We start from the raw sequence: 144,179 nt of genomic DNA, 5'->3' as shown, positions 1-144,179 counted from the left end.
GGACCAAAAGGCTACAGGGTGTAGTTGGTTAGTTTCTGGGTCTCTTTGCGACAGGACAGCTCCCATGGCCGAACTGGATGCATCGGTTTCCACGATGTAAGGGAGATTTGGGCGCGGGTGCTTCAATACAGGTGCAGAGGTGAATTTGGTTTTCAGGTCCTGAAAGGCTTGTTCAGCCTCAAGAGTCCATTCAAAGCGTTTGTTTTTCTTTAGGAGAGCTGTGATGGGTTGAACAGTTCGAGAAAATTCCGGGATGAACCTTCGATAGAAATTGGCAAAGCCAAGCATGCTTTGCACTCCCTTCACAGAGCTAGGAGATGGCCATTTGAGAATGGCGTCCACTTTCCGCGAGTCCATTCGGATTCCTTGAGGTGTCAGGATGAATCCGAGAAACTCCACTTCTGTGGTATGAAAAACGCATTTTTCGAGCTTGGCAAATAATTTGTGCTGGCGAAATTTCCCAAGAACTGCCCTAACATGGTTTCTGTGATCAGATTCTGAGGAGGAATACACCAGGATGTCGTCAATATAAACGATGACACAAACATCGATAAGTTCCCGAAGAACATCATTCTTGAAGTACTGAAAGGCGGCAGGTGCGTTGCACAAACCGAAGGGCATTACTTGATATTCGAAGAGCCCAAATTTGGTGCGGAATGCAGTCTTCCACTCGTCGCCCTCTTTTATACGTACCAGGTGGTAAGCTCCTCGGAGATCTAGCTTGGTGTACACACGAGCATCTTTTACTTGGTCGATAAGCTCAGGTATCAGGGGCAAAGGGTAACGATTCTTAATCGTTATCTGATTTAGGGCGCGGTAGTCAATACAGGCCCTAAGGTCTCCTTCCTTTTTAGGTACGAAGAACAAAGCGGAAGAGACTGGTGACTTTGATGGGCGAATGAAACCATTGGCCAGGTATTGATCCAAATACTGGCGCAAATGCAGGTTCTCAGGTTCAGTAAGAGCATAAATCCTACTACAAGGTAGTTGTGCATTGGGTACCAAGTCGATTTGGCAATCGTAAGATCGATGGGGAGGTAAGGTGTTAGCCTGCTCTTTCTGAAAAACGTCTTGGAATTCTTGGTATTCAGATGGTAGCTGTACAGGGGTGGAAGTTACAGAGGCTAGACCCATAGCTGGATTCCTTGGGTAACAGGTTGGTTCACAATCAGGAAAAGTTATCTTCTTTGCTCGCCAGTCTATTCTCGGATTATGTGTTTCTAACCAAGGGATTCCAAGAAGTACTTGAAATTGTGGGGCCTTGATCACATCAAACACGATTGCTTCCCGATGTCCGTCCTGACCCACCAGAGTGATTTAAACTGTGGAATGCGATACAGGCCCTGAGGCTATTTCGGTTCCATCAACTGTAGTAATTACATCTTGGGCTACTTTCGGGCGGAGAGGAAGCTTAATCCTGGAAGCCAATTCACGGTCTATGTAATTTCCAATAGCTCCACTGTCTATGTATGCTTTTATAGCATGCAACTGCTGAGGCTGTTTTGGGTTCACAAGCACCATTGGCATGACAAAATGTGAGGTCAAAGAGTTTGTTTTCAAGCTCGGCAAGCGGACCCCTACGCTTGTCGGGCTAGGTCGTTTCCCGAACCAGGTGTCACTAACTCGTTATCAGTGGCTCCAACCACCTTCTTGGGTGGTTTAACTGGACAACTTTGAAGAAAGTGACCGGAAGTTCCGCAATACAGACAAAGTTGCATTTGTCGCCTTCTCTCTCGTTCCTTCTGCGTTAATGGTCCTTTAACACTGCCAATTTGCATAGGTTCGGAAACGTCAGTACTCTTGGAGTTAACGTGGGTCTTGATAGGTACTCTGGTTTCATACTTGAGCCGATCTGCTTTTCTATTTTGAAGTCTGTGATCAAGTTGAACCACTAAGTCTATGTAGTCTGCGCAGGCCTGGGGTGGATCTACTATCTGAGCTATAACATCTTTAAGCTCTCCGCGCAGGCCTCGATGAAACAATGTGATCCTTTTATTTTCAGGCCACCCGGTTTCCACAACTAGTCTATTAAAGGTAGCGATATAGGACAAAAGATCCTGATTACCTTGTCGTAAGGATAGCGGTTCGTTGTCAAGGGCCTGTCCCTGCGAGTGTCGAGCGAACAATCTTTCCATGCTGGCCTGGAAGCCCTGGAAATCCCGGAGAATGGGATCATCCTGATTTACCAATGGAATAGACCAATCGGCAGCACAGCCACTGAGGTAAGATAGTACAAAGGCTACTTTGGTCTGGTCGTTGGGGAAGGCCCCGGGCCTGCATAAAAAGTGTAAACGGCATTGGTTCATAAAAACGGCATATTTCTTGGGATCCCCCGCAAAACGTTCCGGCGGGGCCAAAGGCATGTGTCCAGGTAGATTGATTTGTACCGGGTTATTCGAACCCATTGTTGTAGAAATATCTCCGGAAACAGGTAAAGGAGTGTGCTCTGCCTGGCCCTGCAATAACCTTTTGGCCAGATCATCAGTTCTTTCCTTGGATAGGATTAGTTCCCTTCTGAGAGCATTAGTCTCCTGGCGGGCTGAGTGCACTTCTGCCCGTAATTCCCCTAAAAGATGGGCCAGCTGATCTGTCTCGGAAGTCTCCATAGCGCCCAGGTGGGAAATTGTGGTAAGGCTTCGCGTTCTGTAACGCTCACCTGGTTCCCACGGAGGCGCGGCATCGAAGGCGCAGAACTCTGAAGATGGACAGGAAGGGCCCCTCTATTCTGGCTTCCCTGGCTCGTTGGATACCCTCCTGTGCGTGAAAAGGGAGTATTACCAACTGTGGAACAATGCTCAAGCCTCCCACTCCCTTCCAACCCTCCACGATACCTCCTCCACGATTCCCCGTGAAGCCTCACCTTAGGGTTTGGAAGGATGAGCTCTCCATCCTGCTTCTGATGCAGGGGCGCGTTGAAACCCAGTTACTTCACTGGATTGAGGATTGATGGGAGTTCAGGTAAGCTTGACTGTTCAGGTAAGGCGCTGTAAAAGTTCTGTTCAAAAGTTCAAGCTTAATAATAATGTTCGTTGTCCAATTGCAGCAAGCGCTAATGCTTATGTCTTTTTCCCCCTAGGGGCCGGGGTTCGGAGTGCCGGAGATATGGCGCCGACCCGAAGTGAAACAGTTCTGGATGAGCGCTCAGGTAATGTCTTTGCATTCGCTCATTCAATGTCTTTGTCTTTTTTCCCCATAGGGGCCGGGGTCCGGAGATGCCAGGAAGCGGCAGGACCCGAAATGCAGTGGGAATAATCCAACAGGTAAGACTTAAAAGGAAACTGAGCTTTCCTTATTCCTTTTCTCCCTCTCACCTTTGTTCTTGTCTTTTTTCCTCTAGGGGCCGGGGCGTAGCTGAATCCGGAAGATCGCTGCTGAAGATGGAAGTGCCTTGCAAAGGTGAGTAAAATGCAGCGCTGCAGCGATCGAAACGAAATGCCTTTAAAATGATGTCTTCCTTTTCAGGGCCGTTGGAGAAATGACTCCGGAATGCAGATTTAGCAGGTAAGGGCTTTTCTTCTCCTATTCTCTTCCTTTCTCCCCTTGCAGGTGTTCCAGGGTGCTGGCAGGCGTGGCTGAAGTCAGGATGCAGGAGCTGACACGGTGAGCGTCCAGCTGCTAGGTGCAGAACAACGCGAAGCATGTGTGGCTGTTCGGGTGGGGTTTAAATAGCCTTGGAAGAAGTTCCTGGTATGTATCCTTCCACCAATCAGGTATGTATCCTTCCCCGACCACACCCGGGTGGTGAAGTAGTCCTACAGGTTAAGTAGTCCCATTCAGGCCTCAAGAGGGCCTGGATGAAGCAGCAAGGTCTGCATCAGGTAAGTGTGCACCCAAGCACTTAAACACATATCCTCTTCTATGAGCCTGGCGCCTAAGGCGCCAGGACTGGGGTCCGCTATGAGCCTGGCGCCTAAGGCGCCAGGACTGAGTCCAAAGGGCCCCGACTTGGGCCCGCTGAGACTTCCCTGGGGAAAATGATGTCTGCCTCTGGGGTTGCTGGGCCCGGCCTGGCTCCTTAGAGGTAGGCATCATGACAGAAAGCTGGAGCCGCCGGCAGTACTTTTTTTGTATCTGGGCACCATTAAGGTGTCTGTGCTGGCCCTTCCAGTGGGACGGTTTGACAATCTCTTGGTGATTCTTTCTGTCAGGTAGGGAGGGGCAATGTTGTTGAGTCATTTAGCCATTTAGGCATTGATATCGGAGGCCTGTAGGCAGTGCAGCAGGGAGGTAGGGTGAGCAGGTACCTGATCCGATGGACAGAGTGTGTGCAGGGGCACAGTGCCAACAGAGGAAACAGAGGAAACTGTTCAACTGGGTAGAAGAGGGGCTAATGCAGGAGCCAGAAGGAAGGTGTTGAGGTGCTACCAGAAGCAGATATATCTCCCCTCAAGATTCAACGTGGCCAGTTGGCAGTTCAAAAGTGAGCTCCCAGCTGTATACACAGATATGCTCCTACCTCATTCATTAAATTAATGACTGAGCTTGAGGGAGTGTGGGGTAGAGGAGCAAAGGACTCAAGGGGGGAGGAATTGGTAGAGGGATTGTTGAAGGTATTTTCTACCTAGTCCCAAAGAAACCTGGTGCACAATGCAGAGGGTCTGAAGTAACATCCTTGCATCCACTAGTAGCCAGCCAAGAGGTCACATAGCTGGAATGATGGGATCCCAGGGCTTGTGGCCAAGGACATGTCTTGCAGTCCTGTACCGGATTAGTGGTGGAGGGTGGAGGCCGGTCAATTATTGAATGAGACTGTCACAGTACCCCAACCTTGAATTAACCAGAGCTTGACAGACTGTGAGCATGTAGAAGAATGTTACGGAGGGCACAGTACCCTTGAGGTGGGCGAGCAATAAGTTTATCCATTCCAAGATACATCACAAATGTGTGTGTAAAAGGGATGTGTTGAGTCAAAGGTGACCCAGAGGTTCATGGCCTTGCAGGTGGAGGCAGGAGGAGGGCCAAGTGGAGTTGGCCAGAGATGAATTGCAAAGGATGGAAAAGGTGCATCAATGAGGAGGATGTCAGTCTTGCTGGCATTCAGACAGAGACCGTTGGTGGTACACCAAATGCAAATGGCAATGAGGCTATCTGAAATAAGGGAGGGACAAGAGGTGGCCAAGGGCAGCCAGGAAATGAGTTGGTTGTCATCAGCATAGCACCAGAACTCGTACAAAAAAGGATAATGCAGTAGTTAAGAGCTGCCAGGTGCTCTTTGTGAATTGAGGCCGAATGTTCAGACCCCTAGTGAACAACACAGGTGGAGAGGGAGATTGAAGATAGGTAAGAGCCAACTTGTAGCTGGGCGGGTCACACATGCCAAACACACATGTCATTGAGTTGCACGCATCAATACTCACCAGATGATGCATCATAGTCCATCCTCTCTCCCACTCCACAGATGTGTTCCTCCGGGATGAACTTGGTGATTCTTTCTGTCAGGTAGGGAGGGGCAATGTTGTTGAGTCATTTAGCCATTTAGGCATTGATATCGGAGGCCTGTAGGCAGTGCAGCAGGGAGGTAGGGTGAGCAGGTACCTGATCCGATGGACAGAGTGTGTGCAGGGGCACAGTGCCAACAGAGGAAACAGAGGAAACTGTTCAACTGGGTAGAAGAGGGGCTAATGCAGGAGCCAGAAGGAAGGTGTTGAGGTGCTACCAGAAGCAGATATATCTCCCCTCAAGATTCAACGTGGCCAGTTGGCAGTTCAAAAGTGAGCTCCCAGCTGTACACACAGATATGCTCCTACCTCATTCATTAAATTAACGACTGAGCTTGAGGGAGTGTGGGGTAGAGGAGCAAAGGACTCAAGGGGGGAGGAATTGGTAGAGGGATTGTTGAAGGTATTTTCTACCTAGTCCCAAAGAAACCTGGTGCACAATGCAGAGGGTCTGAAGTAACATCCTTGCATCCACTAGTAGCCAGCCAAGAGGTCACATAGCTGGAATGATGGGATCCCAGGGCTTGTGGCCAAGGACATGTCTTGCAGTCCTGTACCGGATTAGTGGTGGAGGGTGGAGGCCGGTCAATTATTGAATGAGACTGTCACAGTACCCCAACCTTGAATTAACCAGAGCTTGACAGACTGTGAGCATGTAGAAGAATGTTACGGAGGGCACAGTACCCTTGAGGTGGTGGAGCAATAAGTTTATCCATTCCAAGATACATCACAAATGTGTGTGTAAAAGGGATGTGTTGAGTCAAAGGTGACCCAGAGGTTCATGGCCTTGCAGGTGGAGGCAGGAGGAGGGCCAAGTGGAGTTGGCCAGAGATGAATTGCAAAGGATGGAAAAGGTGCATCAATGAGGAGGATGTCAGTCTTGCTGGCATTCAGACAGAGACCGTTGGTGGTACACCAAATGCAAATGGCAATGAGGCTATCTGAAATAAGGGAGGGACAAGAGGTGGCCAAGGGCAGCCAGGAAATGAGTTGGTTGTCATCAGCATAGCACCAGAACTCGTACAAAAAAGGATAATGCAGTAGTTAAGAGCTGCCAGGTGCTCTTTGTGAATTGAGGCCGAATTTTCAGACCCCTAGTGAACAACACAGGTGGAGAGGGAGATTGAAGATAGGTAAGAGCCAACTTGTAGCTGGGCGGGTCACACATGCCAAACACACATGTCATTGAGTTGCACGCATCAATACTCACCAGATGATGCATCATAGTCCATCCTCTCTCCCACTCCACAGATGTGTTCCTCCGGGATGAACTCTGAAGCGATCTCCTCATGCTGAGTGAGTTCATCCTCCTCTGATGGTGGCCCACCACCAGTCACCGGAGACATGGAGTAATTGGAGGCATGCTTTTGCTTAGCACTGCGTTTGAGGTCATTCCAGAACTTGTAGCAGTCCTGAGCTGTGCGCACCTGGAATACGATGGATGTCACACCATCCGCAACATGCTGCCAGTGGACCCAACACTGGTGATGTGTTGTATGGCACTGTGGGTCCACAAGCATATCGTGTTGCTGTTTCGACATGTAGCCCACAAGGAAGTCCAGTTCCTGATTGCAGAAAGGCTTCTTCCTTGATGTGCTGGAGGCCGGAGCCGTGTCTGGGGTCCCAGCCTCCTGTGCAGGAGCACGCTTCTTCCTTTTGGACGGTGGTACTGACCCTGAGGGGGCAATGTAGCCCTGTTCAGTGGGGGCAGTGGCGCTGGTGGACTGGACCAAAGCAGTGGGTGTTGGTATGAGGACAGAAGGTCTTGCTTGGGTCTGAGTCACTGCCGGGGTAGTGTTGGCTGCATCTGCACATGCAGTTACCACCACCTGGCTGATTGGGGCAGCAGATGTCAGTACTGCCCCAGATATGTATGCCACAGTCACAGCCACAGTGGACGCACATGAGCCCACCTTCCTGACAAGATGGATATCGTCCTGGGCAACGAAACATGTTCTGTCTGACCCAGTGCCCGGGTGGAGGTGTCCACAGCTGCACCTGCAGCTACCAGCACCAGTGGGCCTGTGACAGCAGATGTAAATTGCTGTCGGGTGATATGGTAGCCAGGTTGTGATGCAACAGCTGCATCACCAGGAACCACATGGAATGGTGGTATGTCTGCACCAGCACATGGCTGTGCATCCTGCGCCAGAGGGGCAACCCTGCCTCTTCCACCCCTGTAGCCACCCTGGCCACCCTGGACTCCCCGTCCTCCCTGGTCTCCGCACCGACGTGCCCGACCACGTCCAGCCCTTGGAGGACGGCCAGCTTTGCCACCCTTAGCCTTTGATGGCCTCCCAACCATTGCACCGATGGACAATGGGCTATGGGAGGTTCACTCAACAATTGTCCTGGGCAGTTGGCTAGAAGGGGGCAGGGTACTTGAGGGTATAGGTACCCGAGTGCTCCTGCAAGGATGTCTGTGACCCCTGGGGAGAAATGACGGGTCACGCAATGCTTAGGCACCCTCTGAAAAAAAAAAAAAAAATCTAAAAATCATAAATGAAAATTAATTTAAGCTCACGAAATTAGAATAAAAAAATTAATTTGTGCAGGCTACCCCGGTAGCCCACGTGCATGAATATTACCTCCAGCAGTACAGTGTGGCACCCAGGAACACAAAATACACGTACGCGTGGAACACGAAGGCTACAATGACCTCTAAACGGTACGCATGCACAGGGGGAACCACAGTGGGAAAAAAACGTATGCGACTCACCGTCTGCCTTGGTGGAAAAAAAAAAACACACGCGCTTGTGCGCATAGGCAACACCCCACCAAAAGAAGAGGTACGGATTTCAGACGCTGTGAAGTAATCGCGTGTGATTCCAGCAGAGTAAACACACGCGTCGGTCTCCACGAACAGCACCTACAGTGTTTTGCTGGCCCACGCTCATCTTTAACCCGTGCAGAGAGCAACACCTGCATGCGTAACGTCACAAACGCGCTTACGCACTTGGGTCCTTTCCTCGAATTACACGCTTTCACACGCGGACGTGCTGTTTTTTCATGTGCTGAATAACTATGCACCCTTCACGAGGGAAATGCCTGCGCGTGTAACCTCACAGATGCGCTTACGCGCTAAGGGTCTTTCCTTGAATTACACGCTGATGTGCAGTTTTTTCACATGCCAAATCACTCCGTATCAAGCTGGCCACGCGACAACACACAGAAGACCACGCTCCTGCCTAGAAGGCCCTTTTCCTGCCTCCCAGAGCCCCGAGCACACTCCCACCTGCCATCTGCTGCTGCCTGCTGGCCACGTGCCCTGCTGTTTGGTGCCTGCACATCAGCCATCTGCAGGTGTCCAGTTGCTGTGACCACCCCTGCTGGAACAAAAGACTCCCGACTGGGATTCCATCGCTCCACAGCTCAGCCCCAAGATCCAGTTGCCCACCCACACCTGCCTCGGGGGTTGCCATGTCAGACACAACACCATCTGGCACCAGTGGCAGCACCCCAGCAGAGAGGCAGAGGGCTACCTGCTTCAGTGCCAATGAAGTTGGTATCCTGGTGGAGCAAGTCATGGCACAGTATGATGTCCTCTTTGGAAGTTCACGCGCTGACAATGCAGGACAGAAGAGGATCTGGATGGACATTGTGGCTGCCATCAACGTGGAGGGGGAGGCAGCCCGCGACATTCAACACGTCCGGAAGCGCTGGGAGGACTTCAAGTCCAGGACCCTCAACAAGGCCTCGCGCCTCTTGAAGGCAGCGCATGCTGAGGGGTGCCGGGTCCACCTAACCAACAACCAGATGAGGGTCCGGGAACATATACGCCCAGTGCTCCACCTCCAGGTCCTTGAGAGGCAGACCCGTCGGGAGTCGAGCGGTAAGTGTACATGCGTACTGATTGGATGCTGTGCATGTTGAGGTGTGCCAGGAGTGTGCAGGTTGGACATATGTCTTTGTAGGCCCATGTATGGATGTGTATGTACAGGGACATGAGCCTGCCACATGTGAGTCATGTGAGTCATGCCATGTGTGAGACACATCAATTGTGTATGTGTTCAGGCTGGTTGGCAGATGTGACATGGATGGCGATGATATCACTGCGACAGGTGGTGGAGATGTACAGATGCATGGATATCTGGTGGTGTGTGTGCATGTGTTTTGCACTCCCTGTGTTGCATGTGACATCAGGCTAACCTTCGGCAGCTCATGCTGTTGTATGTGTATAGATGGTGCTGCCTGCTGCATATTTCCTGTTGAAATGATATGTGTGTTGGGGAGTGCGATGCTATGTGTGAAGTTTGACACTGCCACTCATGTGCAACTGTCATGTGTGTATCAGACCATTGTACAGTGCCATGATGCCTGTGTTCTATCTCTCCCTGTCTGCAGCGTCAACTGATGAAGAGGGCGGAGACAGTGCTGTGGAGCAAAGAGGCAGGGATCGCACCGCCAGCCGGTCACGCAAGGCCCAGCTCCCCTCCCATGTTGTCATCTCGTCAGGAAGTGAGGAATCTGGTGCCACGTCGGTGGCCGCTGCTGCCGAGGGTAGGTCCAAGAGGCGGAGGTCGGAGGTGAACTCCTCGGCAGCAGAAGGGGCAGCTGAGACCCCACAGGGTCCGATGGAGGAAGATGGCATGGAGTCATCCAGGTTGGTGGTGGGTTTTGTTGAGGAGGAGGCCATGGAAGAGACACACACGGGTGTGGAGGGGGGGATTCCACTGGTGCTAGTGGTGCAGTCCAGGGGCAGGGATAGGAAGCAGCACAGGCTGCCGCGGAGGTGCCTGTGTGTAATCCTGTCCTTGATCCTTTGTCTGTGTCATCCTGCACCAGCAGGGATGCCTTCGTCCAGACCCGTTCGCAGGGAGAGGATGCGCGAACAACAACTGGCCTTCCTCTCCCTGCAGACGTTGCAATCCGGGACCGTGTTGAGCCTGTCCTGGCTGGGGTGGCGTTGCATCAACGGGGCATCAGAGATAAACTGCAGGGTTTTCGTGAAGACTGTGCACGTTATCTGGGATGCCCCTTTGACCGCGTCGACCTACTAGGATGGGTCACCAGTGCTGAATTCCTCCGTCTGCTGGACCTTGGACCGACCTCCTCAACTGAACCCCTTATGCGCCAGTCGTCCTCCGTGCCATCTTCTGGCCCAAGTATCACCTGTGTACCCTGTGGAGCTGCCTCTGACCCAGCGGCCATGCTAGTGGAGGACACATCCCTGTCACAGTCGGGAGTCGGAGGTCCAGCAGGGGTGGCCACCCCAACAACTGGACCCCAGCAGGAGGAGGACGTGCAGGCATCAAGAGCCAGGGCACATGCACGGAAGCAGCAGGCTCAAGGTGGGAGCGATGTTGGCTCGGGCCATCAACATCAGAGGGGCAGGCATTGGCCGGAGGGCAGGAGGACCCTGGATTGGGAGTGTCTTCCGTGTGGCAGAAGTTGGGCCAGCAAATAGATGCAGAGCGGTGGCGGGCGGAAGAGGCATGGCTCACTATGGTCAGGGTGGAGAACTCCATGCGCAGGGCGCTGAGGCGGGCTGAATGCCTCGAGGAAATTCACAGGGAGTTGGAGGTGGACATGGCGTTATCCCTGCGAAACCTCGGGGCCATGGAACAGGCCCGCCTCCAGGACATAGAATGGGAGTTCGATGATGCCCTGGCCCGGGAAATCAACAAGTGAGCCGTAGGACTTGCCCGCCGCCATTGTATATAGTTAATTAGTGTTAAGTTTCCTTTATATTTTTATTTCATTTGGTGTGCATGGACTATGCCCCACATTTTTGTATATAGTTATTTTTTAGGTAGGGTTTTTTGTAGGTGTCATTTTGGTTGTTGGGCTCATGTACCCTGGATTTTGAAATTGCACATAGTTGAAGACTGGATTGGACTTCTTTTTTTCATTTTTAACCATGGAGCAATGGATTTATTTTTTCATTTGGATCTTATTTGATGGACGAACCCTTTGGAGACATTTTCATTTGGATTTATTTTGATGCAGCATTCATAGATTTTATTTAATTTATTTTGGACATGCAGCCTTTTGTTTATTATTTGTATTATTGTGTGAGTTTCTTTCATTTCCTTGTTTTTATTTTTAATACATTTTGGTTTAATACTTCATTTGTGTGGTTTCATGCATGTCACGATGTGGATTTTCTCAATTACTTGCACCTAGTGTATGTGTGACGGACATATATTGATGAGCATACTTGCCATTTGGGATGTATCATGTAATGGTGGATTTCAATGTGTGGTGGATGGTATAATTGGTAGGGTGTTTGGACTGGGGTGGCGTGGGGTGGGATTTGGGTGGCCATAAGGGCCAAGTGTGTGGATCGTGATGACGTGTCGGGGGGGACATGAGTCGGGGCCTGCTGGCAGGTGCCCGTCAATGCTGGGTGGGCGGGGGTGCAGGGGGACATGAGTCGGGTCCTGCTGGCAGGTGCCCATCAATGCTGGGTGGGCAGGGGTGCAGGGGGACATGAGTCGGGTCCTGCTGGCATGTGCCCGTCAATGCTGGGTGGGTGGGGGTGCAGGGGGACATGAGTCGGGGCCTGCTGGCAGGTGTCTGTCAATGCTTGCAGGGGGACATGAGTCTGGTCTCACAAGTGTGCGCACAAGTGTATGGTGCCATGTGGGCTGACTGCAGGGCATGGTGAGGGTTGTAGGGTAGTCATCTGTGGTGTGGGCTGCCTGCAGGGCATGGGGAGGGGGGAAACCACACAGCCGGGAGTGCACACAATGCCAAATTGCGTGTAAAACTCCCTGCAAAACCCTCCCAATGCACGTATCCCTCTTACGCTAGCGAAATTGCATGTCAAACACCCCGCGTACCACACAAATACATGTACCCCGCTCGCACAGGGCCTATCGCATGTGAAACTCCCTGCGTACCCCACAAATACACATACACAGCTCGCACAGGGCCTATTGTATGTCAAACTCCCCATGTACCCCTCAGAATACACGTACCCCGCTCGCACAGGACCTATCGCGCGTGAAACTCCCCACGTACCCCACAGTACATGTACCCCGCTCGGCCTATCGCATGTAAAACTCCCTGCGTACCCCACAAATACACATACCCCTCTCGCACAGGGCCTATCGCGTGTGAATCTCCCCACGTACCCCAGAAATACACGTAACCCACTTGCACAGGGCCTATCACGTGTGAAACTCCCTGCGTACCCCACAAATACACGTACCCTGCTCGCACAGGGCCTATCACGTGTAAAACTCCCCGCGTACCCCACAAATACACATACCCCGCTGGCCCAGGGCCTATCGCGTGTCAAACTCCCTGCGTACCCCTCAGAATACACGTACCCCGCTCGCACAGGGCCTATCGCATGTGAAACTCCTTGCGTACCTCACAAATACACGTACCCCGCTCGCACATGGCCTGTCGCATGTGAAACTCCCCGCGTAACCCACAAATACATGTAACCGACTCGCACAGGGCTTATCGCGTGTGAAACTCCCAGCGTAGCCCACAAATACACGTACCCCTCTCACACAGGGCCTATCACGTGTGAAACTCCCCGCATACCCCACAAATACACATACCCCACTCGCACAGGGCCTATCGCGTGTAAAACTCCCTGCGCACCCCTCAGAATACATGTACCCCTATCGCACTACCGAAATCGCGTGGGAATTGTCCCCCCTGTGGTGTGGGCTGCCTGTGGGGCATACACTGGGGTGATGGGCTGCCTTTGGGGCATGCACTGGGGGGATGGGCTGCCTGTGGGGCATGGGGAGGGTGGATGGGCTGCATGCATGTATTCTGAGGGGTGGGCGGGAAGTTTTAGATGCGTTTTTGTGGTTGGGAGGCTGTATGCTGGTCCACTGGCCTTTGCGCCATGTACTGGATTTGTGCGCTGCTCATGGCGCACGGGGCGGGGTTGGGGGCGTGACTTGCACTGCTGCAGGGTCACTGCGCCACTCTGTGCCACGGCTGGTTATGTATGTTAAAATCCATGAATACCATGTGCGCTGAAATGGGTTTTGGCGCACGTGGCTGGCGCAGCTGCCGCACGCGCACAATGTGCGCCAGCTGCGTGCGCCACTTGTGCGCCGAATTCTATGAATTACCCCCAGAGAATGTTGTTTGGGTGTACATGTGAGGGCATATGAATGCTATACGAGCGTGAGGGTGAATGAAGAATTAATGATGCCTTATGAATGCTTATGCAAATGTTTGAATGGGAGAGTGAATGAAGAAAGAATGCTGTATGAATGTCGATAGTGTTTCAATCTAAGAGTGAATGAAGAATGAATGCTTTATACATGCTGAATGTTATGTTATGTTATGTTATGTTATGTTATGTTATGTTATGTTAGGATAACTTCTAAAGCACAGCATACACCCAAGGGCAACATGGCGCTGGGAGGGGTAATACTAGAAGAGAAAAGAACCACAGCCTCAGATAGGCAACATCAAAAAGGACCTTTAATACAGACACGTTTAAAGACAGTGGCGGAAAGATAGACGATCAGCAATCATTCATAAAGAACACTGTCAATTACAACTCAGATGGACAGCAGCAACCGAAAAAGCACGGCCACCAGTTCTGGATCAAAAGACTCTGGGAACTTGGACTAGAAGATCGGAGGCCGAATGGAGAGGTGTAGGACTAGGAGAATTACAATGGCAACATTTCTGCTGTAGATATTTGGGACCAAGGCCATAGAAGACACGGTGGAGTAGGCACAATGACTTGAACTCAATGCGCTGAGCCTCTGGAAGCCAAAGCAAATTCTGCAACATTGGAGAAATATGACTGCGGGTGGAAAGAGCATATGCAGGACGGGATGCAGAGTTTAGTAAACACTTGCAGTCTGTGTAAGAGATAGGGAGGTTGAGCTAAGCATAAGGCACTACACCAACTCCAAAATACCCACAATCAATGCTAACATGTGTGTGTGTGTGTGTGAAACTGAGAACGAATGAAGAATGAATGCTGGATAAATAATGACAAATTATGCTTGTGTTTCAATGTGAGGATGAATGAAGAATGAATGTTGTATATTGCATCAATGGTGAAGGTAGCATAAGGAGAGTCACTAGGTGGTACTGGCCAATATTGTGGACCAGAACCACGTAGGAACTCTCCTTATGCTTCTTTCACCATTGGTTTGCTCAGTCTGTTGCTTTACTGTGGCATGGAACTTTTTACTGGCATCAAGGGTGAAGGCAGCATGAGTGGTCCAACTCGGTACTGGCCCACATTGGTGGGTCCAGTCTGGACATATTTTCTTACTTTGCCATGACATATGGTACTGGCAAAGCCAAAAGGAGTATTTTCTTATATGGTGACGCTGGAATATATTGGTGCAGCCTCCATGGTCATGTATAGGCACAGACAACATGAAACATGTTTGTTTATGCTCACATATATTGTGTGCAAAGGCATCATGACAATGAAATGGAAAATTCTTGTGTGCAATGTTGATGACTTGCATCTTCTTGATTGTTTCATGTGTTAACCTAATATATCCAGTGAGAAGTGATGTATAAGTGGTTCTTTGTGGTCTGGAGACTGGATTCTTTCTACTGTTTTTGCTATTGAGGAGGAGCCTGCATGCAGAGTTTGCCAGTTACTGCACAAAATCACCATTACAGCACAGAGTGCGTTCAGTGAAAAGTAGTGTATAAGTGGTCCTTTGTGGTCACTCAGGGACAGGAGGGGCGGAGGAGTAACAATCAATGCACAACAGCCTGTGCCCTTGCTGTGACAAAGCTAACGGTGGACCGGTGTATGAAGTCACAAGGGTAAATTGAAAACAAGTTGACTGTTTGATTAGAGCAAGCAGGACTGCGGGGGAATTTCCTTGTTGCTCCCGTTGAATACCAAGAGGACTAGTAGCTGCGGAGGCTTCGAGCTAGCAGGCCGCTATAACTGCTAGTGTGTGCAGTGTGCTATTGGGTAAGGCAGTGACTGACTTTAGACTTTGCCTCGCTAATATGTTACCACCTGCTGCTTGGAATTGGTCTATTGGTCTACAATACCCAAGCCAATCATTCAAACTTAACCGACTGTCTAAAAGAAGTCTTCAACTGGATGAATGCCAACAACCTGAAAATCAACCCAGGAAAAACCGAAATCATGATCATATCCAAAGACCAAGAGAAGGAAACCGCCATCCTGTGGCCAACGGAAATGGGATCTACACCATCACCATCTAAGGTAGTAAAAAATCTGGGAGTCCTGATGGACAACACCCTAACCTTAGAACCGCAAATAAACGCAACAGTCAAGAAATGCTTCTTCCTCCTCCACACGGCAAGAAAAATACTACCTTTCCTCTCCTTCACACACAAAACACTCACCATCGTCGGCCGCATCATGTCAAGTATCGACTATGCAAACAGCCTCTACCTCGGTATACCGGAATACCTACTGAAGAAGCTACAACGGATCCAAAACACTGCAGCCAGACTACTCCTCAAACTATCCAGAAGAGACCACATCACCCCGGCCCTAAAAACACTACACTGGCTCCCAGTAAAACAGCATATCATCTTCAAAACAATGTGCATAACGCACAGGGAAATCAGCGGACAAGGAGCAGAATTCCTACAAAAAAAAAATAACAATCTACAAGCCAACGAGACCGCTCAGGTCAACCAACGAAATCCGACTGGAACAAAAACCTTACATCAAGAAGAAACTCAGAGGCACCGCTTTCTACCACTTAGCCGCGAAAACCTGGAACAACATCCCAAAAGTAATAAGGAACACCAAAGATCACCTTAAATTCAGAAAATTACTAAAAACCTGCCTCTTCAACACCGGAGACTAAAACCGAAACAACAATAAGACAAACGACTCATCAAAAAAGGACATTGACAAACCCCTAGAACCGACAGAAGTACCCTGGGCACCAGTAGGGCTGACGCTGGACACAGGGGTCCACCCGCGAGACCCAGAGAAACGGATACAACTACTCCAGCCAACCCTTACCATCCCCCACCGCCCGTACAGCCACAACTAGGTTCCACGAGGCTGTGGAACGGACAAGATACCACCAATCACCACACAACCGGGTGTATGGACACTAGCAGGGGCGCTAGTCATGTGGAGGGGGTGAGGAGCATGCAAGGTTATTAAGGGAGCGGGCGGAGGGGACAGCTAGATCCTCAAACGGCCTCGAATGAAAAAACGGGCACGTACCTCCTGAGACTCAGGGTGTACAAGCATCCCGTCGGGTAAGATTACACGAGCCCAACCGGTTCAGTCCAGGATAGAGATGACTAACGAATACCATTAATAATTTCCTTCTCTGCATACACCTCTCAAACTCCAAACCAAACACAACCACAAACCTCTAGCGCAGCAAACCGCACAAACTTCACTACACTGCAACAACAAAACAAAAACACACATAGACTCGCACATCAGCACACGACGACTACCGGCCGCATACACCCCAGGCCCAGCCGACGGAACCACCGGGCTGAGGCTGCCAACAGCACATCACTGCAATCTTGCACTTTTCCAGCCTCCACCCACTAACCCATCTTCCCCCCCTCTTTCAGAGCCACCAGAGCGCCAGGGGACCACTCCGGTGGTGATAGTGGACGGTACAAATGACCTTTAACATTAACATTAACATTAACATTAACATATTGGAACCTGAGCCCGCTGGAAGCTGAATAAGAAAAAAACAAGCCCTTTATCTTTATATTTCTTTGCTACTATACACACCGCGATCTGGAGGAGGGATACATATAACCCCAGACTCGCGGTCTGCGCAGTGTGCTACTGCGTGATCATGGTGCATGCAGTACTACTGGATTATTGACCTCTGCTGGACCTCAGTATAACCACTAATGTATAAGGTACTTATTATTTGGTACCTTGCCTGTGCCTCCCTAATTGCCACTTGATCTCTGTTATTTTACTACTTTGGATATCATTGTGACTCCCGCCTACTTACTCCTTACTATCTGACAACTCAGAGACTGTGGGATAGCCAGTAGGTGTTGAGTCCTTTGATCAGAGTCGTGGTGTTTGTCTCCTTGTCAAAACTTGGAGATTGCATCCTCACTGTGGGGTACCACTAATACCCACGGTAATATAAATATCCTACACTAAATACTCTCTATTGAATACCTGTGTCGCAAAAACAGTTATGAGATCTGGACTACGAAGCCAAATGACTATGAATACTTAACCAGGAAATACTACTATTCAGGAGGTGTTGATCTCTGAAGAGCTGGGGTTGGCAAATGAAGTGAACACTGCCTGATATATATGCATGGCAGGCAGCGTTTACAATAGATTCCTGTGGAGTCTGCCTGATTTTTGCTGGTGCAAAAAGCTGGTGGAATCCTTAGGAATCCATAGCATGTGTACCGGCAGAAACCTCCAGAGGGCAGGGGACCATAAACATGAAACCTTTGTCTGTGGAGTCGACAGTACAAACAGATATGATAAACACTGACAACCCTTGGTGGGGGGGGGAAAGGATCACAGATGATTATCCCAGGATGTCCACTCCAGAAGATCCAACTGGCTCTACAAGATGAGGGGATATATTTGGAAATCCAAATTAAAAAGGGCTGGGGTTGTGGGTCAGGAAAATCTAAGAACCTTGATGTGATGGATAGAGAAGCCACAATTAGATCAAACATATGCTTAAACCCTCTGGCACAAACTTTGTTGGCAACCTTATGTGGTGCAGGTAATTTAGTTACCTCTGTGACCTTAGGGGACATAAGCAAAACAGCTGTTCTGTTATCTAACTGGGAAATTCGGAATACAGCTACTCCTGATTCCATTTGGAGTCCGATAGAGGGGGCTACTACCTCAACTCGACAACCGATATATTCAGAAGTGGTGAAAGAAATGCCGAAAGGGGCCATTGCCAAGGCAAACCCAGGCTGTATACTTTACCCCAAGCAAGCCTCTATCCTGGAATTGCCTCTGGTATAAAAGATCTCTTAAACAGGCTACACAGACCCTCTAATAAGGTGGGGGTGCTGGTGCGGATATTGCACAACAGGGGAGAGAAGGATGTTTCTTTGTTTGTTTGTTTATTTTATTTATAAAGCACACCTGACCCAAAGGTAATTGGGCGCTGGTAAACATTAATGGTTACATGGCATATAAACAGTTAACGTGAGATTACAACAGGAGAGATATACATATTATACATATTTTACAGTCATAGCATTAGGTCATAGTAATAGTACAGGTGATGTATGACCAAATTATGCAGTCCCAACATAGGGTCAATGGTGGCTGATAGCTGTGGCGTTTATGTTTTGTTGAGTAACCAAGTGATAACATGGCTTCTGAATTTGTCAAATACTTGGCTGGGATGGCTGGGAGTAACCAAATTGAAAGGTATTAACATCCCTAAGGTGAGTAAGAATGGGTCAGGCGTCATGACTAATTCAATAAGAATAAAAAGTCTATTGGGCCCCGATGAAAGGATCTGCCTAAATAGGTCAAATATTTTGACAATATTTGCTGAAATCCCAGCATTGGCACTAGTGGGATCAAAGGACATTGCAAGAGTGGCCTTTATGGATCGAAATCACACAGATGTAAGTTGCATGACTTTTGATTCCCCTCTGGTCAAAGAACTCGTCCTTACCCAACAAGAGACATTATGGAATATGGGTTTCGAAATTGAATCAAGGTTAACGATAGAGAGCAATTGTCTTGACCTGCAAAGAGAACATACACAAAAGGAGGCTGTGATGCTGGAAATGCATTAGAGGGACATGGTCTCTGAATCCTTGTCCTTTATTGCCTTATCATGTAGGTTCTGTCTTGTTTTCCATGCAGGAGTTCATGTGGGACTCCTGGCAGTGTGGCTCTTCCTCTTTTTGGTTTGGTGAACAGACACTTGGGATACACTTATGGCACCCATGGGTGGGAGTACAACCCTGTACTCCTTCTGTCTGTTTCTGGGCACCTGTGTGTGGCCCACAGAGCACAGAGTATGCAGGTCCTCCATTTTGGGATGCCCAGGCCCTGTAATTGGAATTAGTGGATTCTTGATAGGAAACAAGAAGGCCCCCATGGCCTCTTGCTTTCTATCACCTGTTACCTTACTTTTCCTGAAGTCCCGGGAAGCCCTGACTCTGTCCCTTGCCCCTGACTGGCTGTTGGTTGGAAGTTCCATATATGGTGTTGTGGGGAAGTCCAGGTCAGATTGGCTGGAGCCTTCCCAATGACTTTATGTTGTGGGTACGCCCGTGGGGTGGGACCTGGGTGAATGGCGTGTGTGACAAATACGCATTTCATGTTATGGGTGTCTAGTCACTGGTGGTTGACACAATGACTGAGACAGCCCTGCCCGAAACTGCTATGAATGCAGTGTGTAGTGCTGAATGGCAGAGTGCTTGTCTGAATCCACATTCTGTGTTGTGAGTGTCTGGATGGATGTATGTTGTGGGTACGCCAGTGGGGTGGGACCTGGGTGAATGGAGTATGTGACCAATATGGATTTCATGTCATGGGTGTCTAGTATCTGGTGGTTGACACAATGACTTAGACAGTCCTGCCCGAAACTGGTATAAATGCAGTGTGTAGTGCTGAATGGCAGAGTGCTTGTCCGAATCCACATTCTGTGTTGTAAGTGTCTGGATGGAAAAGAATGGCCTGAATGAACCGTGCACCTGATTGGCTGCCTGACTGCCTCATTGCTGTAACTTGATAATTGAAGTCATAGTTTTAGTCCTGAAGAAAGCGGAGAGGGATACTGATTCCGCTCAAACCAGTTGACATAAAACAGGTTCAGGGTGATGACCTGAGCCCTTAGACATGCTTAACAATTAGCAATCTTGGTGAAATGAGAGTGCAAAATCGATATACATACGAATTTGGCAATCTGCAGACTGGATTGCGTTTTAATAGTCTTTTTGAGAAATGTAATCTTGGCAATTCATAAGTCACACGGGATGGAAGCAATATGAATAAAAAGAAAGAAAATTGATTTCCAAAAGTGTGCACCTAATTTCAGACAACAGAAAAGCAGTGAGAGAGGGTAGGGTGAGTCTCTTATCTATCCCCTCACCTAGGCAGGCGTTACACTAGTGCTTACTGGGGATAGAACATCTATTTGAGGGATAGTGAGATTCCTTTTTAGGGACATTTAGTCAGATGTACGAAACTTTAGATTTAGAAGTGGTAACTTAATAAATAGTTTCTGGAGAGAAGGATGAACACAGGAAAGGAGGAGGGAGGGGTGTGGTGGGGTGTGGGATGGGTTGCCAGGGAGTGAAGAAAGGGTGTTCAGAATGTCCTGGGTTTTGGTGGCAAATTGTGAGGCCAGAAGGGGAGGAGGAGACTGCAGAGGGGTTGGCTAGTTCCCTGCAGATTTTGAAAAGTTCTGCAGTTATTGAATGCGCCAGAGACCTGTGCCTGAATGTGGGCTCTTTTCTTTGCACAGATGGTGAGTCTGTATTGCCTTTGGGGCAGGCGGCAGGCCAGTTTGTCAGAGGATGAGCCTGAGGTTAGCTACTTCCATTCTGCTGCCCTGCACTTTTATTTTAGGGCTGCATTTTCGTTGTTGTACCATGTGTTATGCTTTGAGGTAGGTTTAAAACGAATCCTCATGACTGGGGCAAGAATGTCAAGAATGTTGATGATGGAAAGATGGAGATTGTTGAGGGTAGAGTCAGAGGTGGGGGGTGAAGGTGAAGGTGAAGGCGAAGGCAGCTGCAGTCACTCGTTTCATTGGGCGAATATTAGTGAACGAGGTAGGTGGGGCTTTTGGGGGGAAGTCAGGGGGCCAATGGGACCCAGATGCGAGGAGCGGAGAGAGTGGTCCGACCAGGAGAGAGGAGTGACTAATGAGTGAGAGGGAGAGGTCAGAGTGTATGAGACATCCACAGTGTGTCCAGCTGTGTGGGTTGGCCCAGAAGGGAGATAGGAGAAGGAAAGCAAGGAGCAGAGGTAAGTGAATATAGTGGATGCAGAGCCAGGGGAGTCCAGTTGAATGTTGAAATCACACAGGAGGAGAAGATTAGAGGTGGATGAAAGTAAGGAAGAGCAGAAGTCAGCCTATTCACAGAGGAACAGGGAGGTGGCGCCTGTAGGCCAGTAGATGGTAGCAATGGTCAGGTGGAGGTGGGAGAGGTGACCAACTTGTAAACCAAGCTTTCAATAGAGGAATAGGTCTGGTTAGATAAAATGGAAGCAGGAACCCACTTGGGAAGATTAAGGCAACCCCCACAAGTGCGTTGAGGTTGAGGCTTGGAGATTATCTTGAAGCCATCCAGGAGGATTGTCAGTGATTGAGGAGGATTTTTAACCAAGTCTCGGTAAGAGTGAGAATGTCAATGTCATTGTCTTCAAGAAGGAGACAGATGTCTGAGGAGTGTGTTTTGGTTGAGCGGGCGTTAAGCGTTGCCAGGTGGAGGTGGTCTGCGCTTTTGAAGGGTTTCTGAGGTAGGGTGTAGGGGCGTGGTACACCATTCAGAGAAGGGAGAGAGAGAGTAGAAGGGGGAGATGCAGGCAAAGGAAGGAAATTAATGAGAGAAGGCAAGATGTGGTCTAAGAGAAGGAGGTTGGGTTGTGGACCCTTAACAAGAAAGGTGCCAGTGTGATAGACATTAACGTAGCAAATAGAGGATGCAAAAATAGCCAAGAGGACTTCCCACTTGGTGCCAATTTCAATAGAGGAGTGTGTGGAGGGAGCGAGAGTGGAGATGAGATGGGGGTCAAAAGATCAGGGGAGGGGACAGTGAAAAGCATATCCGTAAAAACCTCTCTAGAGGAAGCACTGACATAGGTGTTTGCAATGGGAAGTCTGAGGTTTGCACTCAGGATATCTTTTTGTGCTTTTTCCTGTTAGACTTGGAGAGAGATGGGGGATAGATGATAGTGAAGCAGTTAGAGAAGAATGAAAGATGGAGAGAGGCATAGGAGGGCAGAGGTTTTAGCTAAGGAATAAGGGAGGAGTGGCAGCACTGCAGAGTGCTGGCTAAACTCACTGAGAGGCCTAGTAGATTGAAACAGAGAGAATAGAAAAGTAAAACCCAGAAGGAATTGAATGACATTGGAAGAGTGGCACAGAGATGTATAAATGATACACACATAAAATTGATTAAAAAAAATTGAGGCAGCAAACAATTCAATGCAGTTGGTGCACAGGAAATGTTAAAACACCCACATTTGATATTAAAAGTACACTCCAAATTCGATTTGAAGTGAGGCAGCAAACACTACAGGATGTACAGCTGCCTTTCCATATTTCCCACTAACCGTCTCCCAGTCCCTCTTTTCTTTCAAACCCACATGCAACAAGGCCACCACAATGGCAGACCCCTTTACATTACATTTCGGACATCTGTGGGGAGACACCTAGCTTTAGCCAGTACACCAACTTTACTTTTGATGATCTGCCCCAATCTAGCCACACTTTCTGTGTTGATGGTCTATTGATTGGCCTCTGGTGTTGGTAAGGTGTGGCTGTCAAACCATGATGAGTTACCATTACTACTTGTGCTTCTACTTGTCTACCCTTAAGTAATGTGACTATGTCCTGTGCATGCTATTTTAAAGCCACAGTAATGGAGGGAAGGACTACCTTACAGCAGGGCTGAGAGCTACCAATGTGAGAATGAATTGGACTCTCCCCACCACCAGGGAGCTGCCAAGATGAGTATGCTTTAGGTTCTCAACTCTACTTGAGAGCAGTTTATATGAATTATTTGTTTTTAGTTCTCTCGATAGCCAGGTTTTCTTAAGCTGACTTCTGCTCTTTTTCGTTGTGCTGACGCAAGTGGGCCCGCTGTTGAAAATCCTGCGTGGGCACGCTGCGGGATGACCTTGTCGGCAATGTTAGATTTAGGCCTGTGAGCTCTGCAGTTAACGTTACATACAATGATGGCGCATCTCAATAAAGCGCGACGGCGTAGGGTACAGATGTATCGCTTTTAATCATCAGGCGCAAACTATCTCTAGGGCGGGAGGCACACCTTCAATATCACGTGGGTTACAACCCACAACACAAATCAACAGCAAGGGGACGGGGGCCTGCCCTTCACAAACATTAATAATAGAGAGAGGACGTTAGAGTGACCTGCAAATAATCACAAGTTCATTTTGAAAGATTGAATCGGCCCTCGCCACACTCACACTACTCCAATGCATCCGTCCACCACACCTGGCACTCCTCCCACTCCTCCCCACAACTCCAGCAACCCAAGAATGGTTTCAGCATAAGAGTGCTGGCATTTTAAAAATAAAATCTTCCGTGGGCCTGATAAGCTCCACTGGAGGGGAAGGGCATTGTAATGGGCATGGCATATGAGTATTTTGAGCATTGCAATAGCTTTCCCCCTTACAGGATCCTGTTTGTTGTACCCCTGGGTGACGTTAAACCTTGCTTTAAAAGTTCACGTAGTTCACGTAGTTCACGTAGTTCACAAGACTTGACTCACCCAAATGTTGGGTGGTTCGGAATTGTTGCTTCAATTAGTTCACCCAAGCCTACTTTTTACTGCAGCGTTTTCTATTTTTCTGTTTTTGTGGTATTGTAAGGCGAATGGGTTCAAACAAACACACGCCACAGAGGTTTTCCCTGTTCCGTTTTGTGGGATTCCTTAGCGCAAGAGGAGAAACGTTGAAAGAAAGGCATTAAAACGCGCAATATGGTAAAGGGCTTCTGAAAGTGTCTTCCCAAAGAGCTTCTTTCGATTTGTCTTTTTGGGTACAACATGCATATGGAAGGGGAAAATAGCACAAAAAAAAAAAGAAAAAAGATTCATAAAAGAGGTTCTTCAATGGATTGCTGAAAGGTGGAGTGGACTTAAAGGAAATGAACAATACATGCACAATATACAATAAAATGTCACAAACAGGGCATGTGACACAGATAGACAGAAAACGTTCACGCTGGCTACAGCACCCGTTTTTCTGTCTCTACCCACGTGGATAAGTCGTGTTCCTCCCTTTAGCAGCGAAGTATAACCAACAGAGAACCAGGAAGTTCGGAGAACTTTTTATCAGGCCACCAAATGGACAGCCCCAGAGGATTGGAGATTCCAATGGGTTAGAATCTGTAGAATGTTCTGTAATATGTTAGGAAAGAAAGTGTCCTGCACTGGACACGTTGCAAACTAGTGTGTCACAAACATCCCAAGACTAAGAAACGTCTATATGTGTCTCAAAAACCAAAGTAATACAACACAATAAATTATCAGAAATGTATTAAACACCCCTTTCAAAGCTAATTCAATCTATGCTCTTGTGCTAACACATGTGTAGTAAACTCTTGCACAGATGACAGAGGCGTGATTACTGGCTGGATGTCTTTTATTGTATACGGGGCATCTGCCGGGAACATGTAAGTAATAAAGAGCCAGGCAGCTAGGCAAACGTGCCTAATAACTGCTGCAGGGCTGTGGAACTAAAATGTCTCGTGATGCAAGCCCCCAGGCCCCAATCTCGGAGGAGCCAGCAAGACGCGTCCTGCCGCGTCCTCTGATGCTCCCGTAATGCGCGCGAAGCGCACGGGGGCAGTCCTCGCTGCCGTGGCGAGATCTCGCAAGAGTTGGTAACTCTCGCGATATCTCTACACACCTCCCTTTGGTGAGAAAAAGGAAGTTCATTGCAAAACATAGTCACTGTATCTCACCGGTCTTCTGTGCTCTCTTCTAGGTCGGTCACCCTTTCCAGTGCGATCTTCCTGTTGCTCCTGTTCTGGTTCGGGCATGGGTGATTCCGGTTCCATCTCTGTTTCTTCCCTTTCTTTGTCGTTTCTCTCGGGCTCCCGTTCTTCCCTTCGCTCATTGTCTATTCCTTCTTCAGCATGTGGTCTCTCCGGGGTTCTTGCTCTTTCTTGTCTCTTCTGATATAGGGCTACTCTTTCCAGATTCCATGTGCGCCCGTCCTCGGTGCGGACATGGTTTGTTCCCCTGTGAATCACTTTGGTGGGTCTGCTGAACCGAGAGCCCGTGATTTGGTCTTTTTTCGGTAGTCTTATTTTGACCCAATCTCCCCCTCCAATGCCTGACGCTTGCTTGGTTCTTCTTCTTTGGTCACTCCACGTTTTCATGCGTGCCTTGCTGTTTTCAATTCTCCACACCACTTCTTACATGTCCACTGCTTCATCTTCTCTTACTTTGGATAACCATGGTGGTATGAGCGTGGAGGCTGTACTCCTCCCTCTCAACATTCGAAACAGGGATATTTGCGTGATTCCGTTTGGAGTGAGTCTGTGGGCCGCTATGGCCTCCTTAGTGGTTTTTAGGGGGTCCATTCCAGATGCAGTGGCTAGTTGGATTGCTCCCTTAATGAACCTGTTGGCCCTTTCAACAAGCCCATTGGCTTGGGGATGATACAAGGCTGCCTTCTTTTGGCCTATATTGTGCTTTCACAAGAATTGTTCCATGTCCCGTGAGATCAGTTGTACCCCATTGTCCGTTACTACTTCCTTGGGGAGGCCTTCTCTTTGAAAAATTTCAGTGAGAACTTCAATTACCGTCGCTGTGGTAATGTTTGGGACGAACTCAGCCTCGACCCACTTGGATAGGTAATCAACCAGCACTATGCCGTACCGATGTTCTGGTGCCATCGCTTCCAGGGGTCCTATAAAGTCTATGCCCACTTTTGACCACACTGCTTCTGGTACTTCTGTGGGAATTTGGGGTGCCTGTATGAGTTTCAATCTTTTGTCGCTATTGAGGCACTCATGACACCGCTCTATCATGGTGCGAATCTCTTGGTCCATGGACAGTCACCAGAAGGCCTCCCGGACTCTGCGCCGGGTCATCGTGTTTCCCAGGTGACCAGCGTGGGCTCTGCATAGAATGGTGCTCCTCATGCCTACGGGTGGGAATATCTGGTCCGTCTTCATTATTATTCCGTCCGTTTCAGATATCTCTTCGGCCACCTTCCAATAGGGTCTCATACCTTCTGGCATCGTTTTTTCACCTGGCCACCCTTCCTTGATCCACTCACGGATTTTTGCCATGGCCGGGTCTTTTCCGTCTTCTTCCAGACAATGTTTTCGCTGAGTTCCATATAATCAGGTGCTTTTATATCGGTGATGGATGCCACGATGCATTCTCCTTGTAGAAACGTGGTGGCCTTGTCTTTACCTTCTGGCAATCTTGACATGCAGTCTGCCTGCGAATTCTTCCATCCTGAGATGTGCTGCACTTCAAACGTGTACTCCTGCAGTTTTGCTGCAATGCGTGCCAATCTGGGTGTGGACACTTTAGTACCTACCGGGCTGAGCATGTGGATGAGGGGTTTGTGGTCTGTCACCAATTTGAATTTCGTGCCCCACACATATGTTCTAAAATGTTCTACCGCCCATGCACATGCCAACATTTCCTTTTCTATGGTAGAGTAGTTCTGTTCTGCCGAGGACAAAGCCTTCGAGGCAAAGGCTACCACATGCTCCGTGTCCCCCTTCTTCTGCGTAAGAACTGCTCCTAGTCCGTATGCACTGGCATCCGTGGTGATGACTGTATCCCACTCTGGGTTAAATGGCTGTAAACACGGCGCTTCCATGATGTGCCGTTTTATACTTTCAACCGCCTTCTTCTGGGGTTCTTGCCACAAAAATACCGAACCTTTTTTGAGTAGGTCACGGAGTGATGCTGAGGTTTCGGAGAACTTGGGGATAAATTTTGCGTAATACTCCACCAGTCCAAGAAATGATCTTACTTCGTCTTTGCTGGTGGGTTCCGGTGCTTTTATGATTGCATGCATCAAATTTTGTTTGGGACTGATCCCTTTTTCTGAGATTTTGCACCCCAAGTATTCGACTTCTTTCGCTTTGAATACGCATTTTTCATGGCGTAGCCTCACCCCTGCTTCTTGCAGCTTGATCAGGACAGTTTTCAATGTGGCATCATGCGTTTGTTCATCCCCTCTGTACACAAGGATGTCGTCCTGGAAATACGTGACATTTTTGACCTTTCGTAGCAAGACATCCATCATGCGTTGAAAAGCTGATGCTGCCGACGATAAGCCGAATGGCATCTTGGTGAACTGATAGGTGCCAAATGGTGTGATGAATGCTGTGAGGGGTTTCGACTCTTCATGCAATTGTATTTGGTGATATGCGTTTCTCAAATCCAGTTTTGAGAAAATTTTGGCTTCCTTCATCAACAGAATGAGTTCATTTATGCTTGGTAGTGGGTAGTTGTCGGTGATGACCTCTAAGTTTAAACTGCGAAGGTCGATACACACCCTTAGCTCTTGTGAGTTCGGTTTCTTTATAAGCACTACTGGGCTCAGCCATTCTGATGCTTCAACTTCTTCAATGACACCCTCCGCTCTCATTTTGTCCAATTGATTCCTGAGAGTGTCTCTTGCGGTAACTGGCACAGGCCTCACTCGATGTTTGACTGGGTCGGCATTCTTTTTGAGCATTATTTTATGGACAAAGCCCTTGATGTGACCTGGCTCCTCCGAGAAAAGTTTTGGGTAGTCACTCTTGACAATGGGCCCATTCCTCGCGCAGGCAGACAGTACCTGGTCTTCTGTGCTGGGGTCCAGTTTGATTTTTAGCTTGTCTTGGTCGTCCCATCCCAGTACTGCTGGGCCTTCATGGCTGAAATAAACTCTGGTGGTGGTTTCTCTTCCTTTAAACTCCACCTTCCCTTTGATATATCCCAGTAGTTCAACTGACGCCCCACCAAAAACTGTGGGTTTGTGTCGTGTGGTAAGAACTTGGACCTTTTCTTTTCCCACCATTTCCTTGTATGTCCATAGGGGTATTATGGTGAGGTCCGAACCAGAGTCCGCCATAACTCTTGTTTCTCGACCGTCAATTTTGATTGTGCAATGGGGCTTTTCTCTTCTTGCCCTTGTGCTGTTTACCATAATGACTGTGGGTCTCCCCTCATCTTCTGAGGACGATTCTCACTCCCTGTTGTGATCCGTATTTACACTGGTAACTTTCTTGTTTCTCCACCGACACACCAACGAGAAATGGCCAATGTGTTTGCAGATGGAGCACTCTTTGTCTCTGGCTGGGCACTCCCTATCGAACGCCAGGTGTTTCGTGCTGGTGCACCTGTGGCATTTCAGAGGTTCTTTCTTACCTCCTCTCCCCTCTCTCGTGTCTTGTGTCTGTCTTTCTTTCTTTGAGTGAAATGTGACTGCTTGGATTTCAGCAGAACTCTGGGTTCCCATGAGTTCTTTTCGTCTTCCCGCTGTCTCTTCAACCGCTCTGGCAATTTCGATCGCCTTCTCTAGTTGTAATTCTTTCTCCACAATGAATTTATCTTGTACTTTTCTGCTATTGGTGTGGACTGTCAACATATCACAGATGAGGCTCTCAGCATTGTTGCCGAAACTGCACAGCGCCGCCAGTTCCCGCAGCTTGGTGACGTAGTCGTCGACTGGTTCAGATATTTCTTGTCTGCGGGTGTAAAAGCGTATTCTATGCAACACCGTGTTTTCTTTACTGGCAAATCTCTTCACTATTCTCCTAACTGCCTCCTTAAAGACGTCATCGTTGTCCCCTGCCACCGGGATCGGGGTGAGGCTCTCAAACACCCTCTGCCCTTCTACTCCTAGGGCATTAAGTAACATAGCCCTATGACGTGCCGCTGAAAATCCCGCCCCTCCTAGCGCCTCTACATACGTCGTGAAAAGGGGTTGCCATTGCGGCCACGGGATGGCAGGTCTACCTGGAGTTTGCAGGAAGGGGGGTGGCGGCATCGCTCCTTGCATGTTCCCACGTGGGTTGCAGTGGTGATCCTCGTCGCCAATTTATGTAGTAAACTCTTGCACAGATGACAGGAGGCGTGATTACTGGCTGGATGTCTTTTATTGTATACGGGACATCTGCCGGGAACATGTAAGTAATAAAGAGCCAGGCAGCTAGGCAAACGTGCCTAATAATTGCTGCAGGGCTGTGGAACTAAAATGTCTCGTGATGCAAGCCCCCATGCCCCAATCTCAGAGGAGCCGGCAAGACGCGTCCTGGCGTGTCCTCTGATGCTCCCGTAATGCACGCGAAGCGCGCGGGGGCGGTCCTCGCTGCCGTGGCGAGATCTCGCGAGAGTTACCAACTCTACAACATGCTTTGAACTTTGTATTCGTCATCAGGGCTTCAAACCCTTCTTGGAACCTCATATATATTCCCTAAAGTTAGTATTAAACTCCTTCTCAACTTACATAATGTTCCAATCTGTATTTATGCTGTTCTAGTTCAAAATGTTGTAGTTACTTGGTCCCTTCTCTACTGTGGCTTGTTATCCATGCAAGCATTCTTTACACAAGGCCCGGTTTCCCCTTCAAATTACAAGGATCTAGATCCCAGGGTACGGATACTAATGTCCACATGAAATGATCTTGTTTTTGATTGTCCTGCCAATGCATTCCTTGCATTCCAAATCTCGAGCTGGGTTTTAGGCTCCATTTTGGGATGACAATGGGTTCTGGGAAATCCTGCACAACAACCACATATCTGGCAATATTCAGCTTAGCCTGTGAGGTTGTGTAGGCAGGGGTTCACCCAGCTCTATTTCTTCATGCCGTTTATAGGGGCACATTCTGCATGCCTCTTCTTTACACATTGATAGGTTTTGCATACTCTGTGACATAACTGTCAGCTTTAGCAAAGTACATAGTACATGCGTTCTTCTCATCCATTTACCAATCTACCTAAAGGCATTTACTGATCACAATCACAGAGGGACACCTTATATTTCTTTACTTTATAACTTTACATCTGTGCACATGTTACACATTTATTTTATAACTGTGTAGCTGTATATAAGGTAGAACATGTCTTTACACATTTATAGTTAACCAGACAATGCATTTACTTTACACTTGTACAATATCTGTTTTATCTTTTTCACTTCAAATTTTGATTAAATAAATAAGGATCTAAAGTGTCGGAAACCTGTATACAGTGAGACTTAAAAAGATAACCAAACATGAACTACTTGTGTGTTTTATGAGAAGAAGTAAACGTTCACCATTAACAGTGATAAATGAGCAGGAGGGCAACATAGATTTTATCAGACAAACATGAACATAACTTTGTATTGGTCTGAATAATTGAATGAATAAAACATGATCTAGGATTTGAAAAACAAATATAAGAATAAAGAACAAATGAAGGAAGCAATGAGTCATACTCATTTTTGTACAAGCAAATCTATTTCCTCTATATCTATGAGTAGGGATTTGCAATTGGCGAGTGCAAGAAAAATCATTGCTAATCGTCATGTTCTTTTAACTTAGCACTCACTGGTAGAAGCAGGGCAGTAGGGGTAGCAGGCAATCAGGGAGAACCGGTAAAGTCAGGAAACAGCCAGGTCCATGGCTCTTTTCCCCTAGATTTGGATGTCCTGAAAATCCCCTTCACCTATCAGATTTATTTATTAAAAAAGGTTCTTCAAAACTAAAATGTTTGGAGCAGATATGTTCACTGAGGGAATTTGCAGACCATTCTTGGGTATGTTGCAGGTTTTGCTCCGTAGATTCCTGGAGCAGTCAGTCTTTGTGTCATATAGAAGACCAGTGAAATATCATCTCTTCTGCCTTTTTAGGGGCTGTAGCATTTCTTTGGTGAAGCTCTGTAGACTACTATGGGTTGCAAAAGTGCCGAAGGGCAGAGGCAGCTTCATGTAGCCCTTAGTAGGATCTTGCGCCTCTCCCCATTTTAGATGTGGCCAACATACAGGTCTTTAACTCCACAGTTGCAAACATTCCATTAAATTCCAATGTCTATTTATTCAATTATCTACCAGATCCTCCAGAAATAAATACATATATATTCACAGAGAAACACTCACATCTGTTAATGTGCCATAAGAGTTTGGAAGAATGTTGTGATGCACGTAATCAGGAGACATATTAAAAATTAAGACTTAATGGATCCCGCTGAGGAAAGTCACTGTAAATGTTAGAAAATGTTCTTTTAAGTCTGATGGTTATATCTGCTGATAAAACCCTGGTAAATTGATGACTGTAGAAACCTGGGGTAGGAGTCCCTCTCCATGTGGTGGTAGACAATCTTCTGGGCATCTTCAAAGCAGTAAGGAGAGGAGTCCTGAAGCTCCTGGATGATATCTTCTCTAGTTGGGCTGTCTATGTTAATCTGAAAAAATGTAGATTTGAAGTTATATTGAGGGTTGACTTGTTCTACAAGTGAATTTCTATATGTTGTATCATTCTCGATGCTCAGAGAAAATGGTGGTGGTTCATATAGACACAAGAAACAACTAGGGGTTACTGGTTGAGTGTGCTTGGATGGATCCATCATTCCTGCATGCATGGTTACACCTTATAGTCTCTTCTTTGACGGCTCAAAGGAATACATGGTGCTGTTACTTTCTCCATTAGGGAAATGCACTTTAAAAAATACATTGAAACCACCGTCAACCACCCCATACATACCAGTGTCCAGATTACCTTAACATTGCAGAAGTGCTAAAAATTGAAAAAATGCACCAACAACGTTCTAATTTCCTCATGTCTTGCATGAAGGCAAGGTTAAGATGATCTGGTTCAAAACTGTGATGTTTGCTATTTCCTGACACTCTGTGTGGGGTTTAAATCAATTGCTCCAAAGCTCTGTTTAACCTTTGTCAAAAAGAGCCATTCACAAATATTGTATCTACAGCCAGGTAGAATACACTCTAATAATGTAGTGTTCTGACTATGCTCTACCACATTCCCAGAAAGACCACAATGATTTAACATATTGACAATTTTGTTGACGTACTATATAAATGTCACATGATATAACATATAAAACACCTTAGACATTGACTCTTTTCGGTTCCCTTCCTCATGCTCCTCCTTACCTTCTGTCTTTTGAGAGATACTGAGAGATACTGATAGTTCGGAGGTACTACACAAGTAAACAGTAAAACAATATGGTCCTCTGTGTGGCACACGTGAGGCTTTCTTAGTCCTCCCATCTCTTATTTCCCTTGCCTCTCAGCATGATGATCAGGACAGCCTGAGGACAATATGACAGACCTCTCGACTGTAGTAGTGCACATTTAACTGCCAATTCTTCTCTTGAAAGACAATGTGAAACAGTGGTTGGGTTTTGCATTGTAGGTTATGTAGGTGATTCCGGGGCTGGGAGGTTTGGGGGGGCGAGGGTGCTAAGATGTTGACACGTAATGTTTATCGAGACTCCTTTTGCACTTCAAGGAGATTCCATTTGCAGCAAAGCACTTCACAAATGCAACACAATATAACAGAGCACTTGCTGTGGAAAGTGCTTCAAGTGGGGTCAATTTCCTACAAATTAATGTGTATTTTGATGCAATCCTAACTTGGTTTGTAAAGGCTGAATGAAGGATCCCCAAGTGTATCAGCTGCCCCTTCTGCATTTCTTTTGCTTGTAGAAAAGGGCCCTGGTTTGTGCGTCCATTCTACAGAAAGCTGATTTTTGCTTCATATGCATTTACTTCATTTTGGGTCTCAACACTGACCAGGTTCTTGAGCCAGTCCCAGCATACTTGGAAATCCAACAACCATAGTGGCCCTGTTCAGTCCTGTACAAAGATCAGGTAGTCCAGTAAGCTGGTCTGTTTTTATCAAAGATATCTGGTGCCTTTCTATTGCCACCTGTTAACCTAACTAGACAACTGCAGATCAGTCCAGTGGTTGCAAAGGGTGGTATATATGTGGCTTATGCCGAGGAACCCAACAAACAACTAAGAAGGCTCCGGCCACCATCACACCCCGGAAATCAACAAAGGATTGCCAGCAAGGCCAAATGACTTCAAGTGTATCAGCCTCAGGAATGTATTTCCAACAGTTAACCTACATACTGAAGATCAACTTTACATGGACGTATCCTCAGCGCCTACTATTTAGTAATACTGAACTAGTCATGTGTGGCTAAAAGCCCTCTAATGCCAGACCTTAACTGGTGTTATCAATGTTGTCCTCAAAGTCTCCCTCACAACTCTTTGACCCTGGCACTGCAAGCTGGTTCTAATTTAGCATTAATAATTATAACTGGTCACTAGTGCCGGGCAATGTAAATATGCAAAGGTTAGTCTACTCATGAAACTAGGCCCACAAAGAGTATCTTAAATACCTCTTCCCGGCTAGGACAGTGGGGGAGGGTACTCTGCCAATCCTGGGAGCAAGGGAGAGTCAGAAGACTCTTCTGAGTGCCACAGCTCCCAAGAGACTAGGCCCTCACATTCTGCAAGCCATTCCCAAGCTTGCAGAATCCGGGAGAGCCCAGAGGATCAGATAGCCACCTCCTGTGGCAGTGCCTCTGAGTCAGAGGATGAGTGGATAGGGGTGACTAAGACTAAAAAGGCCCTAAAGAGGCACTAAAGAGGGCCCTACTGAAATATCCCCTGAAACAGATCAAGGCTGTTAGGAGCCTCATAACTCCCTATCATAAAAATACCAAGTATTCAGTTTGGGAGCACCTCGAGTTATACGAGCAAATGATGGATACTTTCCATTTGAAAGATAGCCAGAGCTGCATTCAATATGTCAAGTGGACATTTTCCCCTGAATACTCCAGCTTCTTTGCAGGGCTGGAGGATCAGAAACACTGAAGATGGTCCACCTATAGGGCGGCCATCGTAAAACATTTTTCCGTACATAGGAACCCCCAAGAGGCCCACAAGGCGGCCTACAATCTGCAATGTGGGGTAGACCAGGCCCCATAAGAATTTGTACAAGAATTAAAATGTGCCTTTGTGCAGACCACCAGGAGGGTGCGCACAGACAGTTGGGAGTTCATTAATACCTTCTTTCATGCACTCCCTAAATACATCATGACCCAGCTGGTGAGGGACTTTCACGAGAAGAGATCACTAGACTGGGTCATTGAACAGGCGACTTGTATTTATGAAGTGCAGAAACCGGTAGAGAATAGAAGTACAAATAAAAACCCCAAACCAGCCAACCCCCCTGCTGCTGCTAAGGTGGCAGAGGTTAAGGTTGCCCACATTTTAGATGTGGGGTCTAAAAATATTCCTGCGCAAAATCCTTCTAACCAAAGACCCAGAAGGCCCTTTGGCCAATCCCGAACAGGTAGCCAGGGAAGAAATCCCACAAATGGGACCCCTAACTCCCCTGAATATATAAGCCCCTGTTACAAGGGTAACAGACCCATCCTGGGCTATGTGTGGACTCCCCCAGCCTATGGGGGGGTAATCCAACCAGGTAGCTAGCAACCCAGGAAACATCCCTCCTAACTTTCCCCAGGAGAGCAGTAATCCCCCAAATGCTGGGTTGAGCTTCTTTCCCCTGTACCCACCAAGCTTCAACCCCCAAAACAACCCTCCTTTCTTTCCCCACTTTCCTGAGCCCAGACAGCCCAATCCGGGAGAGGGGAGGCCAAGAGTGGAGGTTTGCCAGAACTATCCCAACAAAGGGTATTATGGGAGAAGGGACAGTTACCCTTCCCGTGATCCACCTAGCATGGACCAGAGACCCCCATACGAGCCAGAGAGGGTGTCCCAACTGCAGCACCATGTCCAGAACTTGTCACAGGATCTGGGTCACATGTTGAAGGCTCAGCAGAACCTCAGATGAACATGGTGACCCAGAACCCCTCAAATCAAGTGTCTGGAACTCCAGAGCAATGACGGGGAGAGAACCCCGACAACCCACCGGTTCCCAGGGGAGGCAAAGGGGGTAGGGGGGTGTAAAGCCTTAGAGGAAGCTTCCTTCCCCACTTCTGAAAAGCCCCTGGAAACCCAGGAACCGGAACCAGAATCTCCTGCCCCCGAAAGTCTGCAACCTAAGGAACAGAGAGCGGGTAGGAAAAATAAAGGACCTAAAAAGACCTATTTTGTGGAGGAGGTTAGAGTCTTCCAATTTTAAGGAGAGGGGTCCTCAGTGGACTCTGGGAAAACAATCTTCTCCTTCGGGGATGGGGGAACTCCATTTTTGACACTGGTGGACACTGGATCCCAAGCCACCCTTCTGTCAAAAAGGGCCTTTGATCAGCTGGATTCAGGAAAGGGGGAGAGATACCAGATCCCTCTCACTCCTCCTCCTGGACAACTTCAGAACTTCGATGGGAATTAAATTCCTGTCGAGGGGACTGCAGATTTAGAAATTAAAATTGGGCACACAAGGTGAAACACACGGTCTTAGTTGTGACTCCAGATGGCACACCATGTTTACTGGGGAATGACATCCTGTATAGATTGTCTCCCCTAATAGATTTTTTAAAGAAGGTCCTTTGTGCCCAGACTAACCGACCAATTAAATTAAAACAAAGCGTCAACCATGTTAGACTAAATGGCACATGCCACATGGTTGATCAAAACCCTGACCAAATTGAATTCCACTTTCAAAACAACAGAAGCCCTGACATGACAGTAATTGCAGTAGGGCAACAAACTGGTGACGGGAAGTCCTCCCTATTTCTGAAAATCAACCTTCCTTCCAGTCTCAAGTAGCATTCCACACTGGAAGGAAATACTCTGAAATTCTATACCAATTTACAATCAGAAAATCCCACTTCTATAGTCCAAAATAATGAGAAACCAGCTTAAATCTCGGCTGACATTCAGAAAATTGGAGAACAGTTGTTCATCCCTATTCAGTTAAATGGGGGGAAGTGTGTGTGCACAACGGTAAGTGCTTCATCAGCGAAGGCATGTTCCGAAAACTCCCAAAAGATCCAGCCATTCCCACCTTTAAATTGACAGACAAATGGGAAATGGACCTGGAATCTCCTAATTCCAAACATCTCCTGCCTAGCAGGTGTATGCTCAAAATGTCCTTAGGCAACAAGATCATAGTCCATGATTGTTGGGTCGTGCGAGATGTCCCAGCTGCATTTTATTTAGGGAGTGACATTCTCAATCGTTTTGCCATTAGTTTGGACCTAATAAACTTCAAAGCCTGGCCCCGATTAGCGGGTAATCCCATGGACTTTGATGATCCAGAGAAAGCATTTCAGCCAGCTCAACTGCTGCCATATGCAGTTGAAGTTCAGATTGGAGAGGAAGTCACCATCCCAGAATGGACCCGACAATTCACACATGAAGTAAAAATTAAAAGAGGACAGAAACTGCAAAATCCTGATGCATATGTTCACCTCAATGCCCATTTCCAACAGCAAGGGTTGTGGTTAAACCCAACACCACTAGTCAATACAGAACATGCCACCATTCCAATATGGTGCATAACAGTGACCTAAAGAGTATCACTCTGGGCGCAGGCACCATTATTGGAATGGCGGTTGATGACCAACATTTTTCCATAGATTTAGGTAATGAACTGATAGGACCAATCTCCAATGACTGTCTGGACAGCAATATCGACAATGACACAACACCAGATAGGATCTTCACCCGGCATGGGAGGAATATCCTGGTGTACTCTTCCTACCCTTATGGTAAGGAAGAAGTGATCTGTGACTTCAGGAGGGATGAGGTGATCTTTCAAGTCCACTAGGACTGCCTTCCCCACCTGAAGCCATCAGTCCAAGTCAGTACTTTAACCAGGGACTTCTCCACCAAGCTGGAGGAAGCCGCTGAGATAGCCAAACCAGAAGTCTTTCCGGGCTTCAGGCAGATGGTTGAGGAGAGAGTCAACCTAGCTGATGCCTGTGAGACTCTGGAGCAGAAGCACAAATTGAAACAAGTTTTCTTAGATTTTCAGGATCTCTTTGTGGTGGACTCATATGACTGTGGTTGCACCAAAATCCATACAACAATTCCCACGGACCCTGGCATGACTCCAGTGTGAAGCAATATTGCTTGCCTCTCGCATTTATGGAGTCCCTCACAGAAATAAATAAAAACCTTGAGTCCCGTGGGATAATTCGTCCAGTCCACAGCACCTTCAATAATCCGGTGCTAGGGATTTTGAAGCCAAACGGCCAGTGGAGACTCTGTGCTGACCTAAGGGAGCTGAACAAACGGGTCCACACTTCCCGATGGCCTCTTCCCTACATTGACCAAGGGCTGGCTCAGATCCAGGGGTCAAAGGTATACACTGCCATTGACCTGACCAATGGGTACTGGACTGTACCTATAAGTAGGGAGGACCAATACAAGCTGGCCTTTACCTTTGGGGGACAGCAGTGCACTTGGACCCGGACTCCCTTTGGATACATCAACTCCGGCAATTAATTTAATATCTTTTTGGATAAGGCCATGTCTGACTTGGGTGAAAGGGGTAACCTGGCCAATGTAGATGATGTCCTAATCAAAAGCTCATCTGTGGAGGAACACATAGTGGAGATCCGTTATGTTCTGACAGAGTTGAGGGCTGCTGGAGCAAACTATCTTTCCAAAAGGCGCAGTGGTGCAGTACCCGTGTCAAATTCTTGGGGCATGAGATAACTCCTGAGGGCCTCTGTCCCCAGGAACAGAAATAAGAAGCAATCTAGAAACGAAAATACCTCACAACTCTGCAGGAGCTAAGGAGCATCCTTGGACTGACTAATTACAGCAGAAAGTTCATTGAGGATTACACAGAGATCACAAAACCCCTGATCCATCTGTTGAAGGGGGGAGTCAAGTGGGAGTGTGGTCCAGAACAAGCCGAGGCAGTAAGACAACTCAAAAGAAGCCCCTCACAAGCGCCTTGCCTAGCTTACCCTGTCAAAAACAAAGGAGTTCTTCTTGGAGACAGGGTTCTCAAATACATGCTTGACTGCAGTATTATACCAAAAGCATGACAAGGTCAATAAAGTCATCTCCTATGCGAGTAAGCCTTTATCCTCTTTGGAGGAAAAATTCAATGATTGTGAGAAGGCACTCCTGGCAACGGTGTGGGCATTGAAGAATTACCACCCGTTCATCCAGGGGGAACAAACACATAATAGTGGGGACTCCACAAAAGCCTCTGCAATATCTTCAAAGTGGCAGAATCCGGGCCGGAAATGTGAGTAATTCCCGAATTACTTCCTGGATTCTATCAATGCAAGGATTTCCTGTGGAGGTCAGATATGGCCAAAACAAGAAGTGTCCCCTTGCGCAAAGTCTGGCTGACTTGCATAATTGTGCCAGAGAAAGCTGCCTAGAGGACAAAAGTCTTAAAATCAAGGACAACATAGAGGTTTATCCTAATTCACCACACAAAGTCTATGTGGATGGGTGCTCCTACCATGTTGACAACAACAGGGAAAAGGAACTTGTGGCCAGTGTGGAGAATGCATGGGTGAATGATGCCCCAAAACCCCTACGCTGGGTACAAAAACGGTCCCCGTAGTAGTCAAATTGCAGAGCTGATGGCTGTGCATCAATCCATCATCACTTATGTCCAACACCAACTCCACGAACTGGTCATAATCGCTGATTCAGATTATGTCCGGAACGGGTTCATGGAGCACCTGGTTAATTGGAAAACCAGAGGCATGCTATGTGCTAACAATAAACCACTAAAACATGGAAAACTAATACAGAATATTGATGATCTGGTCACCTCTAGCGGGATGACAATCTACTGGAAAAGGATCAAGTGTCATTCTAAAGTAGAGGGACCAGACAAAACTGGAAATGACCTAGCTGATCAGCTGGCCAAAACTGGCACCATCCAAGGGGATCTATGAGTCCCTATTGGGGGAAATCCAGGTCACTGCTATCGCTAGGTCCCAGACAAATGCTCACAATGAACTCTCAACTGCCCAGTGGAGTAAGGAGACCCAAGATGCTGATTTGATTACGGCTCAAAAAAGGGGATCCAATAATTGGTAAGTTTTATCAAGACATTGAGGACCCTGAGAACTTTCCCCTGACGGATACTGATTGCATTGGGAAAGAGGACCTCAGAGTGTTGATGAAATGTCCAAAAACGTTCCAAATCCAAGACGGTTTGTTGGTGAGGAGATCCATATCTGACCATGACCAGTGTGTGGCCCCTACCTCTTCTGAAGCCTGATCCTAAGTCACGCCCATGATGCAGCCATCGCCGGTCATCGGGGTTTCATACGACATTAGAAATCTTGATTCGCTGCTCTAGGGGGAACAAGTACATGTTAACCATAACATGCGTTTTTACTTAATGGGTTAAATGTCTCCCGGCCCCAAATTGCAAAGCAGAAACAGCAGCTGCCCTGATGATCAATCACATGTTCTCACGTTTTGGACTACCCCAAAGGATTGCGTCAGACCGAGGTAGTCACTTCACTAGCGAAGTGATGACAAGGATTTGGGAGATACTTGGGGTAAAAAGGAAATTACACATTGCTTACCAATAGTCCTCTAGTGGTGTAGTTGAGAGGTACAATAAAACGATTGTGAGCATATTAAAAAAAATGTAGCAGATTCTGGGCCAAGTTGGGACATTCGATTACCCCTTGTACTGATGGCCATCAGATCTACCCCTTCTTCTGCAACAAAAATGTCTCCATTTCAGTTGATGACTGGGCGAAGGATGGTGCGACCCCAGCATCTGCTCTACAGAACCCAAGAGCAGACCTTGATAAATGCCTCCACACCTCATGACTATGTTGAGAATCTGAGAAAACACCTTCAACATGCTTTTGCGTATTCTCAGCGAAATCTAGAAAGATCTGCAGACAGTATGAAGACCCACTATGACCTTAAGACAACTAAAAAGGAATATCAAGTAGGAGACTAGATCTACTTGTACTATTTCCTAAGGAACCAAGTGAAGGAGCGCATATTCCTCCCGAGTTGGCGGGGTCCTTTTGAAATTGTGGACAGAATCTCGCCAGTTGCCTACAGAATCCGCATCCCCAAGGGCAATTTGACAGAGGGGGAAGAGAAGTGGGTCCACATAAACCAGCTAAAGAGTTGCCATCCCAGGCATATTTTGTGGCAAATAGAGGAGCCAACTGGAAACCCAGAAGGGGAAAATCCGGAGACGTGATACAGGAAGGCTTAAGTGATGCTAATAGTTCCCGCATAATGACAACAAGCAGTACAATGGGACCTCAGTAGACTTTCGTCTGGGGCTGAGCCAAAGAACAAAGGACAGGCTGAGCATTGACCTCTGCTGTGAGGGGCTGGAACTTCCCCCTCCAGGAAGGAAACACACCCCCCCCGATCAAAAGACTGGAAAGCTGCTACCTGAGAAGGGGAGGTTAAAAAGGAGATCTTTGATGTTAAATCCTTAGGTTTGATTAAAGTTTAGAACTCTTTAACTGAGCAACCTAAAGAGGAACAAAGAGGAACAAATATGAAAATTGGTAGACATTAAACTAATTTCAGCCTTGTGATTTGAAGACATTGATGAAACGTGTACCATTTATGGAACCAAAGTTCTGAAAAATGTCTTATTGTAGCAGAACGATCAATGTTGCAAACTTAAAATTGTATGTACATGATCCACTGATAAGTACCCAGAAATGTACCAAAATAGAAATGATTAATCTAAACCGTTATAGTTGAAATTGATAAAAAATCTGGAGAATGAGAAAGACAGCTCGCACACGGATGGGGATTGAATATGAATGTAGACAATCAAAAATTAAACATATGTGTCCAATTTTATTAGGGTACATAATGTTAGGGTTTTGGTAAAAATCAAGGTGGGAGTTCCTAAACCCCATTGTAAAGATGACAGCTCTGTTCAAACCGCCAACCAGGACATAGCACATGCCTGTAGCCACTCACAGACATGGGGGTTTGTTTATGAAGTTCTGCCCATGCCATAAACTTCGTAATGTATAAATATACGAGTCTCACTACACATAGACACACACTGATTCCAGAACCCATTCAAATGTCAGTGCAGCACCTTATTTTATAACTCTTCATCTTGTAGCTGACTCCAGAATTCCTTGAGTATCCAGATTTCTTTGAAGATCCAGACTTTAGCATTGCAGAACTCTTGCTAGCTAGACCCAATTGCAAATCTCCAAAACTTAAAAGAATAATTCTGATCCAGTTTGGCTTCCTACAATTAAGGCTTGCCCGCTGAAACGTGCATCCTGTAATCTGCTGTGTCCAGTGACCAGAAGGGCCCATCCAAATCCAGTCTGAGGTGCAGTCCAAAATTGACCAGAACCGCCTTGCTGGCTCAATCCCGCCAGAGGTGCCCTGCTGCCAGTAGACCTGACCTGATTCCTTGACCAGAGCTGAAGGTCCAATTTAATTATAAAGGACTGTAAATATAACTGGAAGAACAGTAACCCATAGCATATCTGTAATGTATTATCCCAATCTCAACCCAACCCATCTTTAATTCACAACCATATTATTGTTAGAATCCTTCCTGCGCTGATTTTCTCATCTGTGTTCCACAACCATAACTCCCTAGTGAGTTTGAATAACTAAAGTAAATCCCAGAAATCGAGTATCCACCACGGACTGGTTGCGCTGGCCACATAGCTATGAAGTTTCATGTGTGGCATCCTCTTTTTCATAGTCCTTAATATAGTATAAGAAAACCTATCTGTCATTTTAAAACCGAATCTCTGTTTTCATGTTTGTGCCTATTTTGCAAAAATGCCTCTTACTAAAACCTCTATAACTTCTCCAGTTTTAAAGATAGAAACGAAATGTCAACTCTCACTGATACCTAAGACCCTTAGCTACATCGTCTCCAATATCACTTAGTAACAGTTTTCTGCAAATTTGCAATTTAGCCAAACTTACATGTGTCTTTTGCCCATTTCAAAATGCTTTTTCCATCCCATCTTGATCTAAAAGTGTGCACTGTTGTTTATATTCAAGCTCATGTGTATGAGACCTGTTTAGTGATGCTTTAGTTAGACTTTTTCTCCATTTAAGCCTTTTTGCACCCTTCTGCATTTATTATACAAAGCAAATTTAATCTGTCATTTTAAACTTGTTATTTGACAAAAACGTTTTTCTCTTTTGTTGGCGGAGGGAAGATTGCATGTAACTCTAGATATTGTCTTTCAATCCTGAATACCTGCTTGTTACTCACCTTTGTGTAGGTTTGGTTGTTTGTACTTCAGTACTTTGCAGGGGGAAATAGTAACCTAAATGCTATTTGTGTACAAAACAAAACTGTTCTTTTTCCTGTGTTTCTATTCTGCATTAGTATAAGTTAATTCAATTGCTTTGCTTATTTCTGAATTGTATTGTCACCCCTTGATGATTGCTGTCCAATATATAAATATATATTAAACTAATGTGTTATTTGAATATTAAATAAATAAAATAAATATTTACCTTTACAAACTAGCCTGATTCCTGGTTCAGTGTGACCTGGGGTTGTTTTGAGACGGGTGTGATATGAGAAGTATATCATTCACAATATTGAATTTATAGACCAACATAAATAAGGGTTTCATTGCGCACTACATTGCTAGGCGAGACTTGGGTGTGTGCCGGATTGAAATTCCTTACATACCTAAGGTACTTGCGGAAAGTCTTCCCATGTTCAGCTATATTAGTGACAACTGTGATCGTTAATATGATGCCTCTACCTCGCCCTTTCCATGCGTGTGCCTATTCTGCTAGGCATGTGTAGTTTATTTTGTTCCCTAAACTTTACCCACTAAAACATTTCACACACTAGGGATATAACACTTAATTCTACTTGGGTGCCAGGCTTTCTCTGCATAGGGATGGACAGATGCCCATTGTATACCTATATTCTACTCTCTGTTTGCATTCACATTTACCTATAACACAGTCAATTCTTGACCTGACCAGTCTTTGCCTCCAGGCTTGGCAATCCCAGGATTACTATTCTAGAGTTTGATTTGGGAAAAAAGTTAAATCAATTTCCTGACAACAAAAAGCAACAGTTTGTTCCATATTACTATGATGTTATACTTGCATCTTTCTTAAAACTGCATTCAATAAAATACTCCCTGCTCTTCCAGACACCTTTGAATGTACCCTTTAGATTGTCTGCACTCCAGATGCAAATCTGCTGAATGAACATGCACCCATATGCCCACTAAATCGTATCTCCCTCTCATTAAACTGATCCCCCTCTTCTTCAATATCCGTCGGTTTCATTTGACCCCTCTTTTCCCGGCACCATTATCACTTCTCTTCTTACTCGGCAGACCATAATCTCGATGTCCCGACCTTTAGACAAGGGTTGGCACACTGGGATCACATTGGTGGCATTATAAAATCTTTGTAACACAGCACAACACAATGCCTCATTATGAGTATGCCGGTCCGGTAACAACAGTCCCGGTAAGCTAACGGCACCATTGCTACCAGACCGGCACACTCCGAGTCCTGCCGGTGGGTGCCGTCCCTCCCACCAGGTCTGACCTGGTGGTCGGAACGGCACCCGCTCGCAGACTTTGATGGAAGCACCGGCACCGTTAGAACCGTGCCGTGCTTCCTGCCTCCCCATTCCCATTGAGTCCTATGGGAATCGAATGGCAATGGGGAGTAATTTTTTCCGGCGCCTGCCAATGGTGAATTACCGGGAACACCGGGGCTGTAATTCCCCGGTAATTCCACATTGCCAGGTGCCGGAAAAAAAAGCAACTCCTGTGGCAGCTGTGCCGTTTTTATCGGCACGGCTACCGCCAGGGTCGTAATGAGGCCCAATGACTTTTCCATTCTATGGTATTCGTTTTGGCTCAAACGTGGGCAGTTCTTGTCTATCTTTTCTATTTAATTTCAGTTGTAGTACATTTTATGGAAGAACGAATTAAGGCTGAAACTGAGCAATAGAGATACACAAATGGAAAACAGATTAAGTGGTGATATTTCTGTCTTTGAGAACGGTAAACGCCAAAAATAGAAAAAGGCAATAAAGCAAAGTAGATAGGCAACCCAGAGATTAACATAGTAACCCGGTTGTAAGGAAAAGCATCCTTTGCTTCAAGTATGCACACACAAATGCACACAAAGTGGTTTTTAATGCAGAATACTCTATTTCTATCCCACTTGTATACACTTTAGTGACGATGTTATGTGACCTGGATGATCCAGTAATATATCATATAATATTAATATATATATATATAAAGCAGGAGGTGGCCAATATAATATAAATGCCAACATTATTGTTTCTATTCATGTATCCTTTATTTATGGATTGCATATTTCCTGTGGCAGCTGGATTCACTCGCAAGTGAGCATATTAGAAGGCTACAGAATTTCGAGGCACATTCAGTGGCCATGTGATAAATGACACGGGGGAATACTACACAAATGGACAAGGTTACATGGTATAACTGTGCTAACAACTATTTTGGCGAGACCGTTTACATTGGTCAGAGGATCATACATCGTCATTGATCTCTCGGGGTTGAAGGACAATAACCGTACCTATCACTTCTCCTAAATTGCCTGATGCTGTATTGACCAAGAAGTATTCTGTCACCTATAGAATGTTTAACTAGAAATGAAAAGACAAGAAAAACTAGAAGGGTTTCTAACCTGGAGAGTGTAACATTATTTTTCTGAAATGTACAGGTGCCAGCATTCTGGCAAATACCTTCGAAACCGAAGAGGCGGTGATGGGTGTATGGGGTTCCATGCATTATTGAAAAGGTTCTGTGTTGACTATGGCCTGCAGAATATATGTGAGGCCTGTGGGAGTTTTAGGGCCTCAGAGGAGCTAACGAATAGTGTGCCCTCACAAATGTAAGTAACGGTGCAACAGCATGCAGAGTCATGAGGTTATTTGCAGAGTGCAGCTGCAAACACGATCTTTCAGGGTTCTTGATTCTAAATACACACATCACAGTTGCGTGCAAGATCGCTAGATGTGCTTTGTGTATGGGCCGCGCATCCATGTAACTTTACCTCTCGCGGTGCATTCGGCCGAATGTAGAGCTTGAAAAGTTTCCTTGCTCTTGCAGCCCTTTTCCATCGGCATTTAATCCTCTTGTACTTTTCACAGGCAATCCAAAACTCTAGGTTTTCGTCGCTGTACTCTGTCTTCAAGTAGGCTTTGTACACTATAGGTCCATCTGTAAAGACAAAACCAGGGGAGGTGTTCCTTTGAGTATGCAGTATAGTTTCTTGAGCAAATGCCAACAGGGTTTAGCTATAAGGCACACATCGCCAATTCTCAATCCAAAGCTTGACCTCTCATAATGATCAGAGAATACAGCTTTTTTGGCATAGAAGAGACAGGGGGCCTCATTATAAGTTTCGCGGAATGGGTTAACAGGCTCCGTTAATAGAGTCGGACCCGTTAAACCAGTCCCGCGTAATTATGAGGTCCCCAAGCGGGACCCGGTAAGGACGCCTGGTAAAACCAGGCGTCCTTACCGGGTCCCGTGTGGGGGAAGAGGGAGCTAACAACAGGGCGGTCGTAATCGGCCCGTTGTTAGCTCCCTCTCCCATTCCCATTGAGCCCTATGGGGGCTCAGATGGGAATGGGGAAGGTCCGGGCCTGGGTTCCCAGAGGGAGGAATTACTCGGCCCTCCGAATTCGGAATGGCCCGGTAATTCCTCATTCTGGGAAACCGGGTAAAGGAGCCCCGTTTGGCGGCAGCCATGGAGCTAATAGCTCCATGGCTGCCGCCAAACTCGCAATGAGGCCCAGGGTGTTTTGAAGGGAGAATATATGGTTGGCATATCAAGTGGCAATGATTGTGCATGAAATAGCCTAAGTACTGAACCTTCTTTTTCAGCATACTTTACCGCATGAGCCAATGATGGCCTATTTAACAGTTTTCTCCAATGGGGAGCTTTGTAAGATGTGTTCTGGCTTCTCCATTTCCCAGTGCATTGCCACTGATCCATATGGTCGCCCCTGACCCCCTGCTCAGTAGTGGGCACCCCCAGAACTAACTCCTCGAACCCACTTCCTTAATCTGCACAGCCTGTGAGCACAGGCAATGGGATGAGTTTGTGCCTGGAAAGGAAAGAAGGAGGGGCAGTGGGTGATGGTGTGGTATGGCAGAGGCCTGCAGTTTTTCATCTCTCAAAGATTTTCCCTCCCATACCCGTATTATGTTGAGTGTCCAGGGTGGACGGAGTAACCATCTCAACCTACACCAAATTGCACTTACTCACCACTCTCTAACCCACCAATCCATCCCACCATACTCCTCTCTGTCCCTGTGTACATTGCCCCACCTACCCTACTTCAATCACTGTACCTCACTCCTCTTTACCCTATTTACTCTAACCCCCCTCTCTACCCTGACCTACTCGACCTTACCCAATTCGCCCTTCTATACCCCATCCACTGTTTCCCCATTATCTACCCCTCTGCCTCTAATCCCCTCATCTTCACCCTGCCGAATCCACACTACCCCTCCCTACCCCCTTCCCTACATCTTGTATGCTCTACCCCCTTTACCACATACCAGTTTACCGCAGCACATCTGCACCTGCCCGCTCTGCACCACACTTGTCTACCTCTACCAATCCAGCATCACCATTCTCTACCTCTCCCACTCTATTCCACTCCTCATCACTCTACCCAATCTACCCCACCCCAATCTACCCCACCCATCTCATCCTCACCCTACCCTTCACCTACCATTATTTACCAGACCTTTCTCTCCTCGACCCACTTTACCACATACCGGTTTACCCCAGCCCCTCCACACCCATCGACTCACACCTGACTACTCTTACCAATCCAACATCATCATTATCTAGCCCACTCTATCTCTTCCAACCAAACCATGCCCCTTTCTACAACCTCCCAGCCCAGCTTCACCGCTCTCTTCCTTAACACGTCTTACAACACAACCTACTATGCCCTGGTTACACCATCCCACTCTGCCCCACTCCTCTCTACCTCACCCAGACTAGCTCACTGACCTCAGCCCTACCATTGTACCCCACTTTCTCTACCTCAGTAACTCTATCCAACCAAACATTAAATAAGTCAATATTATCCCCAAACACTAAACCTCACAAGTCTCTATCCCATCCCCTCAACCTACTATGCCCATCGCTACCTCCACTCTCCTGCTCTATTCGACCATTACATGTGTCACCCACCTAATCTACCGTCTCACCCACCGCACACTCACCTTACCTCACCCCTCTCTTCCCTAACCCACCCAATTTCACCTCTTTCTATCACTCTGCAGCCTACCTATCTCACCCACTCTACCGCCAATGCCCACCTACCTCACCCTCTCTGCCTTCAATCAACCTACCTCAACCCCTTCTTCCCCCACCAACCATAACCTTGCCATAGCCACACTCTTCCCCCACCCTACCTCAACCCAGCCTCTCTCACTGCTATTTAAATAGACCTCTTCCCTTCCTACTTTGCTCCGTCTGTTAATCCAGCCAAACACCTCTCTACTGACACCCACCGAACTACCTCACCTTTGTTCCCCCTCAAATACCTCACCCTAACCTTCTTCACTGCCGTTCACCCTACTTAACTCATTGCTTTATAGCAGATTTGAACCCCGTGAACTCACTCTTTCCTAACTCCACTCACACACCCTACGTCACCATCCCTATCTACACCCACTCTCCCCATGGTCCATATGTCCTACCTCACACCTCTCTAACCTTAGCCACCACCCTACACCTGCTTGGAACCTCCAGCCATCCCATACCCAATGATACCCTACTTCAAGCCACCACCCTCCCCCAATCAGCTAACCAAGCTCAGATCTTAATCTACGCAGTATTGTTAACTCTTACGGTCACGACCGATACAGATGACGCTACTGTCCCTGCCCTATGGGAAGACCCCGGCAAGGAGGCAGTCATGATATGCGCATATGTTGGATAGTGACAGACCTTTGTGATAAAGGTGGGCGAGGATTTGCCGTAACACATATACAGAGTCTACGAGACTGGGCTCCTCTACTTGATTAGGAGCTGAGTGCCGTTCCATTCTCCAGTGATTATCTACCACCGGGACCGGTTTACATCAGTATCATCACTTGACTAATAGATAGAAGATCGATCGTGAGCCCTGTTGGTGCAGTACACTTGTTCTCCATTTTTTCCATCTACATTCTGCGCGACTTTGCTGGACCTTAGTGCCCCTGAAGAATTTCTGTTAACCAAGCATTATACAGAAAGAAACATGTCGGGTCGGGGAATGTACTGTTATTTGTAAACAGTTTTTAGTGATATTTTGCACGAGTCGGAATAGACTATATAAACAAGAGACTGGCTCAGTAGTGCTAAACTTATGGTTTATATTGATAATGGACTAGAAATTGTAGAATTGTGTTTTAGGATGTTTGTTTTTATAGATGAAATATTTGTTACAATTGAGTGATTTGATGAATTGTTTGAGTATGAATGTAGTATGGTTGTAGTGTGGTTTGTTGTGGTTTTAGATGGGAACGACGTATCTGGTCAGTCCAATTATGAATTTGATGGATTGATCAACAAATGTATTGATACACATATTAATGAATGTTTTTATAATTATGAAATCAGTCTTTTACAATTATTTGATCCATATATATTAATAAAAAATATTGAATTGTGTTGGAGTGTCTACTGGATTGAATTCAATGTGTTTCTTCTCAGTATTTGGTTTTTTGAAAGACACATTTCTTCATAGATGTTTGTTGCACTGTGAAGTTATTATGTTTATGTAGACAGGTGTACTGTACTTGGACGCACCACATAAACACAACAGTACTCTGACCTCTATGTTAATCTCTTTTTTGCTCTATCCAGGCCAGGTCACAGTACTTAGATATTCCTGGTATCCCCTGTTACTCTTGTGTTTTGGCTTAATCTACTGCCATCTTCTCACCCTATATCACCCCCCTCCACTGCAGCCACTCTCTCTTGCCCTTCTCTACCACAACAAACAACTCTACCTTTCCCCTCTTTACCCACACTTAACCACTAAACCTACAACTCTCTGTCCCCACCCACCTGACTCCACCCATCCCTGCCACTGTCCATCCAAACATACTCCCATATGTCTAAGCCACACCACCCACTCTACCTTTCCCCTCTAACACCACCCACTCTACCTAAACCACCTGCTACCAACTGCTATCTCAACCACCCTATCTCAACTTTCTCTACCTCACCTCTCTACCCCATGCACTTACCTCACACTTAGTATCCCACCCCCTCTATTCCATATCCAACAACTTGACCCCACCCCTATTATTCCATTGCTTCATTCCAAGCTGCCCCCATTGACCCAAAACTACCTCCCCCAAGCTACCCTACCCAACTCTATCGAATGCACCCATCCTACTCATTCCTCTCTACCCCCACCTGACCTACTTCACCACCCTCTACCACCAACTACCCCACTGTATCACACTCATTTTCCCACCAGCCACCAAAACTAAACTACCTCAACCCACTCTTCCCCAGCTTGCCCGTCCTCAACCCTGCCTACCCCCATTGATCCACCATGCCTTGCTACCCACCATGCCTTGCTACTCTCTACATTCACCCACTCATCTCACTTTGCACCGGTCTCCCCTACCCAACTAACCTCACCCTTCTACCTCACCCATCCTACCTCACCCATATCTACCGTTACCCCATCCACCCACCCTACACCACCCCTCTCTGCCATCTCCCACTCACCCTACCTGACCCTCTGCTATGCCCTCCAATCCATGCATCCTCAGCCCTCTCTATCCTTGTCCACTGAATCTTCCTCTACCTTGTCTACACCCACCAAATGGATGTGATATTCGTAAATTATAGAGGACCTTGAGCAAACAGAGACCATTCAGGGGTAAATTGACATGGTATGGGCATTGTAGGTGCCTTGTGATCGACATGTGACAACAGAGGTGGCAATGAGTGTGCCATAGGAAATCCACTTGGCATTTGGCATGCTGACATTCTGATGGCAATATGATGTGATGTAGGGCATTTCTGGAGTGCACGATAATGACATGTGGAACTGAGGGGGAAATGGGATATGATAACACTGTTCTGGGCCTTGTGATTACCATAATGCCATTTGGAGGGCAACGTGTCATTGGAGGGGACAGTTCTTTGGGGTGATGAGCGACATCAGAAAAATCAGGAGTAATGTGAGTGACCCATGGTGCAAATCAAAATCAAGGGCCATAGAAATATGGAATGAGATGGTGCAGTTAAAGAAGTAATCTGAGAGGCATTGGGAAGCACGTGCTGGGCTCAAAGGGACATGGAGCAGTTCTGAGTGCTATGTGGGTGCCTTGAGAAAATCAGGAAGCACAGGGATGCAACCTGGGGTTGTTCTGGGGCAATGCATTTGTAATGGGGCAGTTCAGAGGCAGTGGGGTTTACTCAAGGGTAGTTATTGGGGCAATGATGGTGGCATATGGCAATTAAGTGAATGTGGGATTGATTGTGAAGCAGTTATATGGGCCAGGTGAATGCTGTAGAGCAATACAAAAGGGAACAAGGTATGGCACGTACATGCGACAGGTCTATGGCAAGTTGAGGGTCATAGCAAAATAAAATGTGAATCCCCTGGGGCAGTTCAGGGGGAATTGGGATATAACATGGGGCCTTATAGGGGCCATTTGAGTGACATTGCACAGTTTACAAGGTGTATAGGTCCAGCAATTTAGGGTGCAATAGGATGCAAAATGAGTTATTCCTTAAAGCAATGAAGATTTTATAATGCAAAACAGAACACAGCGTCAGCGTCTTATTACATCAAATTATTAGCTCATTAGAGACCTTATATTTCCCAACAGAATGCGGAGGCAATTGCACGAGCAATAATAGGCTCAAAAGTAGATTACTGCTAAAGCCTCCTGGTGGGGCCCAGTAAAGCAACCATTAACAGACTTCAAGTGGTACAAAATGGAGCAGTGAGAGTAGTCACAGGACTCTCCTTTCGCTCCCACATAACGGAAGCACCCAGGCCATTACACTGGCTCCCTGTAGAGGCTTCAATCTCCTTTAGATTGTTGGTCATTACTTATATGTGTAGTATGGGGATTATGCCTCCATATTTACAAAAACATATTAGTGAAAAGCCCTGTTACAGAAACTTAAGATCTAACAACCAAAACCTTTTATTCTTGCCCAGATGCAAAACCAAGAAAGTATAGGCGGGAGCATTTTTTTGCGTTGGACCAACGCTATGGAATGCTCTGCCACCCTATTTAAGAAATCCTTCGTCACTGAGCACCTATAAAAAAGAGCTCAAGTCCTTGTTTTTCAATTAGTCGCTGCCCTTTGGACCTTGCTCCGATGAAGTCATTCTCTCACCTGCCTCTTAGGACACTGATTGTTTTGTGTTGTTGTCTGTCTTGTCTGCGCCCTCACACCCATGGGTTTATGGTTGTGCATTATTAATGTTAGAAAGTAACAAACTCATGTGAATAAAACGGTTTATGCTGACATCTAAATTGCCATCAGGCAACGATAAAGCCATTCTCAACAAAGCCATGCCGGTGCTGAGTTTCTAAAACACATTACATTCTGCATTTATGATAGCCCCAGAAACTTGTGATGCCAGCCAAAAGAAAACAAAGTAAGTTTTCCTCCCTTCAAAAATATCATCAACCTGTGATTGAGTGCGTAAAATCTAGAACCCAACATGGGAATGTATTTTACGATGACCACATTGGCATAGCAAAATTCATAGTTTTCTCAATTGCAATCTAGATGTTTTTGCTTTGCACCTAGAACATTCTTACACACGTTAAACACATGACAAATAGGTTAGTATTGTCCCAGTTGAGTGCATTATCAGGCATGCGTGATAATGGATGTGAATCCTCAGGCACCAGTATTCTGATCCTAGTGGATTTGAATGATTTCCAAACCTGTTTTTCCTGTACCATTCATAATGGGTAATGTATCAATAAGTGGTGGGATTTCCACACTGTTAAGGACACCTAACTCAACATGGTCTTTCTCAGTTTTTGCATAGATTTTCCAAAGCATGGCTATTGTCCTCTACCTTCTTACAAAGGAATATGTCATTGATAAAATTAGGCACAATAGGTTTCCTAGTTCAATAGATCTTAGGAATTGAAAACATATCTCGATTGTCAGTAGGTTGATAACATGGAACAACACAGGTGAGTGATTGCTTAGAAAATTAGTAGTTGTTATTGAGCAAATAACTTTAAGTGAATTATATGAACCATACAACTATGGGGAAGCTTAGCAAAGACAGATGTTGAAAGATTTTTCACTCCCTAAATAGTCCTCTGGTGGTTGACAGGCTTCCGTTTTACTGAATAGCTGGACAGATAAACTTGCAAAAATACGATGTTTGGGGTTTTGTATTTCATTTTCGTATTCCTCCTTTACGCAGAAAAGTTTCATCAGAGGATGCTACCATAACTATATAATTTGGTGAAACTATTGAGTGCAAGTGTGCCAGTGTTGTTAAGGCTTTTATTAGGTCGGAGGCTTTTACAGATGATAAAACAGAAACAACACAAATTCATTCTGAATAGCTTCTGGTTTGGAACAAGAATTGGAACAAGTATAATGTGCTACCAAACCTCCACACAATGATGTGTGGGACACATACATACAAGGGATACCTGGGAAGACACCGTTGCTATTCCTGATGTGATCCCAGGAAAACATACATAATTCAGTCATTTTTAGTTTTGGCTATTAGGTGATGCTATAAGTGTCACCTATAAGCCAAAAGTATTGTCATGGGAATACAAACTTAAGAAAGGAGATGACATATTAGGATGGATAAAGTGGCCCTCGGACAAGTTTACCTGAATGATGCCGGTGATGCCACCAATCCAGTAGCACCATTAAGACTACATTTGCGGCATAATCAGCGGCATATTCCAACTCCGCGGGCACAGGCATCCATCAATTCTGCAAACGCTGTTACTCACATGATGGTAATAGCAGCAAAAGTGTGAAATGCTGGTACCACTGAAGAAAATGCCAGCAACGGTGGTTCCATCCCCATATTGACAGAAACACTTGCACTCGAAACAGCATCTTTGCAGGAACTTTTAGAAAACCCAATACAATTTAAATCCGGCCATTCCTGTTGCCATCCACACACGGTAACAACTCCAGGATGTCTGAAAGCATGAAAAGTAGGCTGCCTGAAGCCCTGCTATGTAAGCCTCGCTTCTCAGATGCAGAATTGACTGCACTGACTGACCACATTGTGGAAAATGCTGAGACGCTGTTTGGCCGGGACAACCACCGCACCAGCCAATGCTGCAAGTCGACCTAATGGCAGGAGGTGGCCAATAAAGTTGCAGCAGTGGGGCCTGTCCCCCGAACACTGAAGGACTGCCAGAAGAGGTGGGACAATTTGCGGCTGCGGGTGCACAACCTGCTGGCAGCCCGCCGCTGTGAGACCATGGCGACAGGTGGCGGGAGAGTCTCCCCCATCAAGCTCATGCCATGGGAAGAGCGATGCAGCTCAATAATGCATCTCTGAAGGGTATTGTGGGTATTGGAAGTGCAGAGGCAGGGACCCAAGGGGACGCCAAGAGTGAGTACAACAAGGCACACCAGAATGCCCACTACCACACAAATAGTGCACACACAACAGATTTGGGACATGTGCCCTAAAAATGGGGTAGTAGGTGTGACGTCAACATCTAAAGTCTCTGTGTAAACAAAGATGACTGGGATTGAGGTCAATGAAAGCCATTAAATAGCATTGTACACAACAGGCATCCATGTACATGAGCACTTGTCATGTGCACCATGGTATGACTGGACAGTTAGCACATCACCAATGCACACACAACAACAAGCCACCATGCCATGAGTCCAATCAAAATGGACTCACACCATACATGCATGCATGCATGCTTGCACACATCAGACATCTTGACCAGGCCAGGGAACGTCTAATGTTGAACTAGCGTAATTCAAGTGCATCAAAGTCACACACATGCATCTAACCACGTTGCTATCTCACCCTAACAGGCTCATCCACTGACAGCGAAAGCTCTGGTCCATCCACAGGCCATGCAAGACCCAGTTGGGCTGCCCAACTTCCCACACAAACCACATCAGTGGCTATGCCTGCTGCACAGGCCCAGGCAACAACCCAGGACCAGCAGTCTGCTGCCCAGGGCCAGGCAGCAGCCCAAGAGCAGCAGCCTGCCCCAGAGGTCCAGGCAGTGCCAACACTTTTGCACCCAAATAAAGCACCCATCAACCATCAGGCTGCCACATACCATGACACCACCTCTGATGAGGCTGAGGCAGCAGATGCTAGTTGGCAGCTGGCACGTCATTCAACACAAGTCTTCGGAAGGGGCCATGAACTGTGGAGCCAGAGAGGGTCCATTGCCAAACTAAAGGCCATGTAAAGTGCTGGTGTAGGAACCTGAAGAAATTGTGTGTGACAAACAAAAGACCCTGTATTCAAGTATTGCTGGAGTGGTATATTGTGTGCAAGTATGTTATTGTATGTGGAGTGCTTTTTGTGTTTTTTTTTTTTTCTCTGGGTTTGTGTCTTTTAGCAGGAGAGCTAAGATAGTGTAGAGGCAAGGTTGTGAGCCGAGTTCACAAGACCTATGTCTCTTTCTTTTCTCTGCCGATGACCATTACTGCAGATCTCTGTTGCATGATAGCCCCAACATTCCTTAGTCTGAGCATGACTGTCAGTGAAACTCATGTCTGATTGGGACATCTGCAGACCGGTCCATGCTAGTTTCTCCTCCACTATGTCTGCTTCCTTGCATGTCATTTACTAGAGCCCCCACCTCCTCGCACACCACACAACAACAATCTTCAAGTCACACTGTGCCTGAATGCGTGTTTCTCCTGGCATCCATTCTCACAGTTCGGGTCGGTGCCTTACTGTGAACACTACAGTTCCAGGCTTTCTGCAGCTGGCATATGTTTAGATGGTCATCAGAAACTTCTTGCTCGCTGCTTACCTCACTCATATTGTCTGTTTGTTTTTCCTCAGATTTGGTTAAAGCAGAACCATTGCAAAGAAGCAGAAGTTCCCCAGGATGAACTTTACTGTTCAATTGGCATTCATGCCAAGTATATTTAAACCCTGTGATTTAAAACAAATAAGCTGTACTTTCATCCGTTTTCACCCATATTTTCACTACTGGTCCTCAAATCCCACTGCGCGTGACATTTCTTGATTATCTTCAATTTGGGCACTCTTGAAATGTAACAAACATGTATTTTGGCAACTTTTTATGTTGCCCCATAATTTCTTGTGGTATTAAAGTGTTCTGTTTCTACAGCAACACTCCATGTTGGGACCAGAGGGGGATCTGTTCGGCTCAGTGCTCTTCTTCCGGTGAGTCCCCGAATGCATTTTAATTTTTTGTTTGCAAGTGACGCATGTTTTCATGTAGCAGGCATGTTTCTTTGAAACAACTTGCTGATCTCAATATGACTAGTTTTCCATCCGTATTTCACTCCTGCACCACTCTCGAATGTAGGGTTTGTGTTTGCAGTTGCCGTTTTAGAACTGGGACGATAGATGGCGTCCTTCCAGCATCCTGGGTCAGCCCAATGCCAGTCGTATGTTGCCTGCGATCGCCGCGTTCCTTTCCATAGAGACACGATTCTGCCAGTGTTGCTCTTGTATCTGTTTTTATTCTGTGATGCATTTATGCAAATGAGGCCATTGTTTTAGAGGCAAAACCAAGGGTCTGCCCACCCAGGGGCACGGGAGCACCCCACAACCTGGACTCGTTTGAAGGGCACCATGAAAGGGGGACCTCAACACCAGTTTAGAAGGAAATGTGCTATTTTGAAATCCAATCTTACTTTAGTAATGGTTTTACCAGGATTATTGATACTTTACTTGTGTTAACGTAATGATCAGCACACGTTGATTATGCCAGAACGTTCCTTAGCTCTCATATGACTTGGTTTTATATCTGTAACAGCACATGCCACTGTCATTTGGGTTTGCAGGGATGGAAACAGAGTGTGTTTCTAACACCAAACGTACAATCCAATGCAAATCACATCCCGCGCCTAGAAACACTTGTATACAGGCGCGTTATGAATGCCCGAAAGGAAAAAAGAGTGGAACCTTTTGTTGTGCGCTCTACTTCGTTTTGCCTTAATTAGGTTGCAGGAATAATCCAATTAGTCTTTCTTCAGTTATGAGTTAAACAAGACTCCTATTGCCGGTTTGCAAATACCTTATCACAAAACTGGAGTTTTGGTTCATTCATAAAAAATAAAAAATAAACCTCTACACGTGTTTCACTGTCATTACTTTTCTGACAGATCCTGAGGAGGGATGAGCCTATGTTTTAGGCTTTAATTTACAGACAATTGTCTATTTTTGCTAACTGTGTGACTTTTGATAAGGTAAGTGCGTTGTTATTGAGAGATTGTTACCTCTCCTTTAGTATAGCTGGTTAGAAGAATGTCTTTATCCAGTTGGTTTAGACCTAGTGTCGGGGATTCCCGTAGTTTAGTTCATAAGAATGGTCCCGGTATGATAACCGCCATGTCATAGCATTAAGGACCTCAGCAAGATTAAGCCTTTAGGCTGTATCTGAATTCAGGCATGATGCACCTGCAACTTATAGATCTACACCACAAGTGCAGTGCTGCACTCTTTTCCACCAACTGTTAGCGAAAAGTAGTGTGCTCTCCACAGCTGGGGCCTGTAAGACTCACTCCACTTTAACGGTCTCCTTTGCTAGTTTTCCCAGTTTGGTCCAGTAGCTTCATGAAAGGTTTGCAATAAGCGCAAATGAGCACATAGCCTTCTCAATGTCAACTAACAATTTTCCGTATTTCACCAGAAGTACTCGTGACAGGGCAAAACAAAACCTCGGCAGCATAGTAATGTGCAAAAGGCTGTCAAAAGGAATACAGCTGTTCAGCTGCAGTAAAGAAACAAGCATTGGTAACACCAACCATCTTTACTGTTTATAGGCGTTGAGAAGGTGTAACGCTCACCTGGTATCCATGGGGACGTCACTCAGCCTGTTCTGACCTCTTACGACCTCGAACCCTTCCCTGGAGTCTACTCGACTGGAGACTGGGCCTGAAACACAGGATTGGCAGAGTTTAACTCCCTATTGTCTCTGTGTGCTTGAACCCCTTCCTTTGATCCACAGCTCTCCTTGTTTTCTTGGAAAGTGTGCTCTCCGTCCTGCTTTCAGCGCAGGGGCGCGTTGATTGATGCGGGCTCGTTGCTGCCTAGTTACTTCACTGGCAAGAGTCCGACAGGTAAGTATAATGAGTCTTTTGAACAGTTCTCTAACTTCGTTCCTTTCCTTCCTTAGATGATGGCCGGCGTCCGGGGATGGCGATGTGCTGCTGAGATGAGTAGCGCTGAAGGTGAGTGAGAGCGCGATGCGCGATGCAACCCTTTTGTATTTGTATTGAACTGAGTTCTTTTTCTGTGTCTTTTAGGTGCCACAACGTTTTCAGCGTGGATGCCGGTTATGAAGAAGAAATGCGGTGAGTAAGCGCGGTATGCAGCGCCTCTAAATGTTTCCACGCTAACCTGGAGTGTCTTTTCCCTCTTGCAGATGGATGAGAAGTTCCGGAAACAGAGTTCCCCCAGAGCGGCTGGGATTCAGGTAAGCGTTTGAAGCTCGTACAGTCTTTAAAAAATAAGCGAAGATTTGCTGAATACTTACTAATGCCTTTTTTTCTGTTCTTTTTCCTTTTCCTTAGGAAGTGGCGTGCCGGGATGGGAATGACACCGCCGAAGATGCCCACAGAACAGAAGGAGCGATGAATGATGGGCAGAAGCGCCGCAAGGTAAGGCTGTTCCTAACAGTGTTCTTGTTCTTGCAGGAGCTGAGCGCAGAAGAAAGATGCAGGCCTACTGGAGACCAATCCGAACATGGTGAGTGTCACGCTGCAGGTGCAGAAAACACAAAACATGTTTCTCAGCCTGGGCGTGGTTTAAATAGTCTCTGGATATCCCAGGTGTCTCTGGGCTGAACCCGACCCAAAAGACTAGACTGCACATGCAGTTCTGGGAAACAAAATATGTGGGGACATCCATCTTGTCCCCATCAATGCACTACAAGTCCAATCCCCAATGTTATCCTATGGGAGTGAGTGAGTCTGGTGCCACAAGTGCCAAGTCTGACTCCAAGTGGGTCTTTGGAGGGATGAAGAGGCCCTTGAGGGCTATGTAGGTGATCGTGGCCTGGCTCCAGCCTGACATCTTGGAGGGCTGGGGACATGAGTGGCAGGAATCATGACAGAAGGCATTTTGTCAGGCACAATCATATTTCTGGATACTCGCATGTTTGCTACCTTATCGATAGGTAGAACAATCATTTGCTATGTATTGCCACAATATTTCCATTACTCACCTACTGTGACAGTGAAATCAGATATGTGGCATGCCATCACATGCACAGGTTCTTACATCATTGGACGTTTTTACCACTAAAAGTCAGAGTGGGCCTCATTACGAGTTTGGCAGTAACAAGATGGTGTGACTGGTGGGTTGCCACTGAACTTGTAATACCACTTGCGCCACCTGATATCCTGGTGCCACCGGGACATTAACAGTCCCAGTGGTCTGTGATATCAGGCGGCGGAAAGTGTAAGTCCCCGTTCCCGGAATGGGGATATGCAAGCACCAGCACCGTTGGTAACGGTGCAGTGCTTCTGTGAAAACCATGCCTGCAGGGGGATGCCCTGGCAGTCTGACCTGCTGGGAGCAACGGCCCCTGCAGGCATAGTTGTAGGCTGGCAGTCCGGAAAGGGTGCTGGTACATTAATAATGGCAGCCTTATTTCCGGATCGCCAGACTCCGAATGAGATCCACTCACATTGTTGTAGTGAGAATGGTGGACAAATGTTTGTGCATCACAATGTGCACTTTGTAGTGTAGAATGAGTGTATCATCATTTTATACAGGATTGGATCTCAATTCCTCTCTACCAGATTCACTTCATACACAACTACATTACAATTAAGTGCTTAGCAACTTGGAATGGAAGGCTGAGCTGTCTTGGTTGTGGCAGAAAAAATCTATGGACCCTGTGTTAGGGAGGATTCTCATTTCTGTGCTAATTTCCTTCAACCTTGGAGACTTGCAGCTCTTTAGCTGGACTTTAGGACTTTCTAATTTTAACCCTGGAGTGAGTGAGACCTTTTTTCTCACTCTCTCATGTGTTTTGATCTGATTTGGATTATATGTTTCCTTTGTTTTTGGATTCTGACAAACCTCCATAGGCATCTACTTCTTGTATGGTGACACACAGCACCTTCAGTGCAGTGTCACAGAGAAATCTTTTAGATTTCTCATAAGGTTTAAATATCTTTTCTTGTGTGAACAACTGTTCCCAAGAATAGTAAAGTGAAATTGACTTTACTTACCTTTTCTCTTTGTAGGTCCAGCACCGGTACACCCCATCTTATGTGGAGTGCTGGGGGTAACCTAGTAGCCCCTTATCCTATCTACTCATGTAACATTTGTTATGTTCCTCTCGTGGCAGTGGTTACATTTTCCTAGCATTGTGCTTTTCGACCACAGGCTGAATCCTCAGCTGCAGTATAGCACTGATGGGTGACCATTTTGTCAAAATGGCCCGGTCTTCTTTTTGCACCATTTTCTGTTTGTGAGGTCTTTCTTGGGTTTTACTTTGTGTGCCAAACCAGGTTTGAGCCCTTTGTCCATTTTGCCTTTGGCGGGCTTCAGTCCTGAAATCCGCCTTTGGCTCCAGTGTGTCTGGAAGGGCAGGAAGTGAGGGAGGTTCCTGAAACTCCCCTGTCCTTTATCTCTAGGAATGCCTGAATGCACCCAGTCCTGATTGGATGGCTGTGCCACCCTGCTGTTTGAGTGACAGCCTAGGCTGTGCATGAGTGGGAGAAACCTGCTTAAAAGGTGAGGTTTTTGGGACTAGAGGCAGAGTCGACCACTGGGAAAAACACCTGATGAAGAAACCATGAATGAAGCTTGCTGCATCCTCTTGGGCCTTTGAATTGCCTGGTGAAGTCCTGCTGCTGTCCTGAAACTCCCATTTCTGATCAACAAGAGAAGCTCCGGAAGGGACAACTTCTTCCCTTGCGATAGTGGGACCAACTAACCCTGAGAGGAACTCCACTGGACCATCTTCCCTGACCGACTGTACTTCTTTGCTGCTGCAGGAACTGAGTGCCAGGGTTCGAGAAATCCATAGTCGAGGGCATCATCTGCAATCCAGCCAGAAGCTCCAGGAGTACAAGACCCTCCAGAAGCACGATGACCAGAGCTAGAGTCCACTCACCAGAGTGCAGGACTCAAGAAGTGAAGGAGGCCCAACCAGTATCCTTGATCCGTGGTGGTGCTGTTTACTGTGCACTGAAACCGCAAGGTGCTGCTGATCTGAAAAGAGCATGTATCTGCCGCCGACCTCCAAACTGCTGCCTTAGGAAGGAGTCCTCCAGACGCCCACCCTCTTGTCCCCAGGACTGAGGCTCAGGAACCCAGGATCTGCATCGCTACAACAGGACAGAAGCCAGCTGGACCCCTCTTCTTTAAACCAGAGGTACTGTTCAGACTTGGGGTATTTACCTCAGTGTCGTTAGCTTTGCTTTTCTCAGTTGACACTTGCAGTATCTATTTTTGTCAGAGTTGATTTCAGCTCTGCTTTCCACAAGTGTAACAGCGTGTGACCCTACAGTGATTTTCTACAAAACTCTCCAATTTTGGGCAAGACTTTTATTAACTATGAAGTGCCTCAGCTCCATAGACTGTGCTCCAATTGACTTTGGCTGACCTGGCTCCCTGCAGACTTTTCTAGTCCATTGACTTTAATATTTTCTGTCCCTCAGAGGTGATAACTTGTGTTTAGACTGTTATTGCTGGGAAAGGTTCTGTCTAGACTTCATTGGAAGATTTACGTATACTCACATGCCCTGAAGAACATGTTTAACCTTTTTCCTTCCTTTAATCTTTTCTTTCTGTAACCTCAGAATCTGCAAAGTGTTCTAGTGATATATAAATGCCATTACCATCCTTGTGAATAAAGTTACCTCCGGGTGTAGGAAGAGTGTAAAAAGCATCTCTAAAGAGTATCAACTAAGCTTATGCTGTTTCTGGAAAATAATTTTAAAGTATATTTGATTGTTACATATATTGCCCCTTTTAAAGAATGCTTATTTAAAAACTGATGTTAAATAAATAAATAACTATTCATAAGTGAAACCTTGAGTATAAGTGTTGCTTGGCTTCTTGTATTTGTGAAATTCATTGCTACAGATCTATAGCTCACATTTACCCCTCTTGAGATAAGCCTGGCTGCTCAGTCACACTAGCAACTTGTGTAATACAGGCCCGAATCAAAAGGTGAGTTACCTAATACCAAGAGGTGAAGTGTTGTGTAGTCTCACACAGCGTTACTACATCAATTCTTGCCTAAAACCTTGATACTATAAATGTCTACCTCATGCCTTGTAAACAGCTCTAAACATAGTTGTTCTGCAAGTCAACAGCCCTGTGATAGCTTAATGTGATGTCTACAGGGCCATGTTGCCCTTAGAAGTCCATTTTTAAACTCTGCTGAGTCTCGTGTAGGCCAGGGAGTGCTACCATACAGGACAATTACAAGAGGTCTCTTTTGAGGTTTCCGAGAAGTGTGTGAATATAAAAAACAATTATCAACCAAGAATCAGCCTTTAATTATGGCCACCTTGATCCTGTTGAAGTGGAAACACTTTTTACTGGACCAGGTTCACTCTTTCAGCTGGAAGCACCTGTGTCAGCAGCGCCTAAAGTCTTATCTATGCTGCAGAGTACACACTGTTAGCATCAAATGACTCAGAAAACCACCCTGTGAAATTCTAGGTCTGTGATCTGTAGGTTTGCATGAAGTACAAGCTGTTTGTACCTTCATGCAATGTGCTATCTGTCTAGTCTCTATTGTGGGATGTTTTAACCCACTTTTGCTCTGCTATGCTGCAGCACTGTGTTATGATGGTGCCAGAAGTAGCAAAATGGCTGCAAAACCCTTGTGCGTGCTAAAACCTCTGAAAATCGGGCTTTGCGACGTACAAAAAGATGGTTGTCCAATCTGCCACGTATGTTGTCAGTTTTAGAACAGAGATCTCACTCCTGAAATATGTCGCTGGGCCCCAAAACAAGTGAAAATGGAGTACAGAAGGAAAGAGCAGTGCTTTGATAAATGAAACGCAAAATCTTGCTTTAAATCCCTTTTTCTTTGTTTCTGAAACTGCAGAATGCCGGTACAAAACACCCGCAAACATTCAAAATTCTTTCTGGGTGCTACAATTCGCTTAGTTTAAGAAATCATTGTGAACTTGCAAGGTCCTGAAAAGCTGAAAGCATAAAGGGATTTCCACAGCAAAAGTGGCCTATCTGTGGATGTCAAAAATCTCTGCGCAGCAGTGGACTGCAGGGATGACAGCTGGCAGGAGCTTACCTGATTAAACTTTAAACATGTATAAACTGAAATCAAATGGTTGCCATCGAAGAGGCCTGTTGCTGATAGTAACCTATATTGTAATTGTTTTGATTCCATGGTTTCAAATCTTGAATGAGAAATCTAGCTGCTATTTTGTTTTAAGCTAATTAAAAATGCAACAGAAGTAACAATTAAAATAAGCTTGGCTAAAGCTAACCAAACTGGAATAACAGGTTTCCTCACAGAGGCCTTTCCCTCCAGAGGGAAATCCCACCAACGTGATAATTATGGGGTTTGTAAAGAACCTGGTCTACAGAGGCAAAAGGGACCAATGAACAGCTGCTACTGAGGAAATGCAAGGTGTGAGGACAATCATAAATGGCCTCTGCCAAGAGCAAACAGGGAGGAGATTGCTCCTGAACTGCAGGGAGACAGAAAGAGGCAGACCCAAACAACCATCTGTGGCTGAACATTAACAAAGGACACTTTTTTAAAAGGTTTATGATTTGGCAGTTAAAATTGTGAAAAATATTAAAGTAACAGATTTGTTAATCTAAATTTTGGCTGCACGTTTCAAGAGGCGGCAGAATCGTGTGACATGTTCTGGACAGAAACGGCAGAAAAAGGTGATTTTACACAAAATGTATTGCTGCTAGAAGTATAATACTTTATACACTTATGCCCATGTTAAACACGCACACTTGTAGAAATTTGCTTATAAATTGGACATTGTGTTCCTGATGAAAAGGGCAACATACTGTGGAAAGCCGAGACAAGGTCCCACCACTACAGGGTTTTGAGTGATAGCTGCCATATAAAATATGTAATCTATATATGTGTTTGTTATAGAGGTTGCACATGTGTAAATATGTATGATGCCAAAAGTATATTTTGTGTTTAAGGGACTAGGGGTGGATTTTCAGCCTCATAAAATCACGCAATAAAGGTAACACCCTGTGTCTCTCCGCCTATCAAGGCAGAGAGGAGACTCTGACCCAATCACCTGCCAAAGGGGAGAGCTTAGGATAAACCAGCCCACACACCCCCTTTTATCGTAGCATAAATAGAGACAGCTCACATCTCAAAAGGGACACAGATTTACTCACTATCCTGATACTTGCTGAGCACCCTGCTGCTGAATTCTACATCTTCCTTGCTCCAGACTCCAAAAACTTGGCAAATCAGAAACCCAGTGCATAGCTGAACCATTTTCAGCTAGGCCTCAATTCCAGAACCAGAACCCCACAAAAGTAAGGGGAAGCATCAAAATACAGCCGGGCTGCACTGTACTGCTTGCCTGCTGAAATAATTATCATCAGAGCCAAAAAGGGCAGATCCAATCCAGTGCTGTGCTGTGACCAGAGTGCTTTGCAGATCCAGTCCAGTCCTGTGCCGTGCTGTGACCAGAGCGCCTCGCTGATTGCAGATCTAATTCCCTGACGAGAACCTTGACGGACCAGAATCCTGACGGTTCCGTTTAAAAACTATCTAGTGAGTATCTGTAGATAGAACTGTGTCACTAGCATATGTACCTTGCTTAGTCAATCCCTATCTTAAACCCATCCTATCTTGTATTCAGAACTGCATTGTTAGGAGTATTTTTGAATTGTCTGAACTCTGTATCCAAAATCCTCCTTTCTTCCTCTGGTACTAGTATTGCTAAAATTATCCTTGCGCTGATCTTTTCTCATCTGAAAAAGGCACGTTCCTCTGCAGGCAGTCATTCTGATCAAGTGGCTGTGTTCCTGGGTGGTATTCATTTTGTTCATAGTCATCTTCTAGTGTGAGAAACTCATTGTCATTTTAAAAGTGCATTCATGTTTTCCATTCTTGCGCCTATCTCGAAAAAACAACCTCCACTAAAACATCCATAATTTCCTCAGTTTCTGTGCTAGAAACAACCTCTGCTTGTAGCTTACATCCACAGTTTTAAATCGCATCTAAAACCGCATCCCAAATCCATACAATTCTCCCGCTATCCCAATTATTGCGCAGTGAAAAGTTTGCCGCAAATTTCATTTTTGGGAAATTCTGACATGTGTAAAACAGCTTTTGATTGCTTCCGACTTGAATTTTAAGATTTCAAATAGTTTCTTGGTATTAAATCAGTGCTTGTGTTTGTGTGCAACTATCCAAAGTGGCTCCCATAAGAATGTATAGCAATTTCAGCAATTGTGACCATATTTAGTGTTTTACCCAGTCCATTCTAAGATAACTTTAAAAGCCATGCTGACAGCTTGACTGTCAATTCTGTTTTTCTCTTGTCTTTGCTGGTGGAAAGTGTGGTTGACATTTTGTTTGAACTCTGCCATTCCTGAATACCTGCTCTCTCCTCCTATCTCTTTACGTTGTCTATTGGGGGGTTGAGGGGTCTGCATGGGGAACCTTTAACCACAGTGCTATCTGACCTGAACACGCACACAAAAGTATTAATTCTGTGCTGAATTGTTTTGCTTAATACTACTCCTTGTGTATTAAAGAGATTTTTCATTGTTATATCACCCCATTGGTGATTATTGTGTACCCATTAAAACATAGTGTGATTAAATTGTAAATACCTAAATAAATATTTTAACTTTGCAAACCAGCCTGATTCCTGGTTCAGTGTGACCGGGGGGGGGGTTCCAGGAGAGGGGCGTGATATGAGTGGTATATCGTTCAGAATAAGGAACTTTTAAACAAAAATAAATAAGGATTTCAGTTGTGCATTACATGCTAGGCGTTGACTTGGATGTGTGCCGGATTGAAATCACTTACACTATGTTTGTCTCCCATGATGTCAGTGTGTCCAAACAGCCACTTTAGAGAACCTTGAGCCAATACAGAATCAAACAATTATTCTGATAGAAAAGGGTACCCTTTAAAGAATATAATTCTATCGACTTTGGTGTTCAATAAGCATTCTACTGACATGCAGAGTGCACTGACATGCAGAGTGCAAACTTGGAGGCCAGTAAAGACAGTTCTGCCATAATAGCTACACACTTCTGATGGCCTAGTCCTACCATATACAATTCTTGGTCTCCACTTTCCATTTGTAAGTATGATTGATGTAAAGTGCAGATCATTATGTACACATATTTGTTCTGTTCTGGTGCCTTTGTGTTCATTTTTAACATGCTGATAGGGGTTGTGCTAGAAAGTTATTTAATTTTATTGCTTGCACGGTACAGGGCTTCCCTTGAGTTGGTCTTTACGCCATAGTGCAGCACACCATGAAAGCTTTCAGTAAGCAAGATAGGTTTGGCATCAGAGGGACATCATGCAATATGTATGCTGTTTGCCTATTAGATAGCTCTGTGTGTCGAGCGTCTACAGAAGAATTGGGTGTGCAGCATGCATTTTGGGGGTTTGAATTACTTTGGGGATGACTCGGCCTTTCCATGGGTGTCATTACCCGTGATAAGATGAAAGCTTATTATTCCAGTGCTCGGAAGCAGCAAAAGAGCACACCTCATGCAAGTGTGGAAAATGCATGCACCAAATATACTAAAAAAGAGATAAATGTTATTTTAAAAAATCCTGTTAATCACAAGCTTTCATAATTCACAATCACCTTTTCACAGAAACATAATTAACACATAATCCCTTTACACTACTTATACTGAAGCCAACATGGATGGCTTTGCCTATGCGTGCACATTTTTGCATTAGATTTTTCTAAAACGGACCATTGCCTGTCTGCATCCAATCACTGGAGTATATGGAGAATGATGGTACTGGAGTATGTGGGTTCAGGCAGGCATTAAATGAGGTCTCCTGAATGTAGGACACCAGGTGGGGTGTGGTTAGTACATTGTAGTGTAGAATTTGACAATTTGGAATTAATATTTTTATGGGTATAACTGTATTGAATGAAAAACATAGATGATTAGTATAAGGCCCAATTCACAAAGCATCTAAGTTAGCAAACATGATGCACTTGAACTTGAGTCTGAGCTGATGGTTTGATCATGAAGATTTTACAGACAAAATTAGATAGTATGCTTTATCTACCTTTGTGAAAGCAAAAGAAAAATATCGAGGCTGAGTACCCTCAATAGGAAATACACCAACACAGGTTTACAAAGATACACAGATCTTTATTCTACAACTGAACAGTTTTCAAAGGACAAAGTAACAGATAGCCATCAGGCCATCAGTACAACACAGCGAATACCAGCCCTGTTCGGTGTGTGAAGTGAGTGGGACTGTACATCAGAATATTCGTACCTTTATACAGTTTTGTAACATGATGTTCAGTCCCTCTGTACGTTAATAATTCCCAATCTATGGTTCGTGCCGAGTTCACCTCTGACTCGCCCAACTATATGCATATGGATCACCTTCAATTTATATGTTCAACATATCACAATGGCAACAGTATATTCTTGGATCTAACATAAGCCTTAGTACATATTTTAATACAATGCAGTTCAACAAGTGTTCACGTTTAGTATTTACACAACATTGTGCTTAATATATGTTCGCGGATTAGTATCGTTGGCACAGGTAATCCTCAATCTATAGGTCAACGAAGGACAAGGTCTCAGTACATGATCCTAACATTTGGCCTACGGGCAGTTTAAGCATTAACATGCATGCAGAGGTCAAGACGGCCAGGTTACTAACAGAAGAACACTGTCCACCATTTTAGAACACAGGGTGACTTTGCAGCAAGAATCAAAATGGCGGATGAACCTAAAATGGCGGCTGAATCGATCTAAGGTCAGAACCTTGAAGCGCAGATTTCTTCGCAGAGCGACTGGGCTTAGGCCAATATGTACAATAAAGAAGGCACGATATGATTTTCCATCTAACACCTTGAGCATCATTGAAACAATCACAGTACAAGTACTAAATTAAAGAGATGTCCAGGCAACCCTGTCAATGAAAAAGAATCACTCGGTATAAGAAGTCCATAACATTCTTTCTTTCCATGCCACAGCATAAAACGTTGGCAAAGTCTTGATTTTGAATTACGAGCAAACACAATCCAGTTTGAAAGTTTATAGTGAGTTGACACCACCCATCACATACAATTGGAAATACTAATGTACCTTTAATGTGATACTTTTATATTTGCAATAAAGTCTTACTGCAGCATGGCATGATTTTGGTCCTGCCAGATATCCTGATTAATATCATATTTTCCTCCGAGCAGTATCTCTTCCTGATGATACTGTGAGGTGTCAATAGACATCTGTGCAATGCTATAAACCCTCTTCCCAATGCCAATGGGCTTATCAAAAAACTGTGTGGAGCAGGTGCTTGCTGTTTCTCACGTGCTGACTTCAGACTGTGGACAACTTCTGCCTCTTCAGAGGCCGGTGTGTCTTTGGTCGGCACATAGATGTTACTGGTTGCTCCCACAAGGCTGCCATTGATTACGTTACTCACTTAATGGGGCAGGTGCCTAAATACCGTCAGCAGCTGGTGCACATGATGCCCATGAATAAATTACTGCTTTGCATGTAGAGCTCTAACACATGCATACATGTAGCAGCTCTTTTGGCCTGAATGTAGGAAACGTTTTCAAATGGAAAAACATAACCTCTTTTCCTGTTTGCAGAATAGAAATGCAAGTGGGACAGCAGCGGGTTACACCAATACTATCCTGATAAAACCAATTTGCACAGAGGGGTCAGTAATTATCCTCATACGCATTACCAATCACACTATCCTGATCCGCACTGACTCTTGGGTATTCATTTTATTTATTAGGAGCTTTATATCAGACCACATGCGAAAAGAAACCATTGTGGGGCACAATTCGATACGTTGCTTTTTCCCATCCCGAAATGGGCATGCCGTTTATGAACAGAGCTTGGCTTTTGTGCGGAGAGAAATGATCGACATGGTCAGCACTGCACAGCCACATTCCCAAAGGGGATCAGAATGTGCACATCCCAGATGCACACATCCACTCACCCTCAACGAATTGGGCTAGCTCATCACGTCACTTTCTTCAGAAATGGTCTGTGCTTCGCAGCCCATAGTCTATTTTGTCAGGAATTGGCCTACAATTGAAACAAAAGTCTGACCTTAATTGTACAACAAAATCCCAAAGCAAGCAGTTGCCCTAACACTGTTTTTGCCATTGACATTTGCAATATCTGCTGACACACAAAGCACCCTTTGCTGAAATACGAGACTACTTTTGCCTCAGTGAGTAGCTTCTCACATAGTTGTTGTTTTCCGAATCGATGATGGGCCAAACGACAAACTAAATGCACCTGTCAACTCTCCCTACAGTGCTGTGCTGGACACGGACTGCACTGCCGTTTGAAAAGGTTTTGACGACATCTGCAAATTTGCATGATGCACCATCTTGCCAAGTAGACACTGAATGCCTTCCCAGCATGGAGAAGAACACATCATAATGTGCTGTGTTGTGTTCATTTATGTTTTTCTTTGTACAGGCTTCACGTGCCTATAGCATAGGTGATGCAGAGGATGGCACAGTTGAGTTTGAAAGACTCTTTAAATGTATCTAAAAAAAAAATAATGTGAAAAGCTATGGTCAAAATGGACTGCAATGGCATTAAAGATAGTTAAATCACAATGCTAAAATCACCTGTTCAGTTTCAAACAAAGAAGTGACAAGAGGTGAGAAGCGGGGAGAAGGATAATGATAGAAGAGCAACATCTGAACACGCTGCTACCGGGGAGGGCACTCATGATTACTTTTGAGGTATGTGAGTGATAAGCCTCATGTCTTTGGTAGCTGAAGGACCTTTCTGATGCCTGATGCTTGGAGGAACTGCATCCATCATAAAAAGCCACGAAATTCGGACAAAGAATGACACTTTCTTTGTTTCGTTTTTTCGGGCCTTAAACATAGGACACATAAGCGGCCAACTGTGAAGTGGCTGTGCTCATGCAAGCCCAACAACTGGAAAATCATATAACATACACATATCACTGGTCGTCTAAGGGACTCAAACCTTTGGAATTGGTATCCTTGAAGGACCATCTTGTCGTCTCACCTTGACAGATCCCCTCAGCTACCAATGCTATCAGCTTCTTACGCCCTTCAAAAAACTGTACAAAGTAAAGGACCACCTTCTAGAGACTGGAGGCACAGCAAGTTATATCACAGAAGAGCATCCTAAGAAAGTGCCACTGCTTGTGGTAGGGGAAATAGAATAGAAGTATCATGCCATTTTAAAACAAATGTACAACGCAGTATACTGATCAAGGTTACCAAGCATTCAGAGCTGTTTTAACCCGGTACTATATGGAAGACTTACAGACTTTCTCTATGCACAGCATTCATTATGCACATGTTTGACTTCTCCACTTGAAATTGGAAGAAGTGTTTAGAGCTGCATTTCAGTCTCTCCAAGGGCATCAGCTGTGACAGCTTTAGATGATCACACAATTAGTCCATTAATTTTACGGAACCAGCGCTATTTATTTTTGTTCCATTATTATTTGAATGTTGTTGTTTGCTTAGTGCCAGGCCAGACCCCTGTGTCATACGTGTTAGCATCTCAGCAACACAAAGATTCTTGTTTTCGGCAAGGCAAAGGTGAATGCAAATTGGTCCCTCAATAATGAGAAATTGAGGTGGGAAGAGATTATACATCTCTTGGCCTGACCTTCTCCAATAAAGGATGTTGGCAGAATCCAAGCAAGCTGATGCGCGCTTCCAAGGGTTGCTTCGTTTGTATTACCAATATGGGGGGAAAAGACTTGACAAATGTCTCCAAGCGATGGACGCTAAAACCCAGACCACAGTACTTTATTGTGTCAGGATCTGGGGGTCTTCTGCATGATGGAGCCTTGAGGCTATACCGGAGTGCCAGCTGTGTACAGAATGAAAGAAATTAAGAAATGGCAGCACATCTAAGAATTCTAATAAATCTAAGAATTCCCAATACATGCACTCTTACCCTCTACCACAATGAGAAAATGCCCACCCGTATTGCATATTTAAGAATCTGAACAAGTACGTGCTGCGGGGTGCTTAGTAGTGCCGCGAAGTGGCGTACACAGTAAGTTGTGGTTGATTGATTTAGCTCCCAATTGCCTCCTCTGTAGCAGGGGCTACTGCTGAATAAGAAGGTTCAAGAAAGTATGTTTTTATTTCCAGCTGGAAATGTTGATGGCTTACCAAACAAGTGCGGGGATGCTGTGTGGACATCGGCTTACATGTATTCTAAGCAACTTGGGCATCAGGTGCAGTTGCCAAAACGGAGTTTTGATGTTTTGTGCAAAAGATGGATGAAGAGGGCACCAGTAATAGATGGACGGTGCTTTCTAGTTCCAACATCCTGGGGGCGGGAGGGCAAGCGGACCCCAGTAGAAATGTGGGCGGCAAATATGCAGTGTGTGATGTGGGAAAGAATCGGTTGCCCTAGATTGAAGGAATTGTGATGGAATTGGGAAATGGGAGGGTCCCATCCTATTTACAAGCCAAGTCCACTTTTTATTTGGCAGAGGGGCAGTCAATCAATCACGCCACATCATGGTCAACGCATGGAGGGTTTGAGTTGGGGAGATTAAATGCTTTAATAGACTTACGTTGATTTAACCAGGCAAGTATCCGTTTTTTTTTTTTTTTTCTCGCAGAGAGAGTTTTCACAACCATTACAATTTCAATAAGGGACGAGGCAGGGCTGTAAGCTTTCACTGGTGTTGTTCAAATTGTACATTATCAAGTGGTGGATGCTCAGAAATGGATTAAACAGGATGTTCCCAGGGCACGTCAGAGAGCGGTTCCTGTGCACCTCTTTGCAGATGACAAAGCTCTTCCAGAAAGGGTGGAGACATTATTAGTACCGTTTGTGCCTGATCTGGGTAACTTTTGTTATGACATGTCTCTAACTATTAACCCTGGGAAATCAAAGTTGAAGGTCAAGAGTAAGAACACCAGTCAAGGGAGTGTGTTCCAACCAGTACTTAATGAAACTCCACTGGAACCGGACTCTGAGTGCAGCTTCCAAGAAGACCAGTTCAGTGGCTGCGATGGATGGGGAGAGCAAAACATCAAGGTTGTTACAACGCTTGAGTAGCAGGAAATGGGTGTGTTATAATTTTGCTGGCAGAATGCCGGGTGGTGCTCGAGGCCATTCATGCTCACCACCCTAAGGTAGCGACAGGCAAAAATATACAGTGCTGGGTGCTTGGGTGATTGAATCTTCCCCATTCCTAGCAAAGGCGGAATATGCCTTTTCAAGAAAAATCCTGGGTGTATTAAGTATGGTGATTCTGATATATTTTAGGAAACTAGAGGTGGCATATTACTTCCATAGTATGAGTTTGAGCTGACATCAATGCTGCTCTGGGAGAGGGTTACATCAAACAATAGAGGCTGCATACTTCAAGAAGCCATAATGGACGGACTGGAAGAAGAATGTCATGGCTCAGGAGGACTAAAGGCATCAGAATGCAACTACGGCTGGGCGGCTGAGTTGCACCTTCGCTTCACCTATCAATGTTATGCCTCGGCAGTGCTAAAGGCTTCCAAATCAAACTTAGGGTGGGGGAGAGTTGGACCTCTTCTCACTGGAAAATGGGGCATTGATGTCATGGCACAGCAGTGCTCAAGGCATTCTCCTAAAACCTGGGGTGTGGGGCTCGGTATATGTCTGGTTTGATAACCAAGACTTTCCTTCAGCTAGCAGTGACCGACCATGGGGCCAGATGTTTGCGCTCTCCAGAAGATCATCTAGTGGTCAGGTTCATTGGCCAGAGCGAAACCTACCTTGGCTCTTTATTGCTGCCACATACTAGACATCTATAAACACATGTTAGGTTTGCCCAATTACCTCTGTTGAATATGTTGGGTGTTTGGCTTGGCATAACTTCTTTGGAGCACCATTTCACCCGTAGCAAGAACATGCTAGAAACCTCCATTCACTGTGTTCATTTTACAGTAGGTTGGGCTGGGTTTGCATCAGCTTCCTGTTTGGAGAGAAGGGCGTAAGGGACGATATGGTGGCACTATTCATGTTATACTCGAAAGCTGTTGGTACTATGTTGCCTGGGATTTTAAATCATACATTTTAAATCTGTTTTAAATCTGTTGGATTTTAAGAGGATGTTCCTATAGATGTGTTGTGTTTGAGGATATGTGCTTTTTCTTTTCAATGTATTTTATTGCGTTTCTGATCAGATCAATACAAGTTGCTTCTTATGTACTGAACATGGTTATAGGAAGTCGATGTCTTATGCCACTTTTGTGTGGTTCTAAACATGACAGTGATATTCCATATCAAACAACATCAAGGTATTTTCAAAAATAATTTTCAGCAACAGCCTGACTACTCCTGATGTTTAGTAATGTCAAGTGACATTACCTTTTTCAGATTTCTCACAGATGTGATCCCCAGCACAGTGAGAACCGTTTTATAGTTTGTGTTATGCTTTCTTTACATATTACATGGCCGCGGTAGCAGCCATGTAGTTATGGTTAAGTTGGTGTTTCCATAGGAAGAGCACTTTTTGGGCGGCTTATAACTTCGCTCCCCCTGGACGAATCCTCACCAAACTTTGTAAAGAAAAGTAAATGGCCCACTCTGATTTTTTTTGCAAAGTTTGGTGAGGATTCGTCCAGGGGGGGAAAACTTATAGGGGGGGTCCCAAAACTTTTTTTTCCCCATAGACTGAATGGGAAAAAACTTTGCGCACGGCTACAGCCTGAACTGTTGGACGGATTTACACCAAATTTGCGGCAGGAGCGGCGGACTGGTCCCGAAAGCGTGCTTTTGCAAATTTGGTGTAAATCCGTCCAGTAGTTTTTTAAAAAATGACCAAAATGTAAGGCAAAAAAATTAGTGATATCTGTGTTCGCTTCGCGGACGGACTTCCCTGTTCGCTCCGCGGACAGCACCCCGATTGGCTCATGGCCTTGCGTCATGTCTGCGGACATGCAACGTGTTCGCTGATTGGACGGCGAGGGGCGTGGAGAGCGTCAGATTTTCTGTAGCGCCCACCATCTTGTATTCGCCGTTGACCGCGTACAGCGCGGTGAAACGTGGATAGAAAATTGTATTTAGTGCTGTGTGTTGGTGTGTAAGAGTGTTTGGGGAGGGTGGAGGAGTATGAGATAGGTTCAATGTTTTGTTTTTTTATGTGCTAGACGTTTTTGTTGCGTTCGATTTGTCTGCGGAGAACACGGCTGTTCTGACATTTTGTAAATAAACTAAATGGTGGGGTGTTTAGAGGACGGAGTATGTGTCATTTTTGTTTGCAAGGAAAGTAAAAATGAGCTATGAACACTCGCGGTGTACTTAATTGTTCGTAAATACACAAACTGGGGGTGTCCTCAGGACGCTGTCCGTATTGTAATCTGTCTAGTTGAATGTGTTCTAAGAACACTCGCGGTGTCCCAAAATGGTTGCAATTACACAAAATGCGGGTGTTCTGAGAACGTTGTTTGTATTGTTCGTTGTCAGGGTGAAAGTGTTTTAAGACCACTCCTTTTGTCCGCTAATAGTACAATTTCCTATGGGCGTCAACCGACTTTTTGTCCACTAATGAAACGATAAATCCGGCTGGTGTGCGCCGACATTATGTGATAATCCTATGACTGGCGCTATTGACCTGGCTGACTTGCTTTTGCGACACTAAATCATATCTCCCGCCCCTAAGCCTGATATTATCAAAGCATTCATATTCCCCGCCTCTCTCCGTGACGTTACAGGGTGCGTCATCAAACGGGCCCAGTTCTCTGCAGTCCTAAGTGACTTTACACAGAACCCGTAAGACAACACATATTATGTCACAACACAGAGCGCCACAATTCGGAATATGAAACAGTGATTTAAAAGCAAACAGCAAGATTGTAAATTTTGTAAAGTACATTTATTTGACATCAAATGTTTAGAGAATATTCAGCAATTTGCATTTGTCTTTGTTGTCAATCCGCAAAAGTTCATGTTGAGGCACGCGATGTTCCTTTGCGGTACAGAGGGTGTTAGATCAGCTTACAACTCAGTGCGCCACAATTCGGAATATGAAACTGTGGTTTAAAAGTAAACAGCAGGATTGTACATTTGGTAAAGTACATTTATTTCACATGAAATGTTTAGTGAATATTCAGCGATTTGCTATTGTCTCTGCTGTCGATCAGGAAAAGTTTATTTGGAGCCACGCGTTGTTCCTTTGTGGTAGATAGGCTGTTGGTTTATGATAAAAGCAGTAAATGGTTGCTCTGATAATCGGAAGGTTGCTCCAACAACGAGCCATTAGACCACCCTATTGGTTGGTATGTTGTTTGTAGCCGCTAGTACTGCGTAAGGGCATATTGGTCCTTGGCGATTGTCCGATAAAATGGTGAGGGTCATGAAGTTGCATATTTGGACCTGCACCTGGCAGTTGAAGACCCCATCCGCTGGAGTCTGTAAATCGTGACATAGGCAAAATGGGGCCACATACCTGTTTTAAAAAACATAAATTAGTATCACCAGCTGATCTTCATTAAAAATCAACATTTTATTTATTAGGGCGTGAAACTATTTGCTATCGAAGATAGTGCAACGGAGTATGTTAATAATAAAATAATAATATTTTCCCATTCATATAGCGCTAAGAACCGTGAGGTATCTAAGCGGTGCGTATTATTAACCACGGTGAGTGGTGCTCATTTATCGACCACGGAAGGATGAAAGGCTGAGTTTGGCCTTGCCGGGATTCGAACTTGCGTTAGCAAGCTGTGCACGGATGTCAAAGCGAGCGTTGTACTCGCTGTGCCACTTGACAGGCTACAGTGAAGTGGCACAGCGAGTAGAGCACTTGACCGCCTATAGACCGGTTAAATTATTTCTATTAACCCACCCTGTGTCGTCTGCCTTTTTTAGAGCCCTCTAAACGACAGGGGATCAATTCGGCAGTGATAGTGCGCGGTAGAAAACATTATGCCACTTTCAACGAACAAGTTCAACTTGAGCGGTCTTTAATGCTACGCTATTCTAATTATATTTGGTATAAAATAATCTAAAGGGTTACTTACAGTACAATTGCAATTTCCATTGTCTACGAGTGGTGCAGTCCCAAAATACGACTCAGCGTGTGCGAACGATCTTTCGCATAGTGATATAATATATAAAAGTGGTTTAGTTTCAGAAATTTCATCTTTATCTTCTCTTACGTTTTAGCAACACTACTTCAAGAGAAATCTTTCATCACAATCTATATCTGTCAAGGTCAAAACACAATACAACCTTATAGTCCGCTTCGTGAGCCTCTCCGGGGCCCGAGAAAAAAATGGAAGCAGCTGACCTTCACTGTGAACGAGCATAAATTCTTACTTTGCAACATTCTGTGTAAAGCCATCTGTGAGAAGTTGGTTTTTGCACGCCATGTTTTTATATTGTTTGCGTGATATTAAAAAAGTTTGTTTAAGGGACGTTATGGTTCTAAGTACAGCCGAAAGACCCCTGAAAATCGCAAGTTATGGTAAGCTATGAAAAATAACTCGCGCCACCACCGTGCACTGCTAAGACTAACACCCAGGACATCAAAGATGACATCGCAAATGTCATTGATGAAATCACTGATGACATCACATGTGTATGTACTTTTCATGGAATTTGTGTACTAGGGATTTTTATTATAATGTTGCGAAAAAGTGTCAAGGATATTGCAATAAATATCATACCTTTATTAGTGCTTTGAACAATGCATTGATATAAATAGCATTGTATTATGGGATTCTATCTAGTATACTGAGCTACTAATGGAGAAACATAGCATTGTGTGCAGAGTACAAGATGAAAGTATAATATTTGTAATGTTAATATGTTGAATAATGAAATGATAATTGTCCTGAAATGTTTGAAAATTCACAAAATGGGGGTGTTCTGAGGACGTTATTCGTGTTGTGTGATTGCTTAGCTGTATGCAATGAGGGAATGGCACCGTGGCTGTTCGTGGACAGGGCGTGCTACATCCGGGTTTTTCCAGGAAATCCAACATGGAAAGAAGACTGTACGGATCAGCCAATCAGATGTCGAGGTTGTGGATTTGTGTTGAAAGAGACTGTGTGTGGTGAAGATGGCAGAAGTAGAGAAAGTCAGGGTGTTGGTGCTTGGAGATAGGTTTGTGCGTGGTTTACAACAGTACGCTCAATTCAGGCATGTTGCAAAGAACTTTGATGTGAAAAGAGTGGAGGTGGTGTGGAGCACTGTGCCTGATTGCAATGTACAGGGAATTGTACAAGTTTGTGAGGATATGGCCACGATGAACAGTCCGCATGTGGTAGTTATGCACTATGGTGCTTTCCATTTGGGCAACGTCAGTGCCCCTACTTTGTTGGCTGATTTGGAACGCTTGGTTCAAACCGTAATGAAGATCCTTCCAAATGCGAAAGTAATTTTTTCGGGATTACTACCTAGGGCAATATGGGACAATAGTTCAGTTTTTTGTCCTCAGCAAAACATTGCTAGGTGTGTCATCAACCGAGGCATGTGTGCCTTCATGCTTAGAGCTGGTATGTTCTTTTGTCATAATGAGAATATTGATGCCAGTAATGCTGTTAATTTTAAAGAAGATGGCATTTCTTTATCTTTTACGGGAAATGCCTTTCTATTTTGGAATGTAAGGGTTGCTTTGGAGAAGGTTATGTGAAGATTTTAGGAGTAAAGTAAGAAAAAAAAACAAGAAAAAAATACAAAATAACAGGTGTCTGTCAAGCATCTGTAAAAAAATAAAAAAAACGGCTCTTTTCAGAGCCAATTTCAAAGGGGAAATGGGGCACACTATTTAAATTTAAATTCACCACGCTCAGATTTTCGATATGTCCGCGGACATGGTGGTAGTCCGCGGACATGAAAATCACTACAAGGGGGTTAGTATGTTCTATGTTACATGTATATGAAGTCAGGGATATTATGGTTAAGTTGTGCTACTAAAAACCTATGAAATTCAGTGAAAAAACTTTGTTAAATCGACGTTATGGTTAAGTTGCGCTACTAAAAACCTATGAAATTCAGTGAAAAAACTTTGTTAAAGGGACGTTATGGTTCAAAATAAAACCAAAAAACCCCTGAAATTCAGCAGTTATGGTAACATAAGCAACCATAACTCGCGCCACCGTGCACTGCTAACACTAACACCCAGGACATCAAAGATGACAACACAAATGTCATTGATGACATCACTGATGACATCACATGGCTGGCTCTCCCTTTTTATCCTTTACTGACATATCGAAGCCACATAGTTTTCTTCAATAACAGTCAAGAAGTATAAATTGAAAAGGTACTATATTTGTAGACTTAGGATCAAGTTACATCATATGAAACATATACATAGCGGAAGACACAGGCTTCAAAGAGAGCAATCCTTTCTGTGCATGAAGATAATCATTAGGGTTATCAGCACTTTCTCATAGTTTTATTTTTATTACTCTACCTTCCCTGTATATGCTCATATTTGTATACATTATACTCACTCTCCTTTCCTTTGGGTGCAGTCACATCATGTGATACACATACATATGGTAAGTAGCAGCTTTGCAACAGAGCAATAGTTTCTCTGTATAAAGACAATCAGTTAGGTTATGAACTCTTTCTGCTACTACTTCTGCTTTTTTGTTTACTTCACTGTCCCTGTATATACTCATATTTGTATGTGTTGTTGTCTCTTTGTGTTTTGTCTGTAATAATTATGTATTAAGTGGGTTTTATTATCTACTTATTACATGTTTCACAGTACGCAAAACTCTAATAAGAAAGCAGTTATCATTTCAGTATTCAACATGGAAAGATTATGAATATGGCACCTTCATCATGTATGCTGCACACACTGCCTATGTTTCTGCACGAGTAGCTTAGTATACTGGATAGAACTTCATAATAGAATGCTATTTATATCAATGCATTGCTTAATGCACTAATTAGCTCATGATATTTATCCCAATGATCCTTGACAGTTTTTGGTCAGCATTATAAGAATCCCTTGTACAGAGTTTTTATGAAAAGTAAATGCACATGTGATGTCATCAGTGATGTCATCAATGACATGTGCGATGCCATCTTTGATGTCCTGGGTGTTAGTGTTAGCAGTGCACGGTTGCACGAGTTAGGTTTGCTTATGTTACCATAACTGCCGAATTTCAGGGGTTTTTCGGTTTTACTTTGAACCATAAAGACCCTTTAACAACGTTTTTTCACTGAATTTCATAGGTTTTTAGTAGCACAACTTAACCATAACGTCCGTTTAACAACGTTTTTTTACTGAATATTAATAAACATACATTTTGTTAAACTAAATAACTACATCAAGAATTATGTATGTGCATATATAATTAGTGTGTTTTCATCAAGGAAAGTGCTGCTGCTTTTGGTGTTTCAGAAAGTGTGGCTCATCTGTGTCTGACCCTTCACTGCTGCCACCAACAAGCTGACTTTACCTAACATGTGATTCTGATTCTTGAGGTGGCAGCAGAAGCACCAGCCATTAAATTTGTTCCAGGAGGGGATGTGCTTGACACGGGAATGGGATTGCAGCTCTCTGCGGTAGGTGAGGGGCAGCAGAGCAATTGTCAATCACTTGGGTTAAAGGTGTAGAAGGCTTCTCAGGCTGGCACACCCTCTTCATACTCTCGCCAACCGTTCCACTACCTTGACCTATGAATCTGAGGATGGCAATGGTGGTGATGAGTCTGGTCAGGATGACGATCACCAAGTTGTTAATTATACTCCCCCTTTTTATAAGAGAAGCTATTCAATTAGAATGAATCTGCTGTAGTCTAAGGTTGTTCATTCTGTAACCACTGAACAACCCCACAACACTGTTTTCTCACATGAACTTCTGCTATGCCTGCACTTGCACCTGTCCTATAATTATGCATAAGTAAAACAAATGTATCTAACATGAACGTACACAAGTGAATATACTGTAACAGCACCACGATGCCTGCGCGCCACTGGGCACTTTATAAATCCACATAAATAAATAAATACATAAATAAATAAATACATAAATAAATAAATAAATAAGGAAGCAGAATATATTTGAGAAAAGTAATACTCAGTCAAATCCTAGCTTTTCCAGTGAGTCAAAGGGACAGACGCAGGAGCATGCAAACTATGAAACGGCCCCTACCAGCAAAACCGCCTCATGCCTTCAGAGTGAAGATAGTCCGAAGACCTTGACTACACTCTCTTTGCAACACCTATGCAGAGAACCTGAAATGGCAGCAGGGTAGATAGTTGTCAGGCAATGCCAGCACCAACCAGACTGTCAAAGCAAACAATCAGCCTTTTGGAGCACGATAATCCTGCTTCTGCCCAAAATTCAATGCCACTGGCTGCCACTACTACGGGTCCACAGTGCATTTCTTCTGTGTTGTAATTGTTTGCCCTGGGTCAAGAGCTGCGTCTTGCCCTGGATCTCTATGACACAAAACGTATTTCGCGAGAAGGCAGGGACCAATCTATGTGAGTAATCAATCCTAAACTCTATGAAGAGACATTATGCACTGTTATTGGCGCAACCTACACCACAGCACTGCAGGACACTGCATACACTCAGCAACATGCGGCCACAGACCAAACGAACAGCTCCTTCTTGTTTTTCACTCAATTAGAAAGGACACCTATAGTCTTGCAGCAAAGTACTCCCCACATAATGCATATATCGAAATGTATCCAGTATTCGTAGATTTTCCAAGTGATTTTCAGTGAGACATTTGAGTGCAAGACAAAATATTATCAGATCCAAAAGCGAGAGTGCCTATTGAATACCAGACGGGTGATAATGCTGATAGTAGAAACCTCCTACTGGACCTTCTGAAAGCACATAAAAATGTAGGTATTCACACAGGAAGTACAGAAATAACTTAGGGCATCTGCACCAACGCACGCCTTTCCTGAATTTACAATCTCCCGCATGTATGTAACCTGGAAATTACTGTACTTAATGACTTGCCACTCTGCAACTTTGTAATCTTGCAAATTTTGTAACTTTGCAATCTTGTAACATTGTCAATAACCTGAACAAATGTACTATTAGCCATAACCATTCCGCTATCTTGCAACCATGTAACCTTGCCTGTTGATTACTGTCAAGAACAGCGCCTAGATGCTCTGGGGCTTGGTGCGCTGTATAAATTGCAAAATAAATAAAATAAAGAAAGAAATAGACCATTTGACACATGCCTTTGTTACAAATAGAGTATTTAGAAAGCAGGTGGCACATGCCAATGACTGCTGACAAATATACAGCCATAGTTACTTTGCACGACAGGCTTACATTTACAATGCAGTAGTTCTTGAGGCAAGAAAGACAATTTGTATCTTTTTTTTGTCTTTTAAAGCGCTGACCTAGCTTGAGAACATTGGAGTGTTGTACAAAGTTTGCGTAGCCAGAAGTGCAGTAGTGGGGGTTGTGTTCTTTATGTCCACTGTGATAGGTCCATGGTCAGGTGCTGTTGACAAGGCCACATTTTGAGAGATTTGTGAAATTGGAGAATTGTAGTGGCATTACGAGCCGGGATCGGGTTCCAGGTTGGCAGCTCAAAGGAAAGTCCACTTTACAATGGAAAGGCGACAGAGGGCCAAAACACTGAATATATGGCTGTAGCAGTGCATTGGATCGCCTTCCTCTCCATTGGTAACACTGGTGAGCAAGAAAGGTCATCATAGCCACATCATGCCATCCACCAATAAGCTACATTGTATATAGAAAATGTTGATGGCAGGAGCTAAACAGGCACAGGCATCTGGGATAAACTGAAGCAAGTTGTTGCAGGTTGGCTGAATCCCCAGCAGCTATCCTCTGACTTTGTGGCAGGAGACAATGGCTGACATGTAATGTATGCCTTACAGACAGGAAACAATGCAATGTCTCCTCTGTCTGTGATATACTTTCATGCAACACAAGATCTTCTCTCATTTCAGCTGTTCATAGTGAGTCAGAAATTATTTGTGAGTGTTGTAGACATAACATAAACTCCCACACAACTAGCAGAACATGTCTGTGTGGGACCACTTGCATTCAATACTGCATATGTTCGACCCTCTGTGAGCAAAGTGACGATATAAGTGACCATCGTTGCAGTCAAATCAAGCATTTGACAGAGCCTTCGCCATACCAGCTCAGTGGTGCACTATAGCTCTTTGAGGTGGCCACACAACACGAGAGTCAAAGCTCTGTGCCACTTAGTCAGGTACTCATATTTATATACTTGTTGGAAACCTGTACATGAAAGGTAACAGATTGTGAAGTCACTGGTGAGTGAGACATTGTGCAGCTGGTCAGGCAATTGATGGCAATCTTTAATCATATTCGACAGATAGAATTCATGAAAATACATCTGTGAATATCTTCCAGATTCTTTCCTGGATCCCATCTTTAATGTGAAAGTTGCTGTATTCCGGACTGTGTAGAGAAGGACAGCACATCAAGAGGCCACATTTGACGTTTGCAAGATTACAAAAGGGAGTCATTTGCAAGACCATTTGCATACCAAACAACAGTACGAAGGTGAGATAACAGCTGAATCTCCCCAACAACCAATGTGATCCATGTCATAAGGCAGTCACCTCTTTACAAAAAGCAACTGTGTAAAGTACAGGTAAACAACAGGCAGGCGGTACAACTCTAAAAATATATGTTCAATGTGTCTGAGCCAGTGGTAGTGGGTCCACAGCTGCAGAGAAGGTGGATTCATATTTGCATGAAATGGCATCTCAGAAGGGATGATTACTTACGGGAAGGGGAGACACAATCCTCCCACACCTCCAAGTGCCTCAGGATAAGGCAAAGACCGCAAAATATAATCTAAGAGACCAAGGGGGAGGAGGGTGTCATCAAAGGCCTCCACACAATCACATTATTGTATGCTTTACAGATGTAGTGCACCTACCGGGATATCAGCCATCTTATATAGTAGCAGCCATATTGGAGCACAATGTTTAAATCCCAGGCCTAGGCTGGGAACATGAGCAAAGGAAAAGGTTGTATCCGGGCACTGATGAGAAAGGTCATAGCTACAGAGATCCATAAACCCTTAATTGTCTAAAAGGGTGCCAGCCTTCATGCTCTGGGAAGAATGTGCCCTGTAAGGCCACGGGAGGAGGGCTGAGTCATTTTTACGATGCAATCCCACAAGAAGGCGGGCATGGTCCTCCAACTCCCACCAGTCTGAATTCTAAGTTATAGCACTCAAATGCCCCAGCTTTAGGACCTCTTAATCTAAGGTACCAGTTAGCTCCAGACCCCTGATCATAAACCTCTTAGACCCACGATCAATCAAAAGAGCAGATGGCAGGGCTTGCCTGCCTTCACTTCTAGGTCACATGATTTGTGCTGTGAGGTGTAGGGAGGGATAAAATCTTAACCCAGGATGAGAGTGGTGACCTCAAGAGGTGCTGGCCTGTCTAGGAGCTAGTGAAGTGTGTGAGTTAGTATGACCTTGGCTTTTCCCCCGGGCTCCTGTCTGCTTGTACCAGGTGCACTGCTACATAGATAGAGATATGTTGTTTAGTTTGCACATAATTGCCAATTAGCCAGCTTGTGACCAATGACAAATGCAACATCACCCACGTGGAAGATGATGGACCAATGGGGATTGGGAGCAATGGCCTGGCATCCCCTATGGCTCAGGTGACCTATGTACAGAGTCTCACCAATCAGCAGCGTGGATTTCTACTATATGTGATGATGTCACTGATGATGCTATGTACCTTCTTAACATGCTGCTTGTGCAGGCTTTGAGAGAACGTTCTGTGGCAGCAGAGTTCTTTGTTGGCACTTTCCATTTTTATGTGGAAATAAATCTTGTTATCTTTGCAAGAGGTGTATTGAGCCCTTTTGCCTAGCAGGTTGTATTTCTTCTTGTGTGCGCGTCTAGGGGCTTTCCTACATTACCCACTGCAGTATTGGGTCTCCAATCATTTTGTGCGTCTGGGAGCACGTGTGTGTGAAGCCATCGACATCCTAAGTGCCTAATCAGCACATTTTTTCTGTGCTGCTAGTATAATTGTCCCTAACAACAAGATAAGATTCTTTGTACCTTATTTTGAATATGATGCATTCATTACAATGGACCTCATTTCGAGTTTGGAGGTAGCCATGCCGCTTCTAGCGACATGGCTACCTCCAAACTCGGGTCCGGGTCCTGCAAAAGGGGACTTACAGGGCCATTCCAACCTTGAAGGGCCTGGTAATTCCCTTTCGCGGGACCCAGACCCGGTACATACGCATTCCCATTTCAGCCCCCATAGGGCTCAATGGGAATGGGGAGGATGCTAACAACGGGCCTGTTAATGACGAGCCCGTTGTTAGCATCCTGGTCTGCTAGTGGGTCCCGCTCTTCACGTCTGGGACCCACTGCAGATCTCGTAATGTGGCAGCCCGGAATGAATGGTGCCGGTCCCTTACCGGCACTGTTCATTCCGCGGCTGCCAGCCTCGTAATGATGCCCAATGAGTAAGTGGCATATCCTCTTAAAAATAATATTGCAGGATCCCTGTGCTTTTACATGCACAGCAGCAGTATCCTTGAGTGTGGGTGGCTGGTATTTTCATGGTTACTTTTAGGTCAGGCTGTGAAGATTGCATTATACTATGGTGGCAAAGGTGGCTAAAGTGATAAGCATTAACACTTTTTGTGATACCGCAGACTGTAAAGTACCAAGCATGCTCTAGTTTGACATCCCTCTCTCTATCCCTCTCACTACCTCTCTCTCCTGGACTGACTTCTCTCTTCTCTCACACACCTGAAGCTCTCCTTTCCTCTTGCAGCTTCACACCCGCCATGCCCACTCGGCTTCAAAGTCACCAGACCTATGAAAAAAGTGACAGTGGCTTCCTTTGCCACCACCTATTCTCCTAAACCCATTACTGTGGCTGACTCCCACCCTGACACATCCCGCCGCTAACCTCAATCTCTCTATCTCCAACACTATTTATACTCTTGCCCCTGTCATGAGGGTCCGACTGAAGCCTTCCAAAAAGTGCAGCTCTAGGTACGACTCGGATCCGGCGGCCCTTAAATGCAATTGTAGGGCAGCTGATTGGAAATGGAACTTGTCTGGCGGACCATAGGACAAACTGCCTGTCATCTCCTTCAAAGGCAATATCGACTCTGCATCCACTCCAAAAAGAGAATCTTTATTCAAGCCTGCATCACATCAACATCAAGCAACATGGCTGAACTTTTCAAAGTCTGTAAGGAACTAGCCAATCCTGCAGTAGCCTCTTTTTCTGTCACACCCAGCCAGGACATTTGCTTGGCCCTGGCTGCACATTGCATCACTAAAACCCAAGACATCCTTTCCTCCTCTCTTCCACACCACAGCATACACCAACACTGCAGCCTCCCCTGGCTCCCCACCCACCTCCGCTTTCTTCTCTCTAACCCAACACACCCGATGAGGTCACAGACAAGTCCAGTCTATGAAGGCTTCATCCAAACAGGTGGACCCCTTCCACTCCGAAACCATTAAGGACAACATTGACTCCATCATCCCAGCATTGGCTGATCTCTGCAATCTCTTCTTTTCCACTGGAGTTTTCCCAACTGCTCTTAAGAACTCCCTTCTACACCCTCTGTTCGGGAAACCCTCTGCTGACCCCTCCATTCTAGCAAACTCCTGCCCCATCTCTATCACTCCTTTCCTAGGCAAACTCCTGGAAAAGTTGGCTATCTCTAAGGTGACCCTCCATACTGAATCTATTGGTTGCTTCCATGACCATCAATCTGTCTTTAGAGCATCCAGAGGCATGGAAACTGCTCTTATGAACACCCGTGAAGACCTGCTCTCAAACCTTGACGCCAACACTCCCTCTATCCTCATTATCCTTGACCTCTACTCTGCCTTTGACATGGTTAATCACAACATCCTGATTGTGCGTCTCTTTGACACCCTGGGAATCACAGGTCAGGCTCTGGCATGGTCAACCTCCTTTCTCTCTGACAGCCCATGCCAGGTGGAACTTGGAGCCTTTCTCTCGACTGATGCTCTCTCAGCCTGTGGAGTTTCCCAAGGATCTAACCTATCCCCCTGGTTTTTCAATGTCTATATGGATGCCTTGGCATGTGTGATTGCCACTCTCACCTCTAACTTCCAGTGTTAAGCGGATGATACACAACTATGTTTTAGGCTACCCTCAGCAGCCTCCTCATCCTCTCTCATATCTGACTTTCTTTCCGCTATTCAGTTATGGTGTGTTGCAAATGACCTATGCCTCAACGCCATTAAGACTGAGATTGTTTGCATTGGGACACCTGCTCCCACTTTCCCACCTTCACTCTGGTCGACCTCCTTTGGCCCTGCGCCAGCACCCACCTGTGAGGCTAAAAATCATGGGGTCATCTTCGACTCCACTCTCGCCTTCTCCTCTCACATCTCGAACATCTGTAAAAAGATTATCTATCAGCTACATCTCCTCAGAGGTACTCGACCTTTTCTCACTTTCCCCCAGTGGATCACTCTCTCCAGAGGGCAGGTTCCTATTGCAACAGCCTCTTCCTCAACCTCCCTGCTTCTGCTCTCTGCCCTCTGCAACTCATCCAGAACTGATCCGTGAGACTTATCCTTGGCCTCAAGCCCAGGGACTGCATCTCTCTGGTGCTAAAATCCCTCCACTGGCTCGCTGTGACTGCAAGAAAAACATTGAAGACCTTAAGCATTCTCAACAAGGCTTTCTGGGGCCTGGGACCTACCTATATGCAATAATGCCTACCTAAATACTGTCTCCCCTGAGCCCTGCGCTCATCGACCTCCGACCTTCTGCGAGTGAGCCGGTTCTCTAAGCAGAGATTTAGAGGGAGATCTTTATCCTCAGCAAGGGCCTCCCTCAGGAATAGCCTCCTGCCATCCACCTTGAACCTGATCTTCTTATGTTCAGTAAACTCCTCAAGACTTTCCTCTTCTCCTTTTCCTTCTCTCTCCCTCTACCCTGCTAACCCATCCCTCTTCTCTTTCCCTCTCTCCCTCCTTTTTCTGTACAACTTGCTGACTGGCCGCCTGGTGCACCTCAGAGTCTCAAAGGTCCCCAGCACCCCCGCAAGTCCTCTTGCACTCTCCTCACCATTACTGCACCTGAGAAATGACCTATGAGAGTGGCTCTCTCTGCACTTCACCCAGTCTCCACCAACTGGGTGCACTTGGACCACCGCCCAGGACTTGCCCCCCACCCTTCACCTCCCTCCTCCCCTGCAACAGTCTCTGCACTTACACGATCCAAATGCACCTTGCCCGAAGATCGTTTGTCTGTTCTCCCTGTCTTCACTCCTTAACTGCAGTTGGAGAAACTGCAGAATTGTCGTCAGACCTATTTGCTGTTTGTCTCAACTGTTAATTGTATTATATGCACTTACTCTTCCTGTCCAGACTATTATCGTTTCAGAATGTCAAGGGCTCTGAACGACAGTTTTTTCCCCCCATGTTGCCACCCTCCTTGAGCGCTTTGAGACACCTGCTATGTGTATAGGTACTTTACAAATAAAAATACCAAAAACAATATCTATAATCATAAAAGATACTTTAATGCCTATGATCATAAAACATACTTTAGTTCTACGACAGTGTGATCTGAGTTACCCACACACATTTTTGCCAAAACTTCCGAGGAAGGGGGTGCATGCGCAGTTTTTAACCACTTGCATGGGGAAGGGAGGTACACATCAGGTGGATGATGATTCAGATAAGATTTTGGGAGTTCACCCATGGAAAGTTATTGAAAGAGACAACATTGTTATGGTAAATACATCAGTACAAGCAAGTTGTGCTGGTACCCTACTGTTGCTCACTGCCAATGCCAGGTTTATAGACTACGATATCATATTCCACTCACAAAAGAGCCGCCAATCCATGTGAATCAACTAATTTGTCTGTACCCATTTTTTCAAATGTTTCTAGATGAACTTTCGGGGACCATGTCAAGAGTGAATGACGATCCTTCTCAACATGGACAGGAGGCCTATCAGGACGTTTGCCAAGCCAGTCATGCCACAGAGGCAGGGTGTGGAAGTTGTGAGGGCTCCGGTCTCTGTAGTTTCTGCCTGTGCCTGACTAAATGTGGGAAGAACCACTTCCTTTGACGCCATACCTTTTATACACAATGCTGGCCAGTGTTTCTTTTGTCCCTTAGGAATCGAGTACATTGATACCTAGAAGTCCTAGAGGTGGAGGAAAGAGTGGCCAACCCAACCATGTGAGAGCCAGCAGTGAATAGCAGGACTGCTCAGCGATCCTGGCTGCAAACCGTTGATTAGGAAATTGTTTGCAAGGTGTGCACCTTAGAGCTTTGAGATTGAATGAGGGTGCTGCAGGACGCCATTGCAAAATTCCAGTTGGCCCAGTTTTGAAGATCACATGAAGGATAACATTTAAAAAGACTGTATGTCATTTAGGCTGCCATTTCAGAATTCCGACAGACTCGCCCTTAAAGATTACATGCCTATTAACTCAGAAAGGAACTGTGCTTGACGCAGGTTCTGATGGCAACGCTCTGGGCTTTTAAAGCCTCAGATGTGTACAAAACAACTCCAGACCACACATTGGATAGTGATTGGCCTGGGTATCCAGGTAAGCATAAGGACCAATGGGAGGGTGAAGAGGAACATAAAAGGGGAGCTAGGAGATATGGAAGTGTGGGTTGTTTGGCGGAGGTCAAGAGAGGACAGAAGAGAGGGAAAAGAAAGAGGGGGAGATGGTGGGAGGAAGAGCAGGGAGGAGAGTAGGAAGAAGGAAAGGGGCATAGAGGATCAGGGCACCGACCATACGGGCATGAAAGTGAAGGACACATGGAATGTGGTAATCTGGAAGGCACTTATTCCAATTGTAGAGACCAATGTTAATTTGTGTGGGTCCTCTGGACAAAATACACCTACAAAATAAAGGGAGACGGCTAGAGAGGTTATCATGACCAGCCAGTCAGTTACTGTGTAGTGGGGGTTACGGATCTCTAGTGATAATTTTGGCATATAGTGACACCTGGGCTAGGGAGGAAACAGCCCTCGAGAGAGAGAGACTAGAGAGAGCTGGATGGTCCCCAGTGAACCCCTGCTCAATCCTTTGAGTAAAAAACCCTTGAGCTGTTTTCAATAGTTGGTGTGTTTTTGAGGCAATCTGTGACATTGTCAAAATCAGGTAAAATAAACCTCTGTGACTATAATTTTAGAGGCGACCACGAGAATGTTTTAAAAAAGACAAGCAACAATTTCTGTGGCATGTACATTTAGATTATATTTATCTTACTTCATAACTGGTGTTTGAAGGGCAAGTCTTTTCGAAATCCCTATTAATCATTCAAAGTTTTGGAAAGAATTTGCTTATAATTTACCACTGTGATTTTGTTAATGTCATGAACCAAATTAATGGCCGAGTATTGCACATGTAAGCTTGCCCAAACATAAATCTCAGTCTTCAAATTCAGACTTCTTGCAAGACCTGGAAATCAGGAATATCCCAGTCTTCTTAGCATTGCGTTCTTACTAAATCCAGAGCACATTCCTATGAACTTACTCGTTCAGCGAAAAAAGAAAATTATAATTTGCATTCAACCGGATCTTACGCTCTACACCTTAATAAAAGAAACCCAAGATCCTTGCACAAAGGTGGAGTAAAGTATCACGAGACCTCAATGTGAGGCTATAGTGGAATGAGAACCTGATATCAGCTTTTCAAGGAGGAAGACAGAAAAGTCACACCATTTGTCAGGAGTCTGACTGAAGTTCACAATTCAAACAGTGTCTTGTGAAAAAAAGCCATTTTAAAAGGCTATGTTATAGATAGAGATCCTTTCAACTTACATTTGCTCGTCATCAGACTCTGGAAAGATTGGGACCATTGAATTACTTCCTGTCCAGAAAGCCTTGGGAGACAAATGAAATACGAGAGCATGTTAAACATGTATTAGATCCAAGTATTTACATCATTCTTGCTATTTATATTTCAATATATTTATTGAGATAGGTGTTCAGTGCTTTTCGGTGAATTGGTAAGCAGTACACACATAAAATTTAAAAAAAAACACATCATGGATAAACACGCAACTATAAATAGGCAAATCAAAACATTTGTTTCTGAAAGCACACACTGTTTTTGCAAGTTTACATTAGAAGTGTGCAGTGTGTTTCTTGGACTCTTCTTCTTCTAAAGACCATGCTTCGATCTGACGACCAGTGGGCAGTACGAAAGGGGGAATCATGGCGATAGCAATATGGAAAGGTGTGTTTGCTTGCAGTGATGATTCAGTGATGTTTCTGGCTTCATAAAAAAGTAACTTTACTGCTACATAAAACTCCCTATTTGAAGAAACATTACTGACAATTCTGTTGGCTGGGGCAAAAGGGTCAAAGGTCTGCAGTGGTTGTGCATCCACAATTTAATTTTCATAGTGAACGATTTATTAATGGCAATGTGGTCCCCATGACGTGATAGATACACATATGTGTAGATGGCCGGGTGGGCAGAGGCAAGCACACAGGTGTTTAGTTCTGAGGGAAAAGGAACATGGGGGACCCCTGTTATAATGAAAGGAAAAAAAATGATTATATGTCAAAGGTAACGCTGCCCAGGCCAAACAGTCCATTCGCACCTGGGAATAGGTGCTCAGCCAATCCTGTGGCTGGAACAGTGGGCGAGAACACACTGTACCGTCTGCTGTTTTCATTCCGGGGTTGGTGCCATGCTGATTGTGGGGAGGCAACACAGAGTCTCTCCCTGTTGCCTCCGCAAGGCCCCGACTTCCCCTCACCACCAAAGACAACCCTTAACCTTTCTCCACCCCCTCGCTCCCTCTCTACTTACCTGCCTACAGCCACTATAGAAATGGAAAAGGGACTAGATTCATTTTCCTATGGCGGCAGCCATCTTGTCTTTTTTTAAATTTTTACTGGAGTTTGAACTTATACAATACCGCACAGCCCAACTCCTGTTAAAAAAAAAAAAATCCATTTGCAAGCCAGATAGCTATCACCCCCTTGTCATATTAACTGTTGAGATGAAACTTAATAAAACCTAAGAAAATAGTGAAAGGGGCCCCTAGGGGTCCCTTACGTCTATGGAAACAAGGCGAGTCACCACACATGATAGATATGCCAGACACGAGGTTGTATTCCCAAAGCTAGGGTTTATTGCAAAGCAAAAGTCTCAGTTGGCCAACTCGGTCTCACACCCCGCGACGTGTATCTCTAGTCCTCGAGGGACGTAAGAGAGTGAATTACGTACATCAGTTACATATATACAAAATGCATGTCAAACAATCAGCTACGACATGTTTAACACCCCCCTTTATTGGTTTTCTTTGAACTTGGTGTGATGATGGACACTTTCGACAACTATGACACCTTCAAATATCTATTCTAGTAACAATTTGCAATTTGTGAGTGCAGAGGCATCTTTCAGTTGTTGAACGGAACACAGCGCTTCTGTTCTTGGAAGCGAGCTACATACAGGGGAAGTGTTGCATTCCAGACCTTGCTATCTATGAGGTGCTATTTGTGTCCTGGGAGCCCACATGCTGTAACAGGGCTCAGCAAAGGGGGGCCGTAAGAAGAGCATAATTCAAGCCTTTAGCTGCTTTATTCTAACATATTCTACCATATACCGAGACTGGCTGGCAGCTGCGAAATGATTAAATGCCCTGCAGCTCTGCTTCAAGGCTACATTCGGGAGGGAGGCGGGCATTCTTCCTGGCGCTGCCTACGTTGTGTTTCAACAAACCTTTGTTATCCTCGCGGCCCTGCAGCCTTGTCCTTTCACGTGCAGACAACAATGTTTTACAGTCGAGCAGTGTAAGCAGAAAATGTACTGCGAAGCAATAAGAAACAAAATGGCGATTCTTGTTACACCAAAATGGCCGTTAACTGGCAAACTCAGAAACCTATATACTGTCATATTGTACATGAGACAGTTGGCTCACGGCCATCAAAATACGTTTGCGGTCACATATGAGAGGTATCCATTTTTCTAGACTGACAATAGTATATGAGATATTAGCTGTGCCACCAGGTCTTAAAACTCCCATTATTGGTCACTGGTGGTTACAGTATGCAATCTAGGCAAGCAATTATTATTATTATTTTGGCTGACATATGGCAAGTGCAGTCTCAAATGCTTCAGTATGACTGGTATAGTCACCATATACTTGTCGAAATCGAAATAATATTATACCTCCTATCGCATTCTTTGAATGTATGTTGGCCTACTCCAAGTTGTCTAAAAACATCATGTAAATAGATTCTGCGGCAAGGTCTTGACCTTAATGTATTGTGTAAATCGCCATCTTGGATTTAGCCGCCATTTTAGGTTCTCTTGTAGTGTGGAAGTCACCCTGAACAACAAAATGGAGGCCGAATGACATTTCGAGTGGGATTCTGGCCGTTGTGACCTCCGCACACATGAATAAGTAATCTGCGCGCAGGTCACTTGTTGGGGTCGCGAACTGAGACCTTGTCCTATCCCTGACCCATGTGTAAATGAACAACTGTATCAGCGAAACTGATTGAAATGCATACATTATGGGATTGACCTGGCAACGAACTCTAGGCCTGGTTCTAAGAATGGTTAACCCGCGAGGGGGTTGGCCAGAGCTGGATAAAAAGTATAAAAACCCGAGTATCCCAATGTACGGTCTCTCACACTAACACGGCGAACTACCGTTGATAGTTCGTTCTGTTAATCTGAGGGCCGAATAGCTATCCGTTTGTCAATTGACTTTTGGTAATTGTTGTATCTTTTGAATAAAGCGCTTTGTATGTTCTTTGTAACCTGTGTTGGTGTGTTTCCTTTGGGCTTCCCGGCCTCATATCAATTTTTCTGTTTTCTACATACTAAGGTCTAAACCCACACGTGAAGGTACTGCCATTATACCCTAATGCCTTGCTAGCCACCAAATGTAAGGTATAGAATCACATATGCAATCGACATGGCAACTACAGCTTCAAAAGCCCTAATAATGACATCAAATGTCTTGTAAGTCACCATTTGTTTATGTATTGTATTGTTCATTCATACAACTAAGTGCGGGATCGGGACTCAAACCTGTCTTATGCCGTGTTGCCTTGCTACCAAGACCACCCCTGAAATATCCTTTCTCCCCTAACATCATAGGTGCTGCCACCCTACATGTGTCTTACTTGGAAGTCAAGTACATGTCACAGCCTATACGGGAACAGGGATGGTCAACACCACAAAGCTCAGACATATAACCTTCAACGGGAATGGATTTTGAGTTACTTGATGGTGAGCACTTTTGAAAGCATGTTAAATCTCCTGATGTAGAAAGAAGGCTTCCATCGGCCTCTATGAATATTTTCTTCTTTTTAAAATACATTTCTTTGAATGACTGAAACGGGTGCGAGAGAGGCGGGGTGCTCCAATTCCATATATGAGGCCAAACATCCTTTTCTTTTTTTTTTCAATGTAATCTTTTTATTGAGTGCTCTAGATAAAGCACTCAATGAAGCATAATATTTTAAATTCGATTGCAAGTACAATTTTGTTAAGTTTCGAATGCAGTTTCAAATCCAGTCATTGTGAAGTTTCATAAATTACAATGACAGCTCACCTCAATAAAACACAGAGACAGATCTAATAAACTGTTACTCGTTTAATCTTCTAGCGCGAACTGGCGCACAGGTGGGTGCTCTGACAATAACAAAACGTGGGTTACAACCCACAACATAATGACAAAAACGGGACTGGGCTAGCTCGTCCCAAACGTCAACAGTGGAAACGGGACGTTCCACATTTTTGGTCCTAAAGGCAAGGGAAAATCGCCTTAGAACTCTTTTTGACATTTTCTATTAGCGTTTTCTGCTTGAGAAGTGCCAGTTGCGGCTGCTGCTCTATCCGTGACAAACTGACAGTAGTAATAGCCAAAAGAAAATGGCTAATATTTGCTTTGAGGCAACAAATAAACAGTGTGATGAGTGTGGGGAGGGCAGTGGGAGGCCTCCGGCAAACACTCGTGCTTCTTTATCCGTTGGGAGAAGCCATCCTTCTTTATTCACAGTGCCAGCAAGACAACACCCGAAATGGAATCGTGGCACTTAATGACTTATTTGTGGTCCCATTTTTTGAGAGGGCCCCACAAACACATGTTTTGCTTTTTTTTTTTACTTAATAGCTAAATAATTTGAAAAATCACGCCAAGTAGACTTCCTTCAGTCACTGCTTCTGTGTGGTAAAACAGCCGCCTCTTCATTATATGCAGTGTTTAAATGGCAACATTTTCCAAAATAATCAATATTCATGCAAATGCCAGGTTTTACAGGTCGAAGGATTGAGCATCATGGTCTTCACTCGTCCTACTGCTGTGCTCTTCTTACCTTCTTTGACTCACAGATTCCGCCCCCTGCACAGATTCAGAGAGGCACGACTGAGCAGAGTGGAGATTTGCTGGTGGGTGCCAGCTATAACTTACTTGCAATGACTTATGTAATACATGCATGCGAGTTAACTTCAAGGTCATTATAAGTCACCTGAATGACGATGAGTGCAGTCATTGATTGACAGTTTGGAGTATTGTAGCCTTAAGGGATGTGCCACCTGCCCCTGTTCTCCAGTGTGCCCCCTTGCTTCGTGTTCTGTTGGAGCTCTGCACTGTTGCTGTGTTGTCTGCAGGCATCCATCTACAATGCTAGGGGTAATATACACATACTCATTCCCAACGGGACCAGAACATTTACAGGCATGTTGCTATACTGCAGGCATTCCCCTTCAGAATCGAGTACATCCATACACCAAAGAGGTGGACTCTCGTTGCAGATTGCCCTGCAAGAGTCAGCAGCAGGGATTGAGCAAATGTGTTGTAGCCACCATACACAATGCATTCCTTGGCACTGAGTGACAGCAGCATTCGGGAATCACTGGGGAGTTGCAACTGGAACGATGCTAAATCGCATAACAACATGCACAAGAGAAGGCTGGCCAACGTAAAATAGCTTAGATTCATATCTTCAGTCATTCTGGCTTATAGGAATGACATTCTTCCTTTAACATTTGTGCCGCACACCAGCATTTCAATGCTGCATAACCTATGTATCATCCTCTCTAAAATATGTCTTCATGAAAAATCATGGTGACTAACAATTGACAGAAAAGTAGAAGGATGCAATGTGTGCTTGTCTGTGGCCTTCCCAATAACACCAACATCTTTGCTGCATAAAACAAAAGAAAGTTGCCAGGGCAGTCGCTGCCTACTGTCTCTGACCCACACACGATAAGTGAGTATGTCTAAGGTGATGAATACACACTCATATTTGCATTTAGACGTACCTTTGTTTTTAATCTGGTATGAAACTAGCCCCTGGTCATTGTCAATGGCTACAAGCAAAACGTGATGGAATCATGACATGTTGAGACTTGGTTGAGAATGGGAGCTTTAGGAAACTAGAGGCAATGCAGATGAGTCTTCATCTACATAATCGTATGACATCATCGTACGTGAATGTGTGAGTGTTTACTGGGCAGTTCTAGCTGGTGATCAAAGACAACCTTGGCTGTTATTTCCTGTTGAGCAAATTTGTCAGGCAGAAAAATATATTCGAAAATGTAGGTAGAGACTGAAAAGAGTGGAAAGCACACTGCATCGTGGCATGCAGAGGTGAGAGGTGAAATGGGAGGGCAAAGTAACAATTACAAACAACAGACGGTGAGCGTTGATCAGACAACCAGTTTGTTATCTGAAGATACATTTAACCCATAGCATAATGTATGTTCCACAACATTAGGTATACACAATGTCATCAGTGTTGTTGCCTGGAAGCCACTCAATTGTCAAAAACATTATACATCTGTGCCATTACCTAGAAACTAGACAGTTATTCATCAATGTCATTGCCGAAGGCTAATACGGCAAATTAGCCAGTCCCAATGTATCAAATTGTTGATACAATCATACCCTGATGAGTCAACCAATCAAGCAAAGTGTGAGGAAGTTGGCTAGCCTGGGCTGTTTCTTGGACATTTCTAATGGAATTAAATGATGTTAGACTGACCTCAGGAAAGTGTGTGGGGCTAACACACACATGTCCCTATGCTCACACCACAACAAAAGCATAAACCTGTGTAGTCCGGCTGGACATATTTAGTTGGGATGTTACAGTCAAGGAGGGCACAATGTCATGCGAGGAAGGGAGAGCTCCAACCTTTCCCCTGCCATGGTCACGCTGATTAACCGACAAAGGCTCCATGGAAATGCCTTTTGTCAGGAACTGCAGCTGGTGGCAGTGATTATCATTCCAACAGGGGGTAATACAAAGAGGGCCAGACAGGGCCTGGCTACAGAGGACAACAAAGGAGACATGAAAGCCAACAACCTTTCATATGTAACTGTGTCAACCTGAAGCCAGCTCTCGCCTCTCAGTATCAATGGCAGTGAACTGTCATGTCTACATCAGTTGTTACAGTAGGCCACTCCGTTAGGGGGACCCCATTCATAAGGTACGAGAATGTGGTTTGCAGGAGCCAGAGAGTATGGTCTCTCAGCAGCTTCAAGGAAGACATGCCACTTTAACAGGGACCACACAGGGAGGACCATTTACCAGAGAGACTCTTTGAACACAATAGTCAGGAAGATGGGTCGGACTTAGTAGCAAAAAGGAGCCCAGAGCTCTTTCTGTTGACAGAAGGGTTCTGCCATACTAGTTCTGGGGCACACCTTGTGTCTGTTTTCATCCCTTTGCCTTTCTTGTTGCAAATCACTCTGGTTATGACCTCATGCATACAGAAGATTGTTGGCAGGGACCCCAGGATTGGTTCACTAAAATCGGCTTAGGCTGCTGCACTGTGGCCCACTTGACTTTAAAAGAGGGCTGGGCCCCTGTTTTGGTAGATCATCTGAAGACTCACAAGAAATAAGAAATAAGAACTCAACCTTGGACCCTGGCTGAAGGTACAGTCTGCCTTACATCTTCTGCCATTGAAGGAAGATCAGGATATCTAAAGAGGAAAGCAAGATCTCTCCCCTAAACATCTCCCAGGTAACATAGATAAAGAGCACAGCGGACCCTCTATCCAATCCAAAATTGGTACCCAGTCAGCTCTCAGCATGCCCTGCTAGGTTCAGCAGGAAGCTTATTCGATAGGAAGTGCGAGAAGGTATCTAAACCTACAACCAAGGACAAAACAGCTGCTTGTAACACACTCCTCAGCTTTGGGCAGTCCGCCTTTAAGTACGACTCAAGCTCATTGAATAAGCTTGGAGAAGTGCCTCGACAAGCAAATGCTGCCTTTGGCCTGAATGTCAATGTTTTCAAGCCTTCTGAGTTTCTCAATCCACAAACGACTGAAATGCAGAGCATTGTCAAGCTGCAGTCGCTGAACAAAATCTGAGATTTCTCGACCAGTGCTTCAGAACCACCGATGAGCACTGAGAAATCAATTCCTGACCTTACACTGCAGAGGAGGCCAGCCTGCATCCGTTTGTCTAGCTTCGCTCACCAAACCATGCTGCCACCTGATACCCGCAGCTGACACCCATCTTGTACTCTGTCGCAGAAGCCGGAAAAGCACCCTGAAGCTGACTCGACCATGTCAAGCATCAAGAATACCAACAACAAAAGGTACATTGTGTTTCTGTCCCACAGTTCTTCCCAGAAGGACCCTAGAGACATGTTAAAGGGGTAGCTTGTACAGAAGGTTTACTAGCCCAATCAACCGGGCATGTATTTTAGATCATACATCAAGCATTCTTAAAAGAAAATCCAATGCAACTTATGGGTCAGGTACCATCTTCTGCTAATCATATCCGTTGATGCAGCACCCTAAATTCAAGTGCCCTCACGGCACTAACTCATATCACCCGCCCCTAGCGCAGACATCACTAGACGCTCACGATGAGCTCCATCTATTTTAACCAGGAACATAAACAAACACATCCACAACAGATGCAACACTTTTGTTTCTTTTCACAAAAATGATTAAAACTGTTTATTTTGATGAAAACAGCAATAGCCAGGTGTGTAACAAGTAATTTTGATTTAATGCTGAAAAAAGGTAATTAAGACCACGGAAACAGGGATAACTTTTCCCAATCGAGGTTACAGCCAGCCAACATCGAATGGTTCTCATTTTTTAGTTTCAGTGTCAACATTAATCTCATAATGCTGATTCCACTCATCAATCGATTAATCCCAGTCTATGCATTCTTCACAAAAAGTTAATGGCCGATTTCTGATTGGCACACATGCCGTTCCATGACAGAGAACAAATTAGTGGTTTGAATTTCAAATGCAACGCTTTCATATCTGCATGTTTTCAGAACCTTCAGGCTGCCATATTGCTCCTTATAACTGCAACCATAAAAGGACAGATTGGTATCTGGCGATGATCACAGATAATGGTTATCACAGATGCATTGTTGATGATTATTGTCTGATTATGGATGAAGAAGCCTTCGGCTGGTACGCTTTACCCATGAGAGGCGTGCATCGGTATAATATAACGATGTCAAATCGAGAATGCAAAAATATATTTCAGTACCCAATTTATATTTGTATAAACACAGTACATATTTTTGTTAACTATAATTTTAAGTTACAATTAATATGTGCAATGTCTATTATTTGCATCAAATTGAACATTCATTCATCATAGCATTAATCATGTAGCATACAACACACTTGCCATCCTCACTTGCATAAATATTATTTAAAACTTTGCTTACATTGTGTCTTGTGTTCCCATTCTTTCTATGTGGCAGATGACCAACCGCTTTGAAAGACAGATCTCAGTGATAGAAACGTAACATTCCTACGTAAGCTTCCAATATAGTACATTTTATCACTTTTGTGTGGATATTCAACACAATTTGGCCTTAAAATTGTTAGTGTGGTGGATTCAAGGACACATAACAATGCAACCCTTCACCCAGCATTTACAGTGTGTCAGAGGGAGTTTCGTTTTGGCAGCATATGCCACAAAATTGAACTATATTAATGGCAAGCTGTGCAGTGAAAAACAATGAAATATATCAAGCATCCCACATATGAAAATATTCACTTCCATTAGAATGATATCAATGCGCCTTGTCCTACAACATTTACATTTTCTTTCAAAGATGACCTTAGGCGAGCTATACTATACATACTTCAGTAGTAAGATGTAAATATGCAAAGGCCACAGGCACATGTCCATAGTGCACATTGCCAAGACATATTTCTTCACTCGTTATTTCAATGTTGGCGAATACTATGGCACAGAAACCTTTGGTCTATTTCTATCTGCAGCCACTTATCATGTTTCCTACTTTCCAGTGAGGTTAGACTTGATTCATTTTGTTTATTGGTCATTTGTAAAGTGCCTATACAAAAAATGATGTCTCAAGGCACAACATGACAAAAAAGAGGGGAGGGGGAGGGAAGAAAAAAACAATAATGGTCCTACTAGGCCTTGTGCCATTCTGATCATGCAAGAGCAGAAACAAGAAGTGCAGGAGGGAGGCAGTTGGGAGGGGGAGGTATAGATCGGGGCAGAAGGGAAAATGCTGGGATAGGAGGGGGGTGTGGGGCAAGAGGAGGTATACAAGCGCAGGGGGGAGGAGGAGGAGCTTAAGAAGAGGGTCAATGGAGCTGGGCAAGTGCTAAGGGGAGGCCAGGTGTGCAAGTGCATGGGGAAGCAGGGAGTGAGGACCACATGAGAAGCACGAGGACAGCAGTGGATCAGGATCAGTAGGGATGCACACCCCGCCAGGCTTTTCAGGAAAAAGGGGCCCTGAAGGGCAAGTGCAGGTTGTTGTGGGAGGCAGGAAGACAGGATACTGGGCCCTGGTCACTGGATGGCTGGAGCAGCAGCAGCAGCATGCGTTTACACGTGCGCAACAAAATGGAAATCAAAATGGAGGACCACAAGTGATGTGGCCACGCCCCCTTCCCCTCTGATTGGTCAACAGCCAGAGGTTGCAAGAGATTGACAGAGGCCGCTGGCCAATCGCCAGCGGTCGCTCTTGTGACCTCTGGCGACCCCTAAATGACATCCCTGGTGATTGCCCTTCTTTCTCCGCCTCGATCTCCGGCTGTATTTCAAGCCGGAGATCCAGGCGTGTATCGTTGGAAAGGGGAGATTTCCAACGATGCCCATTGTGTGGCATTTCTGCTCATGGATCGGGCGCAGGGTGAGCGATCCATGGGCAGCAATGTCAGAGGATCAATAGAGATCCGTTTGTGACACGGGGGGGGGGGCTGCTTACTAAGTAAGCAGCCCTGTTCCCCCCTTGTCCCCAAAGCATGGGGCCACAGCGCTGGAACCCCCCGGGGGCAGATGATCACTGCCCCCAGGGAGAAGGAGGGAGGTGGGAGTGGGTTTAGGGCCCTGGGGCCCACTAGCCACCAGGGATATTGGCGAATGTGGTGTCATTGGAAAGGGGAGATACTCCTCTTTCCAACAACACCATGTACATAAGGCATTGGTGGACACGGATCGGCGCGGAGCGCTCGATCCGTGACCAGCAGCCCACTGGACCACCAGGGATACATTTGTGATGTGGGGGAGGGAGGCGGGCTGCTTACAGTAAGCAGCCCTCTCTCCCCCAGGCCTCCAAAGCATGGGGGCACATATGCATACAACTCTGGGGGCAGATGGCTGAGCATCTGCCCCCAGGGAAGGGCGCAAAAAAAACCAAAAAAAAAACATGATGGGAAGGGGGTAGGGGGTTTGGGGGCCCTAGCCACCAGGGATTTTTTGGAAATGGTGTCCTTGGAAAGGGGAGATTCTCCCCTTTCCAAGGACACCCTGTGTGACAGCATTGCTGCCTGCGGATCGGCGCAGGGCGCTCAATGCGCCGGCAGCAATGCGCACTAGACACCAGGGATGTGTTTGAACGTGGGGGGGTGGGGGCTGCTTACAGTAAGCAGCCCTCTGCCCCTCCGGCCACCAAAAGCATGGGGGCACATATGTGTACAACCCTGGGGGCAGATGGCTAATCATCTGCCCCCAGGGAAAGGGGCAAAAAAAATGAAAGAAAAAAAAAACATGATAGGAAGAGGGGAGGGTGTTTGGGGGCCTTAGCGACAAGGGTTTTTTTAAGGAAATGGTGTCCGTGGAAAGGGAAGATTCTCCCCTTTCCAAGGACACCCTGTGTGACAGCATTGCTGCCCGTGGATCGGGCGCAGGGCGCTCGATGCGCGGGCAGCAATGCACACTAGACTACAGGGATGTCTTTGAATGCGGGGGGGAGGTGGGAGCTGCTTACAGTAAGCAGCCCTCTGCTCCCCCGGCCACCCAAAGCATGGGGGCACATATGTGTACAACCCTGGGGGCAGATGGCTGATCACTGATCATCTGCCCCCGGGGAAAGGGGCAAAAAAAATGAAAGAAAAAAAAAACATGATAGGAAGAGGGGAGGGTGTTTGGGGGCCCTAGCGACAAGGGATTTTTTTCGGAAATGGGGTCCTTGGAAAGGGGAGATTCTCCCCTTTCCAAGGACACCCTGTGTGACAGCATTGCTGCCCGTGGATCGGGAGCAGGGCGCTCGATGCGCGGGCAGCAATGCACACTAGACTACAGGGATGTCTTTGAATGCGGGGGGGAGGTGGGAGCTGCTTACAGTAAGCAGCCCTCACCCCCTCCGACCCCCAAAGCATGGGGGCACATATGTGTACAACGCGGTCAGCAGATGGCTGATCATCTGCCCCCAGGGAAGGGGGCAAAAAAAGAAAAAAAAGAAAAGAAATGAAAAAAAACGTGATTGGAAGGGGGCAGGGGTTTTGGGGGCCCTAGCCACAGGGATTTTTTCGGAAATGGTGTCCTTGGAAAGGGGAGATTCTCCCCTTTCCAAAGAAACCCTGTGTGACAGCATTGCTGTCCACGTATTGGGCGCAGGGCGCTCGATGTGCAGGCAGCAATGCACACTAGACTCCAGGGATGTCTTTGAATGCGGGGGGGAGGTGGGGGCTGCGTACAATAAACAGCCCTCCGCCCCCCCCTGGCTGCCAAAGCATGGGGGCACATATGTGTACAACCCTGGGAGCAGATGGCTGATCATCTGCCCCCAGGTAAGGGGGCAAAATAAAAAATGAAAAGCACAACAAAAAAAAAGGGAATTTTGGGTGGGAGGGCCACTAGCCACCACGGATATATTTTACAGAAAAGGGGGGTGGCCCTCTCCCCCTCACCCCAAAGGGAAATGGGGGCACCCCTTGTAGCCCTCCCTGGGGGCAGATATCTGCTCCTAGGAAGGGGCATCTGACCCCAGGCAGGGCTGCATGAGATGGCCCCCTCTTATCTTCCCCCAGGAAGGGCTGAATGAGATGCCCCCCCATGCATTTAGTGTGGGGGTAGAGGGTCACCCCCCACCACATCAGAACATTACCTGGAGGTTTAGGGTGCACCTCAGCCCGCCCTAAAGTGTAGAGTACCTTTTCCATTTTTTTCTTTGTTAACAAAATCAAGGTGGGCAATGTCTATAATATTATATCACTATATGCGGACAATGTCCTTCTATACCTGAGGAACCCCGAGGCCAATACACCAACAGCACTAGAGGTACTCAACAATTATGCGAAATACTCTGGGATACAATTCAGCAGACATAAATCCTCCACATTCCCCCTGGCGTGCCTACGAGGCACAGCAGTGAACAAACTCCCATCTGTAGGGATAGAGTGGCAACCGGATAAGTTCCGGTACCTAGGAATTAACGTGAGCCACACTCCGATGCTTACACATGAACACAACACCGAAGTTAACATCACAGGCCTTCACCGCTCTATAAAATTCTGGTCCAAGCTCCCACTAGCAATGGTAGGCAGGGCAGCGATTGTCAAGATAATAATACTCCCTGGATTTCTGTATTTCTTCGTGAACATTTGCCACTACGTCAGACCGCCCTTTTTCAAGAAATTGGAGGCAATCATCAAGGACTTCTTGTGGGGCCCACATAGACACAAACTATCATTGTCTATCCTATCCCTGCCACATAAAGAGGGTGGAATAAAACTTCCGGATCTCCAGTTGTACTACCTGGCTGCTCAGTTTAGCCACATAACGAAATGGCTCTTGGACGAACCTTCGGCCGAATTGGGGCTACTGAGGCAATATTCGACCAACATAACCCCCAAGGAAACTCTATGGCATCCATTACGATAGTCCCCGGAAACCCCACTGGTAATTGAACTAGGCAGGAAGATAATGGCCAGGAACTGCTATATCCAGCGGGTGAAACACTCTCCGGATAATCCCATCTTGGTAGATGTGTGCAGAACGGAGGAACACCTCTCCACAGCAAGGAGGTGGGACGACGCCAGCATATACACATGGGGCGACCTGTTTGAAGAAGGGGCCTTCAGGGACTTTGAATCAACACAGGCCATAGAAGGAATACCTAGGGGTCAGTTTCTCTGGTACCATCGGCTCAAACAGACCGCCAAAAAACAGTGGAACAGCTGGCCAGAGGAACCCACCCCAGACCCATTGCTACAAGAAATGCATGACCTTACGGATGGATGGAGACCAGTCTCCAGGCTCTACAATAGGCTCAACGACAAACCGAATCCTAAAGGAGAAGCGCTGAAGGTGAGATGGAAAGCAGACCTTGAAATCTCACTCACGGATAAAGAATGGGAAAGAGTATTAATATTCCCCAAGAAAGTGTCAAGAAACTCCAGATTCGGTCAGATTCAACTAAACGTCCTGTACCGGACATACATGACCCCCCACAGGGTCGCTTCCTTCAACAAAGAAGTCTCTCCGGCATGCCCATGGTGTGGGAATGATAAAGCGGATATGATCCCTATGTTCTGGACCTGCACTACGGCGATGACACTCTGGTCCAAAGCTAAGCAGACCTGCACAGATGCCGGAATAGGAAGGTATGAATGGACACCTGGCGAATGCCTATTCGGGAATTACCCCAGACCTAGCAAACTCAAACACGTCGTGAAGCTGATGGACATCTCATGCATCCTGGTTAAAAGGACCATAGCGATGGCCTGGAAGACGCCAGCAGGCCCCAGGCATGCTCGCTGGCTGAAGGAAATGGAGAGATGAACGGCTGCCGAAACCAGGGCTTGGCAGGATGGAACCATATCCAGTTTAGACGCGGAGAGCGGCACCTTAGACTCATGGAAGGCCCTCCTGAGAGACATATGCTTCAGCGCAGACTACAAACCTCCTTGATAACCCATAGCGCCATACTGTAACAGAGTCCCTGCACCAGCACCGAGACGACGGATCCTGAGTGCGACCCCCCGCTTCCTGAAGCACTAGAACTTGGTTTCAACCCGTCCATCCACACAATATACACAGTATCATATGAAGACTGTTGTTGTTTTTTATTGTTTTTCTTCTTTGTTCTGTTTCTTGTTCTAATTCTTTTGATTGTACCATTACGAATTTTTCACCAAACACCAATAAAATATGTTTGAAAAAAAAAAAATAACTTGCCTTGGCGCAGAGGGGCACATTGGAGGGGGGTGTACCTCACACAGCCATTTGTAGGAGGCCCAGGGAGGCCTGCATAAGGTGCCCCAGCCACCCATTTGGGGCGAGGTGGGAGAGGGCCCCCAAAAATTGTGCGACAGGCCCCCCAGTGGGTGGGGCGGTAAGGTTTGGGCACCCCGGCGCCAGATTGGCACATCAATGTGCCTCTCTGCACCAAGGGGAGTTGGGTTATCAAAGGAAAAAAGTGAAAATGGTGGAACACTTTTTAGGGGGGCTGTGGGGCACCCCAAAGGGTCGGGTAATTTTCTAATGGGATGGGGCATTGACCCCCTCCCCCCAACCTGCAATGGAGTGGGTGCCATGTCATGCAGCCCTCCCTGGTTCCAGATATCTGCTCCTAGGAACGGACGCCTGAGCCCAGGGTGGAGTGCAGGACACCCCCCCCTTATCTGTCCCTGGGGAGGGCTACATGAGATGGGCCGCCCCTCCGATTGGGGTGGGGGTGGAGAGGTGCACACCCCTTCACATTAGAAAATTCCGCAGCGGTGTAGGGGGCCCCTCAGCCCCCTGCTAAAGGGCAGCCTGCCATTTTGAATTATTTTCTTTGTTTACTAAACTTGCCTTGGAGCAGAGGGGCACATTAGGGTGCCAATCGGACCCCGGGGTGCCCAAACCTTACTGCCCCACACACTGGTTGGCCTGTCCCACCATTTTTGGGGGCCCTCTCCCCCCCACCCCAAATGGAGGGGGGTGTACCTCACACAGCCGTTTGTAGGAGGCCCAGGGAGGACTGCATGAGGTGCCCCCGCCATCCATTTGGGGCGAGGGGGGAGAGGGCCCCCTAAAATTGTGCGACAGGCCCCCCAGTGGGTGGGGCGGTAAGGTTTGGGCACCCTGGCCCTGATTGGCACACCAATGTGCCCCTCTGCGCCATGGGGAGTTGGGTTACCAAAGGAAAAAAGGGAAAATGGTGGAACCCATTATAGGGGGGCTGTGGGACACCCCAAAGGGACAGGGAATTTTCTAATGGGATGGGGCGTTGACCTCCCCACCCCCACCCCCACCACCCGCCCTCAATGGAGGGCGGGTGGCACAGCGGTGGCACAGCCGGTCAAGTGGCACAGCGAGTAGAGCGCTCGCTTTGACACCCGTGCAGAGCCTGCTAACGCAGGTTCGAATCCCGGCGGGGCCAAACTCAGCCTTTCATCCTTCCGAGGTCGATAAATGAGCACCACACACCGTGGGTAATAATAAGCAGCGCTCAGATACCCGAGGGTTCGTAGCGCTATATAAATGCCAAATTATTATTATGGAGTGGGTGCCATGTCATGCAGCCCTCCCTGGGACCAGATATCTGCTCCTAGGAAGGGATGCCTGAGGCCAGGGAGGAGTGCAGGACAGCCACCCCTCTTATCTGCCCCCAGGGTGGGCTGCATTTTGCTGGTGTGACCGTAGGTAAAACATGTTTTTTATTTTGTTTACAGCTTTTTCTACCCGAGCAGCTGCAACATTAGGTGAGTGCTGTTCTTATTATTCTATGGTTAGGGCCCACTGTCATTGGGGTGGGTGAGACTGGGGCTGGATTGTTGGTGGTGTGGGTGGGAATGGCCCATCTGGGCAGATCACCTCCAACTGTCCTGGAGTTGCAGCTGGGCTGCATTACAGCTTTTCCCTTCGAGGAGGTATTGGCACACTGCTGAGACTCCTTCGTAGGGAGAAGCTGTAACGCACGGCAGCCAGGGCTCCAGCAAAGTCGGCGGTAATATCCCTGGCCTTGGGCACCCTTCTCCCATGTGGGTCTTTGCCGGGGGTTCTGGGTAATAAATTCTGGGCCGATTTACGTAGGTCAGACCTCTGTGGATTCCCATGGGTTTCCTCTTTTGGGAAATGCATGGGGTTCTCTGTTTCCCTTGCTGGCTTCGACACCCTAGGCCCAAATCTGTAGGTTGCCCACATGAACAAAATGGGCAGTGGCGAAAGGCTTGGCGTTACCAGTGGGTTACCCTTTTCCTTTTGTGCCCCCGGTAGGTGCACCCAGACATGTGAGGTACCGTTTTCATCAGGATACGTGTGGGGACGAGGGAAGGTAGACCATGTGTTGTTGGTGGTGTGTTTCGGTGGGTGGCCAGAGTGAAATGTCTGAGAATTGTCTTAATTTCCAGCCAATTTCAGAGACATTTCCCTGTGTCCACTCACCGAAAAAACATCACCAACAACCAATGTCATACCTCCTCGCGTTCCCACAGGTGTCCAGAAAAAATGCATGGGGTTCCCTGTTTCCCTTTGCTGGCTTTGACACCCTAGGACTAAATCTGTAGGTTGCCCACATGAACAAAATGGGCAGTGGCGAAAGACTTGGGGTTACCAGTGGGTTACCCTTTTCCTTTTGCGCCCCCGGTAGGTGCACCCACACATGTGAGGTACCGTTTTCATCGGGACACATGTGGAGACGCGGGAAGCTAGGCCATGTGTTGTTGGCAATGTGTTTCGGTGGGTGGCCAGAGCGAAATGTCTGAGAATTGTCTTCATTTCCAGCCAATTTCATAGACATTTCCCTGTGTCCACTCACCGAAACACGTCGCCAACAACAGATGTCATACTTTCTTGCGTTCCCACAGGTGTCCAGAAAAAAAAAGTTACCTCACATATGTGGGTGCACCTACCGGGGGCGCAAAAGGAAAAGGGTAACCCGCTGGTAACCCTAAGCCTTTTGCCACAGCACAATTTGTTCATGTGGTCAACCTACAGATTTGGGCCTAGAGTGTCGAAGCCAGCAAGCATTTCCCAAAAGAGGACACCCATGGGAATGCACAGAGGTCTGACTTGTGCGAAGCGGCCCAGAATGTATTACCCAGAACCACAGACAAAGTGAACATTGTGTTTTTTTCCCACCAAATATCACACTTTTCTTTTCGGGGTTTGTGGCTAATAAAAACTGGGGCAATTTGCGCAAGGCAGACCTCTGTGGATTCCCACGAGTGTCCTCTTTTGGGAAATGCATGGGGTTCCCTGTTTCCCTTGCTGGCTTCGACACCCTAGGCCCAAATCTGTAGGTTGCCCACATGAACAAAATGGTCAGTGGCGAAAGGCATGGGGCTACCAGTGGGTTACCCTTTTCCTTTTGCGCCCCCTGTAGGTGCACCCACACATGTGAGGTACAGTTTTCATCGGGACACATGTGGGGACGCGGGAAGGTAGGCCATGTGTTGTTGGCAATGTGTTTCGGTCGGTGGCCAGAGCAAAATGTCTGAGAATTGTCTTCATTTCCGGCCAATTTCATAGACATTTCCCTGTGTCCACTCACCGAAACACGTCACCAACAAAAGATGTCATACCTCTTTGCGTTCCCACAGGTGTCCAGAAAAAAAAGTTACCTCACATGTGTGGGTGCACCTACCGAGGGAGGAAAAGGAAAAGGGTAACCCGCTGGTAACCCCAAGCCTTTTGCCATAGCACAATTTGTTCATGTGGGCAACCTACAGATTTGGGCCTAGGGTGTCGAAGCCAGCAAGGAAAACAGGGAACACCATGCATGTCCCAAAAGAGGACACCCGTGGGAATGCAGAGAGGTCTGACATGCGCGAAGCGGCCCAGAATATATTACCCAGAACCCCAGGGGCCATCTTGTTTTCTATCAGGAATCAACTGATTCCAATGGCAGGGCCTGGCTATCCCAAAATGGAGGATACTCAGAGCACCTGTCAATTCAGCATGGAGCTGCCACCAGCCCATACCCTGCTCTGTGGGCCACCCACAGGTGCCCAAAAACATACACTAGGGGCACAGGGTTGTACCCCCACCCATGGGTGCCATAAGGGTATCCCATGGGTCTGTATGCCAAACCAAAAACAGGAAGAGCTGCACTGCCAGGAGTCCCACATGGACTCCTGGGCAGAAAACAATACAGAACACATATGAAAAAGGACTACCGGACAAGGACAGGGAGGCCCTCTCACACCAATGCATTTCCAGCATCACACACAGCACACAGTGGAAAGAGTAAAAGTGGGGTGAACAGTGCATATTGTACGGAAGAACAAATAGACCAGATTTTGATATTTAGTCAGTTTACCAATGCAGTGCCACTGCAATGCATCCTAATGTAGAGGGCACCAACTAGGCACCTCAGAGATTCACAGATGCCATCTTGGTATGACGACCCACTTAGGCACCTGAGAGGTTCTCAGACCACATATTAGTGCTGGTACATATGGTGAATCTCAAGTATGCACACACAGATTGACTTGTGATCAGAGATGACAGAATCACACCTCAAAAGCTACACAATGGGCAAAGACGCACCCAGCCAAAAAGTAACACACATGATCAACTGGGTCAAACACAAGCACACATGTGTGTACCCACAAAGATGGAAATATCAGCCATGGCCTTAATAACCTCACATAGGTCCATGCTAACACAAACCCTGACCACACACACACACACACCACACCACACACACACACACACACTAGGGTAGGCATAGATTCTATTAAACAACCATGCTCTTACTCATGCTCTTAGATGAGGATTCTATTCAATCCTTAACAAACACTTAGATAAGGATACCATAGACCCCATCTTAGTGTTGCTGCCTACGCCAAAAGATGTATAACACCAGATATATGTTACTGCCGGTTGTACCTGTTGTACTTGTGGGATGCTACTATATTCTAGTTGGGAGATATGATGAACTCTAACTGTTCTGTTGAATAACACATGTTAAAAGTATGAAATAAAAACAGTGTTCAGGGTGCACATATATGTTAATGTTTTGAACTTATAAATCAGAAAGTTCACTGATGGTTTTCTTGGTGCTCATGTGGAATGAAGAGAGTTATGAAATGAATACATACCTACTTAGGGTCAGCGAAATAAAGTTGGAAAGGACAGAGACCAAGCAACAAATAATCAAACAGAGGAACATAGTTATACAGTTGAGGGGCCTTCACCCATAAGAAGTACCCCCTAGCCCATGGTTATGGATCTTGTGGCTGTCCAGCTGTTTTCAGCTATGTCTCCAATGATCTCTCACCATTGTATATGCTGGATATGGTGATGGTAGTCAAAACATTTGGGGAGCCAAAGGTTGCAGATCCCTGCCCCAGTCATTCTTTGCATAAACAAAGCACAGTCATAGGTAAGATTGTAGTGAATATATGCACTTCATTGGGATGAGTCTTGGGGCATTGTCTAGTAATCAGGTGTATAGGTTCTATTCTCCCTTTAACAGGCTCCATTAGAAGCAAGTATAGTCTTTGTTTACAGAAGTAATTTCTATGTCTTCCCTATTACTACATTCATGTGCCTACCTTTTTCCCAGACCCTTTTCTATCTGTTTCACATGATCTACAGTGGTGGGCTCTGAAGGTATCATTGTTCTCCCCTGTTTATTTCAATATGTACATTCAGTCACTGTCCAGGTAGACCGACAACTATGGTTTCCAAATGCCTACATTCCCCTCCTCCTGCTCGACGCCACTGGAGGTTCTAGGAGTGGCTTAAGGTGCCTGACTAACATTCTCATTTGTCTGAGCCCCACAGACTTAAGTTGTATTCAAATAAATCCAATGTTCTACAGATAGGGCCCTTCATGATCTCTGGAGAGAAAGCCTCCTGATTTTTTTTAAGGATAACTGATCGTCTCCTTCCCCTTGTGTAAACATGACAACACGCTTTCTCTGACTCATCTGACTCATCAGATTAATGCATTTGTTAGTTTCTGTTTTTGCCACAGAAAAATCTGTAGAACATACTTCCCTTTTTTTCCTCTGAGAATTAGCCCTCAGTCATCAGGATTCTATTGTCATACATATCGACTACTGTAAAGCCCTCTAGTTGCAGGTTACAATTATTTTCTCAAGTGGGTACAGACACTTCAGAATGCAGCAATCCGTTTTTTGACATGGACTGCTCAATTCACTTGCTTGCTGTCCTTTCGAATGGTATTTCTCTGACCCTAGGTAGGAATTTACTCTTCATTCCACATTAGCACCAATGAACCTTTCAGTTAACTGTATGCTTCATAAACTCAAAATATTTACATACATGTGCACCCTGAACACTGTATTTATTTCATTCTTGTAATAGATAGTTACCCATCTCAGAAACTGTCAGGCTATTATAGTATTTGACAACTTTGCACAATTTACGGAAGGGGAAGGAAAGGAAGTATACTATGACTGTGTATATGTATTTGTATTTATTTTTATTTTTATTTTTTTTATTTATATAGCGCTTTAATCCAAAGCACTTAACAAGAGGAACACGCATAATACAATGAGCAATACATGACAAATGAATCTAAACCAGAGAACAGTACAAGGAACAATTTACATTGTTGATAGGAAAGATGGTGAAGGAGGGGGCTAAGTGAGGGAGGGGGTGGGAGGAGTAGGAAGAGGTAGAGTCAGTAGTGAGAGAGAAAAAAAGGATGCTAGGGGGGTGAGTGGAAGAGATAAGATTTTAGAGACGTGCTGAATGAGGGGTAAGAGGTAATAGAGCAGACAGGAAGGGGTAGGCGGTTCCAATGGAAGGGAGCTAGAAGTTGGAAGGAGCGGAAGTGGGAAGGGGCAGAGGGTGGAGGAGGAGGAGAGAGAAGAAAGAGATCCGCAGAATGGAGTGAACGAGAAGGAGTATACAAAGTGAGAAGGTAGGATAGGGAGGGAGGGGCAAGGGCATAGAGGTATTTGAAGACTAGACAGAGGAAATTAAATTTAAGCTGTGAGTGAAAAGAGAGCCAGCCTAGTGAGTTGAGAGAAAAGGAGATGGAATCATGAGGAGAGAGAAGGCAGAGTGAGCGGATGGCGGAGTGGTAGATGGATTTGAGGGGGGAGAGGTGAGAGGAGGGGAGCCCAAAGAAAAGAGTGGAGCAGTAGAAGAGTCTGGAGAAGATTAGGGAGGTGACTAAGAATTTAGTAGCGTGAAAGGTTAGGAAGGGCCGAACTTTACGAATGTTATGGAGGTGGAAACGGCAAGATCTGGCAGTGAAAGAAATGTGGCGAGAGAGAGGTGGGGGTCAATGCGGAGACCTAGGTTGCGGGTGTGGGGAGAGAAGGGGAGTTGGGATGGGGGGAAGAGAATAAAAGGAGGAGGGGAGGAGCAGGAAGAGTGTTGGCTGGGAAGAACCGGATTTTGGTTTTGTCGGAATTAAGAGTAAGGAAGTGAGAGGACATCCAAGATTTAACAGCAGAGAGGCAAGAGGAAAGCTTATGGTGGATGTGAGGAGAGAAGGAGGAGAGAGGAAGAGCTAGGTATCATCAGCACAGAAATGCTGTGAGACACCAAAGGAGGAGATAATGGGAGCCAAGAAGGAAGTGTAGAGAGAGAAGACAAAGGGGCCAAAGACAGAACCTTGGGGAACACCATGGTTGAGAGGAAAGCTAGGGGAGGTGCGGCTACCCCAGGAGACTGAGAAGGAGCAGTTAGAAAGATAGGAGGAGAACCAATTAAGTACAGAGTCTTTAAGGCCAAAAGAAAAGAGAGAGCTAAGGAGTAGAGGGTGGTCGACAGTATCAAAGGCAGCAGAGAGGTCAAGGAGGATAAGGATACAGGAATGCTTAGAGTAGCGGGCAGAAAGGAGAGAGTTGAGGACAGAGATGAGAGCGGTTTCCATGGAGTGCAGAGGGCGGAAGCCAGATTCGGTGGAGGGGAGGAGAGAATGGTTAGAGATGAAGGTGGAAAGTAGGTTAGTAATGAGATACACAAAGGAAAATTGGAGTGGAATTCATTGCAGACCTTCGCTGAGGGACACAATTGTACAAATCCCAGGACTCTGCCTGCAAATCGGAGAGCCAACATGGGACATGTGTGTGGGAGTGAGGGACCAGTAGGCCCCCTGCCCCCCCTTCCTTTAGTACAACTTGGACCATGTGTCTCCAATGGTGGGGAGTGCCCCTGTCGCCCTTATGTAATACCAGCATCGGCTGGCATTTGCGTAGATGGGGCTGTTGCACAGGACACGTGGCATCCATTTTGTGCCCCCTTGACTCCATCTTGGTAACTAGGCCTCGCTGCGATAATACGAAAAGGCTTTTCTCCCCTTAGCAGCGCTGCGCACACCGCGCACACAGCCCCACCTTTTCTCTCACTGTGTCTGGAAACTTTCGCGGCTCCATTCTCATGCTCAACCCGGTGGTAATTGCAACCAAGAACAAATGTAACTACTCACTATTTTTCTGAGATCACTGACCTGCGTGTGAACCGGCTTGAGCCAATCCCTGTAGTGCATCCATCTCCACAAATCTGCTCATGCCCCTCACCCTCGATATTGGAAAATTACTGGCAATGTAACCCTGTGACCCTGCAAGGTATTCTCTTGATGTACCAGAGATGTGACCTCGCCATGGTGCCCACCGAGCATGCCCCCAGCTAACATCAGTTCTTTGCCGCTGTATATTGTCTCTCACTACTAACAAACGTCAAACTGCCTCAGATTCTTTACGAGTCCAGACCCTCACTTCAATCATGTTATCATATTGGTCCAGACCCTTAACCTGATGCCCCATATAAGCCTCAGTAAATAATGATGTAAATACATGAATGAAGTTTATAGGTTTACAATGATTTGTTCAAAAGAATTGCAATGACTATTGTTTAGTGCATGTTTTATTAGTACTGGCCACCCCGCTTTGCAGCGACCTGACCTTCAGCTCTCCTGGAAGCTGACAGGCGGACCACGTGATATTCACCCTCCTGCCAACGGAGCAACCAATCCGGACAAAGCAGTTCCTCCATATACCTATGTATCCATAATGTTTATCCAATCCTGCACTGATTTAGTACCCTATGTTAGTTGCGTCATCTATGATGATTTTTCGCTACATAATGCCGTGTATATGCAATGTTTTCCAGAGCGCTATCAGGCAGCAGAGTTCTTTGTATGCCAATTCTATATGAAAGATTTTGAACTCTCGCAACCTGTCCTCTTAGCCTCATTCCCCGTCTGGGGTGTGTCTCATTTATTCTTATTGCACGTGGTTAAACGGGGAGGGCTCTTACAAATGTGACACACTACCTCCTTTATTTAGCCTCCCCTGGGAATGCAGACTTGGGGTCTACAGCCAAGTACCAAAAGCAGCAATGGACTGCCCATGTTGGGCATGTTGGGGCTAGAAAGAGCCGAGGGAAAGAACCACTGCTTAAGCAAGTATTTGACCAAGCTTACCCTTTACCTGACTTCTGCTTCTATGCAGACGGATACTTCCACCCACTAGTTATAGTTTCCTCACAGAGCTTATTTTACCTCATGGAACCACTAGACATTGCTGTGATGGGCCTGTTAGATGGTTACATATAGCCCCATTCTAGCCCAATTCAAAACTTGCATCGCTTATCCTCACCCAACCATCCACTCCTTCCCTTTCCACTCTCCAAACTACCATGTCCCTCTCTTGAGCTGCACCCTTTCTTCATTGTCTTTACTTGCCCATTTATTCTACATGTCATGCATCTTGACTTCCCTCCATTCCTTCATCTGCTTACCCATATCCTTCTCATACAGTTGTCTCCCTCAACTTGGTGTAACTTCTGCATCACTCTCAGGCATTGTCATCCTCCTCCTTCCCCCTGCACCTGCACCCCTCAAATAAAATGCTCCATGCTCACTGGATCTCCAACCTCATCTACACTCATCACCTATGCACAACACTTCCAACTGTCCCCTGTATCTGAACACTCTTTCACTTGGCCTCTGTAATGCACAATCCCTCTGCAACACGTCTCCCTACATCACTGACCACTTTGTCTCTAATCACTCTCAACTTTCACTTCTTGCTATCACAGAAACCTGGATCTCCCATAATTACTTTACTACACTAGCAGCACTCCACTCTACTGTACTTCATTATCTCACTCTCCCAGACCTGTTTGGAAGAGTGGCCTTGTGGGCTTCCTTATTAATAAGGCCCTCAACACTGTGCCTCTACCTCCAGGTGACATCAACTCTTCCTCTTTTGAATATGCCACTATTCAACTCCTCCCTCGTACTCCTATCACTGTGCTGGCTCTCTATTGGTCCTCTGATCTGCACAACTCCTTCTTGTATGGCATATTTGTCCCTCTGCCCGCTACTTCTCATCTACTGCTTTCATTTACTAACAGGAAAGTCAGGAAGGACTTTCTTGCACCTTACCTTGATGATGTGAGGACCTGCCTTCTGTTTTTTACCCCTATTCATGCCTTTTCGATTGACTGTGCTTTCTCTGGCTTTCACTCCATTTGACCAACATTGTCCTGTTCGCACATTCACAATTTCTCATGCCTTTGCTCAGGCTGACTATCAAAATCAAGATGTGCCCTGACCTACCATGCTGGCACACATTACAGACAGCTACCCTACACCTAGCCTACAGAAAATCCCTTGCTGCCCTAACCTCTGCACTAGAATGTGACAAATACTCCTACTTGATAAACTTAATAGGCTCCCTTTGCAATCACCACTGCAACCTTTAATTTACCCACTAATCTTTGCTCACACCTCCCAGGCAAATATCCATCACCTCCTTACTTTCTGCTAATGACTTTGGTCCCTACTGTTGCTCAAAAACCATGACACTCTCACAGCTATATATCCCTTCCCAATCCTCGTTTTGTAACCATATCTTTCCTTTACCTCTTCTATTTTTGACTACTTTCCCCTACCTCCCTTATTGAATTAGGGCCCAGCCTTCACACTGGCAACAGATGTACCACTCCTATCAGCCCTTTTACTACCCAAGTGGTCAAAGACTTAGTCTCAATCACTTGCCTTATCTCTCTGAGCTATTTGACCTCTCTCTATCCACTGGACTCTTCCGTGCCTTCTTCCAATCTGCAACTGTATTACCCCTATTAAAGAAACCCTCTGCTGAACCAAACATCCCAACAAACTATCCCAGTCTCTCTCTTTTCCCAATATTCAAACGTCTTTGAGCGGGGGGTCTTCAACCGGGTCACCAATTGCCTTGACAGTAATGGCCTTGGAGACTAACTTCAATCTGGCTTCCATAGTAAACACTCCACTGATACTACACTCATGCATGTGTCCAACTTTCTCTCTACAGTTCACCACTCTAAACACTCTTCTATCCTCATTCTTTTGCACCTTTCTGTCACTTTCAACACCGGCTTCCACTCCACTCTGCTTCTCACCCACAAGGACCTTGGATTTCGCAAATCTGCTGTTGACTGGATCCCCTCCTACCTAGAAGTTTGATAATTTAAAATGTCTTGGAACTCATAAACCTTTGACCCTTCCCCTCTCCCCCTCAGCAACCCCAAGGATCAATGTTTGGTACTATGTACCTCTGCCATAGGAAGGTGTATCTCATCTTTTGGCTTTCACAATCCACCTTTTAGCCGACACTCAATTTTGTTGTCATTTCCATTCTTCACACCAGTCATCTTGGAACTGTCTCACTGCAATTTGTCACTGAATGGCTCTCTGCTACCTCATGCTGAACTCTTTGACAGTGGAAGTCACCCGTCTCCTGGCTTCCAATGCCATGCCTCCCCTCCTCGCCCCACCTGACCTTCATGCTCCCTTATACAAGGCTTGCAATGTATGGTCCTCTTTGAGAGTGTCCTACAACAGCAACAATTCTTCAGTACCACTGCCTCTGTTGCTTGTATTAACTTCCTCAAAAGTTTAGAGCAATTCCTTTTCTTACTAACTACTCTGCAAAACTCTCTGGTGCTCAGTAAACTTGACTACTGTTGAAGCTAAATCCTTGGCCTTCCTATCTTAGCTTTTCTCCGTTTTGACAACTTTCACAACTTTGCAACCCACACTCTCTACCACCTACACAGATCCTCTGAAGTTGTTGGCTCTCCATGCACAACTGTTCTCTTTTCAAGTTCCCTCTGCTAGTCTACAAAGCTATAAAAGGTCTTGATCCTCATTACCTGTCTGACTGTATCTCAGTTTAATTGCCATCTTATTTCCTCTGATCATCCTCTGCCCTCAACCTCACTGCCCCATACCATTCCTGTGCTTCCTTTTGCTTCGGTGCTTTCTTCCCATCCACCCAACTCCACTGGAACCCACTGGCTTTAAGAATCGAAGGCAGACCAACAGTGGATTGCTTCAAAGATCAGTTTAAACTTCACGTATCTGCTAAAGAGGGAGCTCCCCTTGTCCTCTCTTCGTTCTCCATACTTGACCGCATCATTACCTCTATTGATCTTTAATAATGTAATTTTGTCTATTTAAATTGTACTCCTCTTTAGTTTGAAGCACTGTTATATTTGCAAGTCACCTGTTTTCATATGTATATTTCTTACTGCTTGTTTTGTTTTTTCCTCTGGAATATATCCCACTTTTTTACAACCGCATCAACTGGCTAACAACTTGTTCTCATCTTTGTGCTTTGTACAAGCACCATTCGGGGGAACGCCACCACTATGTGTACATTTGTTATTATAAGTGATATCCCTGTTCTTCAAAAAAATGCAGACACAGATACTAATAAAAGTACAGTCACATCGATACCATTGGTACCATAGATATCAGTAAATGGGTGAGAAAGGAGTTTGGATAGAGACCCTCTTTAAAGTGTTGCAAAATAATATTGTAACATGGGATAAGGATCAGGACAGTGTGAATGTATGCATAGGTCAGTAATGAGTGCCATGGTGTATCTTTTTGAATACACTGAGGTAAATATATAACTGGATTAACCCAAAGAACCCCAAATGTTTGACCTTGGCCTAGACAAAGGACACTGGTTTGTTAATAGAGGAAGGGGGGATGGGCCACTGCTTATACAGTCCCACATATTAAGGAGTCATACCACTGGGCAAGCAGGAGGAAAGATGAAGAACACACATATAGTGGGCCTCATTATGACCCCAGCGATAGCCATGCTGGTAAAAACGGCACAGCTGTCACCAGAGTCATTTTTTTGCCGGCGCCTGGCAATGAAGATTTACCGGGGCATTACAGCCCCGGCGGTCCCTGTAATTCCCCATTACCGGGTGCCTGAAAAAATTACGCTTCATTCCCATTCGAGTACCATTGGACTCAATGGGAATGGAGAGGACGGTAGCACCGGCGCCATTTTGAATGGTGCCGGTGCTACCATCAAGGTTTGCGAGTGGGTGGAATTCCGCCCGCCAGGTCAGACCTGGCGAGCTGATGGGCACCCGCTCACAGAACTCGGACTATGCCAGCCTGGTAAAAACGGTGCCAGTAGCTTACCGGCACCGTTGTTACCGGACCAACATACTCATAATGAATCCCATTGTATTTCAAGATGAAGCAAAAAATTAAGCTTACGGGATAGGTCTCTCTGTCTGTCCTTTAATGACATCAAGTATCTTTGTGGTGGACCCTGGTTCAGAGTGGCTAGGAAGCATTTGTTATCAGTGACCTACTCAACCCACACATACATCCTACATAGGTAAATTGTGGAGGGTGAAGAAACGGTCTTGAAACCTTATTATTATTCTCCTCGATTGGAAAATCCAATGGTAAGGCATGCCACCAAGGAAGGAAAGAGATTCAGCACTCCCTTATGAGTTAGGAGGGAATGGTAAAAACAGGCAGTATTTAAAATGCCACCTGTTTAAACCGCCCAAGTAGCTATGGGTACATGAGGTGTTTACCTCATGTGGTATTCCCGGAATACTGCATGCAAGAGATACCTCATGATTATGATGATCATTGTCTTCCAAAACACCCCATATTTCTACCACCCTAACCGAAGATGATCTCCTTGACTATAAGTGGAGGGATACAGTAGGGAATTCGTTTAATGTATGGGGCAAATATATGCAAGATACCCCACAATGGAGTGATAATATGGGCATGTCGTATTTCCATCCAGTTTTCTTAATGAGACAGTAGTGGCCACTGCTGTTCTAAATGTCGTCCTATGAACAGAGATAGGAGTGCTTTTTAAAGAAATGTGTATATTAACATGACATAACGAATTTCTAATGTGTAGGCATTAGGTAGCCATATACTGCTCTAAAATGCCCAGGTACTCACATATTTTGCCAGCTACTGCCTTTATATGGCTAGAGTGTACTATTATTAGAGTCCCTGGTGAATGTGAATTCAATGCCTACACAAACTGTTGACTTTACCATTGCTTGTTCTGATATTTAAGGTAGAGGTCAGCAGGTCAGTAAAATGTCTGTATTTATTTACTATTTGTCTTAGTACCAGAAGAAATCTGGGATAATAAAAACATACATCTGCCCTCTGATACCTGAAATTTTGAACTGATGTACCACTGAAGGAGCCACATATTCTGTGAGATATATTTATCAGATCCCAGGTAATATGGGGAGTAAATTCCCTCCAATCAGCGGCACCACATAAATAGACCTTGATATTCTACCTAGCCCTATCTGTGTCCACATTCTAGCTCATGTCTGAGCGGCATCTAACAACTAGGCCAAACTCTTTAAAATCTGCAAGGAGCTGGCCAACGCTGCTGCAGTCTCTACCCCTCCTGTTGCCTCCCAGGCTCTTTGCAATGCCCTTGCCTCACACTTCATCTCAAAAACCCAGGACATCTTGTCCAGCCTACCCACCCCCAACCCTCCTCTCCCCTCTCCATCTGTGCTTGCTGTCCCTCCTTTAGCCATCCCCCACCATCCTTCTCATCCTTTCCTCTTTTCTCCCCTAACAAGGTTGCTAGAAAAGTCTGATCTATGAAAGCCTTGTCAAAACAGGTTAATTCCTGTTCCTCTTAAACCATCAAGGACCACATTGACACCCTCGCTCCGGTCCTTGCTGATTTTTGCAACCACTCCTTTGCCTCGGGATCCTTCCCCTCCCCTCTGAAACAGTCCCCTGTGCATCCTCTTCTCAAGAAACCCACAGCTGATCCTTCTTATCTGGCTAACTATCGCCCAATTTCCATTACTTCCTCTCTGGGCAAACTCCTGGAAAAGTTGCCCATCCCTCAGCTTAACCTTCATTCCAATTCTGTTGGTTGTCTCCATGATCACCAGTCTGGCTTCAGAGCTGCCAGAAGCATGGAAACTTTTCTCCTGAACATCTGTGAAGATCTGCTCTCCAACCTTGACTCTAACATTCCCTCTGTCCTCATCCTCCTCGATCTCTCTTCTGCCTTCAACACGGTCAACCATACCATCCTGCTCAACCATCTCCGTGATAACCTGGGTATCACAGGTCAGGCTCTGGCCTGGCTGACATCTCTACTCTCTGATCAACCCTCCCAGGTCCAACTTGGGTCCTTCGTATCATCTAGCTTCCTCTGTACCTGTGGTGTTCCCCAGGGGTCTAACCTCTCACCCCGGCTTTTCAACCAATACCTGGCAACTCTCGCCCACTGCATTGCCATTTTCTGCTCAAATTTCCAGTGCTACGCTGATGCCACTCAACTCATTTTCAGGCTGCCCTCTGCCACCTCCTCTCCCTCGCTCATCTCTGATTGCCTAACTGCCATTCAAGATTGGTGTGCCACCAATGATCATTGTCTGAATGCCAGCAAGATGGAAATCCTCCTCATCGGCACACCTTCACCATCCTTCCCCCTCACTCTCTGGCCGGCCTCCCTTGGCCCTCCTCCTACCCCCCACTTGCGAGACTAAGAATGTTGGGTTCATCTTTTACTCCACACTTTCCTTCTCCGCCCACATCTCTGATGTCTCTAAAAAGTCACACTTCCTACTGCACCTCCTTCCCCCAGAAGCTCATGGACTCCCAAGCTCTGGTTCTCTCTAGGTTGGACTATTGTAACAGCCTCTTTCTAAATCTACCTGCCTCTACTCTCCACCCTCTTCAACTAATCCAGAACAGGACTGTGAGACTTTTCCTTGGCCTCAAGCCCTGGGATCGTATCTCTCCAGCTCTAAAATCCCACCATTGGCTCCCTGTGGATGCAAGGATTACATTCAAAACCCTCTGCATTGTCCACAAGGCTTTCCGGGGCCTGGGTCCAAAATACTTTCAGCTATCCCTCTTCAAAACCATCCCCTCTCGAACTCTTCGCTCCTCTACCTCTAACTCCTGCAGGGTCAGTCATTTTTCAAAGAAACAAGCTGGGCGGAGATCTCTGTCTTCGGCTGGCCCTCCTTCTGGAACAGCCTCCCTGCCACTCTAAAACTTCTCTCTTGGCACCGTGCACCTGGCCACCCTCTGTCCTCCGGGCCCAGGTACCTGCTCACCGTGCCACCCTCCCGCACTGCCTCCGGGCCACCCCTTGCACTGGGGTCTGTATCTGTACCCATACAGACCCCCCTTTTTCTTCCTGCACTTATCAGACCTATCCTGTCTGCTGTCTTAAATCTAGCACTAGCGAATTGCTGGCTGCACTACCACTGTTTGTTGCCTTTATTATTTATTTGTGTATTTATTTATTTATTATTATGTATCTGTTTCTCCTTTGGTTCTCACTTTCCACGTCATCCCCCTTACATGCACGTTTCCCCTCCCCCTCTCCCATGCACTTGCGCGTTGTCAATGTCACTGGGCCTAGTAAGATCGTGGTTTTGTTCTCCCCTGTTCCCCTCCCTTGCCTTGATGCGCTCTGAAAAACTTGTGTACGAGCGCGACAGAAATAAAATATCAATCAATCAATCTAGAACTAGTGAATCCCTCGCCCGTCAGCAATGTTACGCTAAGAACCCGGTCGGTGTAGAGAAGGAATATATTTGTATTAATTATTATGGACAATTTAATATTTACACTACTTCACATGACACACCACATTCTCCATGGCACCAAAACAAAGAATCAATACAATCACTCACCTTTTGGGGATCAACAGTAACAAAAGATCAGAGAATACAGCACATGTGTTTGCTTTTCAGTCTCCAGTAAATAGAAATAAGGCCAAACGTGCATCTCAACTCTTCTGCCACACACAAAAGTCCCTGAATGCCAAAATGATGCAGCAACTTAGAACATAACAAAATACTGTAACTGCACCTTAGACTTTGCATGAGATTCAATTTTCGCAAAGTTTAATTTAAATAAAGTGACATTCTTTACTATTGGCAAAAATGAAATTTGACATGCACAGCACTCTTTTTTTAACCGTCCTGTGCCCTTTGCAATATTCACATAGTTATAGCACAATACACCTTTCAAAATAAACACTTTCATTTATTTTTGTAGAAGACCTTTTTCATATCCATTCTGCAATGCAAAATCTCCCTTCTCTCAGGGAACACTTTCCCATTTACTGTATAAAGTCTTCTTTTCAAATGAGACTTGATTGCTTTGAATTTAGGGGAGACAATGTTTCTGTCTCAGCACACAAACCCAGTTATTCAGTTGATCATATGGGGCCCCTCTGCCTTAATGCAGGCTTCATGGGATTCAGAAAGCAGCAGGGAATTTGTTTTTTAATCACCCCTTTCTTTAGCGAGTTTTGGTATTGGCAAATGGCAAAAGAAAATAGGAATACCTCAATTACTTTACAGGCAATATTTTGTATTCACTCTGGAAGCAATGTTGTTGATTCTGAACTTCAACAACATTACTCTGTGTAATTTTGCTATATGGAAATTAATTCAATTGTTTAACAAAATTGCTAAGTGTCTACTGCAAGCCTCCCCACTCACTAATTAAGGGAGAGGCATGAACTCAAACAGATCCACATTAGACTAGCTTCAGTTGAACAAGTTAACTAAGATAATCATCTCTGGGTTTACGCTTAGGAAAGGGCGGCCAAGTCATCTTTTAGGCTCAGAACAGGAACCTAGCTGAAACAATCCAACCCCAGTCATGGACATTGTGCAATTTATCTTCCATTGTGCCTCCATTGGTCAAAGATCCCCAGCCCCAATCCCATTCTGTGGTTAGCAGTTCCACCCAAATGGTTTCAGCCAATCCTACTCATTCATTTACCAGGCAGTCATCATTGATTTCCATTGTGTGTCCCCTTATGACTCTTAAACCACACCCACATGAATGTCTAAATGCTGACATGCCAGCTCATTGGTAATCATTTTTGATTGGACAACTGTCTTCCATCCCCTCAGTCAAGCCTAGTTCCTTCTCTTTGTATGGGCTCCTGTCATGATTATGTTTAAATTATGGGAGGCATCAATCCACCCCCTGAAATTTACATTTTAACACATATCAGTTTGCACTCAAAAACTCCTACATGACAACTTTCTCTAATTGCTAAATAAACTAACAATATGCATCGATTTACATGTGTCTTATTATGCTGGACTCAATTAAGTAACTCCCATATCTGCACAAGCTTTCAGGTTCAAACTGTGATTTTGCATGGTTTACACACAGATAATAAAGGTCAGTGTCACCAAATTTCCATGCAGTTACATGATTCCCTAAGCTACTACACCCCAAGTTTATGCTTCATAACATTTTCTGGGGAGCTAGAAACACATTACAGATTTTAACTTGGTTTCCAAAAGTTGACATTTGATGAGAGTTGTGGAAACAGCAATGCATTCTCCTCAGCTTTAGAGTGATATTTAAATGATTTATGTAAGTGTCACAGTTCCAGAATTAATGTGCAAAGAATGATCCATTAATCACTCTTGCAAAGTCCGAGTTCTGCAGAAGAGATCTGTTCTTCCTGTCCAGATGCTGTAATCTATGTCCTCCCAACATCCTTGAGCAGGCTCTGTAACATGTAATGTGTCATTCAACTCCTAACCGCACCATAAAATTAATTTAAATACATGTATTTTTAAAATGTTACTATATTTTGCTTCCATTAATGGGTCTTCTGATTATCTATGGGGTCATCTGTTAACCTGTGTCCTTTTGAGCTGAACAGAGCTCTTATGGCACAGAAAACGTGCACTTTGTTTATAACATTTATATCACACGTGAAGCCTTTGATTATCTCACATCATGACATCAATGGGCCGTGTGTCTTTTAATATATATATGGTTCAGTGATTTAGGCCATGGAGTTTCACTGGTAAAAAATTCCTTTTACACATGCTGCATTTTAGCATCAGTCACTTGTGTAGAAAAGTAAGTCTCTGATTTTGAGCTTTGTCAATTGCAATCAAGGCCCAATTTAGTAAGTGTATTCTCCCTCTTTGAATACATCATTGTTATGTTGCAGTTGAAGATGAAATACTGCCTTTTCAGTTTGGCAGTAATCTCTGTGTGTTTTCGATGCTCTGCATTTTAGGCCAAAAGTAGCCAAATTAAGTTTCCTTTTGTCTTAGGCTGAAAAATCATGATAATTCATAGTTCAGCATTAACTTTCATAAATTGTAATCACCGTTGGCCCAAGTGTCATGGCTTGCTATAACTGGGGGCTCTGTACTCAAAAACCACTATGGTGTCATTGTTTGCAGTCTCACTGTGGAATTGAGCCGAAAAGGAGATGGGGTAGAGTTGTGTTGAGTTTGAATGTTCAACTTGATACGATTGTTTCTCTCTTACACCTTATGGAACCCATATGTAAATATAATTGAATATATCTTACGATTGATGTAGCAGAGTCTTAGAAATATTTAGGTGTTACATTAGATGATGAATTTAATGTATGGACAGTGTAAAATGATGAAAAGAAAGGTCCTACTTAGATGAAATAAATTTAAAAAATTCAAGGAAAATACCTCTTGAAAATATTGATACCTTTAATTAAATCATTTGAGGCAAACATCATTCCCTTACTTCTGTATGGTAGTTTAGCTTTTATTAACAGAGATTATCAGGGCATAGAGAGAACTGAAACTATAACCCAGAAGAAAATGTTATATCTTAGAAAATCACTACATATAGAAGGGCTGAGGTTAGTATCCGAACCAATGAGCGTATCTGTGAGTTGAATGGCTACTTTTGTCAAATACATTTAAACATGATTTCATTAGGCACAAGGATACTACCAGAACATTGGATTTGTATTTTGTTACTTGAATCCTGGAAAACCTACCTTTTCGGTGATTATCAACTAGATGATAATAATGTTTTACACAATTTTGAAAAAAAGACAGTAAAACAAATGTTAGCTGCATGAAGTCTAAAAATACACCAAGACAACCTCAACTGAAACATTGGTTATAATTATTTCCTTGACATTCATGACTCAGGAGTTTCAAATAAGTAGTTCACAAAATTGCAAAAACAATTATATTAGACAATTGTTTTTAAAATGTTACCTTACCACATCACCAGTTTAGTCTAGAATGGGCACATGGTTCGGAGTGGCCTTTGAAGTAAGATTTTATTGGCTTTGGAGACAGAACATCACATTTTACACTGTTTGACATTACTAGAACTAGGAAATCGTTAGTTGGGGACCTATTGATTCCAAATGTTGACAAGAATGATAATGAGAGTGTGACTGTTATTTATACATAGGACAAACGACTACTGGTTGTATTCTTTGTGTATATTTATGTTTAGTTTCTTAAACTAAGTTGTCTGATTTTAATTTTACTGTTGAACTAAATGTTTTTGGATTATAATAGCGGTAAACGCAAGTTTGATCGATATTTTCTTTTAAATTTGAAAGTATTGTTAAAGTAAACTTCAAACCAGAATACATGTACTAAGAAATGCCACTCTCCCTGCAACATTCATGATACAAAATATCTGACACACAGATGGTTAGTTCTATCCTCTCTGTGATGTTGTGTTATATTATTGAATGCCAAATAAACCCAAATTGAAAGAGGTGTTCGTCGCATCTACCATCCACAATTTGGTCAGTGGAGGTATTTTTGTTGTGTAATTAACCATTTGACATACATGTAACTATTCGGGTGACAGTTTGTCATACCACTTTACAAGCCACTAGCAGGTTCCCACTGTGAAGATGGCACATGTCCCGAGGGAGTGTTTATACTGAAATAAATTAATAAATGGAGGGGTTGCATTCACTTGGGTTTGTTTGTTGGGAAATGTGTCTCACATGATTTAACCCACTACATAAATACTCAATGTTCTACCTATTTGTGTTCAACTAAAGGTAGGACATGACAAGGCTTTAATATGTCCTTTGGCTTCCGTGGGAACTCACTTCTGAAAAAGACTACATTAAAGGATTTTTGCCTAACAATGTTGGTATCTTAGATCAACATTTGAGTACTTTAGATTCTAAAGGTACATCACATGTGTCCCAAAAACTAATGTAGGCACATATTCTTGACGCATGTGGAGCGACTAATACCTTCCTGGAGTGCAGTGCGCATTTACCATCAATCTTGAACTTAAAATTAGCTAGATCACGCATGTGAAGTAAAGAATGGTATGACTGCCGTGCATGCAATTTAGCCTGAGTGGTCTGTGCTTCCCCAGCACAGACTATGATTTATTTCTAAATCAATTCATCTCACGCAAATTCCAGGATGCTGAAGGTGTACGTAAATCGAGGTAAATCAACTGTCTGCCCAGTGGAGTGGGATCGGAAGGGACTTGCTCTTCAGCACAAAGCTGCCAGAATTGGACCATCGTTATTTTAAGTGAAGGTGGTGGGGTGCAAGCTCTTAAAACGGGAGACAAGATGGGAAGACAGATGGTACATTGTGTGTACACTGTGCTTTTGCGTATCGCTTGCATGGGCAGTGTACACATAGAAAGTTAGTGTATTCATTTCAATTGATCTACCTATTATGCAGAGTGATGCTGGTCCATAGACAGCCACTTTGGAAGAATGTGGGGTATTTTTCGAGAAAAATGCACACACACCTTACACAGCATGTACAAGAGTTGAGACTGTCCCTAGAATGAGCAGCGGGTTACAGAGAGTATCTGCGCAAGCCTCTTTGTCACTGGACTCTTGGTTCGTTCCCTCTTGTGCACCCTTTTCAGCATTAATGAAACACAGGCAGGTCACTAACTTCTACATGTTGATGCTACCCAAAGCTACGAAATACTGCCAGGATGCTATTATTACAATAGAATCTATCACAATAACATTCTTGAACTGGTTTTGACCAGGCTAGGAGTGCCCTTCCTCTCTGGTGCCAATTCACTTTGAGCCAGGGGACCATAGATCATGACACTCACTGTCAATAACAGATATCAGTCACAGAAAGTAGTCATGTCAGGCCAGCCTTGCAATGCTCATGACATTTCCCTACCAACCTTGGACAATTGAGCTCCTTATGTTACTGATATTGGCATGCAGGTCATTTATCATATCCAGAAAGCTATCACTCCCTTCTCCTGACATGGCTAAACCTCACCACATCTCAAATAATGTCCCACTGAAGATTCTGTATTGAAGATCCACTCAGCCGTCACTTATGTCTGTGCAATGGCTTTATTTTGCAATGTGTGGGCAACTTTCTGCTATGACACCAAGCTATTCAGTGGACTCACTGAAATCAGTGTAAGGTGGCATCAAAGTTGCCCTGCTGCTACACAGCAAACATGCCATTGTGATGTATTGGACTAACCTGTTTTAAAACCCTAATCATCTTTAGAAAGCTAATTAGGAACTATTTAAGGATGGATTCAGCCTGTTTAACTCTGGTAAAAAATCATAAAACCCAAAGAGTTGTTTGTTAAGCATGCAGGAAATAGATGGGTTATGTACATATACATAGATAAACAATCACGATTCACCCACTGTTAAGTAAATGCGTGAATCACTGGAATGTGTGCGTGTGTGTGTTTGTATAGTTTCTACTACTTGTGATGGATTGCGTGAAGAGCAGGCTTGATTATTCAATAGTAGTCTAAAATGCACTACACTTGCCACCCTAGCGCGAATCCATGCTAACAAGATTATTTCAGACCCGTGGAGATGTAACTACTAGCCACACATGTTGTTGGGGTGGCAATTATTCATGGGGCCTCATTACGACCCAGGCGTTAAGGGGTTAAAGGTGCAGTAAAAGGTTGCGGCGCCGTTAACCCCTTAACGCCTTACTACGAGGTCTCTTTGCGGCTCCCGACCTTAACGGCTGGTCTATACTATGGGGCAAAAATGGGAATGGAGAAGGACCAATGGTAAATGGGTAATTACGCCCCGCCAACCTTGGAATGGGGTGGTAATTCCCCATTTCACCATGGCGGATTCGGTAAATTACCGGCGTTAACCATGGTGCTAATAACGCCATTGGTTAACGCCAGGGTCGTAATGAGGCCCATGGTGTTGGGCTTTTTTAATAAATAGAAGGTTGGGCCTTTGGAATGTGACCCCACATGGTCATGAGTTTTCAAGACTGAGTGCAATGTTTATACTTGATGAGTAAAGCGACAATGATCAGTACCTGATACAAACCACCAAGCTGCCAGTGTACACTGTTGCCATGACTTCTGTTTCGCATGCCAATGCAATCAACATCAAGTGGGCTTTAGATGGTGAAGTCTAGGTGCTTCCTCTTGGTTAAATAGGAAGTAGGATTTGTAGCACAATATAACTATTTCAAGCCTAGAAAGTTGTAAAGTTCACAGTACAATTTCAACAATGCAGTCCAAATTTCACAAATGCCTTTCTGGTAACGAAATGTCTGTTTCTTCACGATTCAGACGTATAAACCACTGTCAATGCCAATTTTGCCACCTGTTGGACAATGACAACACATCAGAAGTCTCTTTGCCCCTCATGTCATTTATATGGAGCAACCCAGACAGACTATGTATTCACTTAGAGGATGAAAAGGTGGTGAAACGGTCACATATGACTAATGTAAAAAAAAAAACCTAATTTCTCTTAAAACGTCAGTTGGTTACCACTATACTTTCAATTCCATTCAGCAATTCTGCTCCAGAGGCTGGGGTAAGGTGACTGAGGCGTCTTGCTCTTCACCAGATATGTATGGATCTCTCACAGCAGGAGCTGCCGGCTGTCAGAGGCTGGGCATGGTTTGAACACGTTTGAAAAACCAACAGAACACAGGTGGGCAAGGATGGGCTGGGGCTAGGCAATGAGTTGTCAACGATTTTACCCAGTGAACAGACAGTGGAATTTGATTTGAACTTTTAAATGTGTCGATTTATCATTAAGGAACCTAGGCAAATAAATCTTGGCAGCATTCTTTTTTCGAGACAATAATCATAAAAAATGAATAATAATAATACTAATAATAATAATAATGACTTTTATGTAGCCAACAGCACAGACTATTTTTTTTCTTGGTGCTGATAACAGGTATTAATTGTACCCAACTCAATGGTACCCGATGAAGGGTGGGATACAGGATTCGCAGAGATACCAGAAGCTATAGCTAAAGTCCACTCATAAAGAATAACCAACGGAACGGGCATGCTTGGCAGCGCATCACTCCACCATTACACCACACTGTACACCACCCCTGTGCCCTTTCATTGCGTGTTCACCTTGCCATTGGGCTCCCAAACTATGTAGGAAAAAAAGTACTAACACTTATGCAGCATTGTATTGCATTTCTTAAACTACTCTTATAAGCCTGTCACATGCATGTACCCCATGAATGCCACCACTAGCGAGCCACGAGTTATCCACTGCCACTTACTTTGACGTGACCCCACTTGATCCATTCTGCTGTAACTTACAAAGCCAGCAAATCCGTGGACTCATTTTCCTAAAAAAAGAAAAAAATGAAACCAATTAAATGTTTTATAATTGACCAGAATACAATTTTACATCACAGACCTACCATGAACGCAGCTGATGAGGTCAGTCCCTGCCCGCAAATAACTGTAGCAAGACTGCACCACTGTGGGCACCCTCCAGTGGGCATAACAGAACATACACACGGGCTCTTCTGACGCTAACTCTTGCAAAAACTGGACAGGGCAGTCGGTAATATGAGGACGATGAGATTAGTGTTGCATTTTGCCGTAGCAAATGTGTTTGTTCAAGATAAATATAGGAGTAGCGGGAGGTGCACCAGGCTGACGTGCAGGACAACGCTTCCATGTCGCGAATAGGACATACACAGAAGCCATTTGCTGCGAGGGTAGAAGAGGCAGTTCTAGCTGCGCCTCGCCTATTATTTGCATGGTAAACACACATGACTGTTTTCCCTTTGGGAATCTCGTGGTAACCTCAGACTACCGGCACGTGCTCTTTTCTGGAGGAGTAATCGGGAACGGCTTGCAGCCAGCACGGTTTTCAATGTGATGCAAGTCCCTGTACAGTTTACAGCAGTATCATACACCGGTATGAACCTATTCACATGCATCATGCATGTTAGCCAGCAATTATCCACGGACAGGTACACATGCTCATGCTGTAAACGTCTGGGGCCGACTTGCTAGATATGTTCCTTGTGTACTCTCAACTCCGTACGTGTTGGGATTATCTCTTTAAAAGTTGGGGCATGTTTTAGAGGTTGGCCTTATATCTACACAGAATTGTTATGGGAGAATATGGGCGGGTGGTGAGATGTTTAGAAGTGGTGAAACCTAATGGGAAGGCTTTTTAAAGCAATTGTTATTGCTGAGTCATATATACAGGTAGATTGACAGTCCATGCAGGTCTGTTATATGAAAGGTGATATAATGAACATTTCAGAACCTATGTCATGATGAAAGGAATTCTCCCATTGTAGGGGTGTGTTAATATAGTCTACAAGTGGTGGGCTTTACCATCATAACTTCTTACCTTCAGAATTAGCGATTTATGAAATTGAAACAAACTTCTATTGTACGTGGGAATGCCCCTCCAATGCCTTACTAGATTGATTACTTTCTGTGAATATTGCTAACATGATCTAAGGATGTTCTCGGAAATATTGCATGCCACAACAAGCTGTAGGGGTATCTTGATTACAGATATATCCATTAGGTAGGTCATTATTGGACGAATTGAACGGGATATGGCTAGAGAGAATGTCTGTTTCACTCCCCTCTATTGTTTGAAGACGTCTTTCTTCATGTTGTTTATTTTTACAGTGTATTTGTTCCAGAAGTGCCTTTATGTTATTAAGTCATATGTGTTCCCTCCTACTTTACTGGGAAGACGCTTCGCCAATCACTACCAGAGCCTGTCAAGAACCTCTGTCACCATGTGTAGGGTTTCCATGTGCTCTGTTGTGCTGTGTCCAGGGAGACGTTGTTGCTGGCCTACTGCGAGAATGACCAGCAAAGTCTAAATCCGTGTATCTCGGAGAAGTTATGACACGTATTTGGTGGTCGCCCGTCGCCACAGTCATTGTGTATTGATAATGCTGAAACAGATCTGGTGGGAAGTGTCCACTTTTCAGGAGAAGGTTTGGTAGTCTTGTTTAGGCTTCTTGAAATGTTGCTGCACTGATATTTAGCATTTCTCTAGAAACTGAGTCCATGCTGTTTGAGTGCCAAATGTAAGCTTCGCAGATGGACTAGAACGTTGGTCTCAGTACTTGTTATTTGTGTGGCTACTGATATCTGCTGATCCATAATAACACCCTCATCTTCTCAAGGGCTGGGATTTGTTCTGGGTGCAGCTGTTTCTAAGGAACCTCTAAACAAGGCTCTATGGCTCCTTTCCACCTTTGCCATTTTTAGGCCAAATTTGTTCTCCCTCTCTTTAGCTGTTGCCATTAAGGTTATTGAAGTTCTTCCTGAAGCGCGTTGTTTTGGTGGTTTCTCTTTCTTTCAGCGGTTTTGTTCAGATTATCTATTTTAGGTTAAAGTGCTGAAGTGTCATATTCCTCTCTCATGGTTCCTGTGCCTTTGATTGATAGCAGAGGTTTGTGGTCTAGATTGTACCAGGCGTCTTAAAAAGTTATGTTACTATATTATTGGAATTCTTGCCTTTGTGATTTGTCTGCTGTTGTTCTATATTTGCTGGTTTTGTTATAGGCAGACTTGTCATTCCTTTATGTATCGGGGTTGTCATTCGTATGTAGGAAGGTGTCTCTTGTAGGGTGCTATGGTGTTGTCTCCTTAGGTGTTCAAATCCTATGCATCAATATGTCAAAGTGTGGTCATTCTGCCGAGAGATCCAATAAAAGGGAATGTTGTACATGTATTTCAAAGCTTCTGTCCACCAATGTTTTTTCGAGATCATAGTTCTGCTTCTCTTTAGTGCAGGTTTGAGCAGATTTTTCTGTGTTCTTTTCTTCTAGTTGTTTATCTCCTTCTGTGGGATCACGTCTATTTCCAGGACTCAACATCAATGTATGGCGACTACCGCGTGACCATAATGTGGAGCTTCAGCAGTTGGTATGTGGTATTGCGTCCTTTTGCCGATTTGGTGTGGGAGTTTTGCTGAAAATGTCCATCTACATTTTTAAGGGGGGTGGGAAAGGGCAAATAAAGGGTTGAGGATAAAGGAAAATAAAAAAATATATATTAAATTAAAGAGGGCTTGGGCGGGGGGGGCAAACATTATTTTCAAAAAATGTGGATGAAGTTTTTCGGCAAATCTCCCACGGCAAAACATCCGTCAGAAAAAAGGGGGCTCGGCGAAATGACATGGAACCAGTACGTATAGTCTATATGCCAGAAATATGTTAGCTGTTGGATTAGCTCACCTGATTTGCAAACCCAGAGATGGTGAGTCCCGCTTTTAACTTTTGTTACAGTTTTGGATGTTTCTGCCGTAGACCTGATCTATTTACCACTGAATGTCTTGTCTGATTCTGCCCTCAATGGTTTTGGGATCAAAGAGTGCTGAGACCTCATTATAGAAATTGTAGCGCCTGCACACATGGCATGTTCGTTGTTTGCTCAGTAGTGATCCAATTTGGCATTTTGGAAGCAAGAACTGAATAATTGCCTGCAACATTAGGGCAGGTGGTGGGCATGTATAGGGCACCCCAAGAGTTCCCACTGCAGTGGGGATTAAAGGAGAAAGACACGGGGCTGAACAGTGGAACAGAGTAAAACAGTGGAAAAGTGCACTCTATAGCTTGGAGGCCGATGCCCTTTTCAAAGTTCACTTGATTTCACAGACAGAAATGCTGACCGTGCTGCAGTGGCTTTGCTGAGAAGTTCAGCAATTGTGCACAGCAGCAGTGTGTGATCCACTGCTACCACACTCTGCGGATCCACTCAGTAGCAGCGGATATTTTTGGTAATGGGCATGAAGCGCTGGGCAGTGCCGTGCCCAGCGTGTGTGAGCTGCTCCTAGTTCTGCAGAGACCTGTATGGTCCCCTCCATACATACATTGCTACTCTATTGGCCTGTTTCCTGGGATCCATTCCTGAACACATGCGGTGCTGCTTTCCATGCTGCATCTCACAGGGAGTAACGTGAGTATGGTCATATGTTATTTCAATAACACCTCCATTGTTTGATTTGTGACCAGAATTTAGTGTTGGGAGTCCATGGACATCATGTATGTTGCTTGCTATAAAGGGTCTTGTTTTATGTGGCTTTCTGTGTGTGAGTTGTCTGTGCATTAGAACGCTAGCAAAAGGCAGACATATCTAGCGATAGGAAGGTGAATTATAGCTAAACCTAGAAATTAGATGGCCAGCAGCTTTAGGGAGGATGTAGGTTTTCAAACACAACGTCACACAGGGTTCAACGCTGGGGGAAGCTGGAAGCTATTTAGTTCCTGCTTATAGCCAAGAGCCTTGTTAGCTTCACACCAACAGATACCAGGAGCTACTTTCGGGCCCCTCATGCCAACTGATGCCGAACAAACATACCTATGTGTTTCAACTCTGCGCATTTGGTAAAATCGATAAGTAAACATTAGGACACATCTATACAATGTTTAAAGCGTAAGAGATCATAAATAATGGAAAAAAGGAGTTGTTGGCATCCTACATGGATGTTAGATTCCCAGAGTGCTATGTACTATATCCTCGTTTCCCAGTTGTAGCTCCTGGTCACAGGTTAATGCTGGATGACCAGGGGGTGCTTTGAGCTCCTGCTCCTCCAATATTCATTTTCGATCCCTGCAGTCTAACTCATTGTGTTCACAATACAAGGCAACTCAATATTGCAGAACATTGGCATTCTGCACACACGTTTTATAGATTACATGGAAACGCTGGAAAATAACGACCTCCCAACCCACCCCTCCCCCACCCAACATCTGCTCTCCTTAAATAAATATTATCCATTCGCTGCAGTACCATTTTCAGATGACATTGGACGTTTTAGAAAACAAACACTGTAGGGAAACAGGTAACATCTCTGCCCTGTCAACCAAACTGAACTGGTAACACATTTCTCCAGTTTCAGTTTGCCGGGGCTAAACAACGTTTCCGTGTTTTCTAGGTGTGTTTACAGGCTGGAGTAACCGGAAGACCCCACTGGCTGCATCCAATCTACCCGACCTTTCCTGGAGGTCCGGGTCTTCCCATTCTCAATCTGCTGTGAGATGGAGTAATCAACCATTATCAGAAAATACACTGGGAAGTTAAACATGTATTCCTTCTGATCCATGCAACTCAGGTGCATTTTGTATACATCCCTCTGCCATATTTTCTCTCTGGGACTGTGATGTAAAGGGCCCATCAAGTGAAGTGGCCTTCACAGGCATCAACATGCTTTTGCACCATCCCACACCAAGACCTCTCTCTCTATCTGCTCCATCTGGGTTACTTGATGTTGTGAGGACACAAAAGCGAGTCCACTTTCCTTACCAGGCACTCAATGCAAGCCTTTCACAAACGCATCTTCTAGCCCATGGGTACTTTTCATTAGCTGTAAGACAAACCCTTCATTCTCAAAGATCCATCCGATTTGTATATACACGGTAGATATATATATATATATATATGCATATATATATATATGTTATGTTAGCGGTACTTGTATAGCGCACCGTCACCAACGGAATTGGTCCCCAGGCGCTCTGGCGGATCTGTAAACAGGTTAGTCGGGAAGAGGGGAGAAGGAGAGTGGGAGAAGTGGTGTGCTGTTGGCAGCTTCAGCTCGGTATACACCGAGTGCTGGTCTTTGGTGCTAGTATTGGATCGGATGAAGGCCTCGAGTGCTGTGAGTGAAGTTCATGTGTTGTTGATGCGGTTTGGTAAAGTGCATGCGGATTACTGGGAGAGAGATGGTTGTGTTCTTTTGTGTGGGTTTAAGTATTCAGAAGATTGAGGGTTGGGTTAGTGAGGTCTGTATCCTGGTTCAGGTACTTATGATTCTGTTAGAGTTGTATACCAGTGGGTTTGGATGTTGTATAATATAAAGAACTCCACCAAAATGACGCATGTGTTCAGTTTATTACAGGACATATCATTGTTCCTGTTTTCTACTGTGGTCTGCTAGGTGTTGTAATGTTTGTAACTTATTTCAATTGCACCCACGTTTGGTAATTTTAATACATGTATGGAGCATCACAGGCTGCTACAGAGACTCAAATGCACCTATTAGTGTAAAATAGACTCAAAGAAGGGCTGGTTTTATTGTGTATAGGCTTTTCCTAAGTGTAAAGTTTAGGTGAAGTCTGGAGGGCATCCAAAGCTCACCACAAATGTGTGGTGGCATTGTGGTACAGGGTGTCTTGTCTCCACTCCTCCATCCACAGCATCGGAGAAGGTGAACTGTTGAGACATTAGAACCCTGCAGTTACAGAAATGGGATTTCATTTGATGAGCAATTCATGTGTTGGGAACATCACATATTGTTGGAAAAGGATTTGCTTTCAAGACACATAATTCACCTGAGGGTGTGGCACTTTCTAAGACACCAAGGGCCTCACAAAGAGCTAAGTGTTGCATTAAAACAGTGGTGACAATTCTATACCAGCCACGTATTCTCCAGTAATGGAATTACTGCCATTTTACTGCTCCACACAATTCAGAGCGTGGCGGCAATGCCTCCACTATACTGCTAAAGTTCTGCAGATTTGCGGCACAGAATTACCATTGATGGACTCCCAAAATGGTGATTTCACCATTCCACCACCACTCGTAACCTTGTGGTAATGCAACACGGGTAACGGTAACTGTTTTTGGTGGTAAATTGGTGGATTTCCAACCAATTTACTGTCAAACTTCTAATGAGCCTCATTACAAGTTTGGCGGTTTGTTACAAAAAAGTGACAGTAATTCCTTTACCACCACTTTTCTTGGCAGTAACATAATGGCAGTCACTTCTACCGCACAGATGAATTCCGAGTTTGACCTTAAAGTTGAGGATTTAACTGTAGCATTATCCATCCTGGAGGTAAATCCTTCACGGTACGGACGCAGATAAGCATATTTACAGCACGGCATAAAACCCGTCATGGAATCGATGGCTCCACCAATGGAGATTTGCACCTATTGAAACCCTGTGGTGCCATGGGACCAAGAGGCAGTAACAGTGCATGCTTTTGGCAGTAATTCTGTGGATGTCCTGCTGATCTACAGCTAAACTCCTAATGAGGCCCAAGAGAATAGGCATCATTCTAATGTGAAATAAAACCTTTATTTGCAGCTATAATATTACATCTTTAGGAGATAAATCAGTGATAGCCTTTTTTTCTAGTCAAGCAGATTGTATTTTTCAGGATAAATTCTGCGTAATTCTAGTCAATTTAATCGGTTTCAGCAGGGTCATCATTCTGCAGTTGGAAAATGTTTTCAACAAAAATATTTGATAAACAATTAAATCTTTTCCCAAAAATTTACATAATTTTCCTTTGGCCTTTTTAACAAAGGAGGCAATCCTTTTAAAAATGTTTTCGATTTAAGAGTTTGAAAAAATATGTAACTACGAATTAAAATGTAAACATGTTTTACAAGTTTGCAAAAGTTGCATCTGCACTTAGACGTACCAGTTGTGTGGGATCACATGGCTGTGTTGGGGTTACAGAAAGTCCTCCTCTTTCTCGGGGAAAACACCATTTTGTGAGATTTTTTCACCACAATGTCAGGAAGTTGTATGCAAAATTTCATTTTATTTTTGACAACAAATAGTTATTGACAAACACCTCCAGAACTGCATGATGTACCTCAGATGATCGAAAAAACAACATGCCCAACAAAATCTCCCCATCCGCTGCTAATATAGAATTTCGCTGCACTAACCTGCTTGCATGTACTCTGTAATATGCAGCATGATCCCACTCGCCCCACACTCGGGATCCAGCCCCCAAGCCCTCTACTATCAAAACACCCTTTTCATATAATCCACTTAACATTAGTTAGTACTCTCGACCCACGCTCCATTCAAAAATCAAAGGATTCCCAAATGCATGGAAAATCGACAACGTCAACCTTTTTAATGCCCCTCGTTTACCAAGTGTAGGGACATCATTTCACCAAAATGCCAGGGGTAGCAGAAGTGATATCACTTGACCCTTGACCTCTGATATAATTTGACCCTCACCTCGAAGTGGCATCATGGGAAGCGATAGAACACAGCCTTTCACCCCTTTAATTAGTCTCGTAATTATTGCATAGAATTCTGGAAAGACAAAATATTTGTTATTCCTATTCTTTCTTATTTAGGGTCACTTCTCAAAGTGTTACACTTGTGGAACCCCCTGTTTTTTTTTTTAAGAGGCCTCAATAAAAATTTCAGCCACTCCAGAAACAAAGAGCCACATGTCACTGGCCACAGGCCAGGAGGTTCAATGTAAAAAAAAAAAAAATAAAGAAAAAAAAACAAAGAAAAAAATCATCCCTTTTTTATGGGTAGCAAGGGAGACTACAGGGGTAGCAAGGGAGACCTCAGGGGTTGCAGATGCGACCCCTGGGGATCCCCACATGATGTCCATGCTTCAGTGATGCCACACAGTACCTTCTTTGCCCAGGGGAACGGCATGGCTCTATTATCTGGTACATTACTCTGTTTAACATCTTCATGTTATTCTGGGCGGCTTAGCATGCATTTGCACCTCGTTTCACAATAAGCCCATTTGCTGTACAGTCGCACACTGCACACTGCCGACCCTTCCCTTCTAGTACTTACTACCTCTCCGCCGGCCCTGCTTCCGTCGTTATGCCTGCATCCTGCTTGATGACCTGTGGTGCACGAAAGTTCTCATTTCAGGGCAAGAACACCACGAAGCCCATCCTCAAGCACCGCGAGAGCTAGCGCGCGAATGAAGCCTGCACACTCGCCCAGCCCTTCTACCTTGCAGAGCACAGGCTTCCCTCCCTTAATAGTGAAGTCTTGCATGTATACATATGCAAATGACAGATGTGGTTACAATAGAAAAAAAAAGCAGATCCCTTTGGCTTCTGACGCAACCCGTAGATAAAGAGGGCTGTTTATCCTGCCTCGATCGTGTCATATCTTCTAGAAAGGAAGCAGCCAAAAGCAGACCTACATCACTCTATGAAAATGATGTCTTGGTCGTCAGATAATGGCACTTGTGTGGAAAGATTTTCCAGCGGTGTCCGCGACAAGGGAGGGCTTAACAACACGATGGCAATCGCCAGCGTGAGAGAGCCACCATGAGAGTGGCTGGCTGTATGTCTGCCTTCCACTAGCCCCTCTCTGTGAGATGCTCGCTGGAGATTTTGCAAGTAGTCTGACTTGACCGGGGGCCTGCACTTCCTGGCGGTAACGTTTCATAGCGTGTGACTCCAAACGGACGCCTTCTCTTCCGCACTAGTTTAACAGGACCACAGACTTGAAGCAATCAGCAGCATTGGTTGTGAAATATTCTCTCGTTAAAGTGAAACTGAAGAGGGATGTGTGTCTCGTAAACAACATTTCTAGGTTAGAAAACCACGCAGTAAGTGACTTAATCAGACAGCATCACAAATGTGGCGGGCTGAAAGATAGTTTTGAAACGAATGATCGACCAATGCTTCCTAAGTGACTGCTTGTCGACCACCAATTGTGCCTTTGTTTAAAAAGGCACAGGTTTCCATTATTTGTGCACTCTGTCTGACTAACCCTCGGTATCTGCTATGCCTGTTCCCATCTGCCCGAGCAAAGATGAGGAACAGGAGTAAAATAAAGGGGTTAGTATTGATAAGTCATGTTTCCCTTTCTGGACATGATGTGAGCTAATTGCAGGCTCACTGTAGGAAGTTAACACGTACCAGTATTTCACCAGGAACGGGAAGTGTGGCAAGCAGGTTACACATATATTTCTGCAGTCAGGGTATTAACTCATTTGGCGGTCTTAACAGGTTTCAATCTGTAACTTGCAAGCACTGCACACTTGAGAAATAGTGGTCTTCTTCTGAGCCCAGAAAGCTGAAAATGTGTTTTCGTTGTGCAGCCTTCACGTTCTAAAAAGATGATCTGAACTGCTTGAGGAGTGAAGCACTGTCAACCATGGCCATGTAGAACCATTGTTAGAAACATGATGACTTTGAAGCAGTGGGTGCTTAACAAAAGCCCTTTCTTCTAATAGGCAAGGCAGAGATCACCAACTAATCCCCACCATCCCAGCAACCGTATACTCTTGAATGAATACTATGTGGCCAAGAGTACATGTTTACTGCACTTCAACACTGCCACTCACCCAGTGATACTGTACCAGCGTTCCTACACACACTGTGCTGTATGAAAGTGTCACACTGTATTTTGTACTTTACTATTTTCTTTTGCTCCAAATTATGCCTTTCAAGAGTATGTGGGACAGAGTCTGGTTACTTTTCTAACACATCTTTGGTTCATCAATGCCCACCACCAGTGGCTCATAAATAGCCTGCAAATGGCCTGTGTGGCGTTCCTGACTTTAAAAGGCTGTGCTGCATTAGCTTTCTCTACGTTGATGGAACGTTGCTCCTTCCTCAATTTTGACTTCAGAAAATTGTTCAAACAGATCACTGGTAGTTTCCATGGCATGCACATTAGTATTACCCCAAGGAAAGGAGAGTTTGACAACCGGCAAGTTGGTCACCCACCAGGCCACATCCTTGAAGCCACAGTCATCAGAGACTCCAAGGCTGTTGGAGATTGCCTGCAACATCAATGTTCTCTGAAAAGAACTCCCCTCCTCTCTCTCTCTTTCTCTCTCTCGCTCGCTTTCTTTCTCTCTCCATGTTGTTGGGATGCACGCACAGGGTAGCAGCCAGGCAAAAAGGTTGAGGCTAAGAAAAACCTATTAGCATGAAATATTGTGGGACCAGGAAGAGGTTTTTGCAGCAAAAGGCGCATGCAATGTTTTTATTTCGGTTTGACACATATTAGATGCTCGCATATACCAACACAGAAAGAGCAACAAATGTATCACTGTAGCAGTTGCAGAGGTTATAGGTAGGGCAGTATTATAGGCCCAGTGTTGATGTATTTTGAAGTTATGAACAGTGGTGAGGCACATGAAGAGTCAACACAAGTGATAAATTGAGTCTGAAAGGTTATGTGGTAAGAGGGAGGTCAGCATGTTAACATGCACAGTCATTGCCATATTCAAAGTTAAGGCCTAGTACACCTTGAATAGAACTGAATGCAGTCCTTGATGTGGAGCTGTGGCTCTGTGTAGCTCAGCTCGAAAAACAAATCCCATTTTCCGCCCCCGCAGGAGAGAAGCCAAGATCAGAGGCACCTGCAATGAACACATGAACACTAATTGTATCTAGCTGTAGAGCATGAATAGGGTGGGAATGGAATGTAAGCTGCCTGGAGAGTTGGTAGGGATGCACCCTTTGAAGGCCAAACTCCCGAGAACAGGGCAAAAGATTTGTTGATGCCAATGGGCAAGGTGAAGATTCAGAGCGCTACTGCCCTCCCCAATGAGCGGTCATCTGTAAGAATATATAGAGCGTTTTACTAAAGGTGATGGCATTTTATTACTATTGCAAAATGTAGTGGCATTTTGTTGCCAGCAGTAATATGGCACATATACTTGTCAGTATAACATGTAAATATGTTGTTGGTGGCATGTAAGGGCCAGCTTTTACAACATAGCCAAGCCCAACTTGAAACTGCAGGGAATGAAATGCATGAATAGAAGAGCTTAGTGCTGCTAGGTCAAAATATTGAAGTGCACCATTTTTGGATACCTTATGCATGGAAACTACTTTAGAATATACATAACTGACTAACCTTTTTTAATATTACTAAAATACTAACTCTAATTGTTCTAACACTAAAATGCAGTATTCTATGCAAAATGAAGTGAAAATACATGTTTTGGTGGCACTTTGTAATTCGTTTTTTTAAATGTACACAGGCATTTTTATTTTCTTCTTTTTGTTCTGTGTTAGCTTGTGGAGAGCAGAGGGAAGAGGCAGCAGGAAACCAAAGAGATACAATAATTCTGTTCTGAAACTCTCATTCTTTGGAACATGAGGCTTGATACAGTATGAATTCTTGTCGCCCTGATTGGGGGGGAATTATAGGCAGACATGCCACGTAAATAAAGTGGGAAGGCTCTGAGTTTTGCTAGTGTAAAAACTTGCGGAGAGGAATTAGTGGAGACTGGGCAGTGAAGACAGAGTTCCAAGGGGTTACAGAGCGCTGGCTGGGAGAGTTATCTCGCCGTGCTCCCCCACAAAAGAGTTACAGAAGTATTTAACGCTGACTGGGCCTGCCTTTCCGAGTGGAGTAAGGTTGTGCTAAGAACTTCAAAGAAGTGTTAATTTTGTTAAGATTTGTGCCAAGTGGGGATCTTTTGAACATCGTATGTTTGGTTACAATTTTAGCATAGTGTAGAAAGGTTAGAAAATCACTGCATGTTATTTTTGTCAATGTCAGAATGTGGGAAAATCAATCCACGTTGCAAATAGAACTTCTTGTTCTGTGTTGCTTTCTTTTGTATTCCAGAGACTGCTGTAAATAACCATGGTAAGATTTGATGACATGTATATGCAATTCAATATAATGAGTACCTATGAAAACAAATGTGGGTTTGTGTCATTCATGCTTCTACGAATTATTTCAATAGACAAGGCCTTAAGGGGAGGCTCATATTAGTGCAGTAATGTATTTGCCAATATGCAAGTCAACAAGTAACAGATAAAGCGGGGGGGGGGGGGTGTGTGTGTGTGTGTGTGTGTGTGTGTGTGTGTGTGTGCGTGTGTGCGTGCGTGCGTGCGTGCGCGCGCGCGCGCGCGCTCCCAAGCATTGAGCCCCTTGGAGAAGGTGCTCAATGTCCTGCATTTTTTGGCCACTGGGTCATTTCAGCAGACAACTGCCATATTGGGGGAGGGTCTCACAGGCCACTCAGTCATGCTGCCTACACCAGGTGTTGGCAATCATCACTGCGCGTCCCTCAGTCTGCAGGCGCATATACCTACCCAGAACACCCGCAGAAAGGCAGGCCGTGGTCCAGGACTTTTACAGGGTGGCACACTTCCCCAAAGTGCTTGGTGCCATAGATTGCACCCATGTGACCCTACGTCCACCTATGGCCACTGAGCACATGTATCGAAACCGCAAGCACTGGCATTCCATCAACCTGCAGGTCGTATGCAATGCAAAGGGAATCATCACCTCTGTCTATGCAAACTACCCTGGCTCTACCCATGACAGTTTCATATACAGAATGTCCACCCTGAGCCGGGCCCTGGAAGCTGGGCAGCATGGCGACACATGGCTCTTAGGTGAGTACAAATGCCTGTGCACATGCATGCATGTCACAAACAGCCAAATACACAAAACCCAATAATCACAACCATTATCACCTCCCCAGGGGACAGTGCCTACCAACTGAGCAACCACATGATGACGCCAATCCGGAACCCCACCATACCACCCCAGGTAAGATACAACGGTGCCCATATTGCAACTAGGGGCATAGTGGAGAGCACATTCGGAGTGCTCAAGTAATGCTTCCGCTCACTTGACTGCTCTGTCGGCCAGCTACTATATGCACCTCCAGTAGTGTGCACGATCATTGTGGCAGCATGTGTCCTGCACAATGTTGCAACACGGTGGGACGTACCAGTGGACATGGTGGTGCCCTCACATCCCCAACGACAGGCACAGGCACTGCCCATGGGAGGGGAAGGGCACGTGACGATGCACCCCGGACCCAGCTTGTGGCCACATTTTCCTGGCACGCGTATCACACCTCCTGTGATACGCGTGCTTCCTCTTGCAAGGTAACACGTGTAACACAGAGTTCTTCCTGCAAGGCCTGGCTGGACAACTGATGCTCCTCCCAGCAAGCACGTAGCTCAGCCGAGATGGTACGCTCAATCTGCGCAACCCTCTACTCTGCCCGCTCCCTCTGGGTCATCATGAGCACACCCAGAGTGAATCTGAGGGAAGCATACTCACCCTCCATGGCCTCCATGTGTGCCTCTGCGTGAGCAGCAATTGCTTGACGCAGAGACAACAATTCAGCCTGACGTGCCCTGTCTGAGGCCGCCATGCCTAGCCTGAGTGAGCGGGCCGTGGACTGCGCCGCCTGCCACTGGAGAAGTGGAGAATCACCTGCCTAGCAGGAGGGAGCACGGATTGACCCACACGTACCATGCTCACAGCGATGTTATCAAGTGCTGCCCCCTGTCATTCTGAATTGGCAGTCATGTCTTGCTCCCACTCAGTGTACCTCGGTGGCGCGCGGCCACTGCGTTGCTGGGCTTGACACCTGTGGGACCCAAGGACCGGCCGTCCTCGTTGGGTTGGCACCGCCCGCGGGTGCATGACTACATGCCCCCGTCGACGTGATGTCCCAGGCACATCAGCGACTTGTGTGGAGGGTGACCCTGCATCGCGATCCACCACAGGCGGAGGTCCCACCACTGTCTGGCCCCTCAGTGCAGGTGTCGCGGACAGAGGAGTGTCCACATCAGAATCACTCACCCCTGACGTATGGACCTGATGCACATCCAACTCGACATGGACGTCAGAGTGGTCATCTGGGCTGGACTCATTGCCAGCCAAAGACAAGATGGACTGTAGCACATGTGGGTTCTCGTGGTCTACCACCCCACGACCCCCACTTGTGCCGGGTTGCTGTTGTGATAACACCCCTGTGCCTGGCATGACAACACCATCCTCTGGCTCCATTGCGTCATAATCTGAAAAGTGGAGAGAAAAAAACATTAGTACACATGTTAGAAGCACATAACACACACACACATAGACATCACACAGACAGCCAACACATGAAGCAGACATGCCACACACAAAAGAGAACCTGCCATGCATGCCAGGTCACTTTGACATAGCATCAGTGAGTAGGCATGTAGAACGGTGTTACACGGCTCAGAAGTGGGTTGATGCAGTGCAGAACATGTGTACGTTACTCACTATCTACATGAACAAGTACTTCATGATGTGTATCAAAAAACGTGAAGCCAGTGCAAGGGCAAGTTCAGACATCACATGCAATGTGCATGCAATGGGTTGCATGGCTACAAACAAACCCCTCCCCCCCCTGAGTGAAAATGCAGGGATGCCATGCATCATCTGAGTCAGCTGACAACACAGCAGATGATGATGGGACAGTACGCAGGACACATGACGGACCCTCAGTAGTACACCCATGTGTGCAGAAGACACTTCACCAGTTGGACAGAGCCAGTGAGCCTGAAACAGTGGGAGGACTGTGCCCCACACAGACTGTGACACCCTAAACATGTGTGTGATGCAGGACTGGGCCAGAGTGGGCATGGAATGGCTGAAGAAATACCATGAAATGTTGATCACCCTGGACACGTACTACAATGATCATCCAGTCAAGGACACATAGGGGCATGCATGGAATGCACATGGAGCATGAATGGGCACTCATGTCCCTGCATGAAGACACCCTGCATGAAGGGCAGAGGATGTACCCCACTGCATGTGTCTGGCAGGTTGGCTGGTGCAAGTTAGCATGTACACAGGAGGCTTGAACAGGCCATTGCAGTATGCCAAGATGATGCACACCAGTGCAATGGTGTAATTGGGGTGCAGGGGGTGTGGAGGGGCAAGGGGGCATGCCTACGTGGAGTACCCACATGCAGGCAGAGGACACATGCATGTCAGTCATGCAGTGACATAGTCCCAGTGGCGAGAGGAAAGATACCCCTGGTTACATGTAGAAGGGCCAGTGAGCTGGAACATGGACCGGAAGGGCATCTGGGTAACTGGCATGTGAGTAGGGTGCAAGTATGGGGATGAGGACAGTCCCCGTCTGCTCTACATGTCCACCATCCTGCACAGCAAGCATGCATCATTGAAGCATTGCATGCCTAGCATATGAGAATCATGTACACATAGCATGTAGTGGCAGTCAAGCACAACACATCACACAGGCAAACCACACATGGGCTGGACATACACGCAACAACACTTACTGGACGGGGCATCAAAGTCCTGCATCTCTCCCACTCCTTCGACCGATTCTGCTGGTATGAACTCTGCAACGAGTGACTCGTGCGGAGTGAGGTCATCCTCATCAGGTGGTGGCCCGCCGCCAGTCATGCTGTAATGTTGTAATGAGAGTCATGCTGTAATGAGAGGCACGCTTGGCCTTAGCGCTGCGTTTGAGGTCATCCCAACGCTTCTTGCACTAGGCACCTGTGCGCACCTCATGGCCGAATGCACTCACATTATCCGCGACATGCTTCCAGTGGGTATTCCAATGGGCAGCTGTAGTTTGACAATTCGGCCCCACTAGCATGTCACGCCTGTGGGCCCGCACATAGTCTACAAGGGAGTCCAGTTCCTTTGCACATAAAGGCTTCTTCCTTGATGTGCAGGAGGACGTGGCTGTGTCTGTGGTCCCAGCCTGTGCTGCAGATGCAACCTTCCTCCTCTTGGATAGTGGCGCGGACCCTGGTTGGCGAATGCCGCCCTGATCAGTATGGCCAGTGGCACCAATGGATTGAAACAAGGGAGTGGCAGGTGGAAGGTCGACCGAAGGCCTGACTTGCATCAGTGGCTGCTGGGTGCCCTGGAATGGACACTGCGCAGCAACATCCTCTGTGCCAGGGTCATTGACCAGGACTGTCCTGGTTGGTAGACTCACAACCGGGGTGTTGTTGGCTGCATCTGCCCC

The 144,179-nt window shown here is 45.4% G+C and overlaps 1 protein-coding gene across 2 annotated transcripts; it reads right to left on the bottom strand.

Moving 5' to 3' along the window:
• Nucleotides 1–30,020: 30,020 nt before the first annotated feature.
• On the bottom strand, nt 30,021–136,416 carry RGS13 (regulator of G protein signaling 13). 2 transcript variants are annotated; one of them, XM_069641346.1, is made up of 5 exons: nt 136,253–136,416; nt 127,968–128,036; nt 89,051–89,112; nt 44,958–45,124; nt 30,021–31,435 (listed from the first exon to the last, which is right to left on the bottom strand). In XM_069641346.1, exons 2-5 carry the CDS (start codon nt 128,030–128,032, stop codon nt 31,256–31,258), a joined length of 474 nt encoding a protein of 157 aa, XP_069497447.1. In that variant the 5' UTR covers nt 128,033–128,036; nt 136,253–136,416; the 3' UTR covers nt 30,021–31,255. The 2 variants fall into 2 exon arrangements, with proteins under 2 accessions (XP_069497447.1, XP_069497446.1); XM_069641345.1 differs by having other exon boundaries at nt 30,268–31,435; nt 136,250–136,412.
• Nucleotides 136,417–144,179: the final 7,763 nt, after the last annotated feature.

The sequence above is a fragment of the Ambystoma mexicanum genome, chromosome 1q, assembly GCF_040938575.1.
Source record: "Ambystoma mexicanum isolate Mex_15411 chromosome 1q, UKY_AmexF1_1, whole genome shotgun sequence".
NCBI classification, from domain to species: Eukaryota; Metazoa; Chordata; class Amphibia; order Caudata; family Ambystomatidae; genus Ambystoma; species Ambystoma mexicanum.
This window is presented reverse-complemented; position numbering and strand designations above follow the sequence as displayed.

Coding starts and splice junctions, on each gene's coding strand:
- RGS13 (XM_069641346.1), bottom strand. CDS start 128,032: ATGAGTCCACGGATTTGCTGGCTTTGTAAGTTACAGCAGAATGGATCA. Junction 89,113..127,967: donor TCAAGTGGGGTCACGTCAAA/GTAAGTGGCAGT, acceptor TTGTCTCCCAAG/GCTTTCTGGACAGGAAGTAA. Junction 31,436..44,957: donor GGCCGAATGCACCGCGAGAG/GTAAAGTTACAT, acceptor ACATTTTTTCAG/ATTAACATAGACAGCCCAAC.